The sequence below is a fragment of the Cydia strobilella genome, chromosome 20 (genome assembly GCF_947568885.1).
Source record: "Cydia strobilella chromosome 20, ilCydStro3.1, whole genome shotgun sequence".
Taxonomy (NCBI): Eukaryota; Metazoa; Arthropoda; class Insecta; order Lepidoptera; family Tortricidae; genus Cydia; species Cydia strobilella.
In genome coordinates, this window is record NC_086060.1 from 7950063 (window position 1) to 8094241 (window position 144179).

Genomic DNA, 144179 nt, shown 5'->3' on the forward strand with positions numbered 1-144179 from the left:
AACACTCATTACACGCTAACTATGACGTTTAGAAAGATAATAAAATTCAATTATATAGAGCATTTCATTATTATCAATTCTGTACTTAAATCATGTCCGTACCCTATCCAAAAGCTGAGAAAAGAAAAAAAACCAACATCATCTCAACCCACCTAAAATCGTCCGAAACTTAGCCGAACTCACCTTATAGCCTACAGTTTAATTTTTTGCTCCTATTACAGGCCACACATTGTATATAGGTACATATTTTTCGGGCATCTCGAAAACGGCTCTAACGATGTCGATGAAATTTGCTATATGCGGGTTTTCTGGCGGCAAATAATCGGTCTAACTAGGTCTTATCTCTGGGAGAACGTGCATTTTTGAGTTTTTGTCTCCCAGATATTTAATTATTAAGCATTACTACTTAATATAATAAAGCAATTAACAGTTACAGTTTAAATTCGATAAAGCAATTAGTTTAGCTCTTATAAGAGAAATGTAGGTAGGTACTTAGGTAGGTTCTTCGTAAAGGAGCGTAGAGGTACTAACCTACAAGTTGTCAAAACAACATGCATGTGACACCCCTGGGAACTCTAAAGGTAAGAAATTTAATATAATTTGACAATTCAATCTCCTACAACACGAAAACATCCTATTTTTAAATTTTCCTCTACAAATAAAGAACATAGCTGTGCCTGCTCTTACACGAAAATGTAATGTAACACTATTACAAAACTGCTAATTACAACTCTATACCAATAACATAAGACTAAAATTCAAAGGGCAGCGACAAGCCTTATAAGAGCTTGTCAAAGTTACTCGTCCCCTCACTCTCACCGTGTTCTATTTTTTCTTAAAGTGGATAATTATACAATCTGCATTGTGCTGTTAATAAAAGGGCCGACTGTGCAATGAAAAGTGTACCCAATTGTATAGGCTGTAGGTTTATTTTTGAGTACAGTTTTGTGGAAAAATAATTTTGTTTGCTAAGGGCGAAATTGATTTGCTAATTTTATGTTTTATTTTCGCTGTTAGTAGGTAAGTAAGAGGTTTTGATAAAAGAAAGGGATTTTGTAAAAAGTTTTTATAGGTACCTACTTATGAAAGCTCCTACAGACCAAATTTAATATGCAAGTGACATCTGGCATCTATCTTAGATATAAGTATATCCTTCCCTTGCAAACGCCACAAAATAAAAAATACTAATTAATGAATGTATCATTTCATTTCAAATTTAACGTCAACATCTTCTAGCTGCGCGAGTTTTTCGGCAATTAGTTTTTCGCACTCGGTCTTGTTATTCACTTAAACGTTATCAACATTGGGGATGACTCGGTGTTGTGTGTCGACCGTCGTCCCCTTTCCACTTAAGTTGAATTTTTTAAGGTCCAAATAGGCCTCCACCCTATTGGATTTTATGTTCAATCAGGCCGTACGAACCGAGTAGTTACCTTTTTTCACCGTCGTAAAATCGAATCGGATAAAGCGGATAATTTATATTATTGAGTACATGAAATTTATTTTACATGATGGAATTGACGTTTTTACACATCACAGGAAACCCGATGTGTTTTTCTTACGTTCTTAGCTTCATTAAAAATAATTGAAAATACAGTAAGTATACAGCGTTGTTTCGTGGTAAGTTTATAAGATTTTTACCATATTTAGGTAGTTATTCGAAAAATATTAAGTAAAACTATAACTATAACTTAACGGTGAAAACATGAATATATAAATAAAATAAATAATTCAGCATATATATATATATATATATATCTTTAAATGTATATATATATATATATAGTCCCACTGCTGGGCACAGGCCTCTTCTCATGTGCAAGAGGGATTGGGCTATAGTCCCCACGCTAGCCCAATGCGAATTGTGGACTTCACATACACTTTTGAATTTCTTCGCAGACGTACTAAGTTTCCATGCGAAACATTTTTAATTTCGTTTCATTTCGAACATCATTGAAGAAATGAAAGCCGCCAGACTCCGATGGCTCGGGCACGTAGTCCGGATGGGGGAAGATCGCGCAGTATGGAGGGCGTACTCTGGAGTACCAAGTGGCCGAACACCGTCTGGAGAGACGAAGTGCAGAAAGACTTTAGCGAACTCGGCGCCGTCGACTGGACAGAAACGGCTTTGGACAATAGCATGGCGGTCTTTGGTGTCGGAGGCCAAGATCCACTTCGGGTCGTTGCGCCACAGCAGTAGTAGTTAGGCAGTTGTCGATATACGAGTAGGTACTAAATAGTAACGTTGTCATCTTGTTATGGCAAAGAAAAAACCTACTGATTATAAGGGACAACCAATTTCATTTTTTACGATTTCCCATGGTAAGATTTGTTCCTTGTTCATATTCAGCTCGTAGGCTTGGCTAAACGTTGAAAACACCGTATGTGCGTGAACGAAAGCGATCAGTTTGCGAGGCACGTCACGGCAAAATGGACCTCGCGATTGAATCCTGGACCCCGCGGTTATCTTACGTTGATTGCTATACGGAGGCAAGCCAACGATACATAGTCGTAAGTGACATTGGATTCAGGTTGAATCTTATGGCCTCTACAAACTTCACCAATGATCGCATCCGATTTGTAATAGGGTCAAGAAGGTAACAGTGGCTCGGTAAAAAAATACCGGGTACAGTGGCTCACTCAACCTAATTTCAACACAAGAGGCGATATTTGGGCAACCGAGCCACTGTTTGAGCTGAGCCACTGTTTCCGCCTTGACCCTACATTAAGGCATTTAATCGATCAATTCAATTCGTTGCTTATTATACTTAGCTGGCAATTTACAATTTACAATTGACAATTTACCTAAAATCGCACGCCATTTGTTGCGTCGTCTGTAGACGCCTTTAAATTAATAAATGTAGTCGGCCACAGTAGCCGCGTAGCGAAGGCCGAAGTATTAGCACCGGGAACTCTTATAATATAATAATGTACTTATCTACTTATAATATTTAAACTATGTAGTATCGAATGATTTTGTATTGTACAGTGCAGCGGTTCCCAACCTTTCTTCGTGGAGCTCCTGTGTTATTCATTGTTGGGTCTCTTTTGAAGTGTTGTGTGGTCACATGTTGGCAAAAACCCAAGAAAATCTGTGGCGCCCTTTATTGCAAAAGCTTTTACTCTGTAGACTTGACTTTTTTACAAAATCCAAAATCAAAGCCTAACTTACAGATACATAGAGTATGTAACGTATGTAGAGATTTACAAAGTATTTAAAAAGCCCCAGGCACCCTTCATGCGCAGTGTAACATAACCTGACATATATAGAATCGAAGCCATATAGATTTTTAATATTCCTCAGGGACTCCCAAACGGACTGACCTAACAGAGCCAGTAAATCAGGCGCCGTGCCGCATTTAAACGACGGTTTAACTCGGCTGAGAAACAGTTTTAATGGTTTAAAACCCCTTAGGGAACTGTATGGTGCAATATCCAAGTTAGAAAACTGTCAAATGGCGAAGACATGATGTTTCGGGATTTTAGCGGCCACATTAATGTGGTACAACAATAAAATATCGGAAAATTGGATCTAACAATTTATTTCCAGGACTTCCGGTTCGAACGCCATCTTGATAGTAGCCTCGCGATTAATTCGTTTGTTTTTTGCTCATTAATATTGTTTAAAGTGTAATATCGATAGCTTTATTATACAATCAACGGCCGGTAGTCCACGTGCTTCTCGTAAAATCCAGCTATCGGTTTTACGAGACAACTACAACAACCACCGAACAGCGTCGTTCTCTAAGAGCATTTCTTTTCTTGATGGACTTGAGGGCGGTGTTGCCCGTAGCCAATGTCACGTAAAAGGGTAGGAACAAAATAAATGCTCTTAGAGCACGACGCTGTTCGGTGGTTGTTGTAGTTGTCTCGTAAAACCGATAGCTGGATTTTACGAGAAGCACGTGGACTACCGGCCGTTGACTCCAAAATGGTGGTTAAACACGCTTTGAGATTAATTCTCCATTCACTGCACACTACCACATTAGATTATTGTATAATAAAGCTATCGATATTACACTTTAAACAATATTAATGAGCAAAAAACAAAGGAATTAATCACGAGGCTACTATCAAGATGGCGTTCGAACCGGAAGTCCTAAGAGCATTTATTTTGTTCCTACCCTTTTTACGTGTCATTGGCTATGGGCAACACCGCCCTCAAGTCCATCAAGAAGAAAAAAAAAAATATTTCCAGTTTTAATAGTTATTTAATTTACCGACAACAACCTTTTTGTTTCCATTTCCACCTTTCGCACCCGTTTTACATCATTTCCATTTTCCCAAACTTTATTTTTAGAATTCCCTCGCAGCCGTTACAGGTGCCGCCATTGTTCTAAACTCGAAAGGGTCGGAAGCCGCGCCCCAATATCCGGTATTGGAAAAAGTTCGTTACGTTACGTGTTACATGACTTCCTTAAACGTGTGAATTGTGTCCCAATATGGCGGCTATAGTCTACAGACAATCGTGACAGTACGACTCACCTGCAATAATATGTTACTCTTCGAAGGCTTCGAAGGAAATAAGATCGTGCCAGATATTTTTGCGGCCTTCATTGTGTAACATATAATTGCAGGTGACTGTACGAGTAGAAAAGAAAGCTAGGGTTAGGATGTATATGCGTATGGTAAGGGAAAAAATTACTATGATCGAAACTAAGATCTTGGTTACGAATTCAATCATTACCAAAGATAGATATAACTCCGTAATAGATGGATACAGTCTAAGAAAAAAACGTGCCTCGAAAATCACGAAAATTTGATTTTCGATCAGAGGGCGCTACTAGCTTTGGCCTACTGTCGTATAGATGGCCTTGACGGTTTCGTTTGTTATTTAACAATTTAAACGCATATCAGTGAAAGAACATGGGTCAAAATCATAAAAATTATTAATGCAAATAAAAAAAATCATTTATCCATATTTAAATACATTTTATCGTATTTTTATAAATCTTCATTTTTAGTTTTAAGGCGTGTCGATAGATGGCAGTGAATTTACTGTGGTTACAAAATCTACTATGACAGTACCGCTCTATCTTATTATATCCTCTTTGATATGATTAAAACTTACGATATTTAGTCTCAATGATAATTTGAAATTATTCAAAAAGGTGGTTATAAATTTAAACAAAGGATTTAGTCGACTAAATAAAATTCGTTTTAGATTAAGTACTGTTACTACATACTTCACTTACTTTATAATAACGTTTTTAGTGGACGGATTACGACTAATAAAATAATTAATAAGGAATATCCCATCTTAGGATGCTGTTGGGGCTGCCGCGCTATTGCAGCTTGCAGCGCTATGTTCGCGGAGGCGCGCACCGACGGCTTCACGCCATCATGCGCAAGCGGGTGGCGTCGCTGGTGCGGCGCGTGCGCGGCAGCACTAACAGCATCCTAGCCACAGTCGCAGACAGGATAGATGGCGCTTTCTGGAAATACTGGAGTAGCCTACATGTTTATAATTAGTTAAAGTATACATAGATTACATACATAGATATTGTCACTAACATAGGTTAAGAGTTAATAGAATAAGTTACTAATATATTATGGAAATTGAATTTCTGAAATAAATAATTATGTAATTAATTTAATAATAAGTTTCTATCAAATAGGTAACTATTAAATAAAAAAATGTTAAAACCCCACACGCATTATGCCAAGAAATCCATTTTATGCCAAAAATGCCTTGTGTAGGTAGGTACATCATTTTGGAAGATTCCTATCAAACATAGCAAAGAACCACCCATCGCAAGGAAACTCTTCCCCTCTTTTCGCGTCGGGAGTTAATAAAATAATCATGAATGGATTTAGTTGATTTGCGATTTTTAACCTTTTGACGCCAATGACGGATATATCGGCACCGCAGGTCCAACGCCAGACGGATTAATCGGTCAAAGACCACAGAGCAACATAGACCTACGTGCATGTGCATAAAGTTCAATTTCAGTTTTGACATTTCGGTGACGTGGCGTCCGAGTGACGGCTTTTGTATTTGACACGGCGTCGAAAAGGTTAAGTTTCTTTCATTACCCGTCGTTGACGATTTATGTTACAAGAAATTAGTTTCATTTCGATTTATGACATAAATGTGAAATGAGATCCAAGTTCAATATTAAGAATATGTGTCGTTGTTGACTCACCGACAAAATGTATATGGGTGACAAGATCTGTGCTGTGTAGAAAATCCTAAAATTTTAAAGGATTTGCTTGGCTAGTTTTTAACAATAAACCAAATTTTAGAAAAGTCACATAGACAAATATATTATAATAGCTTATAGTTTTGTCTTGGCTAGTGTTTAATGGTAAATATCAAATGATATTTCGTATTCCGAAAAACTCATTGGTACGAGCCAGGACTTAAACCCGCGACCTCCGGATTGAAAGTCGAACAGCATATTCACTCGGCCACCACCTAAATATATGAGTATATGAGGTAAAGCTCAAAAACTCATAATAGGAACTTAATAATAAGGTACAAAATAAAAATACAATATAAATATCATTAGTATTTAATTACGGAAAATTATTACACAACAGTTAAGAAAAAAGTCCATAAAAAACTTATTCTAATGGCACAACTAATATAAATTATGACTAACATAATGCATGACAAATCTATGAAATTTAAACATTTGGGCGTTTTCTAAAATAAATATTGAAAACCTGATTCATTCAATCAAACCTGTACATTCTTGGGCTCATTGTACTCAGAATCGACAGCATTCTCCATCCTGCGATTAATAAAAGATGTCCCAAAATGTCCATTCCATTACTTCACGTTTTTGTGTAAATTTTGTGTAAATAGTGGAATGTACAAAGTTTTGGGACTTTTTTTATCATCAGAAATGAATATGCTAGTGATTCTGATTTGAAAGAACCCAAAAACACCAGGATCTGTGAGAATCAGGTTTTCAATATTTATTTTAGAAAACGGCCATTTATGTACATACATAATGTTTAAATAATGTTATGTTTTTGGACGTATTAAGAATTCAATTTACAACTTTAGTTAATCGATATGACTTTATCGACATGGCCACAGCCTCTGGTTCCTCATTGTAAATCGTACATAAAAATGTGTCTGTGTGTGTGAGGCTACGGTGACAGCTGGCTAAGACTTCATCTTTAGGAATATTATTATCTATGGTACAGCTTTGTCAATATCTGACAGTTATAACTTTGGACGGATAAAAGTACGTACATCGAGTTTAGATGACGTTAGTTATGTTTTATTTACATACCATTAAGTGTATAGGTACAGTCGCCATCAGATATATCGGAGCGGCCGAGGTGCTTAAAAATATCTGAACACGCACTCTAACGCCTTGACAATAGAGGCGTGTTCAGATATTTGTGAGCACCTCGGCCGCTCCGATATATCTGATGGCGAATGTAGAAAAACAAAAGCTGTCTCTGTTGGTCATAATCATAAACGTTAAAGACAAACTTAAGTTTGAGCCAAAATTCTGGATGACATATTTTTAATTAATCTGAAAAACACACTTATTGTCTTAAAATATTTGAGGTAATAAACAATGACATTATATAACTATAGATAGGTTTATAAGGAGCACAATAAATACTTCGATTTACATGTAGGGTCAAGGAGGGTACAGTAGCTCACTTATCCTAATTTCAGCACGAGAGAGGCGATACTTGGGCAACTGAGCCACTGTTTCCGCCTTGACCCTACCTATGAATGAACCTGTTTTTGTTAGTAATAATAATGTAAATTTTCGCATACCATTTCATCTTTGTTACACTCATTGTTGAACATAAGCTTGTCTCTCTCTCTCTCTCTCTCTCTGCGCGGGAGCTCGTGAGCACGTGCACAGTTATAGCTTGCCTTGATTTATAATATCATTGGTAATAAAATAACAGGGACTTCAAAACTTACAATCGACATAACAGGTATTTATTCTTCTGAAATCCAAGGAGATAAGTATTTTCCACCTTTTCATAAGTAATTTCTCTAAATGTGCCATTTTCAACCAAAAGGGTACTTATTGTCGCTTGTCAGTAAGGCGCTATTTCCATATAGCTTCAATTAGAAATCAACCTTATCGACAAGCGACAATGTGGTACCTTTTGGTTGAAAACGTCACAAATATCTAATTTATACAAGATAATATTTTAATGGACAGAATGTATATGAGATGAGTCTGTTATACACGTTTTCTACAAAAGCAAAATGCTCATTGAAAACTAATATCAGTAATATCCATAGAGATTCTTAGTAAATTTAAGTACAAAAAAAACTAAAAGTTTCTAAACATACTAAATTTTACTGTATTATAAATTACTACGCAAACTTATATCTAACGTTCAGCCTTCAAAACCTACAACTTACATTAACTCGACAAACAGCTTACATTCATGGAATTTGATGTTTTGAGCTAGTTTTAGTGATCATTTTAAAGCAAACGTTTTGTAAAGGGTCAAGGAGGGAACAGTGGCTCGGTAGAAAAAGACCTAGCTCACTCATCCTAATTTCAACACGAAAGAGGCGATATTTGGGCGACTGAGCCACTGTTTGAGCTGAGCCACTGTTTCCGCCTTGACCCTACCGACATTATTTGTGTGGTTTTATTGGACGGATTGGTTCCTGTTCAGTACTCTCAGCACTCGAGATCTGAAACAGAAAACAAATATAATTACAGGTATTTTTCCAGTCTCAAGGGGCCCACTGACTATCAGTCCGCCGGACGATATCGGCCTGTCAGTTAGAAAAAAAATTTGACAGTTCCGAACAACTGACAGGCCGATATAGTCCGGCGGACTAATTAGTCAGTGGGCCCCTTTATTAGACTTGACGGTTGAACTGACTCAACTATAATGACTTCATTACGAAACGCTTTAGTAAACTATAACGAATTTGACCAAACACGTATCGCCGCGGTCAAGAGGACAAAACCAAAGAATATAACAAAAGACATCGATGAGTACGACGTACCACGAGTTTGGGTTTGACATTTACGTTAGCGTCTGCGTGAACTCGATCGCATTCCCCTCTATCGATCAATACATCAGTGCGAGCAAGATGGCCTGCGATCGAGTTTACGCAGTCGCTAACGTAAACGCAAGTGTCAACTCGTGGTACCGCTATGTATATAATTGTAACCGCGAATGTAAAAAATGTATATAATTATATCAAAATAAATCAAATCGAAGCCGGACAGTTCGGTACCTTTCCTTGTGATAATAGGATCTTACCTGTAGGTTAATATAGCATGATAGCACCGTTGACCTTCTCCTCTAGAGCGGGAGCGATGGTATCTGCGTCTCGCTCGTCCGCCATGGCGACCATGATGCAAACGTTGTTAACAAACGCAGATATGGACGCGGCGACCACGAGCCTGCAATGTGATACATTTTTGGATTAGATGCTTGTATACCGACTGCTGGAAGGACTTTGCGCCACGAAGATCGGAATGACGTTCTAGTGTTCACAAGAAAATAGATCCTTTTGAGTGGTGCTGAGATTTGCTGAGCTACATATCCGCAAGACGCGACCTAAGCCCTCCTACACGTATATCCGCAACTCGACTGAACAACTCCACTGCGCATCGTGTGGCCGCATCTTGAAAACAAAGTTTCTACTTACGCGCTAACTACACGCTTCTATTATCAAGGCGCTAGTGTGTGTTCATATATTTTGAGCACGATGGCGACTGTACATATTAGGTACAGTCGCCATCAGATATATCGGAGCGGCCGAGGTGCTCACAAATATCTGAACACGCACCTAGCGCCTTGACAATACAGACGTGTTCAGATATTTGTGAGCACCTTGGCCGCTCCGATATATCTGATGGCGACTGTACTAGATGTAGTATCCTAACATAAGGCTCAAAGTCTTACAAAATCAGTAGCGTTTCGAGAGGAACTCCGAGCACGGCTCATTAGCAGTTTTCCTGCGAGATCGAATTAGAACTCACCAGAAGGATAACCCCAGGTCAGCAGTGCCGTCAGAGCTCCAGGTGTTAACCAGCTCCTCGACAGACATCACTTTGTGCTGCAACCGTAGGATACTTCCTACTCCATACTGCTACCTATATATAGCGAGACTCGCCAGAAGGATAACCCCAGGTCAGCAGTGCCGTCAGAGCTCCAAATGTTGACAGGTCCTCGACTGACAACACTTTGTGCTGCAACCGTAGGAAGTACTCCATACTGCTATAGCGAGACTCACCAGAAGGTTAACCCAAGGTTAGCAGTGCCGTCAGAGCTCCAGGTGTTGGTCAGGTCCTCGTCTGACAACACGTGCTGCAACCGTAGAAGTACTGTAGCATGGATGCTGCTATAGCGAGACTCACCAGAAGGATAACCCCAGGTCAGCTGTGCCGTCAGAGCTCCAGGTGTTGGCCAGGTCCTCGTCTGACATTACGTTGTGCTGCAACCGTAGATAGTACTCCGTCAGCCATACTGCAATAGCGCCGAGAGTGAAGAGTACTGGAATGACAAATAGTCTGGTAAGTTTTATGGCATCATCAATGGCCTTAAAGTCTATTGCAGACTATAGAACAAGTCATAGTGGCTAAATAAATGAGTTGAGATGTCAGTTTCGAGCTGTCATTTTAATGATCACATGGATTTCCGGTAAAACTTTAAAATGGTAAAGTCGTCTCGAGGATATATTTTTGTTGTTCGATCGATAGCTATTACCTTATGTAGTGAATTAACGTGGAAGTATGCAGCTAATGAAGAAGCTAGCTGGACTATATACTATTGCCTACTGACCTGCCAGCGAGTTGCTGATGATGACCGGCCGCGGCATAGCGCGCGTGCGGGCCGCAGAGCCTAAAGCAGCCATTACACTGGCTCCACCACATGATACTAGTTCTGCCTCTAGTTGAACTGCTGTGCCCATCCAAGCCCAGTGAGCTGGGTCAGTAGCTGGAGTATATACTGGTATGTACTGACCGGCCAGCGAGTTGCTGATAATGAGCGGGCGCGGCATAGCGCGCGTGCGGGCCGCAGACCCCAGAGCGGCCAGAACACAGGCACCGCCACATGATACTAGTGCTGCCGCTAGTTGAGCTGCTGTGCCCATCCAAGCCCAGCGCCGTGCCGGGTGAGTGCCCGCTTTTACTGAAAGCATAATATTCATTATTAAGGTACGTCGAGATCTGGTCATTACGTTGCTAGCGCGCCACTTTTCAAACAGCATTTTGCAAACAGGCGCATTCGCAGCGAGATCGCCGGATATGTGCGCACTTTTGAAAGCTTTAACTTATTTTGCGGTGTCTCTCGATTGAAATCAATCTTAAGTTTAATCTGAACTAATTCTAGGTGTCCGATTATTTAGATTGACATCAAAAGACTAAATTACTTATGTGGAGAGAAACAACACTCTTGTTGAAGATTACAAAATGCTAGAAGCTAATTTAACCAAGCTTAACTTCTGCAGAAGAACTACCTCATTCTATATGTGGAGTGCTGATGGAGTGGAGTGATCTGGCCATTCTGATACATATTTTGTGGCGCATAAAGCATACTTTGTATCAATCGCTCTTAATAACGATACACGGCGTGGGAAGAATGTGAATTTCGTGGATGCAAATATATTACACCATTTGACAAATATGTCGAAGACTTTTATGTCCAATATAGGCATATTGCAATCCGCGTATACATGCCCAGTGCTCATTGCAAATGTGCCAAAATGTCTTGCTATTTCCATGGATTCACAGTGAAAAGTGCAAACCCATTAGTGAGTATCATGAACCATAAGTCCTTAACCTGTTAAGTTAGTTGGTTTCATAAAATGGAGGGCAGCTTTACGCCACGGGCTGATAGGGAACATAGGCGTCTCGATGAGGATTATCCATAGGTCCTATCCAATTAATAATGGATTATTCGATGTTTATGCCATTATTTTTTCTTCCTATTCGCGATTCTGCACAAAATGAATTCCACGCAGCTGAATTTTATCACATGCGTTATTCTTCACACTCTCCGCCGTCTAGCACTTTTGTAGAATCACATTGATAAGAGTTGCGAAAATTGTATAAAAATAGAATTGTGTGAAGCATAACGCATGTGATAAAATTCAGCTGCGTGGAATTCATATTAAGTAGAATCGCGAATAGGGAGAATCAATATTGTGAAAAATGAATGAGTGTGAACAATAACGCATATGATAAAATTCAGCTGCGTGGAATTCATATTGTGTAGAATCGCGAATAGGAAGAAACAAGATTGTGAAAAATTAATGAGTGTGAAGAATAACGCATGTGATAAAATTCAGCTGTGTGGAATTCATATTGTGCAGAATCGCGAATAGGAAGAAAAAATAATGGCATAAACATCGAATAATCCTTAATAATTATATTAATAGGTGTAACATGAAATTGAAAAAACCTTCTTCCCAAAAAAATAAGGAACCATTTTTACTTTACATTAACTTTAGTCGGGGAATATAAGGGAACCTAAACATTCTATGACTCTTCTCTTTCCGCACAAACTCTATCAAAACTACGATAGTATTTCTTACGTTTAGGTACTAAATCGTAAACCTTATAGCAAAATCGACATGATAGGTAAGGTAAGTGTGGTAGTTGTTGTCGCCGTAAAAGCGTCATGGCCCAGTATATTTTCGTGCATAAAACATTTGTCCTTTTTCATCGAGTACCTAGTGCGTAAGAGAAGAACGATAAACACGGCTGGCCTAGGCTGTATGTAAAGATTAAGTTTCATCGCCAAATTCGGCAACCTATGTATGTCCCACTTCTGGGCACAGGCCTCCCCGAACACGGGATAGCCCGAAACCCCGTGTCCATATTAGTCACCACGCCAGCCTGTTACGAATTCGAGACTACACACCTTTGAATGCAAGTTCTATCACGAAGTTTCCTTTCCAAACAGCGACGGATAGTTGTCAAATGATGTTTCGTACCTACGCAACTTACAAGAATCTAATTAATATTTTTTTCAAGATGTCCGAAGGTTAAGAACAACTGTTAAGTGGCATTCGGAAACCTTAATAAAATCTAACTAGGTATAAGAACTGGGGGCTGCAAGCCGCACAATAGTGCTCGTTCATGCTTTGACAGGTCTGATCATGAGTAGATAATTTAAAGAATGGAAGTTCTCATCAGACCTCTTGCATCAACATTGTCCTTCATTCAAACCTAATTGGACCGAATGATTATTTCACGACATCTGTACTGGCATGCCACGTTAATCTCATTATGTATGTACGACTTTTTAGAACTACAGGCTGTTTTGAAACATGCGACATTAAAAAAGAATGGAACATTTGACCGGACGATTATCACGTGAGAGCATGTTGCATAAGCTTTACTAAATGGTTAATGTAGTCAATCATCCAATTATATGATAATGGTTTTGTTAAATAATACGTTATTTAATTTTGATTCAGAGTAATTGAACTGTAATGATTAAAAACGGTATGTGCTCTTGGTTTTTTTATACACCGAGTGTGACAGAGACTTGGTTAAAATTAAAAGCAGTAGGTATCATGTGGCTAATGAAAATTGATCTAAAACTATTAACGACGGTCAAAATATATGTGATTTTTGTAATCATATTTACAGTAATATCATATTGGTCAGATTAGCCTACATTTAAATCATTATTGAACTGAGTTATCGAATTATGTAAAAGAATAACTCCTGAATACGTATTTAGTTAAAACGACTAACAACTAATGCCTAGACTAGACAAATACCTCCAAAAAACTTACCACTAAAATTATGACTCCTCCATCCATATCCGAAGTTGAGCTCCTTATGCCCCTCAAACAAACCGAAGCTGATCCTGCCCTCAGAATCCAGAGGATTCGACGTCCTCCTCGCCCTCGCATCTATCCAATGTGTGGTCCCCAAAGATGCCACAATTAGCGCTATACACAAACACGACCCGAAAAAGGTCGCGAAAATCATCGACCGCTTGAACAAGTTCAACTTCATCTTGTCCACTTTCACTTAGTTCACCAATCCACCGCTAGATGCCGTTGCGTCACATTTTATTCCACAAAATGGCGGAGTTTTTGCGCGCCAATTGTTAAGCGATTTTCTAATTTGAGTTTACGCCATTGTACGGGTTTCTCGAACGGTCCCACGTTAGAAAAGCTGAAACAATAAAAAAGAAAATTGATTACGTAAAAGTCAAGTTCGTTAGTGTTAGCTAATTGTTAATTTGAGGCGTGTGTTTGAATTGCAAATGGCGATTCAATTTCGCACGGTGAGTGAACGAGTGAGGTTAATTTGAATCTTTAAGTATGCATAGACGCTAGATTACGTGATGTTATTTAAATTCGTATAAGTACAGGCATTGTTGACATGTTGACAATAAGAGGTATTGTATATTTATAATAAATATTTATTCAGCAGCGTTCAAGGAATTCTGATGAATCATATTTATTTGTAAAAGAAAGAATTAAATCAGAAAATTTTAACAGCAGTAAACACGATAAGTTCCCTAAAATCGATTGGAAACGCTTAGTGCATAAGATTCAATTATAACATTAGCAGCCGTATCGTCATTCAGATTCACGAGAAAAAATATCCGACCGAATAGTCCGACCGTTCCTATGGGATAGGTACCTATGTATTGCCAAGCTGGTGCAAACGTAGCGTGGTCGGCGGAGTCTGAATGAAATTCAATTCCGCATTGCATATATGTATTATATGTCTAAAACCTAATTTTATTACAGGATATGCATGTCTGGAAATGGGAGTAAGTAAAAAAGTAGGGTGTTCGGGATGAGGGAGTCGGTACACAGTAGGGCTACCTTGTGTTAACCATATTTTAGCCGACTACAAGATTTAAAAAGATCCCGATGCACTGAGAACAGCTTTTTCGAAATCTTTTTTAATTAGGTAATATTCCTCGATTTCTCGAAGACTGGGGCGATTTGGGTAGTTATTGTTTCTTTGTTTCAAAGGTTACAAATTTCAAAGCAGATGACAATGGGACCCTTGGCCATCTGGTCAGGATGTGATGATCAGATCCTGGAGAGATCAAGGGAACTCTTCAAATGTTATAGGCTTACCTATAGCGATTTGTGTATTTTTATTGTACTTATATTTAGTAGCAATAAGTAGCATCTGTCAACCCGTAACATTTTTACTTTTCTTTTGGCGTTTGTCGATGTACGATTGTTATCTTGGCTAGCCCCCTTGGACTCTAACACGTGTAACATCTCCGTCTGCATTGAACTAGCGGGCGGGTATCCCTCCCCTTTTATTCTATAACGTGTTTATTTAATTACACATTTCCTTCGACGCGCTAACACACAACGTTTAGCGCCTTACGCAATCATTCAAATCTCGACCTTAATACAAAATCGATAAGAACTAGTTTTTAATAATAACAATCACACGCGACGGTTAAGCCTGTATTATTAACCCAGTACCATACTGACTAGATTTTGAAATCGAAACGGGTTCTTTTGTCTCACTTTTTGTAGACAGATCCGTTGGCCGGTATTAGACAGGTCTGACAAGTATTTGTTATCGATGTGATATTTGAGAAATTGCAAAATTCGACAATGTCCACATACCTCCGATAAGACACGTAAAACTGAGATGAAGGTGTAGTCAGTTGCTGAAAGAAGAAGCCCCCTAGCTGGAACCAGGTTCCGTAGACAACATGCGAATCGCAAACGCTACGTAGCGAACGAAACGCAACTGTCACTGTCGCACTAATATAGAAGAGTGATAGAGACACAAAGCGATTCGACGGCGAAGCGCAAGCGATCGTCACCTTGGCTAGGCCGGCTGGAATCTTGAACTATTGCGGCTGACGCCATGGACCTGATGTAGGCCACCCCGTCACGGCGGAACCCGTCCCAATTTCTCGACTATATGCCGTCATAGAAAGACTAGGCGTCTGACCAACTCTAAAGGCGAGCAGTACGTGCTTGGTAGGACTCAAAATTTGGTGACAGGCGAAAAAAACAAATGATTAACGAATGAAACATACAGGTGGAAATAATATTATAGATAAGAATTCCAAATACGACTGACAGTTTCATATCTATACACGACACACGACTGTTGTTATGTATGCGGCCTCACACTGTGGAATACCTATATGAATTGATGGAGAAAGCAATAAAATACAAGCAATACAAAATAGGTGCCCGTCCCGATTCCTAGCGCACGAACGGATCATGTATAATTCATCGCTCGCTATGGGAAAGTCAGATCGGCGATAACATGCGTAATTGATCGACATTTTCTACTTGTGTACTATAGCTGTGGGGCATTTGAATTCGCAAAATAATATGAAATCAGAAATCATCGCATTTATTCGTGGTAAACTATAACATACAAAAAGTATAATAACAACAAAGAAATATAAATATAAAATAAATAGTTTACCACGAAATGGTCCCGCCTCAGCCGTGGTAAACTATAACATACAAAAAGTATATTAACAACAAAGAAATATAAATATAAAATAAATAGTTTACCACGAAATGGTCCCGCCTCAGCATAATGCTAACCCATAAGTCAGCGCTGATCTATGATGCTTGATGTTTTTTTGTTCTGAGAATTAATTCATATTACTTATTAGCAGCGTTGGGCGGGACTCTAGCTACATCAACATATATACAACTATTCAATATCAAGGGATATACCTACGTACAGATCTGTCCGTCAGATCGCGATCGGTTTGGCAGATGTGAAAGCACATGTGTGTGCTGGAGATCTATCCGTTGACATATCTGTGCCCAATTCCCGCCACAGATTTGTCCGTCAGACACATCAGACAGTACTATTATTTACACCCAAAAGCGTGGGAAGGCACCTACAAGATGAACGACGATCTGATCAAAATTGCAGGGACAGGTTGAATAAGGTCAGCACGTGACCGGCTGCTGTGGAGATCAGGGAGTCCTTTGTCCAGCAGTGAACGTCTTTCGGCTGATTTGTTGATGATGATTTACACCCAGTTATAAAATTGAATAGCCACTTTATAAATTAATTCATCCATAATAGGTGCATGCAATTTTGCAGTTCTACAAGTCTCGTAGATGAGCTTTATGAACGATTCCCAAAAAACACATTAAAACGATCATACTCGTATTCAAGCAAGCATAACTAATAAAACAACAGTACAGTAGGTTAATCACACTCATCGCAGTTTCGTCCATTTGCCCATCGACCCATGGTCAATTGATTATGCATTGCATAGTTGGAAGACCGTTAATCATGAGTTGTAGTCAGGTCATGAAACATGAAGCTAAGTTATGGAACCGTTTTACTAAATGCATTCAATCTAATGACTCCGATCTGAACTGTCTGGAGTGCGTCTGCTGACTTGGCAGCGACAGTGTGACAGTCAGTCGCCACGGTGGAACCCGTCCCAAAATCTCTGGTGGTTGATATCCTTGAAAGGCTATAAGCGCCTCTGACCAACTCTAAGGGCGGACAGTACGTGCTTGTACCTCTTAATTATTTAACAAAATAATTTGATATGTTCCCTAGTTGTATTTAAACTTGATATTTTCATAGGAACTTGACGTTAATGGTGGAACTTAAGTGTTAACAAATAGTTTTGAGCATCTCGTCCGCTTAGCTACTTCTGCTGCTGAGTGTACATGTGTTACGGTTACAGGTTATACACGAACGGAACTGTTAATTGCAGCAACTGTACCTCAATTGTTAATTATTGCCCATCGGCCACGGGCTGTTAACGGGATCGATCCGTTATGCATAACATTAAATTTTACCTCCATTTTTGGAAATGTAAGGTTATGACGCATATATTATGTACGAGTAATACTTTTGGTTATGAAATTGAATAGAGGTGTAAAATTTAATATCCGTTCAGGCGCTAAAGTAAACGCTGAATAGATAGACGGAATATCGTTGATTAGTTAATGGCGACAAAGGAAGTAAATAATATAGGTATTTCAACTCATCATAGTGACATAGGCCATATAAAGTGCCATAACTTGTCAGAAATCTTTAAAAGAGATCTCATGATCTCATACTCATTCTAAGTATTTTGTGTACAGTCAAGTGTAATAAAAATATGGGTGCATACAACTTACTCAAAAATATGTCCCATAGTTCTTAATTCGCTTACATAAGAGCTATGGGACATATTTTTGAGTATGATGAGTGCACCCATATTTTTACACTTGACTGTGCTAACAGCACCCTTTATCCAAACATTCAAAGAATTCTGAGCGCCTAACGCAAACCGGGATAATTTTTATTTCGTTATATGCCTCCAATTTCGATTTTCTATATGTTCGTATTAGGCGCTCTGAGGTGGACACGGCTCAAACGGCCCAGATGCCTTAGTCATCAGTTCAGCAGGTTGCAGAACTCACAAAACGTATCATGCTACCCTTGGCCAAATCCAGAACATGTCTACTTCAATGGTTGTCTGTCCTACGGTAGACATGACCACTATGACCAGCTCATTGACAAAGCATGCTCATGCATTGGGCTATGCCGGTAACTTTCATCTTCAGCTGAATACGATAAAGATAAAGATAGTTTATTATTCAAGTAGGCATATTACAATGCGCTTATGAACGTCAAATAAAGCTACGCCGGCTCTAACCCTACACCTTTGCCCCGAGAAGATTAGAATCTCCCCTCAATTGGAGGAGGGTACGACTGACTAAATTATAATAATTATCATATTTGGCACCTGACAAATCAATTACCTACCTGCATGTCGTGTCAAATCTATACGTGCGTAAACACCCGGTCCGTGACTTTGTCCACATAACGACACGAATAACAAATACTCATCTCAGCTCGACCTTCGTATGTTACGCATATGTATGTACTTTTACATACAGATGTGTACGCGTGCCTACATTGAAATGCACGTACGCCATTTTGAAAATGAGCGAGAGCGGTCAGCCATGCTTAACGCACCATGTCGATAGCCGTTACGTGTTAACATGTAAGATGAATATTAAAAATAGGACCCTTCTCTGATGGAAAGCCACATTTGTGTTGCACGTATTACAGCTAACAAACTCCTTATGGCACCGAGATAAAATCTACGAAAGATCAGTTAAATGTGTTAGGCCCACATGCACCATTCCACCATCCCGGGGTTAACCGGTTAAACCTGGAGTTACCATGGTTACTAGTACAATTTGACACTGGGTTAACGGTTTAACCGCTTAACCCCGGTTTAGTGGGATGGTGCAAGTGGGCCTTACTGTCAGTTGATGTCAAAGACATGTTGACATATTTGCACCTTATGCTTTTATAACAAAAGCGAGAATTGTATACATGTCTTTGATATGGATAGTATGTCTAAGGGGCATTTCCTGTCGGAAGGTGACAAATATTTTTAGTCGAATTCTGACCTTAGTTTAGGCTTGAAGGTAGGATTAAAGTGGGGGAGGTATGGAAGCGTGACTGAGGGGGAAAAGGATGTACGGTTGGAATAAATTATAGTGTGCATGTGGCATCAATAAATTCCACATCTGTTTAATACTTATACAAACTCAAAACAAGCTCTAATTAACCTTTATTGCACAAAAGAAAACCTTACAGTACGAAAGTTAGACTTAATGCCATAAAGCATACTCTACCAGTCAACCTTAAGTCAAAGCAGAGAGATTGTGGGCGGTAACAACAAAAAAAAATCGAAATTAAATAGTAAATCAATCATATGGGTTTATCTTACTTCGTCAAAATTGTAAAAATGGAACACTTATACATATTTTCGTAATTGCATGTAATCGTATCTAGTGACAGGAAAAGTATAATGGCAAAATATTGCCAAAGGCAGGTTTATTTATTCCACAACCCGACCCTCAGTTAATGAAATACTTAGGCAACATAACTGACAGAAGACACCTGCAAAAACTATAGTGTCAGGGTGGCTAGCCAAGGTCACAATAGCTTGCACTACGACAACGAAACGCTTTGGATCTATCACTCTTCAGTCTTCCATATTAATCGCGACAGTGACAGTTGTGTTTTATTCGCTACGGAGCGTAAACGATTCGCATCTTGGCAACGCACCCTAATTCGTCCGTGAACAAGCCACTAGCGCAAGCAACTAACTTAAGAAAATTGCAACTATCACTAGCAAATTACTTAGAAAACAAAGTTATCAATCTAAGAATGTTACGGCAATGTTTTAGAAATCCATCGCTCTCCAATAGAAGCGTAACGGCCATTAAGAGGCCGAACCAAAATTGCCCATTTCACTTACAATTTTCTTGCGTGTCTAGTTACATCTGAAGCGTGTAATGTGATTTAGACTTTGTGGCGATGGGGGAAAGTTGATAATTGAAAGTTGTGATAACTATGAGACAGCATCTTGGAAGGACAAATTACGAAGTAATTAGCGAGATGGACTGATAGGTTACTATCACTGGTTTTTTTTATGCGGGTAAAAGCATAATCTATGCATATCGTAACTGTTCGGATATTTCCATGTTCGCTGTTCTTGATACCAACTTTTAGTTTAAAATCTTACACAAAGATACACAGACAAATAAGACAAATAACATTTTACAGACCTTTTCTTAGTGACAAGTAAAAAACCGGACAAGTGCGAGTCGGACTCGCCCACCGAGGGTTCCGTACTTTTTAGTATTTGTTGTTATACCGGCAACAGAAATACATCATCTGTGAAAATTTCAACTGTCTAGCTATCACGGTTGATGAGATACAGCCTGGTGACAGACAGACCGACGAACAGACAGACAGACGGACAGAGGAGTCAGAATTGGGTCCCGTTTTTACCCTTTGGGTACGGAACCCTAAAAACTTCCAAAAGCCTTCGGTGGTTAAGGCTGGATTCTGCGTCTTTAACGTTCACAGCTGACGTCATAACCCCTAGATTAGATTTATCACAACATGAACGCCATGGTATAGTAAAATATTAGAATGAGGCGTTACTTTAATATTAAAACAAAAATATTACTTATGCTATTTTATCCGCAAAATAAGAACGTCCTAGTCAATCAGTGCTATTAACACGTTATAGTTACTTGCGTATTTTTGCATGCAATTAATGTTATCACCCTCCCACCGGAAGAATAAATACGCAAATAAAAATAAATATATCAAAACACCAAAAGTAGGTACAAAACTCGACACGTGTTTCGCTTCTTAACGAGGCATCCTCAGCAGATGCTGAAGATGTTGACGGCGTGTCGGTGTGGCTGGCGTCCAGCAACGGATTCCAGAGTTCCAGACCATAAGTACGTAATTAATATTTTTGTTTCGCCATGGTATAGTCATCTCCTACTTTTGAAAAGCATAAAAGTCATCCGTACGGGCATCAGCGCACATCCCTGACGCACTGCAGTGCCAGATTAGGTAGAGGACGTAAAAACGTAAACGTAAAGCTTGTTAAATACAAGTAGGTAACTCTATTGTCTCCTTTTATGTTTATTTCGAGGTGTTTGTCCAACAGTAGGTCTGTTTGTTGTTGTTACATAAGCTGAACAATGGTTTAGGTGCTCGACCAACCCGTCACGCGTTTACGAGGCAACGGAGACTAAACGAGGCAGCCGCATTCCTAATGCTTACTAAACTCAAATCGAAAGGCGTATTTCCGTTTGTCCCCGTCGCAATGTACAGCGGCGGTCACGCGCGTGGTAATGATTCTTATGAATGCATCTATTCCCATCCCATCTGTGCTCGGCGGGGCAAATGGGAAAAAGTACACTAAATTGAAGGCGTATCCGAACTATTGTGTCTAGATTGCGAACATTGAAATTCGAAATTTCGATATATGCCTCTCTATCGCTCTTGCACATAGAGCGATAGAGAAACGAATAATCGAGGCATGCCATTTTCGATACATTGTGGCATTTAATAGATCGATTTAATTTATCCTAATTTTGTTGTAAGGTTTGAGGAGCCCATAGGGCCTTCCTAAGTCAACGCAGTTTTATTTTATTTTAAGAGTCTAGTCACTGCCGCGTCGAGTTCTTTTGAATTTGAACTCGTTACTCGAATTTTCTGTAGAAACTCAAGCCTCCTAGAGAATGTTTAATTTATTGCAATAAATTACAAGACGCACTAACTTCTTTTATTTAATTAGTTATTAGCACATTCAAAATTGATATTTTTTAGTTACCTACCTTGTACCTACTCAAGTTACGGATCTAAAGGTCTGGCTACACTGGCCCACTTCACTTGCGCCCGCGCAATACTCATGACAATACTCAGGTTATGACATCGGAAGCGTAAAAGGCAATTGTCTCGGCGTAATCCGTTGACAAAATCACTGGGAAGCGGCTGTAACCATCTACTTTTTAAAATAGGGCTTATACGCCATTGAAAACTGTCTATTTTAGGCCATTTTGTATGAAGTGGTAAACAAAGGAACGAATGCTTACCAATCTCGATAATTGAGCGTTAAAATTTCCCTTTCCTATTGATATAATCGGGTGTAGACAATTAAAAAATGCTCTGATTTGGTCGGAGTTGATACCGCTTTTATTTTCTTTGTTTCGTGCAAAACTAAATCATAAGTTAAGTAGGTACTTTTCTTTGCAACCTTCCCACCAAAAACATTTACATGTGTAAAATGATGCCAAGAGAGACCATATGGTTCGCACTGTCAAAAAGTTATCAGATCTCATCTAGAGCAAGCTTCTAACTCTTCATTCCCTAAGTCTACAAGCCCTAACTTCACAAACACCTCTCGCAATTAATGCACGTCCCCTTATTAAAATGTAACTCTATCTGAACTCTTAGTTTGTAGCCTTTTGTTAATTTCTGAAAAGATTTTGAAATTGTTAACCGTCTTGAACAAAAGCAGATAATTTATCTCCGGTTTGCCTATTACCTAAGTTTGACGCCTAGTTTCAGTGTTAACTGTGAAGTTTCTATAACTTAGGACTCTTTTCGTTACTTTTCCCCTGCTGGCGTAGTTCAATAAGCAAATATGTGGTATTTTCTATAAAAAGGGACCTTATTGTCAATGGCGCTTACGCCATTATAAATAATGCTCCGATATAAATACAATGCCGCGCGACGCTGTGCGGCGTAAGCGCCATCGACAATAAGGTCCCTTTTCATAGAAAATGCCCCATATATGTGACGTTTTCAACTAAAAGGTACCACATTGTCGCTAGTCGATAAGGTTGATTCCAAATTGAAGCTTTATGGAAATAGCGTCTTATTGACAACCGACAATAAGTATTAAGTACCCTTTTGGTTGAAAATGGCACATATGTTTATCGGCATTGACATTCCACACACAGCTATTGCAATTCAATAATAATGAATAATGACAAGCACTTTCGCTACGAGGTACTAATAATGTGCCATTTTCAACCAAAAGGGTACTTATTGTCGCTTGTCAGTAAGGCGCTATTTCCATATAGCTTCAATTAGAAATCAACCTTATCAACAAGCGACAATGTGGTACCTTTTGGTTGAAAACGTCACAAATGCCCATCGTGTATGTCAAACAGCCCTTGCGATACGTGTAAACGCGTCGAATCTCAAGTTAGAAAGTAGAAAGTACTAAGTGGAGAACATTACAAATTACTTGTAATAATATCTTGTATAACGAAGCGGCTAAGAATATATCCGCCGGGCATATATATACTACATTAGCAAAGAGGATATAATATGATAGAGCGGTACTGTCATAGTAAATTTTGTAACCACAGTAACTTCACTGCCATCTATCGACACACTTTAAAACTAAAAATGAAGATTTATAAAATTACGATAAAATGTATTTAAATATGTTTTTTTTTTATTCGCATTCATTATTATGATTTTGATTTGACCCATGTTCTTTCACTGATAAGTATGCGTTAAAATTGTTAAATAACGAAACCGTCAACGCCCTCTATACGAGAGTAGGCCAAAGGTAGTGGCGCCATTTGATCGAGAATCAAATTTCCGTGATTTTCGAGGCACGTTTTTTTGCTTAGACTGTATCCATCTATTACGGAGTTACATCTATCATTGACATTAGGGAGCCGGGAGCATAGCGAACTTTTTTGTAGACCAATGAAAGAGAGTCAATCTGGAGTCAATCCCACCATACATCTCACACTCATATATGCATCTTACAAAATCAAGGCACCTAAATGCAAACCTGCTCTAATTCACATGCGTAGCTTCGCCAAGATTAATACTGAATCTCTTTTAAAAGACGCCGCTGCTATCGATTGGTCTCCTGTGCTCTCGACCTCGTCAACTGACACTAAGGTCTCTCTCTTTAATGATGCAATTTTAGGGCTTTTCAACAAACACGCGCCTGTTCATACAGTGAGAGTTAGGCGTCCGCCGGCTCCTTGGATCACTGAGGACGTCCGAATGGCAATGAGGAGGAGGAACAGAGCTTTCGGGCTCTTTAAACGTGACCGCGCGGATGACAACTGGAAACTCTTTAAGGCAGCACGTAATCGTTGCAACCAGGTGGTACGTACAGCGAAGCGGCGTTTTATTCACCGTAATGTTTCCTCTTCGTCTATGGCCGATGTTTGGAAATTTCTGCGATCTCTTGGCCTGGGAAAACCCCCCAACAGTTTTAATGGCAGTTCCTTTTCTCTCAACGACCTTAACAGGCATTTTTCCTCCGCTCCTTCAATTGACACCACTATTAAGGCCACTACTCTTTTGAACATATCTTCTTTGCGTTCTCCTGCCACAGATTCCTTTTCTTTCTGTCCTGTCTCTGAATTTGACATAAAGGTCATTATTAAAGCTATCCAGTCAAAAGCCGTAGGTTGTGATGATGTCAGTCGTTGCATGATTGTGTCAGTCCTCGACTGCGTACTTCCTGTGATAGCTGACATCATCAACTCTTCACTGGCCTCTGGTGAATTCCCTTCTCTTTGGCGTAAAGCTTTTGTGATTCCACTGCCTAAAATTAGTAATCCCACCACTCTCAGTAACTTTAGGCCCATTTCAATTCTTCCTTTCCTTTCGAAAATCGCTGAAGCGGTTGTTCATAAACAACTTTCGGTCTTCGTTTACTCGCATAACCTTTTAAGCCCTTTGCAGTCCGGTTTCCGACCAAGTCATAGCACCAGTACTGCGCTTGTTAAGGTAACAGAAGACATTAGGCGGGGCATGGAGAATCAAATGGTCACGGTCCTTATTCTTATTGACTTCTCTAACGCATTTAATACCGTTGACCATGACATTCTCCTTGCCTTGCTCAAACATATCAGTGTCTCTGAAACAGCCCTTAACTGGATTGCTGCCTACTTGCGGGGGCGCCAGCAGGCAGTTCGAGTCAACCGGACTTTGTCTGACTGGTGTGATCTGGCAACTGGCGTGCCTCAAGGAGGTATCTTATCTCCACTTCTTTTTTCCACTTTTATCAATTTTATTACACCTGACCTTCGCTCTTCCTACCATCTGTATGCTGACGACTTGCAACTCTACGATCAGTGCTCCGTGACTGACCTCCCAACTTGCATTGGTAAACTTAACCTGGACCTTTTGCATATCCAGCAGTGGTCTGAGAGGTTTGGCCTCTTTGTAAATCCGTCAAAGTGCCAGGCTATTGTTATAGGTAGTTCCAGACAGCTTGCAAAACTAGACTTGGACGCACTTGCACCTGTAAGCTTTAACGGCTCCCCAATAAGATTTAGTCAGAGCGTTAAAGACTTGGGTGTTCTTTTTGACAATACCCTGAGTTGGAGGGCACAGGTTACTGAAATCAGCCGTAAGGTCATGGGCTCACTTCATTCTCTCAACAAACTGAAACACTTTTTACCGATCAAAACTAAAGTTGCATTAATGAACACCCTTATACTGCCCATTATTGATTATGGTGATGTTTGTTATCCGGACTTAAACGAAGAGCTTCTCGACAAATTGGATCGCCTGATGAATAACTGCATTCGCTTCATTTTTTGCCTCCGCAAATATGATCACATTTCTTCCTTTCGCTCTCAGCTTGGCTGGCTTCCAATTCGACAACGTCGCAATATTCGCTTGCTTTCCACTCTCTTTTCTGTGCTTAACGATCCACACTCTCCTGAGTACCTCAAATCCTTATTTCAATACTACGGCATTTCTCGCGACCGCCAACTTCGCTCTTCTGGCAATATGTCTCTGTCCATCCCTTTTCACCGAACCGGGTTCATGTCGTATTCGTTCACTGTGCAGGTGGCGCGCCTTTGGAACGGACTTCCTTTTAACATAAAAAATGCGCCAAATAAGTTCGCGTTCAAAAAATCCTTACGTGCTTTCTATGCTAGCGGAAAGAAAGTTTCTTAGTGTATTTTTATTAGTTTCATAATGAGTCTCGTCGTTATTTATATATATATTATATATGTATATTATATTTGTATATATATGTGATTATATGTTATTTTTATTTTATTTTTGCTGTTGTATTTGTAGCACCGCCCACAATTTCTCTGCTTAGCCTTAAGGTTGACTGGTAGAGAATGCCTTATGGCATTAAGTCCGCCTTTTGTACTGTAAGGTTTTCTTTTGTGCAATAAAGATTAAATAAATAAATAAATAAATACATAAGGTTTATTTCTATTTTTTATTTTAAGGTTCACCAACACATCTATACAAACATTAATAACATGCTGAATGTATAATTACTGGTAAACACCACATGCGAGTAATTAAAAAAGCAAAGCAAAGGTTGTTCTATATCTCATAAACTGATTTAGCAGCGTTTTCGATTAAAGCTCCTAATAGCCAGCATGTTTTTTTCCGACATCATTAGCAAACATCGTCATATTAAAGTCTTAACAAATTATACACCTAAACCCTCCTTTAGAATCACTATAAGTATTGTTGAATGTAGTAATGTTTAGTTTCGCATATAGATGTCGCTGTTCTATCGGCTACTTCGCGCTGTTAAGATTTTTCCACAGCCCCGTATATAGTAAATTTGGTTTCGGAATAAATGAGTATTAAGTTGTCAAGTGAAGTGTTTCATTACAAAAGGTAGGAAGTGCAGTGCAGTATAGTGAGTGAACAAGTATTGATAGGTGAAAACAGCTTGAAGTTTTTGAGTTTATCGCGAACATACAGACAGACAGACGCGGCGGCGGACTTGATTAGTGATAGTTGATCAGTAAGTTTCAGTGTAAGTAAATACATAGTTATTTATTGATTTATAAATACTATGAAAACGGATTATATCGCGTATATTGAATTTATAATACATCCCGACGTTTCGAACCCTTTACATTGTTCGTGGTCAACGGGTGACCAGGAATTATAAATACTAGTAAGTATGTACCTGAAATTACTATAGTTGGTGATTTACTCTTTTCGACGACTACCTACAGTACCTTAACACCAAAGAGGATATAATAAGATAGAGCGGTACTGTCATAGTAAATTTTGTAACCACTGTAAATTCACTGCCATCTATCGACATACTTTAAAACTAAAAATAAAGATTTATAAAAATACGTTCAAATGTATTTAAATATGGATAAATGATTTTTTTATTTGCATTAATTATTTTTATATGATTTTGACCCATGTTCTTTCACTGATATGCGTTAAAATTATAAATAACAAACGAAACCGTCAACGCCCTCCATACGAGAGTAGGCCAAAACTAGTGGCGGCATCTGATCGAGAATCAAATTTTCTTGATTTTCGAGGCACGTTTTTTTCCTAAACAATGTGAGTGTTAGGCCCTAAGCTTCTATCTTGAGATCTATCGTACGTAGGGGTTGTGAACTATGGGTGTGGCATAGGCGGCAGAGGATGGAGTAAAACAACTGGAGCTCTTCTATATCAGATGCAGGAGGGTCGAGGTCGGAGAGGTTCTTCTTTTTCTTCTTGGAGAGGTGTTAAAGACTGTATCCATCTATTAGGGAGTTATATCTATCTTTGTTAACACCAAAGATAGATATAACTCCGTAATAGATGGATACAGTCTAAGGAAAAAACGTGCCTCGAAAATCAAGAAAATTTGATTCTCGTTCAGAGGGCGCTACTAGTTTTGGCCTGCAGTCGTATAGATGGCGTTGACGGTTTCGTTTGTTATTTAACAATTTTAACGCATATCAGTGAAAGAACATGGGTCAAAATCATAAAAATAATTAATGCAAATAAAAAAAATCATTTATCTATATTTAAATACATTCTATCGTATTTTTATAAATCTTCATTTTTAGTTTTAAAGTGTGTCGATAGATGGCAGTGAATTTACTGGGGTTACAAAATTTACTATGACAGTACCGCTCTAGTATAAGTTACTATGTTAACACTGAATTGGAAATGTGTTAAATTAAGAAGTATGGCAGGGAAACAATGCGTAACGCAAGGAAAGTGATAAGTGGTAAACAGATCCCATTTTCTAACTCGCCAGCTCTTAATTATCACTGCAAACAATTATAACAGAATTCCACACATACTAACATTCTTTCAGGCTATTTTAGACCTATTTCAGACGTAAGTCTGTACTAATATGATTCTGTTTTGTTTGATGTTGGTTTGAACCAGTTCAGTTTCTTGTGGGAAATGTGTGGTTAACTGGTTACACAGAAAATTGTCTTAATCAAAGATTTCAAAAGTAAAGATAGACTCCCGTGCCTGTAAGGCCCGTCTTTACGAAGTAATATACAAATTATAAATCTTATTGGTTGAAGAGTTGTTAATTATAAATGTGCATAGCATTTTTTTTTTACTGCAGGTGTTAGGACAAGCAAACAGCCACTTATTACAGTGAAAAGCATTGGGAAAACCATAGAGTAACTTATACTAGAGCGGTACTGTCATAGTAAATTTTGTAACCCCAGTAAATTTACTGCCATCTGTCGACACACTTTAAAACTAAAAATGAAGATTTAGAAAAATACGATAGAATGTATTTAAATATAGATAAATGATTCTTTTTATTTGCATTAATTATTTTTATGATTTTGACCCATGTTCTTTCACTGATATGCGTTAAAATTGTTAAATAACAAACAAAACCGTCAACGCCATCTATACGACTGTAGGCCAAAACTAGTAGCGCCCTCTGAACGAGAATCAAATTTTTTTGATTTTCGAGGCACGTTTTTTCCTTAGACTGTATCTATCTATTACGGAGTTATATCTATCTTTGGGAAAACTAACTTGCCTTGACATAATGTTAAATGTAAACAAGTTCGTGGAATTGGTTGTGTAATCTTTTACACATGCTGAATGTGTAAGGAACAAGTATTGCCTAAAGAGCCAAAACTATTCAAGATCTAATGTAGGTACATTTCTCATACAGTCAATACTGCCAAAGTGGCCAAATACATTGCCCCGAACCTTTGCTACTAGGCTACTACTATAGAAATACCTTTGCCCATCACTATCTATTTGTTGCTGACCATACATATCGACAAATACACTCAAAATTAAGCTTTGAAACGATAATTATCATGTTAGTTATAGTTTCATAGTAATTGATTTGATAACAACCTATTGCAGAAGTTTTTTTCAAAAAATACATTTCATATGCTTTCTTCTTTTAGGGAGATGGCTAACAAGTAAAAAGTCAAGTTTTCATATAGCCTCATAATTCTTTTTTGTTTGAAACATCTTATTTGGAAGTTGATAAAAATGTACATCTGTATCATCTATATACAGGCTGTCCCAGAAGTACTACGTCACACTGACACCGGAGGTAGGTCAACTCTAGAAGAACAAACCTAACCAGCCTAACATGACCCCAGTAAAAGTTGTACGGTTTTCGAGTTATTACCGAAATAAATAAATAAATGAGAATTTTCCCCTTCGTTACAACATTTTTAGTGTAGGTACTAAAATCGCATCGATAACTCTAAAACCATGCAACTTTTACTGGGGCATGTTCGGCTGGGCGGAATGCCTATCTGCATTACTCCACGTAAAAAAAATGGTTGTCTGTAAAGTCGGTTTACGGACGATAATTTTGCGTGATAACGTCATAAGAAAACATTGATGAAAAGGCCGTAATGTTACCATGGAGATCTGTCCACAACGTTACTATGGAGACCTGTCCACAACGTTACCATGGAGATCTGTCCACAACGTGACACTTTTTCATGCATGCTACGGGTTCATCGATTTATAAGACGTTGTCACGTCAAAAAAAAACGGTTCCTCTTCAGTTGATCTACCTCCGGTCAGGGACCGGACAACCCTTTCCGCGATAAAACCCTTTCAATGGGCGACACTTAAACACGGCTAACACATTGAAAGACTTTCCCTTTTGAACTGCAAGCCCATTCATACCCTTACCTTTGACTAACCCTTACCGAAAAGCTAACCAAAAATAAGGGTAGCTCTTAATAAGGGTTACCCTTATCTTTAAGCGCTTGTTATAAAGGTTTCCCTTTGCGTGAAAGAGACGGGATTAGTATATATCTACGGTAGTGTATGAAAAGGAAAGAAAATACGTGCCTAGTCAAATAACGCCGCCGTCGCCGCCGACGATCGCTCGTATTCGAAGTAATGTGTGCTTTATGAACAAGGTAGACGACTTAAATTAGCACGCTTATAGGAAAGCCTTTTATAAGGCTAACCCTTATAAGCAATATGCAAGGTGTTGGTGAGCGGATGATAAGGGTTTTGTAAGGGTATTTGGGCTACCGATTACTCAAATGTGGTAGCTTTATATAAGGGTTTTTAAAACCAAAACAAAGGGTTTCGTCTGGCAAAGGGTATGGTGAGTTAAGCCTTATGCAATACCCTTATAAAACCCTGATAAGGGATAGCGGGCCGGTCCCTGCCTCCGGTGTCACTGACGTGGTTGTTCTGGGACAATATCTAGTAAACGTGACATTTGGAGCTCATCTCTTTAATACCTCTTTAATAATGATTAATATCCATAAACAATAGAAGGAAACAAGTCATAGATTTGCATAACCAGACAGCATAATGGGAGGTCATTGATGAACCTCAGATTGTATGGGTCAATTATCTCTATGTGTACAAACAATGCTTTTGATGGTAGTGATTTGGGTAATAGTTTAATTGCGTTGATTGTTGGAGATCATCATGTTTGCGTGCATAAAGATATACAGGTAAATTACTTCTAGTTTGTGATTAAATCTAAGTTCAATTGTATTTGAAACAGTTTTGTAAAACTTCCTTTTTGTCTGACACATTCTATCTTACGTTACGGACTGGGGTGCGAAACTCCTAGCTTGCTCTGAGCAATTATTAGGGTTGACACAACTCGATGTCCCTTTGCGTGCACGACTTATAATTCGTCTAATATTATTAGTGTGTTGCCATGGTAACCCATACGAGTTGACAGTTCACGGAGCGTTAAGCGAGTGAGGTATGACTGTCGGACTTTGACTATCATTTCTGACTTTTCTATTGCTTTCATACAATGGGTCCCATATAGACATTAGATCCTAAAAACACACCGGATTGATTAGTACCATTAATGAAAATTTGTCATCTAGCCTATATTAATCTAATACTTTTTGAGAAATGGGCCCCAGTTTGTGGACTAATATTATTAGTATAATTCCATTCGAGAAATGGGTCCCTGCTACTCTTAGCAGGGACCCAGTTCACAAATGGTATTGGCACAGGATAAACCACTACTTGGTACCCAAGAAACATTACAAGTGGGCAGAAATGACCGAGGACACGTCGGCGAGACGATCTGGCTGACTTTGCGGGATTAACATGGAACAGACTTGCTACTGACAAACGAAATTGGAATATTTAAGATGGCCGTTGCCCAACAACGGGATTATTTGTAAATTTTGTAACACCTATGCATGTATTACTAGGCTAAATAAATAATGGCTATTGAAAATAATATAATTTTGAATGTATGTTGACATTGTATTAATTTATGCATGTTTGTAAAGTAAGGAAATTTTAGATTTATTAGACCTAGGCAATTAAATTAGTGGCCAAACTTTTAGCTGAGCAGTAAATAATAATCATAGAATAGTTTAAAAGTAATAAAACTCAAGATATGTCTACCCTAAAGAAAAGATTTAGTTAAATACTAGCTTCAGCCCGCTACTTTTCTACATAGGAAACCATATCTATGCCTACCAAATTTCATATAAATTAGTTTCAGTGGTTTAATTTAAGCATGAAGAGGTAACACACAGACTGACAGCGTTTAAAATAATGTATATACTTATAAATAATAGGGATTATAACTATTCCGGCAAAAATAAAGATAACCAAAACAAACTACAATAAAACAGATGCTCCTACTGACGTAATAAAAACGCAGGAAACACTACAAAACAAATAGAATAACTAATTAAAACCAAGGAATGTTGTAACGATGTGGCGAACCACGTAATTATTATAATTATTCGTAAATAGAAAGTGGCATGTAATTACGTTTAAACGCTTTTTTATCCTTAAATCCCACTTACCTGTATGAAACGGCCTTGTTGAGACTTTCCAACTTAGGATGGGATGTAACTTTCTGACCGAGATCGAATGATCTTAAAATGTTACAATATTAATGACACTTAATTGAAGCTTTGCTTTAAAATTAACTCTTTATGAATGAAGCAATAATGTTTTGATGACGATATCGTTTTGTAGTACACAATTTCGCTATTGGAATGGAAGTAAAAATGCAACAAAAACTTTCTTGTGTACGCGTACGTCGAATGATAACTTCGTTCGTTCGGAAACTGGATTGGATGGACGGTTTGTTACTTTGTTTCGATGACGACCACATGACGACAGTGGTGGGAGTGAAGTTTCGTTCAGAAACTTAAAAAAAACTTTATTGTCATAGATCTAATATATTTCTATACATGCGGCCTACCGCGTGCGCCCGTAAGGGATAGACATAGATGACGTCATAAACGTGGGGATACCATATTGGTAAAAATTACCCCAATATTTGATATCACGTTGGGGCGATTACCCCGGAGGCGAAGTTAGCTTGTTTGACGGTATTAAAAAAAAAATTCACCTCAGCAGCTCGAACAAGCCTACTTTCGTCAATCCCTGGAGTGAGGAAAGTGCGACTTTCCTCACTCCAGGGAGTGAAACAATGTAGCTTTTTAATTTAGTGAAGGCCATGAACTTCATACTACGGTACGGTGCGGTGCGGTACGGTGCGGTACGGTACGGTACGGTCCGGTCCGGTCCGGTCCGGTCTCGTATCGTATCGTATCTTATCGTATCGTACATGTATATTATAATACTTTTTTTTACTGTTTATTCTGTGTAATTCGAAATACATTTTAACCTTTAATATGTTCTCACTACTGAGGTGAAAAATTATGTGTGCAACACGAGAGCAAAGTAATTTTCCCCTCACTAGCTCGGAAAGCCGTCTTTTATCCTTTAAAACAAGCGGGGAAAAACGCATTTTATCCACTAGTGGGGAAAGTAATTTGACCTTGGATGGAGCGTGTATAAGTAGCTTGACAGATAACAAAACGTAAAACGCTCATAATAATGGTTCGTTCGATATTAATTATCATTAGATAAATGATTTGAAAATCTAACAAAAAATACCAGATTTAGCTTTATTTAATGATCTTAAGTCATAAACCTTAAAATTCCATAATAAACGTTTGTTTTTTAATAATTATGTTAAATATAATTCTGAACGCACAAGTTAAGTCGATGCAATTTCAAAACGCATCATTGACATTTCATACGTCAGAAATGTCAACATTGACAACAAAAATTTTGCTTTAAAACTTCTCAAGTATAAAATAAATTAATTAAAAAATTAAAAACACGACTGCGGAATTTTAAGCGAACTGAAAAGCTAAAAATAATTTTGATGTTACTTACATAACTTTATAAATTTAAATTGGAATATAAATGTACACTTACGGTCATTTATAGTTAATACAAAGGTTTATGCACATTTATGACGTGACTGTCCCTGTGTATTTTATTTCGATTGCACTCGGGGGACCTTTTGAATGGGAAAATGCACTACATCAAGGTCCCCCGACTGCAATCGAAATAAAATACACAGGGACAGTCACGTCATAAATGTGCATAAACCTTTGTATTAACTATAAATGACCGTAAGTGTACATTTATATTCCAATTTAAATTTATAAAGTTATGTAAGTAACATCAAAATTATTTTTAGCTTTTCAGTTCGCTTAAAATTCCGCAGTCGTGTTTTTAATTTTTTAATTAATTTATTTTATTTTATTCATTTTAGTGACAAAACGAACTAAAACTATGATTTATAAAAATTTCCAGGCAATTTTTAAATGTGGATATTAAATTTGACCTTTTAATTAGCTCAACGTTCCGGAATCGAAATATATACGGTCATCTTTTCTGTGGGCAATATGTTAACGGTTTGGGACATTTCACATCTTTATCTTTACATAAGTACAGCTTTTAAGAAGTAGTAGTAGTTTTGAATGTTAGAGGCTCAGGATCAGGAAAGACTCATAGTCTCATAAATTTAATTTTTACTAAAAAAGATTTTTATTAAATTATCTTTGACCGCTTTGACGCGACTTTGGTACGGCCCACGCATGGCCTTCGGCAAAATAGCAGGTTGATAGAGTTAGACAAAGATAAGTATGCAGCGATTTTGATTGTCCAGACTGTGCAAGTATTATTTTAAATGGGAAATTTCTATGAAATTATGACGTATAATTAACACTTGCATACTTGCACAAGTCAGAAGCTCCGCGTAGTGCCGAAGGCCCAAAACGTCCAAGAGAGACGCGCTTCTATGAAAAGCCTAAGGCCAAGCTGCAGGAGGTTAGTGCTGAAACACAAAACCATTGTACAAGTATCGAAATGCGTAAGACTTATAACTATGCAAAGGCCGAAGGCCGAGCTCCACGAGTCCCGCAGCTCGGTCTTTAAGCGCGCCTTCGTTATTAAGATACTAGGGGAAATTGCAGGAAGCGTGTACCTCTTGGACACTCCGGGCCTTCGGCCCTAGGTGGAGCGCGGCCTACGGGCCTCGCAGTTAGACACTTGTAACATTGTTCTGTGTTTGAATACTAAAAGTGCGCTACTCTCGAACACGAACGCTTCGGGCCTGCGGCCTTCGCATTTAGATACTTGTACTATAATAATGTTATATGTCTGAATACTAAATAAAAGAAAGGCGCGTCTTTCTCGGACTCTTCGGGCGTTCGGCTATGTGCGTAGGATAAATTACAGGAAGCTCGCATAGTCAAGTGGGTTAACTGGGGACAGGTGGGATAACATTACTAACTTACTTACTACTTGCTTGATTTGCGCAATTTTTGCCCTGTCCTGTGCGGATTCACTCCAGCTTTCACTGACGCCGAGCTATAACATTAGAGAAAGGAAATATGTCCCAATTATAGTTTACTTTTACATTCTTTGAGTCATTTTTTAACAGTCTCAGGGTAGATTTTTGTATCTAATTCAATTAGAACATATTAATATTGTTTTCGGTTACCGCGATGGTTACTCATGAAATAAAATTATGAAAACGGATTATATCATACATAAAAAAAAATCTACAATAGTTACCCCATCTGCCCTCAGTTACCCTACTTGACGGTACCTGTCGGACGCTCCAGGCTTTCGGCTCTACGTGGAGCTCGGCTTTCGCATTTAGACAATTTTACTATTGTTGTGTTTGAGCACTACACTTGGTCTTCGGCCTTTGCAATTCAGATACTAGGGGCAAGTTGCGGAAAACGCGCACTCCGGGCCTCCGGCCCTACGGGGAATTCAAGCTTCGGCCTTTGAATTTAAACATTTGTACTTAATATCGTTCTGTGTCTGAACATCAAATTATTAGAGGCGCACCTCTCTCGGACGCTTCGGGCCTTCTTTTATTAAGTCCTTAGATTAATACACAGTCGACTACATATCGCGAGCTTTCTACAATACATGTTAAATCAACATACACATAGTATAAACATTGTGACTTAAACACTTTTCACAATCATGAAAATTCGGTTAGTACTAAAGCTAATATGAAATGGAGTTAGTAGGTACCTATGCACGAGTTAAAAAAAAAAACGTTTTTTTTCCTTTACAACCGGGTTAAATCAGTAGACAAGTACAAATTTATAAGCAATACGAATATCATTGTTTAAATCGAAGTTCACACAAATTTTAGATTTCAAATATTTCAATAGCGCGATTTTAAAATCTTAGTGTTTAGTTTCAAAATTTACATTATACCATATTATCTTTTTATGTACGTATATTTTTATGATCAGCGGTAGAATTCTTTTAAATTTAAGACGTCACTAAATAAGATAGGATTTAATTTCTTAACATATTTTAAAAAACCTTATTGTACTAAAGTAAGAATCAAACGCATATGTTGCATATATATTTCGAATCGTCTCTCAAAGCTCTTCATTTTGATACCCCACTCGATAAGTTTGCAAGATTTTTTTTTCCAAATGTCGCGCGTTATTGTGTATTACGTCCGCCATGTTGTTTTTATAATGACGTCACATAGCCTATGTCACCCGGGATGACGTAAGGATTCTAATGATATATCATACATCTACATCGGTTAAGGCATTCAGAAGTTATTGTGGAATAAAGAAACTCACATACATATATATATACATATATACATACAAACATGAACGCTGAAAACATTACACTCTTTTTTTTGGGCAGTCGTGTAAAAAGTACAGAATTTCGAGTTTTTTGTTATAATATCGTAAAAAAATGAGTGATTCCAGTTGATGAAGATGATCTAACGCCTGTGGATGTTGCACTTTCCTCGCTATAGTGAGGGGAAAAGTTTTGTGTTACACACGGGTGCAAATGTATTTTACTTCTCGTGTGTTAAAATACAACTTTACACCCTTGTATAACAAATAACTATTTACATCTCGTGTTTTTGAGTTCCTCGCTACGCTCAAGATTCTACCTTAGAATCTTTCGCTTTCTCGGGACTCAAAATAAACACTCGCAAGAAAAACCAACTTTCCTCTCTTGTTGCACAAATAACTATTGAATAAATTGTCAATGGGCCGTTCTTTTTAGGCGTATGAACAATGAAATACCTCCTATAATTCGCGCAGGTGGTACAAAACTAAACATTTTTTTTATTTGTTTATTTACATACACACAACCATCAATTACAGGAAATCCTAATTCGACAGTATGGAAATTGACACAAAAATAGGTACAATACATTAACTTACAGATTACAGTAGCACAATACGTAAAGCGTAGCCCTTGTGAATTCGTTCAGAGAACAAGAGAACAAATCTAACTCGATCGCTAAACTAGGCTTGAACCATTCCAAAGCGCTTATCAAGGCCTTTAGCAAAAAGGCGTCTTCGAGCGCCTTGGCGCTGCCTAGGAGCCAACTGCGCAACTTGGTTAGGGTGCTTACCGGGCACTGCGGCCTAAATAAGCACATGCACACTATGGGGAAACGTGACATGGGGCGGTGCAGACTCTGTATGGAGGCAGAGGAGACGCCCCTACACATCCTCACAGAGTGCCCCTGCCTAATGCGCACTCGTGACTTGATCCTGGGTGGACATATATTGCGCCCGGAGGAGTTAAAGTCTCTCGAAACCAAAAAGATCCTGCAGCTGTTTGAAGTTGCAGGTTTGGATCGAGAGTTGTAGTAGGTGGCGATCACAATAGATCAGAGATGGTCGCAGTGATACATAGGCTCTGGAGCCTTACATAGCCCCTAGAAAAAGAAGAAGAACTCGATCGCTACTCGATTAAGGGTCCGAATTGCGCGCGCAAAGGGGGCCTGGCGAAGGAGTTGCGTTCGAGCGAGCGGCTCGGCCAGCAGGCTCGGCCGCCGCCGCCGCCACACATACCGATCTGGTACGTTCAAACGCACCTCTGCCAGGACTCCAGGGTTGCACAACTTGCCCTGCACCAACTTAAATACATATGAAGCTAGCCCCAACTCCCTTCTAACTTCTAGTTTATTGTAACCCTACCATACCTAACACGAACAACGTAGGATACTTTAACGGATAAAAAGAGTATACTCCGTATAATTTTAAATGTATAAATCTAATAAATTTATTTTGGATGCGTTCCAACATTAACCTATATTTTCAGTTAGGTTAGGTTCAGTTAGGTTAGGTTCAGAGTTAGGTGAACCTGACCTAGTCAAGTCATTATATCTATTAAAAAAATAAAGGTATCTAATAGTCTTACGGTTTTAACACCCCCTGGAACTGACTAAAATAACAGACTTGGTTTTACATTACATCTCAAAACTTTTTTGTAGTAGAAGAACTGCGTTGCGAAACTTGCATCTTTTTACATGTAATGTTTTTGATGGGATCTCATCTCTTTTTGTAGGCAATCCTTCTTTTCGTGTACTAATACCCATACCATACTCATACTATGTGATACACATATCTTAATTATACACATCTTCATTCATACTCACATCGTACAACGTAGTGGACCTATACTTAACCTACTAATTGTAGGAACTGCAAACGCGACTTTGTTATCGCATATATTTATATAGGATTACAAACTTACTTGTGCAGTTATTAAATCTTTAAAACGTGACTGATATTGCAGTATTTTGAAGATTTTATTGGCTTAATACGCTAAAAACTAATTACGTTTCAAATTTGGAGCTTGTGGGTCTGCCAGAAGTACCTTAGAATTATGATGATCGTGAGTGTGTCAGTGACAAAACTAAGGAACTTTGACATAATTCTTAAACTACATGTTATTAAGAATATATCTAAATCATGTTATAATCTATACATCACTGAAAATTCAGGGTTCTAGCTTTAGCTATCACAAAATTACAGTATGTTGAAAATGGCCTGAGTGGCTTCGAAAAAAGGATGGTACGGCCGTGCCCGTTTGTTTTGCTCGACTTGGCGGGGGCACTGCCGTGTCCCCAGATAAGCGCTTCATTCTCATTGCAAGTCAGTCTGGAAGGTATGCAGCGAAAAACAAAAACAAAAGAAAAAATCATTACTATAAATCACCGCTTTATTTTAAAAAAGCAGCTGAAACATGTTCTGTTTTCTTTTATTCATAAATTTTTTTTTAGTACTCTAATAGCATTTCTTCTTCTGTAAGAATCCCACTCACTCATAACAGTCATGACACTTATGGACCGCGAGCCAGGCGCAAATTTTGTCAGTCATTGCCTCCCGGGCGAAAACTCGTACAGCGGTTAACGGCCATGTACGATGAACCCTCGTGAACGTCAGCTGCCGCTCCGTTGAGGAATGGCAGCCGCCGAAACGCGTAACACGGTCTTACCACCGCGATACAACCGGCTGACGATTTGTTTTATTAACAATAGCATCTAAACTATCATCTGACAAAGTATCAAACGGTAGGCGATGAGGCCGATGACTGAAAATAATTTTCTTTTTTACATGTTCATTTGACCAGCTGACGGCCTTTTCACAGTGATACAATCGGCTGACGATTTTGTTTATTCACAATAGCATCTAAACTATCATCTGACAAAGTATCAAGCGGGAGGCGATGACAACATTTTTTTTTATAAACTTTATTTCCTGCCATTCCTCAACCCACCAACGGAGCGGCAGCTGACGTTCACGAGGGTTCATCATACATAGCCGTTAACCACTATACGAGTTTTCGCCCGGGAGGTGATTGGTCATGAAAATCTGTTCCTGGCCCGCGGTCTATTATTGGAAGCCCATACATATTTGTATAAATTAAGCAAAATTTACAGGCTACGCTAAAGTTCAACTACTATAATATATATAGATCTTTTCTGTGCTCTAGTTTGTTTTTGCTTGTTTTGGCGGCCTTGCACCAAAAATTGTTGATCCAACTCTGATTGTAGTCGCTCCTAGTTCAATCTGAAATAAAATATATTGATTATATTAAATAAATTTTAGTGAATTAAAATGTTATAACATACTGGCACCAGTGACCGAGAGAGAACTAGTAACCATTACTTCAACACAATACAAAAAGCGTTTGTTATTCTCATTCAATAGGTTATGTAGTTATGTAGGAAAAAAAATGATTTGTTAGATATCGGTACTTGTATTTTGTATGTTTATATATTTAATTTTTTTCTAAATTATCGCATTGGGTTCATCCTGTAATGATAATTGTATGTGTGGAAATAAAATATTTGCAACCAATCCATTCATTTAGGTAAAAGTGGGCAAATTAATTTATCTCTGGCTTATAACATAATATACCACTGTGGGTGCTGTGGTAAAAAATTAAAATTGACACATACCGCATGCTCAAAATCTGTGGACATCCCCATAGACAATTCAACATTATTAATGTCCATGTTCAAATTTTTGCACACCTCTTCCCTGCATTTTGCAAGTGTAATAAAATCTGGGTTAGGACCTTGAGAAACATCATAATCATACTGGCCTATAGTCATAAGTCCAACATATTCTAGGTTTGGGCAATTATTGATAACATGCTGGGACAGGTTTGTTGCTTCTGATGGTGGCACTCCATTTTTAGCTGAAATAAATAACATAGAAAATAAGTGACTTGTTCAAAAGAAAATTTCAACCATATTGATCTAGTTTTGACTGTAATTAATACAAGACACAAGTGAAATGAATGGTAAAAAGTTTAAAATAAAAAATTGCTTATAAATGTGTTGTGTTATTCATTTATTAAATTTATTTTACAATCATCTTAAGAATGCCTATAAGGATAGCAATTAATTGCCTTACCCCTCATTTTAATAAACATTGTGCAATGAATTATTAACATAATGCATTATATTCTGCCTATTTATTATTGTTGCATTTAAAACCTTTGAATATATACTTACCTAAGTCAGGAACAACATATACCTATTTTGACTTTCATTATTAAATTTATTCCTAACAATAATTATCAGGACAATTATATATCATGGAGGCTTGAACTCACTACTTTAGCTATTTCGTTTGTGTTAAATGAAAAACCTTACCTTCTTCTCCGCTTGTATTAATTTGCACCATAACTTTTAACTTTTCATCCCCTTTCCTGAACTTAAGCCACTGTTTGTTTAAATTATCAGCCAGTTTCTCAGAGTGCATTGTTTGTACCATAAACAATCCTGGTGAGCCAAGGAGTTTGTTGATTTTGTTGGTTTGCAAATGGCCTATGAAATGCCATTTAATATCCTTGCATGATTCTACAATTAGAGGATCAATAGCCTTATCTGCTAACTCGTTTACATAGTTCTCGCCAAAATGACGCTGACCAGCCTCGTAAGCTTGGACTATTAGCGCCGCTGGTTTTATTTTTGATACAGCCACCAGCCTTGGTGTTATTTGAGGTAAATCCTGAAAAAGTTTTGGAAATAATTTATGACTTCAAAAGTTTGGTTAGGTTAGATTTCGTTTTAATGACAAATAGAATATTTCATAAAGTTTGAGACAGATTAGTAACAAATAAACAAACTTACTTTGGCCCTTCTGGCAACTGCTGCCTGAATTTTAGTCAAAACATTTTGCAATCCGTACATTACGTCTACTTCTTGATCTTCCGACGCAGACGCAGACATTCTTGTCTTGCTTCTGTCACTTATTAATTAACTTTATTTATTTTTAGGGACGACGTACTTTCTTGTTATCAACTTAATCAACTGCTTATCACATCGATCCGCAAGCTTTCAGTGTCACAACATACATATATTATTATACTCTTTGGTCACAACTATCGGTTAATGACAAACAACTCGTCCTCCTAATTTAACCAGGATTTTGATTGCATTCATATGTATATACATTCATATTATTTTTATTATAAGTATATTCTTGACTTTATTTCATGCTTTTAAACTTTGAGTACTTTTTTTAATGTCTTTTTTTTTTTCAACTTCATAACGCAATTTCTGAACGAATGAGTAATTCAGTCAGAAAGACAGAAACGTCATTTCAACGATTGATTTTCTGAAGTTTGTTTGCGTTTTTCCGCGAAGATATACACAGTTTTTCCACTAACCACATTGCTAAATATGTACAAATTATCTTTGGCAGATATTGAATAATGTAAAATAGCCATGAACGTGCTTGAAAGGGCCGAAAAGGCCTTAGAATACTTGAAATCCGTCGAAGGCTCTACGAAGTGAGTTATAGACTATTTTATTGCGCTACGCATTCCCTGTATGGAAATTAACCGGTATTTGTATTATTTTAAGGACTCATGAGCTCCAGGCGGCAGCTGGAACGCTGGGGCGGTGTCTAGGCGCGTTAGGAAGTCGACAAAACTGTGCTAGACATTATGGAAATCTTCTGCAATCTGCCATACCGACATTATTGTCCCTAGCAAGCAACGATAGTGTGAGTAACGGTATTTTATGCAGGAAATTCAAATTATGTTTCTCATTACCATAATTACTTGGGTAATTGTTAGTTACTTCAAAATTTGCTTAAGGTGCTGATCTGTTAAGAAGTTGTGGTTTCTAAAGTACCTATAGACTATTATATGGCCGTGGTTTCTTATATATAATATATTTACAGGCGGAAATTCGTCTAGTGGGTGATGAAGCCTTGAACAGAGCAGTGGTGGGGGGATTTGCGTTCCACTCCCACAAAACTAATATTATCCTACAGAATCAAATTGATCACACCAAAAACGCCAGGTAAAATAAATAGATTGGAACATAAGCTCTGTATTAATAATTAAAAATATTTTCTTACGATATTTTTTGGATCACTAACTACAATAAAATCTGTTCAACAATTTGTTAAAAAATTCTTAAAATTGATCAGATGGATCCGAGCAGCTCTCACAAGAATCCTGCTTGGAGAAAGCTGGCTGCGTCCGGGTGTAGGCAAGATCAGGATGCAGGCCCAGCTCCTGTTCCCAAAACTCAGCCAGATTGTACGGACTACAAGCGAAATACAGCTTACTCTGGAGGCTTTAGAGAGCAATTTGGATCGAATATTGTCTGCGCTGGTTGTTTATACTACAGATGAGGAAATTGCTGGTAGGAATTCTTTTTTTCGTATTAATCTAAGGAATAAATAAAATAAAACCCTATCAACATTCATCATCTCTTGCTCCTGTTTGATATAAATTATTGTATCAAACTTGATAATATTTCGCTTATAGTATTTTTCATACAGCTTAGGTGTGGTGTCATCTTTATACAATTAATAACATTAAAACGCAAAATCTTACAAAATTGTATTGAGATGAAATCTGTCACCGTACCCAAACTGTTTGAAAAATACTATAAAATATATTCCTAAACTAAGTAGTACAAAATTATTTTAAACTGGGTCACTCATGTAATATTAAGTTGAATAGCTTGACATGTTTCGGTCCAATTGACGAGGACCGTCTTCAAAGAGCAACGACACGTCACTGGTCGAGGGCGCGCCGTGTACTGCGGGCCAAAGCCCGACTCGCACGACCGCTCACGACAGGCGGCGTCGGCGGTGCCGGCAACGTCACCGTTGCGAGGATGGCTCTACCCTCTGTATTGCGTTTGTCAAATGTTGGATCGCTCACTGAGTCACTTGCTAAAGACCGGTCCACGCTGACCATCGACGCAGTACCCAAAACCGTTTTCCAACTAGGCCGCACCGATCAACCACTGTCACGATTGAAATTCGGATATTGACTGATTTCAATAGCTTCCCGTATTTTTCGTTGAATGAAGAACTTTTCTCGCGCCAGAATGGTTACCCTATCAAACCTAATATAGTACGTCGCGTCCGAACCGAATCCAGCATGTTGCACTTAATAATACGTGAGTGAACCAGTTTAAAATAATTTAATATGTTAAAACAAAACTATAACTAGATACATAAATTAAAATTAACGCATTTCGATTAAGGCATAAGATTAAAAGCTAAGTAGCTAAGTAGTACTGTTTATAAGTATATTCGTTTGCTTTTCTTTTAATTCATGGTTTTTTTTTTCTTTCTGTACCAATTGTAAGTGTCTCTGTTTGGCCCTATGGTTGACTGGTAGAGAACGCCATTTGGCATTAAGTCCGCCATTTCAATCTTTAGCTAAAACTTGCAGTTTTGCAACACTACGCGTAATATGAACCTTTTCTTTATCATGCACATTTATCTATGGCTAGCATGACTAGCAGTCAGTATTGACAAGTCTACCGGTATATCATCTCCCGTCGCTTTTCCACAGCACAAGTTAAAAGAGAAGGGTGATCCGACTAATCGGTCTTTCACCCAAATTTGTTTCGCACTGTGAGATGGATATAATGAGGCTAAAGCACCATCCATTGTAAACATTTCCATTATGTTAGTTCGTGCTTTCCTTTTATGTTCTGTAGTTAGTTCTTACATCTTATGACTCCCACCACCTATGCAATAGACTTGACAGTCTCCATAAAACAGTCTAATTTAATACATACTGTTTTTGATCAGAACTATGCTCTGCCCTGCTGACTCACGCGGAGAGCACGGAAGCAGGCGTGCGACGGCCAGCAGCCGCGTGTGTCGCACTGTTGTGCTCGCACAAGGACTCGGTGTTGGCTGAGGTGTGCTCTGCTGTGTTCAGTAAGTACTAATAGATAAAGATAATTATGACAAGAGAGATTTATCTGCCATCATTCCGATTGAAGGAGGATAACAATTATTGTGGAAAGCACATAAGTACATCGTTTCCAGCTCTTATGTAGGTGTACTTTGCTCACTTTTACTCTATTATGTCATATAGCACACTCATCTGGGGTAACTTTTATTATTGTATTTACCAGTAGAGGCCCTTTTCTCAGTTTAATGAGATGTAAGGGGTGTACCCCTATATATATCCCTAAAATGTACCATACAGCAATAACATTAAGGTGTATTTTCCAACAGAGAAGCTGTGGCCGTCTACGACCGATAACACGGTGATTTTGGCGTGGTTCTGTGTGATCAAGGCACTGTTTCAGACTAACGATGTGTCGAAATTCGCGGACAATGACGTGTTTACGGTACAAGATTATTTGCAGGTACTTGTTCTTTTTCTCGTATTGAGGTTCCTTTTTTAGGGTTTCGTAGTCAACTCGAAACCCTTATAGTTTCGCCATGTCTTTTGTCTGTCCGTCCGCGGCTTTGCTCCGTGATCGTTAGTGCTAGAAACCTGCAATTTGGCACGAATACATGAATCATGCATGGCGACAGAACGGTAAAAATAACTACAAAAAATTTGTTTATACCTGCCATACAAAATGTTTTTTTTTTTATAATTATTTTTTGCTTTAACCCAATGGTATGGGGTATCAATTGAGGTCTTTCAAAACTACTAAGGTTCTCTAGAAGCCGAAAAATTTGCGTCCAAACCATTTTTTTTTTCAGCTTTACTACCTATGTATCCACTACATAGAGCGAACCACAACCGAGCATAACATCCAAAACGCAGTACTCGAATGCCTCAGCACTCTTCTGTCTCAAGCCAGAGGGGAATACAGGAAAGCCTTGTTGGAAAAACATCCGAAAAAAGTGTCCTTGGACCACAGGGAGGAGAAACGACATAGGAGGAATATTAGTGAGTTTTTAAAAATACATAAATACATATTATAGGACATTATCTTATACCTTTAAACGAGCAATTCTTGTATATAAATTGCTCATTTTCTATCTATTTAACAAGATTTAATTATAAAATTCAGCATGTGTCAACAACCCTATTGCATAAAAGGTTCAAATTCCTTTAACTCTAGTACCTAATATGGGTTCATCCATTAATTACGTCACACGTTTCCACACTCGGTCACATTTGGCAAATCCCACCCCCTTTGGTGTGACGTCACATTTTTTCAATGAAATCGGCAAATCGAATTAAGTATTATGAATATTTTATCAAAAGAAATATTAGTAGTTTTATAACCCAAAACAGATCAGGAAAGAAAATTAAACGATTAAAAACGATTATTGTTCCAAAAACTTGTTATTTAACTGTATAGCGAATAAAATAATTTAAATAAGTTAATGTGGCGTCACAAAGTTTATGACTCCCCCCTCCCCCTTGTCACAACGTCACATTTTCTTGACCCCCCTCCCCCCCTAAACGTGTGATGTAATTAATGGATGACCCCTTTACTCTCGGACTATCAGTTTGACAGTAGTAGTACAGTATCGCTATTCTTTGTTTCATACAGGTAATGCAAGTCTATCGTCTCGAGCGACTATGGGTCCACTATCAGAACGTGATTCAGATCTACTGTTCTACGGAGCCCTACATTTGACTACACCCAGCCTTAGTGTTGAGGACCTTACCATTCAGGTATACTACTAGTACTCATCATCTTCCTCGCGCTGTCCCGCCGATTTTGCCACGGCTCATAGGAGCATGGGGTCCGCTTGGCAACTAATCCCAAGAATTGGCGTAGGCACTAGTTTTTACGAAAGCTACTGCCATCTAACCTTCCAACCCAGAGGGAAAACTAGGCCTTGTTGGGATTAGTCCGGTTTCCTCACGATGTTTTCCTTCACCGAAAAGCGTCTGGTAAAAATTAAATAATATTTCGTACATAAGTTCCGAAAAACTCATTGGTACGAGCCGGGATTTGAACCCGCGACCTCCGGATTGCAAGTCGCACGCTCTTACCGCTAGGCCACCAGCGCTCTTACTACTAGTACTATCCTAGTCTAATTCGATTAATACACGGACATCGTGATTTACCACGGAGAGAACAGCGATATATTAATCGTCCTACGCGCCGATGTATCTTCACTCTTCAGTGTGTTGGCGTGTTTTTTTTTTTCAACAAACTGATCCATATTTTAACGCTCGCCGAGGCGCATTGTGATGTTAGTGTGTAAATCACTCAAAATACTCAATCACTATAAATACGGTTGAAGGGTAATTCCTGAAAAATCTCATTCCCCTGGCCATACCTACTCGAAAATTCCCAGGAGATTCCACTTTATTAGCAGTCCATTTTTTGTAACCCGTGCCAAGTTCCATCTACAACCAAAACTGCTTTGCGGAATTTGCGAATAGGTATAGCCAGGGGAATGATATTGTTGAGGAATGGAATGACCCTGAAACGAAGTTAAGAAAAAGCTGGTGACGTGTTCGTGTTCATGGTTATGCTCATCTTTGTTTTGTTTTGTTCTGTTCTCATTAGTCTCGTTACATATTTCGCAGTAGTATGGCTTGTGACGGCAAAATTTGACACTTACATATATCGCACTAGTATGGCTTGTGACGGCAAAATTTGACACTTACATATATCGCACTAGTATGGCTTGTGACGGCAAATTTGACACTTACATATATCGCACTAGTATGGTTTGTGACGGCAAAATTTGACACTTACATATATCGCACTAGTATGGCTTGTGATGGCAAATTTGACACTTACATATATCGCACTAGTATGGCTTGTGACGGCAAAATTTGACACTTACATATATCGCTCTAGTATGGCTTGAGACAGCAAATTTGACACTTACATTATCACACTAGTATGGCTTGTGACGGCAAAATTTGACACTTACATATATCGCACTAGTATGGCTTGTGACGGCAAATTTGACACTTACATATAAATAAATAAATAATAAATAAATGTTATAGGACATTCTTACACAGATTGACTAAGTCCCACGGTAAGCCCGAGGAGGCTTGTATTATGGGTACTCAGACAACGATATATATAATATATAAATACTTAAATACATAGAAAACACCCATGACTCAGGAACAAATATCTGTGCTCATCACACAAATAAATGCCCTTACCGGGATTCGAACCCAGGACCATCGGCTTCACAGGGCAGGCCAGACTGGTCGTCTTGACATATATCGCACTAGTATGGCTTGTGACGGCAAAATTTTACACTTACATATATCGCACTGGTATGGCTTGTGACGGCAAAATCGTACTTTTTTTCGCCGCAAACCGTCCGATAAAAAACTTCGTTCCAATAAGCACAGGTGCTGCAGTGCTGCATGTTAGCTCCGATTTCTGAAAAGAGAGAATATTGATGCCTAGACTAAGCATATTTAGGCCCACTTGCACCATTCACTAACCCGGGGTTAACCGGTTAAATGTTGAGTTACCATAGTTACCAGTACAATTTGGGATGGTGCAAGTGGCCCTAAACATACTTTTAAAGTTCACGGAGATATATTTAATGGCGTTATTCATAAACGCGTTACTTGCCTGACTTAGCTATGAATCGTTTGTCTTTATCTGTCATTTTGACTTATGTATTTGTAAGAAAGTGATAAAACATAATTTAACTAAACCAGGCTTGTAAGGTTTTATGAATAAGGGGGTAACTTTTAATGTTTCTTTTTATCAGTTTTGCTTATGTGCCAGCTGTTAACTTTTATTTTAATATCCTTAGACACCGGACTCTCCGGCGAGTGAAATGGACTTGGATGAGAACACGGAACACTTGTCTAAAGAGCTGCTGAGTTACCACAAGAACCTGACTGAGAAGCTTCAGGAAATCGAAGAGTCGGAGACCCGAGACGAGGACCACGTGGACCACGGAGGTTTTGAGAGTGGAGTTAAGGTATGCCGACAGAACGATGAACAAGGTACAGGTCGGTTCACGAAAGCTGGCACGAAACTTTCATTGTATGAGTGACACATGTATCGGTATACAGTCAGAGCCGCCATTTTGTTCGTTAATGTCATGCACACATAGATATTTTCATTTACTCATTCGTTCCATTCGTGCAGGCTCTTGTGAATTGACCTGCCGGCCTAGCCAAAGTGACAATCGCTATTGCTTCGACAACGAAACGCTTTGTGTCTCTCTATCACTCTTTCAAATTAGTGTGACAGTGACAGTTGCGTTTCGATCGCTACGGAGCGTAAGCGATTGGCATGTTGGCTACGCGGCCTGTATCTTCGTCAGCTTTACATTCAACACTTTCAACAGTCCTTAGGCTATTTAGAGTATTCAGGCATTACGTTACAGTTAATATTTTGATTTTTTTTGCTGCGTGTAAGTTTCAGCACTATGGTTTTCTTCACCGAAAAGGTGAAAAAAAGGGTCACAAAAAGTTTTAAGGCCGTTCCCTGAGCCAGAAGGCGAATAATCTCTTTATATGATCATATTTTTCTGAGAGACGTTGATATTAGTAGACGTGAAAAAAAAATGTAGTTCTTGATTATATTATCTTTATTAACACAGCTTCCGATACACGAATTATGACACTTCGCTCGATACAATTAATTCCCAAAGTAACCTCTAACTCAGACTTTTAATTAAACTTTACTCGGATATTTATTATGTGACACTATAAAGTAAAAACAGAAGAAAAAACAATCTTAACTTAAATAGTAATTTGACAGCTTTCGAATTTCGATATTGTAAGGCAACGTTTTTAAAATAAATAAAAATCGACAAAATTCGATTGTCTTTCCAGTTATTTCTTGCGAAATGTGACAGTGATACCGGCAAACCGATGGAACGGCCTTAAAGAGAAAAAAATACGGTTTTTGAAAAGCCTAATTCATACCATAAATGTACATACTTACTTTTTGAAAAAAAAAATACAGACTAATGAAGTTTCAGTACACAATTCATTGGAGAAAAATATTTCTGAACGTCTAGGTTACCCAACAAAGTATACTGCCAATATTTCTAATTTGAAATCAGTGATTTCACATACATTTAAGTGTAAATTTTTCAGGTAAATATAGGATCGTCAACGGACGATGACATTCCACTGAAGTATCTAGCGAGGTTGCTAGCTTCAAAGTTTCTTCTCACTGCCAACAAGGGAGGTGTAATTCCTGACAGGTAACAACCACTTTTAACATTTGTCTTTTATTTATCGTATGGTGGTTACACATTGATTAAAAATAGGTATCACATTGACAGTTTGTTTATGTAAATATACTAACTTCGCCGGAAAATACACTGTTTTCCACACAAAAATGTGGATAAATTCATTAATGTCTGTTTAAGTTAAGTTAAAGAATGACTGTTTGTTCCTAATAAAATAAAATAAAATAAAAATATCTCTCTAGCGTCCAGACGCCAGAACGGCCATCCCTCCGGCTCACTAGCCTGGGATCCGCTCGGCAACCTTATCTCAAGAAGCAACATCTTCAATCCCGGAGGGAAAACTTGTAGACATTGTGGTTGTTTTTGGTTTCCTCACGATCTTTTCTTTCGTCGAAAAGCTACTGATAAATATCAATTGATATTTTTTACATTTAAAATAATAAAGTTCCGAGTAACTCATTTGTATGCGTACGTATTACATACGAGCCGGGGTACAACACCACGGCCTCTGATATGGAAGCACAGAGTAAATAATAGTACTACCGTACAGAAAGGACACTTCCTACAAAACCGAAGTGTGACAGAATCATGCTGTCCCTTTCTGTTGTATGGCACTATCCCTTTCGGCTATTTAGGGTTGTCAAAATTCAATCTTATCTGTGGTCGTGCACGCGAAGGGACGTCCCTTGTTGTGTCAACCCTAATAATTGCTCGGAGCAATAGAAAAAGCCCGAAAGGAGGAGTGTTGCCCCACTGATAGAAACTTTAACCATAGTTTGCCAGCGCTTAGAGAATTACTACTGGTTTCAAAATAAATATTTTGTTCATCAGTTTCAAAATATTCGAGTCCATTTTATTCCAGGGTTATTCGAGTATCAGTGAAGTCATCGGCACTAAACTGCATGTCGGAGATCCTGCACTTGTATCCGCAAGCCATCACCATCTACTTGGACAAAGAGGCGGATGCCAAGTCACACAATATCTCCGGTACGTACTATTTACACGGGATCTATATCTGCACGAATTCCTGCAAATAAACATCGCTACATGCTTTGTTGTCGCTGATTACCAGAGACCGGAATTTTCACGGCAAAACTAGACTGTCGCAATCTTGCTAGAATTAGTAACATTTTTTTCTGACCTTACAATAATAGAAATATGATGACCAAATGTAATCATTACATTAAAAATCTGTAAATTATACATTAAAACTTTAATAATAAACATCACTTTAGTATTCGTACCCCGAGTTAGCATGCACACGTATGCTAATAATACCAGGAAAGTGACCGGATAGGAATTACGTCAAGACAGCGGTTTGGTTGAGAATCACTTTTTTTTTTAAGTTAATGTTTAGAATAACTTTACAATAAAGCAGTCAGGTATAAGTATAGTTTATAAAATTACAGGTTCATCGGAAGGAACAGATTACAACCAAGACCACATAAACGATTTCATCTTAGAACGAAACGTGTGCTACCAAGACTCACTAACAGACTCCCTAACCCAGGACCTCCTGAACAGAAGCATGGACAGCCACACACCATCGCAACAACTATCCAAAAAAGACAGCAAATCACTAGAAAAATCTATGGACAGCGTCGAACAAAAAAGCTCCTCCAAAGACATCCAAAGCAATATCTTAGACAGCAAAGTTTTTACCAAAGAATTAATTGCTAGCGCAATGACGGATAGCACCAACCCTAATATGACCAATAGTAATTTCACTACAAACTCGAATATGTCTTGCAGTAACGACCCTACAACTGGCTATCCAATGTCAAGCAGCGGTGACATATTATCTTCAAGCATAGATTTAGACATGAAATTCGATCATTTCGGTGAATCTACTACCAATTTGGACCACCTAGATGCTTTTAAAAGGGAAGAAAAGAAACGGGCTTTGAAAAGGACCGATGAAGTCCATAGCAAGGATGCTCCTATTATAGAAATAAGTGAAGATGGAAATTTCGAGTTTCAGCACATGTCTGATGTTTTTATTCTTTTTGAAGAACATTCGGACCCTCAGATTAGGGGGTTAGTGAGAGTGTGTATAGGGAATTATTTGAGTGCAGCGTTAGAACTTTCACATGGGGATTATAATAGGTGGAGGAATGTCAGTGCTTTGACGAAGGAAGTTAGTGATAATATCAGCGCTGAGAAGCTGGTGAAGATCATTTTAAAGGTACAGTACTGCAACTCATTCTTCTTCTTTTTCTAGGGGCTATGTAAGGCTCCAGAGCCTATGTATCACTGCGACCATCTCTGATCTATTGTGATCGCCACCTACTACAACTCTCGATCCAAACCTGCAACTTCAAACAGCTGCAGGATCTTTTTGGTTTCGAGAGACTTTAACTCCTCCGGGCGCAATATATGTCCACCCAGGATCAAGTCACGAGTGCGCATTAGGCAGGGGCACTCTGAGGATGTGTAGGGGCGTCTCCTCTGCCTCCATACAGAGTCTGCACCGCCCCATGTCACGTTTCCCCATAGTGTGCATGTGCTTATTTAGGCCGCAGTGCCCGGTAAGCACCCTGACCAAGTTGCGCAGTTGGTTCCTAGGAGCGCCAAGGCGCTCGAAGACGCCTTTTTGCTGAAGGCCTTGATAAGCGCTTTGGAATGGTTCAACCCTGGTTTCTCCCTCCAGAGTTGAATGGTTTTGTAGTGACAGTAGGTCTTTAGGGTGAGCCGCGTTAGGCTTCTGGGAATCCCACAAAACGGCTCAGGACTGTAGTTCTTCCCCTTAGCCCCTGCTCGCGCGAGTTCGTCGGCCTTTTCGTTTCCAACGATACCCGCATGCCCCGGGACCCAACGTAGAACAACCTTGTTCCTGGCTCCAAGGTTGTTCAATAATTGCCTGCAGTTCTCAACCAGCCTCGATGTGGTGACATCAGAGGTTAGGGCTAAGAGTGCCGCCTGGCTATCCGAATGGATATAGATAGTATGGTTGCCGTAGTTGCTTTGCAGATTCATTGACGCACATTCAATAATGGCGTATACCTCTGCCTGGAATATAGAGCAAAAACACCCTAGGTTTAAGCTGATGCTTTTCCTGGGCGCTTCACCATATACTCCGCAGCCTACTTCAGATCCGGATTTGGAGCCATCAGTGTACCACCTCAGGCTTCCTTCTTTCCACTTAATTTGACTGTTTGACCAGTCCTCCCTTTTGGGGAGTTCCACTGAGTAGAGTTTGAGTGGACAAAATTTGGGTGCCATAGTGTCGGACGGCATCCCAAGAACAGGAATATCGTACACTGATTCCTTAAACAGTCTCAGAGTTTGCGATAACCAATTACCTCTCCTCGCGCCCGCTATTCTAAGCATACTAGATCTCGCCTCCAATTCCAGATGCAGGTGAAGGGGCGGTAGATTTAGTATGGCCTCTAGGGCTGCCGTCGGGGAGGATGACATGGCTCCAGTGACGATGACACAGGCAGTTCTTTGCAGGCTGCCAAGCCTCGTCACTGTTGCCTTCTGCGTCGTTTTCCTGTACCATGCTACGGAGGCGTAAGACACTATCGGCCTCACTATAGCCGTGTACAGCCACAAGGCAATCTTGGGTTTTAGACCCCATCGGTTGCCTGCTAAACGACAGCATATTGCCAAGGCTGATCTAGCCTTTTGTATAGTTCCGTCCACATGCTTGTTCCAGGTCAGTTTCTGGTCCAGTGTTACCCCCAGATATTTGACCTCTGTTGAGAACGGAATAGTTTTACCATTCATGACAAGCGGCTTAAGTTTGTCTAGTTTCCGCTTGTTCGTGAATGGAACTATAATTGTCTTGTCCGCATTGATAGACAATTCATTATCTCTGCACCATGTATTTATGGTGTTGAGAGCCCTCTGCATAAGGTCTGATAAAGTACTTTGACAGTTGCCCCTCACCGTCACAACAAGGTCGTCTGCGTACCCCTGAGTGTCGATTCGGAGCTCCGCCATCTTATGCAGAAGTCCATCCACCGCGAGAGTCCAGAGCAAGGGAGATAGGACACCCCCCTGCGGGCAGCCTCTCACAGTGGCCACTTCCAGTGTAGTGTTAAGCAAGTCTAGCCTAACCATTCTGCTTGAGAGCATGCTTTGCACCCAGCGGATAGTGGTGGCGTCCACCTCCTTGGCCCTGAGCCCTTCCACCAGTGTCCGAGTGGGTGTATTATCAAAAGCGCCCTCAATATCTAGGAAGGCCGACAGGGCTATGTCTTTGTCTTCCAAAGCCCTTTCCACTCTGTCAACCAGCTCCAGCAGGGCAGTCTCTGTAGATCTGCCCCTACGGTAAGCGTGTTGGGTGTCGTGTATGGGTTTGTTTAGAAGACAGCTCTCCCTGATATACTTATCAATTACCTTTTCCAAGGTTTTAAGGAGGAACGAGGAGAGGCTGATGGGTCTGAAGGACTTGGCTAAAGCGTAATCCTTCCTCCCAGCCTTCGGTATAAATAATACCTTAACCATGTTCCACTGCTCCGGTAGGTGTCCCCAGGCATAACTAGCTCTGAAGATCCTGACCAAATGCGGGATTAGGACTTCAGCTCCTCGCTGCATTAGCACAGGGCTTACTCCGTCCAGGCCGCACGTCTTGTAAGGTTTAAAGGAGTTTATAGCCCACCTCACTATCCCAGGTCTTATGACGAGGGCAGCCTGCCTCCAGTCCTCTGGGCGAGGCCTATGCAGGCCTCTGACCAGCTGGGGCTCGTGTGACTGTCCTGCCCCCGGAAAGTGAGTTTCAGCCAAGAGCTCCAAAGTCTCCATCTCACTAGCAGTGAAGGAGCCATCATGCCTCCTGAGAAGGCCCACTTGATTACTTCTAGCTTTGGAGAGTATCCTGTGAAGTCTCGCTCCTTGAGGCGTATTTTCAATTTCCTCGCAGAACCTCCTCCATGACGCTCTCTTAGCTTTCCTAATCTCTTTACTGTATTCATTTAGGGCTTTCCGATAGACCTCCCACTCCTGTGTCCTCTTAGCCCTATTGAATAACTTGCGTGTTTTGTCCCTGAGCCTCCTGAGGTTGGAGTTCCACCATGGGACCACACGTTTGGTTGATTTGAACTTGGGAGCACAGTTTTCTTCAAAGGCACTTACAATGCCATTTGAGACCACCTCCACCGCAAGTTCTAAACTCTCCCGCGTTTTGATTACCTTCGCTGCGGATTCCAGATTACTTTCTAGGCTGCTCCTGTAGCCTTCCCAGTCCGTCCTCCGGGGATCCCTGAAGGTGACCGTTTGAACGCTGAGAGAAAAAGCTATATTAAAACAGATGTGCTTATGATCTGACAACGATTCCGCATCACTTACCCTCCAGTTCTGAATGTGCCTGGCTAGATTTGAAGATGCAAAAGTCAAGTCTAAAACCTCCTTCCTGACCCTAGTGACAAAGGTGGGTGTACATCCCATGTTTAGAATTTGGAAGTTATTGCATAGAAGAAAGTCATGTAGTAACTCACCCCTATCATTGATGTCGGTGCTTCCCCAGTTGGTGTGATGGGCGTTAGCGTCACATCCCACCAGCATTTCTGCGTTGTGTCTGCGGGCGTACTCGGCCACGGCTGTGAGATCCGCAGAGGGGTCGTTCCTGTCTCCAGGGAGGTATGCCGAGCAGAGTATAATTCTCTGCCCGCTCCATCCCTTGAGATTTACATACGCTGCTACCAGGTCGTCTGTGCATAACTCTGGAACAGGTAGAAAGTCAATGTTCTTGCCAAAAACAATGCAGGCCCTAGGCTTAATTCCATTAGTATTGCATAAAACTTTACCAACCGAATTCAGTCCTAGTATGGTTGAGTTTCGCACCCAAGGTTCTTGAAGTAGTGCGAGGTCGACGTGTCCTGCAAGCCGGCTTTCAACAATGGCCGTGGCGGCTGCCGCATGATGGATGTTCGCTTGCAGGACCCTCGCGGGTGCCGTAGGTCCAAGGCCTTTTATTTGGCCCTTTTGGTGACCCGTTGACTGCAACTCATACTCTTTTGCCTTAAGGTGTTATCAGTTCGATCGGGATACTTCGGGCAGTGTCGGGTAGTTCTCAAATCAATCATAATGCCATTACAGTAGAGTCCATTTTCGGAATTACTCGACGTTCGTTTATACTTAACGACACTTAATTTAGTTGATTCTTAACGAAATTTTGAAACTACTTATATAGTAGATTTTTTTGAGATGGTAGCACCGGTTAGATATTAGTAGTGTTAATCCATTTGATGATTAGTCAGGTCATGACGATCCATATAAATAGGATGGTAAAATTGATTTTTAACGGGTTTGTTCCCGTTCACTTATGACGGGGTTATTATCATTGGCAGAGGTAACCACTAGCAAAAGGAAACGATACCTTTCGTTTAACAGATTAGGGGTTTGAGCTCAAGGACATAATGTCTTTAATAATAATCGAATTTAAACTATCGTGAGACATATTAACTTAACTAACTTAGCGGTTACACTCACGTGTTTTTAGTCACTCGCGCGACATGTTTCGGAGAGCCTAGGTCTCCATTTTCAAGCACTAACAGTGCCTGAGTGAGTAGCGGTCACGACGGATGGGCGTCACGTACTGCGGGTGCGGCGCGTGATGATATAACCGGTTGAGGGAGGTGTTGCCCTGTTGTTGTAGGCGGGCGCGATGGCGGGTTTAGTTCACCCAACACTTGTAGTGATACACGAACTCACTATGTCCACTGCACTGTCACAACACGCACCGTTTTGTCCCTGGATTACAGGATTCCTTTCACAGCTTCGTGTCCAAACTCGCCTATCCACAGTCTGTCAGCAGCGCATATTGTCCTACTTCGGCCACATAATGAGGAGGGGAGATGAAAGCCTTGAAAAGCTGATCATCGTTGGAAACACGGAGGGCAAACGAGGCCGGGGACGGTCTCCAACTAGATGGAGCGATCAAGTAAAAGGGGCCCCATCCTCAACCAGCTTTTGCTCGGTCGTCAGAGACGCGATGGACAGGCACCGATGGAGGCAGATTAACCCTTAAATGCATGATTTTTTGTATAACTTTTTAATAAATTGAAATAGATGTGTCATGCTGTATAAAAGTAATAAATGTGATTTTGGATAGCTGCATATTGAGCCACGGACCATCAAATATATGATGCATATATACATCATTATGCATTTAAGGGTTAAAAGAACCAGGTGTGGAGCATCCACATCCACTGATGACCACGATCCTCAGTCATGAGGGAGCGATCACAGAGAGAGACAGGATTCCATGCTGGCGCCACAGCCCAGCCGCTGTCTCGGTTGAAATTAGGGCGCCGCCCAATCTCGATCGCTTCACGTATTTTACGCGGTACGTAACATTTTTCCCGTAACCTCGCCTTGTCGAATCGGAGATAGTGCGACGTGCCTGTCTCGAGAGCGTGCTGTTAGTGGTTAAAAATGGAGACCTAGGCTCTTCGAAACATGTCGCGCGAGTGACTAAAAACACGTGAGTGTAACCGCTAAGTTAGTTATGTCTTTAATAATATTAAATCTTACAGGGTCTAACCGACGAAATACATTCAGCAGTGAACCACACGCTTTCATCTCTAACCAAGACCGCTATCGCATTGGGCGATGCGTCATCCTGGCCTCTACTGTGGGATTGTATCAATTCTCTTATATTTGTGGAGAGTAACAAGTATTGGCTTTGCAAAGTTAATTTGTGTAAGCTGTATGAGAAATTACCCTATCAGAAGTAAGTACTAAATGTAATGATAATTTGTTTGACTTTATACCTAACCTCCATAAGGTAAGGTTGAAAATAGCTTGACAGCTTTCGGTTTATACGATGCGTCATCCTGTCAAAAATTGCGCCTGTTAAGTCAACGCCTCATTAAATAAAATAAAAATTATTTTGTTATAAAACAGACCTTTTTATTTTTTTTGCAGGTTATTTTTATTGTACCCTGGTTTCCACGCAAAAAGTAAAATAATTGTAGATACACTGTTTCGCCTTTTGGCCGATGAAGACCAAAGAGTGAGACAGGCAGCTGCCCAAACTATAACTAAGTAAGTAGATATTTAATATAAAATTGGAATGCCCCAAAATTGTCTGGGCCTCCTTTTGTAAATAGACTAACAACAATTTAATTTTTACTTAGTAAACATAATACAAACCATTCCACCCCAATAACTTCTCACCAATCATCTGAGTTAAGCAATAAATTTATTTACGAAAAACCAATTTATTAAAAACAAAACTCCTTTGCAGCATAATACCTAAAATATTCATCTCAAAACGGCACACCCCTACCACAATGCTCGCGCATCTGACCAAAGAGCAGAGCCAACTGTTCACTTTCAGCCGTCCAGGGTTGTCCCTCGACCTGGTCAAAGATATGTATTTCTACTTCGATCTGCCTGAGGAACTAAGAACCGGAGATACATTGAAGGGTGGAAGTTTGAGGGTCGTTGTGGGCGACGTTATGTGGCGGCTGATCTCGTGCAATTGTAAATTCTATTCGGTAAGTAATAGTCCTTTTTTTCTATAAAACACTGTCTTTTGTGACTGTTTTCTTAAACGAACTGGCATTTAACTGACTTAAAGACCAGAGCCGACTATAGTCTTCAACCGCCCAGGGTTGTCACTAGACCAGGTCATGGATATGTACTCGTACTTCTACTTTTATCTGCCTGAGGCTCAGAAGTGAAGTTATGCTGGAGGGGGGAAGTTTGAGGGTCGTTGTGGGCGATGTTATGTGGCGGCTTGTTGCGTGCAATTGTAAATTCTATTCGGTGAGTAATAGAGTCGAAATTATTTTCTATAAAAGACTGTCTTTTGTGACTGTTTTCTTAAACGAACTGGCATTAAACTGACTTAAAGACCAGAGCCGACTATAGTCTTCAACCGCCCAGGGTTCGTATGTTTCTATAATAGATTTTTTATTTGAAACTGTTTTGTATAATTTTTTGACGATGACGACCAGATTTAAAATAATCCACATTCAAGTTTCATTGCGAGTTCATAGTACTAATAATTCTGCATAAGAAAAAATACAATGGTAAGGGTTAAAGAAAGTACAGTTTGTTACTGCAAGATAATAAATACAATAAATCTGTGAAAGTAATTTTAAGCTCACTCGAGCTTAAATATAAACTAAATTGAACTCTAAGTTTAAATTATAAGGTTTATTTTACAGCAAGGGCTACTAGAATGCTTACAAGCCATATGTAAGAAGTGGTTGCCATGGAAACACAAGGAGGCTTATTCGGACCAAGGCATCTTGAGCTACTGCCTCGATAATCTGGACTACTGCAATGGAAGTGTGGCCAGGAGGACATTGTTTCTTGATATTTGCAGGCTGGTATATCCTGGTAAGTTTAAGACCTACTAGCGTAAATATTCTAAATATAAAATTATAATCCATACTATATAATATTATAAATGCGAACGTGTCTGGCTGTTCGTCTGTCTGTTACCTCTTTACGCTGAAACCGCTGAACTGATTTAGTTTAAATTTGGTATAGAGATATTGGGAGTCCTGGGGCCTTCCCCAAGATTCCAACTTCCTTCTTCTATGTCCTTACATAGGATAGTTTTTATCCCGGAAATCATTCGTTAAGAGGGAGAAATTATAAATGAATTCCATTCATAATTTCTCCATGCAATTTCGAACCTCACTGTACCTATTACCATAGAGTAACTTATACTAGAGCGGTACTGTCATAGTAAATTTTGTTACCCCAGTAAATTCACTGCCATCTGTCGACACACTTTAAAACTAAAAATAAATATTTATAAAAATACGATAAAATGTATTTAAATATGGATAAATGATTTTTTTATTTGCATTAATTATTTTTATATGATTTTGACCCATGTTCTTTCACTGGTATGCGTTAAAATTATAAATAAAAAACGAAACAGTCAACGCCCTTTATACGAGTGTAGGCCAAAACTAGTGGCGCCATCTGATCGAGAATCAAATTTTCGTGATTTTTCGAGGCACGTTTTTTCCTTAGACTGTATCCATCTATTACGGAGTTATATCTATCTTTGCTATTACCTACCTGGCCTGGGTTTTAGTTGAAATCCACAACATAATGTACAAGAAAACAACCACGGACATATTCGAACGCGACTCCCAAACTAAAGACAAATGGCAACACCTAGACGACGAACGAGTATCGAGCTCAGCGGAGAAGTTTCTGCAAGTGACGTTGAAGATGCTGAACGTGCTGGTGCATTTGATTGAGGATATTAACCCTAATGTGCATTTGAATAAGAGTGGTATTGCGCTGCCCGGGAGCCCAGTTAGGAGGAAAAGTACTGGTAATATTTTTGTTAAAGCTTCTTTATATTATTTTCTTACTCATACATATTCGTAGAAAAGTGAACCTAAATGTGGTCAACATATTTCAGTAGTTACGTTTTATCTACTTGATATGTCATTTTAGTATTACAGTTTGCTAATTTTACTGAACTTTATTTACAAAACTAACCTGTTTGGCTCACAAAACAAGTTACATGAAATAACAAGAAATATTGCTGATGTTTTCTGTTCTTATGATGCCTGTAACAGCTGTTCATTACAATTTTATGTTCTGATACAACCTAAACAGTATTAAAATCCTTGTTTTTACACGATCAGAACCTCAACCCCGTCGCGGCAGTGTCCCAGACGGCGCAGACGAGAGAAACATGCGCAAGCGTCTCCCCACACCCGCCGCGAGCATGCGTCCGACTTTCGCGGGACACTTCTTTACCGAACCCTTCTATATGAAGCTGTATGACAATCTGAGGGCTACATACTCTAACCATAAGGTATGGTACCATTTTATTTATATTTTGTACTCTAATATAATCATATCCAGATGACAGGAACCAGCACAAGCGTTAACCAAGCTTTATAAGTCCAATAAAATGTGTCCTCACCCTCTGACTTGTGAACCGTTTAATAATATGAATAAAAATTATAAATAACATCAAAAGTAAGTAAAGATTTTCAGTGCGAACTATTTTAAACATGATTGGTTAGGTTGGAGTCTTTGCTAAAACTTACACCTGCTCAGTAAATAAGAGATAACTGGGAAAAGGACCAAATTGCGACGAAAATACATCCTTTTGCTTATTTTGTCCATAATATCCGACAAAGACTAGAGATTATCGGTCAGACAACTACGAAACCCTACACTGAGCATGGCTCGTCATGTTTAACTATTGTTTCTTATTGCTCCATTTGGTGTCCTGATATCTTTTTATCATTTCAGATAAACCTCGACCCAAAAAACAGTATGTTCTACGAATTCCTAACAACAGTGCTCGATTGCCTGGCTATACAACTAGAACTTTCAACTGAACGCGAATTTGGTTCCGTCACAGAGGAGTTACTCTACTACCTCAAAGTTATTATGCCACTTCGTTCCGACACTACTGTGTATTGCATAACACAGTTATTAAAATGCTTATTTGGTACTAACATGATAACGGAATATAATGACTTCATGAGTATAGTAGCTTTACCAAAGACTGAAGGCAAAGTTACATTTTACGATGACGTTATGTTAATTAATTCTTTAAGTCCTATTGAAAGTGAATCTAGAAGGAACAGTATATGTTCGAATTCTAGTCAAAAGTTGGCGTTAGATAGTAAAAATCCGGTAATGATGGAAGAGCGAAAAATGTTGATAGCTATGGAGAATTTCTCTAAGAATAAGATGGATAGGAAGTGGAGTACTAATAAAAAGGAGTTGGAGAGATATATTAGGTTGTTTGAACCGGTTGTGATACAAGCTTTAAAGGTGAGTTTGCTTAGTTTCTATACAGAGTATTTTATACTAGAGCTCCTAATCAAAGATAAATATGTGTCTTGTAGTTTTGTTGGATACGATACCAAAGATCCTTATAGAGAGCGTGCGTGTTAAAGAGTCTGCCATCTCGTGACTTGAATCGAAAGCGAAAACAATTCACTTTTCTAAGCAGGTGCTACCCTCTACACTTCACGCTAGCTCTATTTCGCATAGTAGGGTCTGCCATCTAGTGGATTAAATCTAAAAATAGAAACTTCACATAATGCTTCGCGTCAATGAATAGGTGGCTTCTGTGCTGCCGTCAGTTCATGCATGTCGGAATATAGACTAAGATAACCGCTCTTTTTCTGGAATGTAAATAATGTAAACGTTTCAAGGACAGGACAGGACACAATCTTATGTCTTAACAGATTTTCCATCAATATCAATACTATTTTCTCATAGAATGATCACACTTCTCTTTTCGTTAATATTTTATATCGTTCGCAGAGCTATACGATGCAAAACGATATACCACTCCAATGTCGCGTGTTAAGCCTTCTAAGCCAGTTGCTAACTCTGAGGGTCAACTACTGCATGCTTGACAGTGAGCAGATCTTCATCGCGTTCCTTATCAAGCAACTTGAGTATGTGGAACAACATGAGATACCGTGAGTATGCTATCGAATAATTATTTTATTAGGAGAATTCACAATACTATCTTAAAACGAACTTACATAACAGGCATGATTTTGCCTTCTCAACGTAATTCTATAAGATAAATAAAAAATTATATCAAAAATACAATTCAAAAACTTTAATTTATCTATGAACTAACTAAATATTTCAAAACATCCCACTAAGTTAAGAGCTATTCTTGGGCTTATTTTAGTAATTAGAATTATAATCGCGCGTCAAATAGGATTTTTTTAGTGGGAGCGTTACATTTTGGTGCCGTGACCAGGATATCTAAATTTAGAAAAAACTATTTTTTGTTTTTTATTTTGTGTTTTTATTAAGCTTGCTCGACAATGTCCGCTCCATGACGAGGAGCTTTATCGAGAACCATTCACGATGGCAATCTTAGTCGGTTAGTCAATATCAATGTGTCAGTCTTACGGAAACTTTGTAATTAAAAGTTGTGTTACTTAATTCTTCGAATTAAAACACGTTTGATGCGTATTTTAGTTATCTGTTTCATTGTTTCAGTAATTGCTGTGATCTAGTCCATAGTATACTGATGTTCTTAGTTCAACTATCTTCCTCGAAACACCATACAAAGCAAATCATAGAAATTCCTAAGGTACGTCATTTTCGGGTTCGAAACCTCGGCATGTATTATAAATTCGCTATATAATCCGTTTTTATAGTTTTATTTCATGAGTAACTATCGCGTTAACCAAAGACAATATTATTTACTTATTATTCATATACTTTTTTAGCTAATACAATTATGCGACGGTCTGATGGCATCTGGTAATCACTTGGAGTGTATAGCGGGTTTGGAGCCAGTCATCGTCAAAATTTTCAGCAATATGGGTGGTAAGACACGTTTCGGATATTATAAGTGGATTCTAGTAATATTATAAGTGAAAGTTTAAATGGATGTTCCTCCATCACGCAAAAACTTCTGAACGGATACACATAAATAGGTAGTTTAATAACCTGGAAAATTACACAAGAAACTTTTATCCAGAATTCATACTATTACATAGCCTAAGGGTAAATCTTCTTCTTTCTTCTTTTTACAAGCTTTTTATCAACTTGCAATGTACCTCTGTATGTATGAATGTACGGGTCAAATCTTGCAAGTTAAATTTGACCCACTTCCCGACTTCCATTTGCATACAAATGTAGGTCGGGTGACAATGCAATATTATGATACCATCGATCTGATCTGATGATGGAGACAGGAGGTGGCCATAGGAACTCTGTGATAAACAACTAAACCTAAAACAAACCAACACACAAAACAACTAAACCTAATTGTGTTTGGGGTTTTTAGAATTGTCTCGATGAATACTTGCCTGTGGAAAAAAAGTATAGGCAGCGATAAAAGCTTGTACCAAAAATGAAATATTTGCCAAAAACTTATTATCCTGTTACCCTTTGTTGGGTCTCGAACCATATTCTTCCAGACTCCGATCCTGGGCAGTTTGGGTAACCTCCTCATGCAGTTGTAATATAGTATTAGAGTAGTATGGGGAATTTATCGAAATCTACATGGACGCAGTCGCGGGTAGAGGCCAGTATTATTATTATTGTTTTTAACTGTAATTTATTGTAATTTCTAATTGCACTGATTAATAATTCCTGACTTGATAATTGTAAGTTTATATACCTATTGACTTTATTGTAATTCATTTAGATCAAATGTTGACAAATGATGATCAATACCAATAAATAAATCTATCTATCTATCTATCTATGATATATTATCGTCAAAACTGTTTTATTCTTGCAGGTGGTAGTGTATTGGGAAGGCAACAGCAACAAGAAGCGCAGGCTACAAGAGAAGTCCTGTTTTCAATGTTGCAAAAGACTATGGACCGACAAAAGGTATGCATCCTTACCATAGTTATTTTATTCGCCAGCAGTACCACAATGTGAACTCTAAACTTCATTGCTTAGTAAATAAAAAAAAAACAAGGGTGCCAAAGCGCTAATGTGCTAATATCCTCTTCTCTACATGGTAATTTTCTTTATATCTTATGAACAATTTCAGAGCTTTTTGGAAATTTTCTGCAACTGGCACTGCTGTGTCCTGTGTCATTCTTACTTGATCATTAACCAGATGAATTATTTATGAGCGTAGTAAGCGTGTGTTGATAGGGTGACCTAATATACTGAGTGAATTATTATCTTTTCCAGGTTCTGGAACTAGTATCCTGCGTCCTCTGTCTCTCCCAAGATCACCCAGAAAGCTACTACCTCTGGTCCGAGCTGGCCTGCAACACCCTACTGAACCTACTGGCGAGCGCGTCCATAGAGCTGGACAGCCGGCATGCCATCGCGTCGCTGGAGAGGCTCGTGGAGTCCGTGTATAAAGACGTGCTGCTGGAGCAGAGCAGGGTGGAGATGCTGCTCAAGATATTGTTCAAGGCGCCTGAACAGGTATTTACAAATTCGTTTTTAGCCTTAACATGATATAAGACGATTTAAGTTCAAGGTTGATTTTTATGCAATTAGTGAGTTTTAGTGACAATAAGCCTCTATAGCTACTCAATTCTCTTTGATTTAATTTAATAGGTATTTTCTTATCTGTGTAGATTTGTATAAAATTACTAAATAGAGTATTGAAAACACGTAACACTTATAAGACTAAGGTAAGGTGGGATAAGATTATCACCGGGGTAAGTTTGGAATACTCATACTGTTTGTCTTGCCCCGAGCAAAATAAGCTACTTATGTTAGTCTTACCCCATCTTATCTTATACTATAATAAACAAATATTTTTTTCTATTTCAGACAGCGACTCCCCGCAAACTGAAAGTCCGCTACCTCGCCATAACAATGGTCATCCTACGAAAAATACTCGTTCTCATACCAGAGAGTGAAATACTACTATCAATAAACTACCTCAAATCATCCCACATTTCCCCACAATCTATATTTTTCAACGTCAAACCTGACGTGGACCCGCTAAACGTCCAAAATGTCAACGAGAACTGCGCGAACTTATCGCCAGATGTCATTCTAGTCAGGTTTTTGTTCAAAACTTTGACGTTTGCGATAACTGAAGTGGATAATTGCCATGATGCGATTGAGCTTGGCGATGAAGATGATAGCCATAATGGCTTGCTGTATGCGGTGTGCGTAAATATCATTGTGCAAGTGAAGCATATGCTGCATTTAACAAGTAGGTATTTTGTACGTAATTATGTTATAATCACTCATTCTTAAATCCAAATTTATCGTAAACATCGGGATGCATTATAAATTCAATAGGTATACGCGATATCATCCGTTTTCATAGTTTTATTTCATGAGTAACAATCGCGGTAACCGAAGATAATATTGTCGTAATAGTTTGTTTCGCTTATTATTGGAACATTTAACACTCCATTATGTCACATTCGTATTTACAAAATGTTTTCTTGGTAGCTTTTCTTTAAGACATCTGTATGTATATATGTCAAGGGCATAAATATATATACATTCCCAAAGTTTCAAAAATATGATTACGCTCTTACACCTTAAGACAATAAAGTCGTGTTCACATATTTTTGAGCCATTTGTCTGGATTGATATTTTTGCCTTCGACTGTACATCAGTTAGTTGCTATGCTTTACATTAGGTACATTTTTTTAGTGCAATACTTGTGAGACCAATTCTAGTTTACTTTTAGACTTATTTGCAAATTTATTTTTAAAATGTATCAGCATTTCTATTTACCCAAAATTCGGCTTAGCTCATTTTGAATACCTAGCCCGCTTAGGTAAGTTTGTTGCCTATACGTCAAATTTATGTTCCTATTATTTTTTTAGGTGGATGCCTCTTCCCCTTAACAGCCAAAACCGCGCAAAGCATTCTGCACAACGAACAGAGCGGCCTCAACACCGGCCTGTACAGTCCGGACGAGAACATCCCGCTGGACCTGCTTAATTTGATATGCCTGCGCGCCGCGCACAGGACGCCGCTGCTGACTGTACATTGGTCGCATTTGTTGATAAGGTAACGCGGGTTTTTTCTTTGGATTATTGGATTTTGTTGGTAACATTTTTCCAAGAAACATTAGGTCATTTAGGTCTTACACTCGTCTGTCGTACGAAATATCAATAAAATCGAATATTTAGTACCCAAGAATATTTTTAGATAAGCGAAATTGAAAAAAAAATGAAAAATCTTTGAATGCAGTTTCGTTTCTTTTTAAAAACCGGACCGGTTTCGTACTTTAGTATTTGTTGTTGTAGCGGCAACAGAAATACATCATCTGTGAAAATTTCAACTGTCTAGCTATCACGGTTGATGAGATACAGCCTGGTGACAGACAGACGGACAGAGGATTCTTAGTAATAGGGTCCTGTTTTTACCATTTGGGTACGGAACCCTAAAAACAGAAGAATATTTCCTTTAAGTAAAATGAGCTAACTTAAGGTTTTAAGGCACTTTCCTTCCAGGGCCCATTAATTTTTTCCAGCCTGTATAATTAATAATTATCATTCGTTTGTTGCAGGCTAAACTTCCTATCCCACAAATATTGGCAGAAATTGATCGGTTTCGCCCGCGACCTTCCATTGGGAGGTGGCGATACTCGGCCATCGCCAGCGAACGCCTTACAAACTGCCTGCGTTCTGGCGTACTGCGAATATTTTGTAAGTTACCAACTTAAGTTACCAGTAACGGTGTCTGCCCACTACACCGTATCATATCATGATCATGACCGTAGTATAAGAACGTGTCAGGCAAAAAAATATTATTTTTATTGAAAAGTATGAAACTATGCCCACTAGCCCGTTCCGTCACCGACCAACAGAGTCTGCCTCTCGCGAATAAAACGCGGGTACTAAGGGGATGGAACGCGGATGATACGCGGTTACTAAGGGCCCGAAACTCGTTATGCATGGATATAAAACAATGTGGACACGGTGTAGTGGGCATAGTAGTCCGTATCGCAAAATATCCCTAAGTATAGTAGGTATTTTGTGCATTAGGTACATAATAAGGGTTCTTAAAATTCAAGTGCCGAAGTTACTAAACGAGACGAAGTCGTGTTTTGTAAGTACAGGCCCGAGAATTTTAAGACCTAACTATGTACCGTTGCACACAATATTTGATTAGCACGCAAATACCCTATTGTTATTTTATTTTCAGGTAGAGAACGGTCTCTCGGAAGCGGTTCACCTAACATGGCTACTTGTGAACCGAGTGCAGATCCTAGCCACACAGTACGCTGAACGCGTAGTGCAAAGTTTAGTGTTGAAAGTGCAGGTGAGAACGGCGTTGAGATTACTTATCTTAAAACCTCAAATAACCTGCTAAGACCTTATAATATATAAGAAAAAAACCGGCCAAGTGCGAGTCGGACTCGCGCACGAACGGGTTCCGTACCATTACGCAAAAAACGGAAAAAAAATCACGTATGGGAGCCCCACTTAAATATTTATTTTATTCTGTTTTTAGTATTTGTTGTTATAGCGGCAACAGGAATATGTACATCTGTGAAAATTTCAACTGTCTAGCTATCACGGTTCATGAGATACAGCCTGGTGACAGACGGACGGACGGTGAAGTCTTAGTAATAGGGTCCCGTTCTTACCCTCTGGGTACGGAACCCTACAAATTGGCAGTTGAATTGAGAATAATAGTATTAGAAATTGGGTAGGCATTGAATAGTCGGGAAGCGCAACTAGGTTCTAAAAGTTTGTAAAAAATCTTGCAGGAGAACGCAGGGGCCTCTAGCTTGCTCTTGCAATGTGTTGCTGCGCGCTGCCAGGGGTGTCTCAAGGTAAATTGGCAGTTTTTTTATTATTATATCTTTATTTATTAACATTATAATGAGGTTAAAATATACTAAATTGTAGTTAGTTATACAGCACTCAGGTTTCTTATCTTCAAGTACCATTAACTAAAATTGACATTATTTAATACAGCGACGCAGTGCCCTAAACGTTACGTTATATTAACTTATTATAAAATTAAAAGGTTTCCTAGGGAAATTTATACCTCTCGTGTCGAATAACGAATCCAATGACAGATCATTTTTAAATACCTAGTCTTGTCAGGCTGTCACGTAAAATATTTCTAGACATTTTTAGGAATATTTAGGAATATATATTCATTCATTTGGAAAAATTACATTTAAGTAAAAAAATATTTTTAACCTCCTAAGGCCCAGCCATACAAATGAAAAATCAAGAATTTGCCACTGCTATTTGAACCTATAGCGGAGGAAATAGAGGTAATTTTGCGTTGTTGGAAAATTGAACAAAACACAGCAAAAGCGACTGTTCCAATTGTATAGGCTTTAAATTTCATCGAACTGAAGAGGTACTATAGGTAGGACCTTGGGCCTTAGGAGGATATAAAGAAGCAAAAAGCAAATACTCAGGATTATTAAATAATTTATGTTGAGACACTTTTTGACAGGATTAATTACATAATATTAAAAGTTGTGACTAAAATCAGTCTCAGCTAGAGCTCTGGAATGACACTCTTAAAGACAACTGAAGTGTGGAAAAGAGAAGCTATCGCCACCCAAAAGAAACTCGAAAATTCAAAAATTCAAATTCAAAAAAGCCATCATTCGACGCGGGACGTTACTATCTTACCATATCTTGCCGTAAATTTTGTTTATAGGAGGAATTCGCTCTAAACATTTACAAAATGCTGTCGTTGTGTCACGAAACTCAGTCCGGGGCTCTTGTGTTTCTCATCTGTCGTATTATCGGCAAGCTGGAACCTGCTGTTGCTATTCGGTGAGTATCCTTATGTTGTTATCTACTGTAGGTACAGTCGCCATCAGATATATCGGAGCGCCCGAGGTGTTCACAATATCTGAACACGCACTCTAACGCCTTGACAATAGAGGCGTGTTCAGATATTTGTGAGCGCCTTGACCGCTCAGATATATCTGATGGCGACTGTACAGTACCGGTCAAAAGTTTAAGTTCACCACTTGTTTTCGGTACAAATGAGTACTTTTGTACGATATTTTTTGTAGTTTGGATGTCGAAATTTGTTTCCAACTGATCCGTTATTGTTTCCAGAGATGTTTTTGGTTAGATACAATTTACGTAAATTTCTAAACAGCTCATTCCCTAAAATCTTATAGGCACTTTATAGAATATTCAAATTATTTTATAAAATCGTGAAAGTTTGTCAAGTGTTTTGCAAATATTTTTAGTTTGTTTAAAGTATAGTCAGTTAAAAAGTTGATCAAAGACGCCTATTCTTTCTAAAATGGCATATACTCGAGAAATTGGGACGGGTTCGGCCGTGACGGGGTTCATTTCGTTAGCCGCGATAGCTAAGGACGCCGGTTCGAATCCGGCCTCCGCCGCTGGAAGACTTCGTCACTTTGTAGTATATGACATCTATATGTGACGTTTTCAAGCAAAAGGTACCGCATTGTTGCTTACAATAAGGACGAAATTTGCTTGCATCTTTATACGAATAACCTGTTAGAGCATTCTTATTGGCAAGCGACAATGTGGTACCTTTTACTTGAAAACGACACATATCAGTTTACAATATAATTTAGGTACGCAAACCTGGCAATAGAGAGATGCAGACTCCTGAAAGACATGTCCGTCGAAGACATAAACGTGCAGCTTACTAAAGAGGACGTTCAAGTGGCTTTAGAGATGCTACAGAGGGAGAAGGTCCATGTTCGGTAAGTTTACATTTTAGTTGTCATATACAAATGAAAAATCTAAAATTTGCCACTGAAATTTGAACCTATAGTGTAGGAAATAGAGTTGATTTTGCGTTGTTGGAAAATTGAACGAAACAGAGCAAAAGTGACTTCCAATTGAATAGGATTTCAATTTCACCGAACTGAAGAGGTACTATAGGTAGGACCTTGGGCCTTAGGAGGATATAAAGAAGCAAAAAGCAAATACTCAGGATTATTAAATAATTTATGTTGAGACACTTTTGACAGGATTAATTACATAATATTAAAAGTTGTGACAAAAATCAGTCTCAGCTAGAGCTCTGGAATGACACACTTAAAGACAACTGAAGTGTGGAAAAGAGAAGCTATCGCGTATTTGATCTTTTCATGAGTACGAAAGAGGCAGACCACTTTTGAGCTATATTACGGCGGCCGCTTCAATGTCCCAAAATGTAAGATTAGCGGACGGGAAAATACGAATAGCTGCATTTAGTAGATGGCTCAAAATTCTTTTCGTTGTCTTGTTTTTTTGTCCCCAAAAAATGTGACGGAGTGGAGCTTTTTGTATAGGGTGAAATTTAGTTTTTAATTTTTCTCAAGAGAATTATAATCTACAGCTAGAACGGCCAATTTTTTTTATTTATTTGATAAAAGACAAAAATATAAGCGTGACAGAGTCGTCAGAAACAAGACAACGAAAATAATTTTAACCCACATGCGGCGGATGGTTACATCTGGGAATATTTAAATTTGAATTAAAGTAAATATCATTTATTTAAGACCAACTCAGGGTCAATATTTGGTCGCGCTTTTGATTTTTGACAGACAATTTTTAGGGTTCCGTACCCAAAAGGTAAAAACGGGACCCTATTACTAAGACTCCGCTGTCCGTCGGTCTGTCTGTCACCAGGCTGTATCTCATGAACCGTGATAGCTAGTCAGTTGAAATTTTCAAAGATGATGTATTTCTGTTGCCGCTATAACAACAAATACTAAAAAGTACGGAACCTTCGGTGCGCGAGTCCTACTCGCACTTGGCCAGTTTTTTACATTGACCTGTGGTCGCAGAGCTAGTTTTCAGCCTGCCTAAACTATGGCGGTGACGTCAATGCGACTACTAGTTTGGCTTTTTTATTGATTTTATTTTACTATGACCTAAATATTCACCCCGTAAAAATTAGCAGGTGACTAAATTAACACCCTTTATACTCGTCTTTTACAGATACTCTTCGCTAGTAATGGAACTTAATTCTCTGGCGTCAACGGTGTTCGATCTGTCTCCGTTGGACCTGTCCCAAGACCGAGCCATCAACCCACAGTACATCGTCACGACCAACGTGGACGACCACTGGCTCGCTAACCAGGTTAAAGCCAGGTCAGTTCCCACCAGATCTGTTTATGTTTCCACTGTCACGCCTCTATTTTTGTCTTTTATCAAATAAAAGACTAAACTTTTTTAAGTGCTACACGTCTTTCTAGCTGTTGATTATAATTCTCTTGAGAAAGATTAAAAACTAAATTTCACCCCATACACAAGCCCCACTCCGTCACATTTTCTTGGGACAAAAACAAGACAACGGAAAGTATTTTGACCCAGTTGTTGCGAAAGTTTCCGTCCGCTCGGCAAGCAATTGGACCCCTGGAAAAAAGGTGCGCTGGTTAAGTACTCAGTAGCTGTTACTTTTGTCTGCGCCTCGGACATTCACCACCCATTTCCTTCTGTGAAAGATGATAATTAAAGATAAAGTGTAAATAAAATAATGGCCCTACACTATTTGGGTTAGTAGGGTCATTATTTTATTTATATTTTATCTTGCACAGGTCTTGATTCTTGTGGTATTATTTAAATAGCGACCAGCCCTGGCTTCGCACGGGTTACACAAAACCTTAACAAATTATACACCTAAATCTTCCTCAAAAACCACTATTGATAGGTGAAAACCGCATAAAAATTCGTTCAGTGATTTTTGAGTTTATCGCGAACATACAGACATACAGACCCGCCCGGGGACTTTGTTTTATAATACGTAGTGATATGTATAAGTACTTAAATAACTACATTTGATCCGCTTTCGTCGTGAGACCGTCTTTACGTTCAAATCAAAACTGTCAGTTTTTTCTTGCAATTCAAATTTTCTTCTCTATTTTTTTCCTCTTGCGTGTTTGCGCATGCCCCAAAAGTTTTCCCCGAACGAGATAAATATATGGCGTGAATGAAGGTGATGACAAATGTGTCAAACGAAAGAATTGGGTATTTAACGATAATGGTTAGTTCATTGTATACTTACGTTTATTTTGTATTACAGATGCTGTCAAACCAACTGCGCTTTACCGAAGATATCCAAGCAAAAGGAGCTCGCTTCGCTATTACTAAATTTGTCAAAAGACGAGCTGTCAACTGTCATCGCTTGCCCAGAATTTGACAGGAAACTACTTAGCAACTTCTTCAAACTAATATGTGATAATTATCTAAAAGAGTTTTTGGACGTGGCGTCCGCTTGCGAAAGCAAAGAGTTAGAGCGAGACAATATAAGAGAACAGAGAGAGATGATAAAACTACACGAAGAAATGATATCATCAATGGATAGTAATAAATTGAATGTAGTCAACAGCTTGCAAGTTTTTAAAAAGAGTGACAAAGAATCAAAATCGCAATTCTTTATACCGGTCAATGAAAAAGAGAAATTCGGAAATTTAGAGTTAACAGATGAAGACACAGAATTGATTCCTCCACAGATGTCTCAATTATACGTAGTCGCTATAACCTCCTTGGACAAAAGTCTATCTGAAATAATAAGGCTGTTTCCTAAGCAAAACCGACCTTTAAGTCAATCTGAAAATTTCAACTTAACTGTCGAGCAAACTATAGATAAATATACAAGGAGATGCCATCAAGTGTTTCAAGATAAATTATTCTATCAAGAATTCATTACAATCCAAACGATTTTAAAAGGATTCTTAGAATCCCTGCAAAGGACTTTGACTCTTATAGACGATACTGATTGCGACTTGTTAGAGAAATGCATAGAGAACATACTACCAGGATCATTAGCGAAGAATATAGCCATTTTTTCTGTGATATCTTTACAGTATTTGACATTTTTGATAAAGAATAAAAAACTTGTAGAGAGTCCGGTGCACACTGATGTTTCATTCAGAGCTAATGTCACTGTGACAGATGACGTAGTAGTTGACAATGTCATAGTTTTGACAGTTGACAATGTGGCAGAGGCGTTGGGCTGTAAGGAGATATGGAGCGGGTTAAATTTTGACAGTAATGTCAATCGGACGCAGTCTGCGATCAGCTGTTTGTACGCGATTGTGAAGTATCTAGTCAAGGTATGTTTACATGCATTTATTTGTAACCCATTTTCAAAAGAGCGCTAATGTATAGTTCGTTTTTTTAGCATTAGAAAAAAGGTACGTGTCTATTGAAAAACGCTTTTTAAAAATCAGTAACTATAGGTACAACCTATGAAAGTAAAATAATGTGAATGATTATATATGATTTATACTTGTTGCACATTTGCTGTGCCTCTCAAAAGTGTTTATCAATAAAGAGATAAACTGAAATAAATGTCATATACGAAGGAAAAAGTGACCAAAGCCTCCAGTGTCCAGAGCTGGAATCGAACTAGCGTACCCCGTTTACCGGACAGGTGCCTGAACCGCTCGGCTATCCGGCCACGGTGGCATGGGTCGAAATTTCCAAGTATATGACACAATTCCCGAAGGCTTGTGGCGCCCCCACTGGTATGAACTAGAGCTATATAAATATTTTCATAGAAAATAATTTAATTTATTATTAGAGTATAATAAAGAGATACGTCAACATCGTGTAGCCTTCTTCTAATGCTAAAAAAACGTGGTATAGATGGCGCTGTACGGCTCTGTACATTATGTGATACTCGAATCTGGATGAAATGAAATAAAATGAAATATATTTATTGCTAGATGTCTAAAGATGATGTCTAACAATTCATTCGGTAATCACAAACAGCGCCATCTATTTTAGCTGTCAACTACTGGGACATGAGTTTTTCGACTTTACATCTCTACAAAAAATAATTTTCGTTATAGTATGAATCTTTTCAAATGATTTTTACGCCTAAGTCCCTAATCTGTTAAAAAAAGCCATTGTTTCTTTTGGTCGTGCCACGCGCTCAGACAAAATAGCACGCGCTCAGACACAATGACCGACCGCTATCACAAAGGAAATAATGGCTTTTGTTTAACAGATTAGGGTCTTAGACGTAAAAATCATTTGAGAAAATTTATACTATACTGGGCAATGTAATACAAAAAAGACAGACAGGTACACGCAAAATTTCTACACGATCTATTCTCTTTTTATTAACAATTGTTAGCAACAAAATCTAATACCAAACATAGATATAATGTTACTTAAGGGGCCCCGGCAAGCTCGGTTCTCCATACAAACGTAGTTGCGCTCTCATTTTAAAACGAGTAGCTAGATTGCTCTGAAACGTACTTACAATAGGATAAGGTATATCTAGGTCTGTAATTAGTTTATGTAGGTTCAGATACAATAGTAAAAAAATACAGCGAATTTAAGTTTTTCATACAAAACTTGTTTTTGCTCTATTTCGTTTGTTTTATGAACTGGAGCTATATAAAGTAATTACAGACCTAGATATACCTCATGTCATTGTATGTGCAAAGTTTCATTACAATCCAACACGTAGTTTTAACCTTTTGGACGCCAATGACGGATATATCGGCTGATTGATTGATCTGTCACAGACCACAGAGCAACATAGACCTACGTGCATGCGCATAAAGATCAATTTCAGTTTTGACACTTCGGTGACGTGGCGTCCGAGGGACTCTTAAAATGAGAGCGTAACTTCGATTGTATGGAAGCGTCTTTTTGGCGGCAATTTCGTGGGACTTAAGTGTAATAAATAAAACAAGAACTAAGTACAACCATATTTTACAGGACACCAAACCCATAACACTAAATAAATACATAACGTCCGACGAAGACCCTAAACCTGACATAATCATCATAGGAGACAAACTGGTCACCCTCATAGACTACTGGGAGTCGAACTTATGTACCGACGGTGCGAGTGAAGTGCTCGGAAAATGCTATAGGAAACCAATTGAGAAGTTACTTGTCAGCCTGGCGAGGTAAGTTTATTCATTATCATACTTGTATTTAATGATTCATCATAGGAGACAAACTGATTACCCTCATCGAGGACTGGGAATCGAACCTCTGTACCGATGGTGCGAGTGAAGTGCTCGGAAAATGCTATAGGAAACCAATTGAGAAGTTACTTGTCAGCCTGGCGAGGTAAGTTTATTCATTATCATACTTTTATTTAATGATTCATCATAGGAGACAAACTGATTACCCTCATCGAGGACTGGGAATCGAACCTCTGTACCGACGGTGCGAGTGAAGTGCTCGGAAAATGCTATAGGAAACCAATTGAGAAGTTACTTGTCAGCCTGGCGAGGTAAGTTTATTCATTATCATACTTGTATTTAATGATTCATCATAGGAGACAAACTGATTACCCTCATCGAGGACTGGGAATCGAACCTCTGTACCGACGGTGCGAGTGAAGTGCTCGGAAAATGCTATAGGAGACCTATTGAGAAGTTACTTGTCAGCCTGGCGAGGTAAGTTTATTCATTATCATACTTGTATTTAATGATTCATCATAGGAGACAAACTGGCCACCCTCATAGAGTACTGGGAATCGAACTTATGTACCGACGGTGCGAGTGAAGTGCTCGGAAAATGCTATAGGAAACCAATTGAGAAGTTACTTGTCAGCCTGGCGAGGTAAGTTTATTCATTATCATACTTGTATTTAATGATTCATCATAGGAGACAAACTGGCCACCCACATAGAGTACTGGGAATCGAACTTATGTACCGACGGTGCGAGTGAAGTGCTCGGAAAATGCTATAGGAAACCAATTGAGAAACTGCTTGTCAGTTTGGCGAGGTAAGTTTATTCATTATAATTTCTGGGGATGGGTAGTTATAAAATAGTTTAACTGTATATCTGTTCTACAGATACAAAGTAATAAATCTTGGAAGTGAAACTTATATATTCTTTTGTATAACGAAACAAACCAAGCATATTCCCAAATCCTCATCTTTTCAGACTGGACATAGTAAGCAACATGGCGCTCATACCGCCCATAGCCTGGTCTTCCGTAGAAGTGGTCTCCAAGAAGGACCAGCTACAGAATATCGACCTGCCACTCCAGGCCTTCCAGGATATGGACGTTTTGGAAGCCTTCTTATTCAGGTCAGTATTTAGACCCATTATAATCAGCCAATTCGCTCCGTGCATGACTGTGGCGCCGCCCTAGTGGGGGTAGGACGTATTGCTTATTTGACACGATGTTTTCTTCAGCTAAAATTTCTTTAAAAATAGCTGTTACTCCCCGATTGTACTTTTGTCCCGAGAAATTTATTAGAATCCGAACCCAAGACCTCCGGTTTGGGAGAGCTCAGCGACCAGCGCTTTCACACCAACGACGACGTTATTATCTGTAACGTTACAAATATGTGCCATTTTCAACCAAAAGGGTACTTATTGTCGCTTGTCAGTAAGGCGCTATTTCCATATAGCTTCAATTAGAAATCAACCTTATCAACAAGCGACAATGTGGTACCTTTTGGTTGAAAACGTCACATATGTGGGAAAAAATCGTTGACGAAATAATCATCTGAACGTCGATATTTGATAAGTGAACACGCGATAATTTCGGTCGGTTATTCCAGAAATGTTTTCTCGAAAGTTTATCAAACCAATATATTATAAATATTCTGTCGTTGACACTGAGTGAATGAACTTCGGGAACCTTATTGTAACGCCATATGATCTGTTTACGGCCAAATAACTGAGTACAGTCTGGCAAAAAAGAGTAGAAATTAAATAGTGGCAATACTGTAGTGTCGTCCCGTTTTTTTAGATTGATTTGAAAGGTACGACACTACAGTGTTGCCACTTTTTAATTTCTACTCTTTTGCCAGACTGTAGGTACCTGTTTAAAGGGACCGCGCGTGAACTGTAGGGGGCACAGCAGCCCCCTTTTTATTAGCGCGACATTAAATAGTATTCTTATTTTTATAACAACTGTGGGGGGCAGCACCTTCAAAAAAAGTTCCTAAGTCAGGTTTAAGTTTCCATTTACTTAGCAAAATAGCAGACTCTCCAATGCGCATAGTCCCTTTATTAACCTTTTCGACGCCGTGTCAAACATAAAAGTTGTCATCCAGACGCCACGTCACCGAAGTGTCAAAACTGAAATTGAACTTTATGCATATGCACGTAGGTCTATGTTGCTATGTGGTCTATGACTGATTAATCGGTCTTTGGCGTTGAACCTACAGTCCAAAAGGTTAAACTCGTTTTTATTTCAGAGTGAACCTAATCGGTTGGTCATCGAAGAAGCAGTTCGAAGAAATTTGGGTGGTTCTCCTCGGCGCGTTGCAGGGTAACGGCGGGCATTGGGCCGTGCGGGGAATAACGCAGTTGCTGACAGGCGCTAGGTGCGCTAGACACGTGCCTAGAGACCTGGGCAGGACTAGCCGGGGGTGAGTGCAGTTTGACAAAACTAGCAAAACGTTTGAATAACTGACTGTAACAGATATTTTCCTTAACCCTTTTCCTGGCAATGTTTCTTTATACATAATGTAATACCCTCTTTTTTTAGAGCATTTTTTCCTCTATCAGGCGAGGCTTGAACTCACGATTTTATTTTTATTTACCAAGAAAAGGGTTAAAACAACTGTGTATAGGACGTGACAATAGCATTCATCCAGCTTGGACTAACTATTTTTTTTACATCATTTTAAGATCCGACTATAACATCTGCTGTACCGATTTTTTTTCATAAGATGCAATTATAGTTTGGCAAGCTATTTCCATCGGTAAAAAAGGTGGCATTTGAAAAATGTAGGCGCGGAGGGTCGGTCTATACAAAATTTGAATTTTGCGTTTTTTTTCTACCGACAAAGTTGGTTTGCCACATGATAAGTAATATAAATAAATAAATATTAGGGGACATCTTACAGAAATCAACCTAGCTTGTATTATGGCTGCTAGGCGACGATATACACGCTTATATAGATAAATATGTACATACTTATATACATAGAAATCACCCATGACTTCATCACACAAATAAATGCCCTTACCGGGATTCGAACCCAGGACCATCGGCTTCACAGGCAGGGCCACTACCCACTAGGCTAGGGTCTTCAAACATGTAAACATTGTTTTTATTAACAGAATCCAGCGACTGCGCAACATTCTAGTCGGCACTTCCTTCTTCTCTCAACTGGACACCATTAACTTGGAGCGGATCCCACTTCTGAACGATGACGCGCCGAGCTACCATTGTGCAGAATACAACGCCGATTACCTCAAACTGTCTGCAGGTAAAATAAACTTTATGTTGTAATTGTTAAGGCATTAAATAGCTTGTCACCTTATTTTGAAAGAGAAACCACTGAACGATGAAGCGCCGAACTACCATTTTGCAGAATACAACGCCGATTACCTCAAACTATCTGCAGGTAATTGTATTACATTGTGCAACGTGGGAGGTAAGTGAAATCCGCAGGCTGGAGTGAATTAAAGACTCGAGTAACAATATTCTTAATCCCGGAGTTACACAATGTTTCTGATTTTTGATCACATTTGCGATGAAAGAAACTAAATTTTAAGCGAATTCATTCTTTAATACGGTGACATTTCAAACATTACGGAAACCTAAAAAAGCGCTACGATTTTTCAAAAACTGGCTGGCTGAACCTACGACACTTTAGGTTGAAGTAAATGTGTATTTTTTTGCAGACATTACAGACTACGCGCCATACTTCGTAAGAAAAGAAGTGAAGCGAGCGAGAAAGAACCGAGACGTCGACGTGAACAGCTGTTTACAGCTTCTAATGGATGTTACTTCTCAGATGCTAGATCCTAAGGTAAACATTACGTGTCAATCTTAGACAAATCGAGTATTATGGTAAACTTAGGCAAAATTGTGGTATTTTTTTTTTAAATAATATATATATAAATATACTACGTCAATGGCAAACAAGCATACGCCTGATGGTAAGCGATCACCTTAGCCTATGGCCGCCTGCAACTCCAGAGGTGTTACATGCGCGTTGCCGACCCTAACACCCCGCACCCTCAAAATGAAATAAATTTTACGACGATGTATACAAAAGATCCATGACATAATGCTCATTTTGGTTCTGTATGTGCTACTAACATGTTGCCTAATTTCAGTCGTGTTGTAAACATAGAGCAAAAAATAAAAAATACTCTCTCAAAAAAAAAAAGACGACTGAAAAATGTGCCCAACACAAAGAGACGAAAGTAAGTAGACAGGTTCACCACCTAGGCTCAACATCTTCAACGATTTTTAGGGTTCCGTACCCAAAGGGTAAAAACGGGACCCTATTACTAGGACTCCGCTGTCCGTCTGTCTGTCACCAGCCTGTATCTCATAAACCGTGATAGCTAGACCGTTGAAATTTTCACAGATGATGTATTTATGTAGCCGCTATAACAACAAATACTAAAAAGTACGGAACCGTCGGTGCGCGAGTCCGACTCGCACTTGGCTGGTTTTTTTCCTTATCTTATCTTTTCCAGGCACCAACAGGCCTAGCGACCCGCCTGGCCCTGCTGACCAGCCTGGTATACTGCAGCGACGTGTACAGCGCCGCGGCTCAGTGGCGGTGCGGCGCCGCGCAGCTCATAGCGCTCAGCCCCGCCCAAGGAGATATCACTCAGTACAGGTACTACTAATAATATCATAGAAAATAGTTATTTGTGCAACAAGAGAGGAAAGTTGGTTTTTCTTGCGAGTGTTTATTTTGAGTCCCGAGAAAGCGAAAGATTCCATAATTGAATCACGAGCGAAGCGAGTGATTCTAAGGTAGAATCTTGAGCGTAGCGAGGGACTCAAAAACACGAGATGTAAAATAACTTTGCTCTCGTGTTGCACACATAATTTTTCACCTCAGTAGTGAGAACATATTAAAGGTTAAAATGTATTTCAAATTACACAGAATAAACAAAAAAAAAAGTATTATAATATGTACGATACGATACGGGACCGGACCGGATCGGATCGGACCGGACCGTACCGTACCGGACCGTAGCGTACCGTACCGTACCATACCATACCATACCATTAAAAAAAATGTAAAAAAGTACAAGGCCTTCACTAAATTAAAAAGCTACATTGTTTCACTCAGTGTTTTACCCTGGAGTAAGGAAAGTGCGACTTTCCTCACTCCAGGGAGTGACGAAAGTAGGCTTGTTCGAGCTACTGAGGTGAAAACGTTTTATGTGAATCTACAATGACATCTACAATAATGATGGTAAAATAGGACAGTACTTCAACACGCCAACGGAGTGACAGCTGATGTTTACGAGGCTTCATGATACACTTCACCCACTACAGGTACTACTAATAATAGAATTGTATAACATTTTATGTACATCAGCTGCAGAGATAACTGACCCCCTGCATAGAAATTAGTTTGCACAAACCATCTACAATAAGACGATATTTTAACACGCCAACGGAATGACAGCTGATGTTTACGAGGCTTCATGATACACTTCACTCAGTACAGGTACTACTAATATAATATAATAGAAAAACATCTTATGTGAAAACCATCTACAATTGGTGAAATAAGACTAACTTCAACACGCCAGCGGAGCGACAGCTGACGTTTAAGAAACTTCATGATACACCACTTAGTACAGGTACTACTACGGTTACGGGTTTAACGGCGATAAAAGTCACCAACTGTTGTATTTCTGTTGTCGCTATAACAACAAATACTAAAAACAGAATAAAATAAATAGCAAACGTGTTTTTTTTACCGTTTTTAGCGTAATGGTACGGAACCCTTCGGTGCGCGAGTCCGACTCGCACTTGGCCGGTTTTATAGTTCATCATGTGCCATCAATTACAAATGTGTAATTAATTTGCAGTGCGGCCGGGAGGGCTCTACTCGCTGCCATGCAACGGGCGTTGTGTGTGGAAAGGCATGATACGCAGGTATGCTATACATTTATTTTTACAACCATGTACAAATAGAATCCCGGTGGATACAAACTGTAATGAAAGCGGCTTGTTAGAATCGTCTCAATAAGAAGTTACCGTCTAAAGAAACTAGTCTTCTAAATTGTCCTACATATCGAAATTGAAAATTTTAACGAAGTTTGTAAGTGGGCATTTTCACTCAAAAGTGTACCATTTACATTTTTTCGAAAAAAAAGGGTTATTTCTACTCAGAACAGAATCACGAGGACTATCGATTTTAAAAGAAAAAAGATATATCCCCAATAAAATGTCAGTTTTGTAACGCATTTTCACATACATTTTGTATGATCCGTTACAAAACGGACACCCAAAATTTGTATGAAAACCTGAGGACACTTTTTTTCTTTGTCTCAATCCATAGTACTCGTGATTCTGTCTAAATAACCCAAAAGTTGATGGTTTTTTGAAAAAAAGTAAATTTTACATTTTTTTTTTAAACTTCCTTGTACTTATTTTTCAACAGGAACTCCAAACAGTCCACCAGAAGCTCCTGAAGTCCCTGGCCTCCCCCTACGCCCCGCTGCGTCAGGCGGCGCTGCAGGGCTGCCTGCTGCAGCTCGGAGACTCGCGGCGTGTCGCGCCCCAGCCCTCGCCCTCGCCCTCGCCCTACCAGGACCTGGTGACGCAGCTGGCGCACCACGTGCGGGCACATCTACCACATGATACTAGGTTAGTAGTACATAATGACCCCCTACGCACCGCTGCGTCAGGCGGCGCTGCAGGGCTGCCTGCTGCAGCTCGGAGACTCGCGGCGTGTCGCGCCCCAGCCCTCGCCCTCGCCCTCGCCCTACCAGGACCTGGTGACGCAGCTGGCGCACCACGTGCGGGCACATCTACCACATGATACTAGGTTAGTAGTACATAATGACCCCCTACGCACCGCTGCGTCAGGCGGCGCTGCAGGGCTGCCTGCTGCAGCTCGGAGACTCGCGGCGTGTCGCGCCCCAGCCCTCGCCCTCGCCCTCGCCCTACCAGGACCTGGTGACGCAGCTGGCGCACCACGTGCGGGCACATCTACCACATGATACTAGGTTAGTAGTACATAATGACCCCCTACGCACCGCTGCGTCAGGCGGCGCTGCAGGGCTGCCTGCTGCAGCTCGGAGACTCGCGGCGTGTCGCGCCCCAGCCCTCGCCCTCGCCCTCGCCCTACCAGGACCTGGTGACGCAGCTGGCGCACCACGTGCGGGCACATCTACCACATGATACTAGGTTAGTAGTACATAATGACCCCCTACGCACCGCTGCGTCAGGCGGCGCTGCAGGGCTGCCTGCTGCAGCTCGGAGACTCGCGGCGTGTCGCGCCCCAGCCCTCGCCCTCGCCCTCGCCCTACCAGGACCTGGTGACGCAGCTGGCGCACCACGTGCGGGCACATCTACCACATGATACTAGGTTAGTAGTACATAATGACCCCCTACGCACCGCTGCGTCAGGCGGCGCTGCAGGGCTGCCTGCTGCAGCTCGGAGACTCGCGGCGTGTCGCGCCCCAGCCTCGCCCTCGCCCTCGCCCTACCAGGACCTGGTGACGCAGCTGGCGCACCACGTGCGGGCACATCTACCACATGATACTAGGTTAGTAGTACATAATGACCCCCTACGCACCGCTGCGTCAGGCGGCGCTGCAGGGCTGCCTGCTGCAGCTCGGAGACTCGCGGCGTGTCGCGCCCCAGCCCTCGCCCTCGCCCTCGCCCTACCAGGACCTGGTGACGCAGCTGGCGCACCACGTGCGGGCACATCTACCACATGATACTAGGTTAGTAGTACATAATGACCCCCTACGCACCGCTGCGTCAGGCGGCGCTGCAGGGCTGCCTGCTGCAGCTCGGAGACTCGCGGCGTGTCGCGCCCCAGCCCTCGCCCTCGCCCTCGCCCTACCAGGACCTGGTGACGCAGCTGGCGCACCACGTGCGGGCACATCTACCACATGATACTAGGTTAGTAGTACATAATGACCCCCTACGCACCGCTGCGTCAGGCGGCGCTGCAGGGCTGCCTGCTGCAGCTCGGAGACTCGCGGCGTGTCGCGCCCCAGCCCTCGCCCTCGCCCTCGCCCTACCAGGACCTGGTGACGCAGCTGGCGCACCACGTGCGGGCACATCTACCACATGATACTAGGTTAGTAGTACATAATGACCCCCTACGCACCGCTGCGTCAGGCGGCGCTGCAGGGCTGCCTGCTGCAGCTCGGAGACTCGCGGCGTGTCGCGCCCCAGCCCTCGCCCTCGCCCTCGCCCTACCAGGACCTGGTGACGCAGCTGGCGCACCACGTGCGGGCACATCTACCACATGATACTAGGTTAGTAGTACATAATGACCCCCTACGCACCGCTGCGTCAGGCGGCGCTGCAGGGCTGCCTGCTGCAGCTCGGAGACTCGCGGCGTGTCGCGCCCCAGCCCTCGCCCTCGCCCTCGCCCTACCAGGACCTGGTGACGCAGCTGGCGCACCACGTGCGGGCACATCTACCACATGATACTAGGTTAGTAGTACATAATGACCCCCTACGCACCGCTGCGTCAGGCGGCGCTGCAGGGCTGCCTGCTGCAGCTCGGAGACTCGCGGCGTGTCGCGCCCCAGCCCTCGCCCTCGCCCTCGCCCTACCAGGACCTGGTGACGCAGCTGGCGCACCACGTGCGGGCACATCTACCACATGATACTAGGTTAGTAGTACATAATGACCCCCTACGCACCGCTGCGTCAGGCGGCGCTGCAGGGCTGCCTGCTGCAGCTCGGAGACTCGCGGCGTGTCGCGCCCCAGCCCTCGCCCTCGCCCTCGCCCTACCAGGACCTGGTGACGCAGCTGGCGCACCACGTGCGGGCACATCTACCACATGATACTAGGTTAGTAGTACATAATGACCCCCTACGCACCGCTGCGTCAGGCGGCGCTGCAGGGCTGCCTGCTGCAGCTCGGAGACTCGCGGCGTGTCGCGCCCCAGCCCTCGCCCTCGCCCTCGCCCTACCAGGACCTGGTGACGCAGCTGGCGCACCACGTGCGGGCACATCTACCACATGATACTAGGTTAGTAGTACATAATGACCCCCTACGCACCGCTGCGTCAGGCGGCGCTGCAGGGCTGCCTGCTGCAGCTCGGAGACTCGCGGCGTGTCGCGCCCCAGCCCTCGCCCTCGCCCTCGCCCTACCAGGACCTGGTGACGCAGCTGGCGCACCACGTGCGGGCACATCTACCACATGATACTAGGTTAGTAGTACATAATGACCCCCTACGCACCGCTGCGTCAGGCGGCGCTGCAGGGCTGCCTGCTGCAGCTCGGAGACTCGCGGCGTGTCGCGCCCCAGCCCTCGCCCTCGCCCTCGCCCTACCAGGACCTGGTGACGCAGCTGGCGCACCACGTGCGGGCACATCTACCACATGATACTAGGTTAGTAGTACATAATGACCCCCTACGCACCGCTGCGTCAGGCGGCGCTGCAGGGCTGCCTGCTGCAGCTCGGAGACTCGCGGCGTGTCGCGCCCCAGCCCTCGCCCTCGCCCTCGCCCTACCAGGACCTGGTGACGCAGCTGGCGCACCACGTGCGGGCACATCTACCACATGATACTAGGTTAGTAGTACATAATGACCCCCTACGCACCGCTGCGTCAGGCGGCGCTGCAGGGCTGCCTGCTGCAGCTCGGAGACTCGCGGCGTGTCGCGCCCCAGCCCTCGCCCTCGCCCTCGCCCTACCAGGACCTGGTGACGCAGCTGGCGCACCACGTGCGGGCACATCTACCACATGATACTAGGTTAGTAGTACATAATGACCCCCTACGCACCGCTGCGTCAGGCGGCGCTGCAGGGCTGCCTGCTGCAGCTCGGAGACTCGCGGCGTGTCGCGCCCCAGCCCTCGCCCTCGCCCTCGCCCTACCAGGACCTGGTGACGCAGCTGGCGCACCACGTGCGGGCACATCTACCACATGATACTAGGTTAGTAGTACATAATGACCCCCTACGCACCGCTGCGTCAGGCGGCGCTGCAGGGCTGCCTGCTGCAGCTCGGAGACTCGCGGCGTGTCGCGCCCCAGCCCTCGCCCTCGCCCTCGCCCTACCAGGACCTGGTGACGCAGCTGGCGCACCACGTGCGGGCACATCTACCACATGATACTAGGTTAGTAGTACATAATGACCCCCTACGCACCGCTGCGTCAGGCGGCGCTGCAGGGCTGCCTGCTGCAGCTCGGAGACTCGCGGCGTGTCGCGCCCCAGCCCTCGCCCTCGCCCTCGCCCTACCAGGACCTGGTGACGCAGCTGGCGCACCACGTGCGGGCACATCTACCACATGATACTAGGTTAGTAGTACATAATGACCCCCTACGCACCGCTGCGTCAGGCGGCGCTGCAGGGCTGCCTGCTGCAGCTCGGAGACTCGCGGCGTGTCGCGCCCCAGCCCTCGCCCTCGCCCTCGCCCTACCAGGACCTGGTGACGCAGCTGGCGCACCACGTGCGGGCACATCTACCACATGATACTAGGTTAGTAGTACATAATGACCCCCTACGCACCGCTGCGTCAGGCGGCGCTGCAGGGCTGCCTGCTGCAGCTCGGAGACTCGCGGCGTGTCGCGCCCCAGCCCTCGCCCTCGCCCTCGCCCTACCAGGACCTGGTGACGCAGCTGGCGCACCACGTGCGGGCACATCTACCACATGATACTAGGTTAGTAGTACATAATGACCCCCTACGCACCGCTGCGTCAGGCGGCGCTGCAGGGCTGCCTGCTGCAGCTCGGAGACTCGCGGCGTGTCGCGCCCCAGCCCTCGCCCTCGCCCTCGCCCTACCAGGACCTGGTGACGCAGCTGGCGCACCACGTGCGGGCACATCTACCACATGATACTAGGTTAGTAGTACATAATGACCCCCTACGCACCGCTGCGTCAGGCGGCGCTACAGGGCTGCCTGCTGCAGCTCGGAGACTCGCGGCGTGTCGCGCCCCAGCCCTCGCCCTCGCCCTACCAGGACCTGGTGACGCAGCTGGCGCACCACGTGCGGGCACATCTACCACATGATACTAGGTTAGTAGTACATAATGACCCCCTACGCACCGCTGCGTCAGGCGGCGCTGCAGGGCTGCCTGCTGCAGCTCGGAGACTCGCGGCGTGTCGCGCCCCAGCCCTCGCCCTCGCCCTCGCCCTACCAGGACCTGGTGACGCAGCTGGCGCACCACGTGCGGGCACATCTACCACATGATACTAGGTTAGTAGTACATAATGACCCCCTACGCACCGCTGCGTCAGGCGGCGCTGCAGGGCTGCCTGCTGCAGCTCGGAGACTCGCGGCGTGTCGCGCCCCAGCCCTCGCCCTCGCCCTCGCCCTACCAGGACCTGGTGACGCAGCTGGCGCACCACGTGCGGGCACATCTACCACATGATACTAGGTTAGTAGTACATAATGACCCCCTACGCACCGCTGCGTCAGGCGGCGCTACAGGGCTGCCTGCTGCAGCTCGGAGACTCGCGGCGTGTCGCGCCCCAGCCCTCGCCCTCGCCCTCGCCCTACCAGGACCTGGTGACGCAGCTGGCGCACCACGTGCGGGCACATCTACCACATGATACTAGGTTAGTAGTACATAATGACCCCCTACGCACCGCTGCGTCAGGCGGCGCTGCAGGGCTGCCTGCTGCAGCTCGGAGACTCGCGGCGTGTCGCGCCCCAGCCCTCGCCCTCGCCCTCGCCCTACCAGGACCTGGTGACGCAGCTGGCGCACCACGTGCGGGCACATCTACCACATGATACTAGGTTAGTAGTACATAATGACCCCCTACGCACCGCTGCGTCAGGCGGCGCTGCAGGGCTGCCTGCTGCAGCTCGGAGACTCGCGGCGTGTCGCGCCCCAGCCCTCGCCCTCGCCCTCGCCCTACCAGGACCTGGTGACGCAGCTGGCGCACCACGTGCGGGCACATCTACCACATGATACTAGGTTAGTAGTACATAATGACCCCCTACGCACCGCTGCGTCAGGCGGCGCTGCAGGGCTGCCTGCTGCAGCTCGGAGACTCGCGGCGTGTCGCGCCCCAGCCCTCGCCCTCGCCCTCGCCCTACCAGGACCTGGTGACGCAGCTGGCGCACCACGTGCGGGCACATCTACCACATGATACTAGGTTAGTAGTACATAATGACCCCCTACGCACCGCTGCGTCAGGCGGCGCTGCAGGGCTGCCTGCTGCAGCTCGGAGACTCGCGGCGTGTCGCGCCCCAGCCTCGCCCTCGCCCTCGCCCTACCAGGACCTGGTGACGCAGCTGGCGCACCACGTGCGGGCACATCTACCACATGATACTAGGTTAGTAGTACATAATGACCCCCTACGCACCGCTGCGTCAGGCGGCGCTGCAGGGCTGCCTGCTGCAGCTCGGAGACTCGCGGCGTGTCGCGCCCCAGCCCTCGCCCTCGCCCTCGCCCTACCAGGACCTGGTGACGCAGCTGGCGCACCACGTGCGGGCACATCTACCACATGATACTAGGTTAGTAGTACATAATGACCCCCTACGCACCGCTGCGTCAGGCGGCGCTGCAGGGCTGCCTGCTGCAGCTCGGAGACTCGCGGCGTGTCGCGCCCCAGCCCTCGCCCTCGCCCTCGCCCTACCAGGACCTGGTGACGCAGCTGGCGCACCACGTGCGGGCACATCTACCACATGATACTAGGTTAGTAGTACATAATGACCCCCTACGCACCGCTGCGTCAGGCGGCGCTGCAGGGCTGCCTGCTGCAGCTCGGAGACTCGCGGCGTGTCGCGCCCCAGCCCTCGCCCTCGCCCTCGCCCTACCAGGACCTGGTGACGCAGCTGGCGCACCACGTGCGGGCACATCTACCACATGATACTAGGTTAGTAGTACATAATGACCCCCTACGCACCGCTGCGTCAGGCGGCGCTGCAGGGCTGCCTGCTGCAGCTCGGAGACTCGCGGCGTGTCGCGCCCCAGCCCTCGCCCTCGCCCTCGCCCTACCAGGACCTGGTGACGCAGCTGGCGCACCACGTGCGGGCACATCTACCACATGACACCAGGTCAGATCAAGAGGTTAAAATCAAAAGGCAGTCACATGGTCAAATGACCATGAAGTGTCTGTCAAAAATAATCCGTTAAATTTTAATTTTTTGTGACAATTTCGGCCTTGACAATCACAGTGTTGCGATTTGCACAAGTAAATAAAAATATTTGACAATTACGCCCATTTATTCCTTATTTTGAAAAGTATCACTTCAAAGTAGGCATTCATACTCTCTCGTGGTGGTATAGAAATGGAATTATGGCCAAAGTAAAAGATTTAAAATGTAAAAAAATAACACTGAATTTGGTGTTTAAACATCTGCAATAATTATTCCGTTTTTTATTCTTCATTTAAAATAAAAGTCACATGATTTAGTCCCTTTTATTTTATTCTGGAATAACGAGTGCAAGAATTATTCTTATTCAAATCGATTGGAATAAGAATAACATTTCTGTTTTAATTCTTATTCTTATTTAAGTTAATTTTTGCCCAACTCTGAAAGTAGGCATTCATACTCTCTCGTGGTGGTATAGAAACGGACTTATGGCCAAAGTCAAAGATTTAAAATGTAAAAAAATAACACTGAATTTGGTGTTAAAACATCTGGAATAATGATTCCGATTTTTATTCTTCATTTAAAATAAAAGTCACATGATTTAGTCCCTTTTATTTTATTCTGGAATAACGAGTGCAAGAATTATTCTTATTCAAATCGATTGGAATAAGAATAACATTTCTGTTTTAATTCTTATTCTTATTTAAGTTAATTTTTGCCCAACTCTGAAAGTAGGCATTCATACTCTCTCGTGGTGGTATAGAAACGGAATTATGGCCAAAGTCAAAGATTTAAAATGTTTAAAAAAACACTGAATTTGGTGTTTAAAAGTATGAATAATGTTTAAAACATGCTTATTCCATGCGTTTCCCCTTTTTTGCCATTTGCCCCCCATTTCACCACTTAAGTTGATTTTCTAAAATTTTATTTTATAAAATTAAACCTATTTTATTTAATCAGTGTTAACAATTTCCATTCCGGTTCCATTTAAGCTAGATGCCTAGATGGGCATTTTTTCCGTAAATTTATATAAAATCATGTAAATTTAATGTTATTTGTGCCCAGAATCATGAGCTAATTTGTTTATTTATTTAAGCTTTATTGCACAATACATGAAGGTACAAAAGGCGGACTTAATGCCTTAAGGCATTCTCTACCAGTCAACCAATGGGTTAAACCAGAAAGATTAAGTGGGTGCATTGACTTTTAAAGTAAATGAATTTGTAACCAAGACTAAATGAATATAAACTATATTGATAAACTTACACATATACTTAATACATAGATAGATACTATACATATTTATATACCTAGTGTGAATCACTAAGTTGACGAAGAAGAAAGTTTGTCAAAGAAATACTTGCGCAACATGCGCTTGAATGTGAATTTGGTTTGCGCTTGTCTGATAGAGAGTGGGAGATCGTTCCAAAGTCTGATAGCCTGGACAGTGAAAGAATTGGACATGAAACCCGTGATTTCATGCTCATAGGAAAGAAACAACGTCCCAAAATTTTCATACATTTTACGTACTTTCCATTTCGTTACCGCCGTACTCGGCCGTGCAAAATGTTTGAAAAACGGTAACGGAATGGAAAAATAAAACTTGGGACGCTTTTTTCCTCCTAGTAGGAACGAATGAGCTCGTGATTCTGAGTAGAAAAAACATTAACCTATTTTGGAAAAAAAGTCCAGTGCATCACTACAGAAAAAATGGCCAGAAGCGGCTACATCGGATACTTTGGTTACGGAGTTTTAAATTATCATATATTTTGTTTCAGGTTGTCGCTATACGAGCAGAGCCTCTACTGGGCCGTTCTGTTCACTCTGATAGAGCTCGGCCATCCGGATCTCATAAATATCGCTGTGGACTTCGTCCTAGCCAAGCCTAGGCATTACTGCATAGATCTAGTTGTCAAGGTAATTCAATTCCACACCAGCTGAGCCACCTTCCCTTTCAATTAGTTTGTAAGCATTATCGTGTACTTTTATTATGTACCTATGTTACAACTTCTTGAATAAACGTCTTTTATTATTATTATTTGTATCTCCTTCGATATCACGGGTCTATAAATCCCGGTCTTTTGATAGGCTTGCGTGGGGATATAGATCCAACACGTAGAGGCCCCTTGGAGAGCTTTAATGTCATGTAGAACGCCTGCTGGAACCCGTTCACAGGCGCAACAATAGACACCCATTATTATTATTATTATTAATTGAAAAAAAATGAAAAATGAAAAATATATTTATTTTGCACACACAAAAATGGGAATTTACAGATGGAGTATACATGAGGTTGCGCGCATACGGCGGTACTTATATTTATATCAGTATGAACAGGGGTCCCCAAACTAGGCATAGCCTGTATCTTAGGCGACCAGTTAGTGAATTAAAAACTAGATTGAAAAAAAGTATGTTTAAAGGTAAAGATAGGTGTTAATGCTAATAACCTTACCTACTAGGGATTTACGTTGGTCAGTCTGTTAGTCAAGTCTCTTAAGGCTAAGTGTCTATACCTATAGGGTAAATGTGTAATTATAACTGCAATATTATAATACAGTCACATCAAGAAAATATTGCTACATATGTTGGATTAATTTATTTCTTCTTATTTCAGGGCATCTCAAACACAATCCGACAACAGGTGCTGCCAAAAGAACTGAAAAACAATGTGATAGAGAAACTGACGGAAAATACCAAGAAATATTCGGAGAGGCACGCCCTGATGATTCTTATGGTGCATCTGTTCTCAGGTATGTCACCATTACTTATATTATGCCTCGGTAATACTGGTTTTTAACAACTCTGAAGTTGTAAGCGTCCATTGGCTACGGTGACTGCTTACCATCAGGCGGGCCGTATGCTTGTTTGGAATTTATATGAAAACTGCACAAGTGACGTAACTGTCAAGTCATCTACCTTTTTTTGTTCTATCCGATTTATTAAATAGAAATTGTGTCAAAAAATAACTGCTATCTATGTTTTTCTAATAATTATCCGGTGCTTTATTTCGTGCACGTGCACTAGCTCAGTAAATGTGGAATTGCACGCAGGCTTAGCGGGAACTATAGAAAAAGCGTTTTCCCTAGGGAGTTATGAAGTTTTTAGTATTATAATTAGCACTTTTTTGTCTTTATAATTCGTTTTTGTATCGCAAGTGTGATGAAAAACATTGTGTGTAACTCGGGGCGTAATAATATTGCAAACTCGAGTCTATAAATCGCTCCGGCAAGCCGTCGCTATTCAACTATACTCTCGTTTGCAATTTAAATTCATAATATTGTGATGGGATCACGTTCGCCGGGGCGGGCGCGACCTCATACACCTCCCTTGTTCCAGACGGGAGCAAGGGTTTCCTAGTTAGCTCAGAGGAGAGAGAGGGTGCAGAGTGAGACAAGGAAACACAGGTTTAATGCTGTAGTATAAATCGGCGGGCTTTTATGCCGGTTTATTATAAATCAAGATTACTTAGGTCTAGGTATCCTAAGCTAGGTACGACGCGGGGTGGCTTCTAATTATCGCAACGGTACGGCGCGGACCCTAAGCTACTCGCGGATTCGGGAACGGTATCCCCTAAGGGTGAAGGGGATGGCGAGACGGGAAGGATATGCGAATCGGGGGGGAGCGCCTAGGGTGCCTACGCGTCTAAAACACGCCGGCTCTGACCAGGGCGATAGGGAGTATCAAGGGTGCCTACGCGTCTAAAACACGCCGGCTCGGACCAAGATACAGGGTAGGACGGGTTACGTAATCCAGGTGCCTACGCGTCTGAAAACACGCCGGCTCTGACTGGGCTACGGGAAGCAGGAAGGGTCGGAGGGGAACCGGGTGCCTACGCGTCTGAAAACACGCCGGCTCGACCGGGAGATCAGCTGTCCTCACTGCGGAAGGCCGTGAGCCCAACTGACGCTGTTGTATGGGCGCGCGCCGCTTTTATACGCTCGGCCCGGCGCGCGACGGGTGGGGCGAGTGGGCTGGCACTCGATCGGTGGCCGCGGCTCGATAGGTAGCTCCGCTGTCTGTCACGTGGCCGTTGCATGATGTTGTAATGCGCGGCTAGGCGCGCCATTACAGTCCCGTCACCCGTCTGGAGATTTTTACCTATGGGGAAAAATCACCGTTAGAATATGCTGGCTGAAAGACGATACCATTTCTTTTTTTTTTAATTCTTATTATTATTATTTTTTATTTACTGGATGCTATTATGTTTATCTCTCATTTTTGTATTTATTCTAAGTATTCGTCTTCCTATTTGCTACACGTTTATTTATTTTGAGCCTACGTTCTCTGTTTGACCCGCGTCTTGTTTTTTTAAAATTATTTATTGTAAGTATCTCCCCACAATATTGTTGTTCACTTGACTTAATGTTACCAATTCACGTTCACTGTTATGTACTTACTTGGTCTGTAACCTATTCTTTCTATGTGCTTGTATTATTCTATTCTATTTATTCACCATGTCGCGGGTTTATTTATGTTTATATTAAGTATCTATTGCGGTTTACTGGTCACACTTTTGATTGCACGGTAATTATTCTTCATTTTATTACTTTACTTTATTTAAACAATAGGTTTTTTTTATACACATTTTTTTTTATGCTTCTGCGGTACTTAAATCTGCTGACGTTTTTTTTTTTTTACTACACTTTATTACGGTTTTTTTTTACTACACTATTTGTTTTTCTTATTACGGTACTTTAATATAATCACGGTTATATTTTTATATTATTTCACTTCACATTTTTTTTTTTTTTAGTCTTCTTTTCCCCCCTTTTTTCTTTTGCTGTGACGTTCGTAGGGCGGGTGCGCCTGCCGCGTTCGCGGCCTTCTCGTATGGCCGTGTTGTTGGCCGCCGTTCCTCTTTCTGCCCGCCCTGCGCGTCCTTTTCTTGTTTCCGCCCTCCGTGTCTGGTGTCGAGGACGGTGCCGGTGCCAGGGAGCTGGCGATCTGTAACTTACTTTTTGGTATCCATCCTATATCTATTTTTCTTCTATTAAATTGACGTTTAAGGGTCCCATGTTCCATTTCTGAAGTCGGTTCGTGTCCGCGCTGCGTGGTTTCTGTTTTTCTAATTTTCTTCTTCCGGTTGTATTTTATCGCTGGACTCTGTGTGTGTTGTGTAAGGTTCGCTTTTGCTTGTCGGCGCGTGACTCGGTTTTCGGTGTATTTACCTTTTTCTGATATCTGGTCAATCTTACCGAAATCTACCTGTGGTAGCGGGTACGCATCTTCTTCGGTTATATGGATAACCTCACGGCAATATGCACGGAATCGGTACTGACCTGACGGTTTTTCTACTGGTACCACGGGGAAACTATGTGGGCTGTGTGACCTCTCGATCACGCCCTGTTGAAGCATGTCGCTCACATGCTTGTCGGTTATTTTTTGCTGTTTCGGATTTCGTGGATTACTTTGTTTTATAGGTTCTGTGTGCTTTAATTTTATTCTATGTTGTACCTTTGTGAGCGGTGTGGTTGGCTGCTGTTGACTGGATTCGGCGGTTGTGCTATCCTGGTTTTCTTCTGGAGTGTCTACTTTTTCCTTGTCTTCTCCGTTTTCCTTATTTTTTCTCTGGATATTCTTTTCATCGGGGTCTTCTTCGTCTTGGCTCTCTCCTGGCCATTTTATTGACATTCCAAGTCGTTTCAGGACGTCCATTCCTATTATAATGTCCGTCGCTGACGGCAGCACCCTCAGCCAGTGTCTGATTTTTACCTCTTTGACTTCTATGTCGACCAACAAGTTGTTGTGGGTTTGTGTCCTGGTCCCATTCGCTAGTATTACTTCTCTTGTTTTTACCTTATTCTGGTACGCGATGTTCTTACATTCATTATATACTTGCTGGTTGATGTACGAGTTGGTGGATCCTGTGTCTATTACGCCTCGGTATCTTCTTCCCATTATGTGCAAATCGGTGTATATGCGGTTGTCGCTCGCCTGTGGGCTATCGGCTGCTCCTAGCTTTTCCTGCCCTATCCAGGTTGCTTTCCTGCAGCAGGCCTTACTCAGCACTCCCAGTTTTCCACACTGGCTGCAAAACACTTGGCGTCTGCCCCTGCAGGCGTCCGCGTTATGTCCCGGTTTCCCACAGGACCAGCAGCTGGTCTTGGGGTCGTACTTCGGATGCACTGTGTGGCTCGTACTCTCTCTCGGTTCGGGTTTCGGTTTCTGGTTGTCGCTGCATCGGTCGTCCCTACCTTGGGTCGTTTGTTCGCTACTTGCTTGTTTGTCCTCCCTCCATTTGTTATTGTCGCTGGCGTCTCGCCACGCTCCTGACGACGTCGTTGCACCGTACGTGGGTGTTCTTATATTTTCATACTCGGTTCCTAACTTTAACAGTTCTGGTAAGGTCTTATAGTCTTGCCTTTTGATGTATAGCTTGTAGCTATGTAACATATTCTCGTGGATGCGGTGTAACTTCGCTGCTTCGTCGAGACTTCCGTACCTGCGCATCAGCGTCAGAATGTCTGTGACGTAGTCGGTAAACCTCTCCTGGTCTCCTTGTTTTCTAGTGACAAATTTTGGCTATGAGATCCTCTTCATAATTGGCCGGGTAGTAGTACAGCTTAAATGTTTGCAGGAATTGATTCCAATCGGTCCATGAGTCTACGTAATTTCTGTACCACAGGAGCGCTCTGCCCTGCAGGATGCGTGGTAGTGCGGGCAGTATGTCCTCTTTTCCGACCTTGCTGGCGTCGATGAGCTCTTCCAATCTTTCGATGAACTCGACGGCGTTGTCTGTAGTTTTAAACGAGAGGTTCCATTCTTTTATTAATTTTGTGATCACCTTTGCATTGTTTTCCGCCATTTTATCGGCTTCTTCCTCTTTCAGGATCTCCACCAAGCCCTTGCGTATCTCCTCTACGGTTAAGTCTTCAGTCGGTACGCCACGTGCCGTGGCTTCTTGTATTAATTCGGGTTTTTTGAGTCGGTATATCCAACTTGTAGGCATTTCTAATACCTACCGGTAAGCAGCGGTATACGGTGTTTTTTTTTTTTTTTTTTTAACCTTATTACTTGGATGGAGCGTGTCGGGGGTCCTGGTGTACCTCTGTGCGGGCTAGGTGTACTCTACGGGTGGGCGGGATGCGACAGTCCCAGTTGTCTCGGTGCGGTGATGCTGCGTGTAGCGGCTGTACGGAATATATAAGTACACGGTGCGGTATATGTAAAATATTTATTTATTTATTTATTCTGTCCTCTCTCGAGCAATGGTTCCTTCCAGGATACCGTATGGACTCCTACGTGAGTTTTTTCGTTGGGCGCCAGATGTGATGGGATCACGTTCGCCGGGGCGGGCGCGACCTCATACACCTCCCTTGTTCCAGACGGGAGCAAGGGTTTCCTAGTTAGCTCAGAGGAGAGAGAGGGTGCAGAGTGAGACAAGGAAACACAGGTTTAATGCTGTAGTATAAATCGGCGGGCTTTTATGCCGGTTTATTATAAATCAAGATTACTTAGGTCTAGGTATCCTAAGCTAGGTACGACGCGGGGTGGCTTCTAATTATCGCAACGGTACGGCGCGGACCCTAAGCTACTCGCGGATTCGGGAACGGTATCCCCTAAGGGTGAAGGGGATGGCGAGACGGGAAGGATATGCGAATCGGGGGGGAGCGCCTAGGGTGCCTACGCGTCTAAAACACGCCGGCTCTGACCAGGGCGATAGGGAGTATCAAGGGTGCCTACGCGTCTAAAACACGCCGGCTCGGACCAAGATACAGGGTAGGACGGGTTACGTAATCCAGGTGCCTACGCGTCTGAAAACACGCCGGCTCTGACTGGGCTACGGGAAGCAGGAAGGGTCGGAGGGGAACCGGGTGCCTACGCGTCTGAAAACACGCCGGCTCGACCGGGAGATCAGCTGTCCTCACTGCGGAAGGCCGTGAGCCCAACTGACGCTGTTGTATGGGCGCGCGCCGCTTTTATACGCTCGGCCCGGCGCGCGACGGGTGGGGCGAGTGGGCTGGCACTCGATCGGTGGCCGCGGCTCGATAGGTAGCTCCGCTGTCTGTCACGTGGCCGTTGCATGATGTTGTAATGCGCGGCTAGGCGCGCCATTACAATATCATTGAATTAATTACTATTTCCTCCACCATTTTTATTTATTTATTTAAGCTTTATTGCACAAAACATAAATATAATGTACAAATGGATGCCATTGCATTCTCTACCAGTCAACCATCGGGCCAAACAGAGACATGTAAAAATGGTGCAAGGAGAACAATAGTTATTTGTTATGCAAGGCTGCAAAGTGGTTATTTTGCGTGAGTGTTGAAAGTGAAAGCTGAGCGAGCGAAGGAATATAAGATTGAAGATAGATTCCTGAGCGTAACGAGGCTTTCAAGACTCGAGACGTCAAATTATTTTGCAGCCGTGCGGAACACACAACTTTTCACCTCACTACAGCGAGGAAGATGCGAGATGCAAGAAAAAAAAGAAAAAAACAATAAAAATATAAAAATAATCATATTTAATTTTGCCCTCTATTTAACACATCAAATATAAGACATAACACACTCAAATCCAAACAGAATAAACAAGAGAAAAGCACACATATTCATCGTATTCGAAATTCAAATGACTTTTGCACGCCAGCGGATAAAATAGATTTTTGCACGCAGATTTCGCGCTATAAACTGAGGTTTTCCGAGCGAGTGAGGTGAAAAGGAATTAATTAGAATTAGAGGAATTAAAACAACTGAACAACTAATAATTAATATTTAATTTTTAGCTGACAACAAACTCCTAAGCCCAAAACTGACCTCGGACGTGTCCAACATGGACCCAGACATTCTCATGAACTCAATGGAACGCATAACCCTCCTCTACAAACTCTTACGCAAATCCGAAACGTCAGAGACCAAGCAAATAATAACGAACGCAATGAAATACTTCTTGAGAGAGACGCTGCCGCCCGCGGCGACTTTGAGTCGAGTTGTGATCGAGTTTCTGGAGACTTGTAAGGAGAGCGAGAGGGAGAAGATGGCGGTGCTTAGTGAGAGGGAGAGGGGGATAGAGAGTGCGGTGTTGAATGCTGAAGTTGTTTTTGAGGTAAGAACTTATTGGATATATGTAACGTTTTCAACCAAAAGGTACCACATTGTCGCTTGTCAATAAGGTTGATTTCAAATTGAAGCTATATGCAAATAGCGCCTTATTGACAACCGACAATAAGTACCCTTTTAGATGAAAATGGCACATATTATTATCAATATCATTCATAATTAATGTTTAACAAGCAGAAACGTCTGCGATCGATGCTATTAAGCTTAGAATAAATTTAAAAGTGGAAAAATTACTGCCTTGGGTGAGACTTGAACTCCAGAGGCCGTGAGTTCAAGTCTCACCCAAGGCAGTAATTTTTCCACTTAAATTTAATATCATTCATGTTTGCGACCTGCTAGCCTAGTGGATGTGACCCTGCCTGCGAATCCGGAGGTCCCGGGTTCAAATCCTGGTAAGGGCATTTATTTGTGTTCATCACAAATATTTTTTACTGAGCTACGGATGTTTTTTAGTAATTATCTATAATATACAGGTATTGTCTTCTACTACCCACAACACAAGCCTTATTAAGCTTACTGCGGTAATGGGTCGATTTGTATAAAATTGTTCAATATACATGGTGGAAAAAAATAATGGGCCCTAAAGGGAAAGTGCCTTAAAACCTTAAGTTAGCACATTTTACTTAAAGGAAACATTCTTTTATTTTTTTAAACAAACAAAACTGCAATCAAAGTTTTTTTTATTTCGCTTGTCTAAAAATATTCTTGAGTACTAAATATTCGATTTTATGGATATTTTGTACCAGAGACGAGTGTAAGTCCTAATGTTTCTTGGAGAAATGTTATCATTATTATTAACTCTATCGACTAGTAGAATAAAATAGCTAGTGTTTATTTTTTGAAATTTTTAGTCGGTTTGATTCCCGGGCGAGACAAGCGAATTTAAAAAAATCTTTAAATGCAGTTTTGTTCCATTTTAAAAATAAAAGAATGTTTCCTTTAAGTAAAATGACCTAACTTAAGGTTTCAAGACACTTTACCTCCAGGGCCCATAAAAAAAATTCACACTGTATTTTTTTTTTTCAGGTATTCGAGACATCAGTAACCCAAGACCAGCTCCCAGTCCTCAGCGGCTGGATCTTCGAGGCTCTCTGCCATCTGCTCCACGGCAAAATATCCCCAAACCTCCTCCCCTACACCCTACTAACACTCCTCGTCTCCGCTTCGTCCACCAAACACATACGAAAGATCATTCCTCTATGTTACTACATATTAAGGCTAGGTTTCCATAAATGTGCTGATGTAGATTTTGGGTATTTCACTGATTTTGTAAAGTGTAAGGAAGGGATGAGTTTTAGTGATAGGAGGTTGTTGTGTGTGGTTGCTAAGCATTCGGGTTTTAGTGACGGGCAGTTGGAGAGGTTGAAAGAGCTTTGCAGTAGTAATGATTGTTTGAGTGATGTTATGATGTGTTTGGATGCTTAAGACCTAATTTGCAGTGACGTGTTTTACTGTTTACAAGTAATGTGGAGTTCAGTAGAAAAGACAATGTTAACAAATATGACAGATGTTGTTAGTATTCGACGTTATGACCTTGAAATTTTTATGTATGGTTGTTTTTATTGAAATATTAATAACTAGCTTTTGCCCTCGACTTCGTCTGCGTGGAATCAGTAACAGCAGCTAGAGTAAGTTTAGCGCCTGGAGAAAGTCTTATAGCAATCATTCAATTCGAGCATAATATGCACACAAATTATCAGGCAACTCATTATCTCAATTCAACCATGATTCCACCCACGATTTTCGGGATAAAAACTGTCCTGTGTCCTTCCCCGGAACTCAAACTATCTCTATGCTAAATTTCAACTAAATCGGTTCAGCGGTTTAAGCGTAAAGAGGTAACAGACAGACAGACAGACTTTCGCATTTATAATATTAGTATGGATTAACATATATTTTAACTGTTGATTAAATCATGGTTGTCAACAAATAGTTCGAGATTACGAAGAAATAAAGGTAAATTGATTTGTTTATATTATTTGTCTTTTCTACTGAACTCCGCTTTAGTAGTTACCGCAGCTAGCATTGTAACAAAATTAAACTTAATGTCGATATGGTTCTCAAATTTCGATCAACAGTGTATAAAATACATACTTTATTCGCTTTATTTTACTTTGAAATGAATGAAATCGTGAAGGTTCTGGACTTATTTTTGGGATGATACACTTAATTATGTACCACATGTAATTGTTTATTAATTTTGATTATTTTAACCTATTTTTAGCTTATGCGTTCTTAATTATTGTTAAAACTATATAACAAGGTGCCGAAACGTTGGGGTAAAATTAAATTATAAATATTTAAAAACTGAATGTGAGAAATACATTTTATTTTGTAAATATGCCAATTTCTACTGTTCATGGTGATAGTACAAAATGCAATGAATAGGGGTACTGCAATGTTCTGCCACCAGAGTGCAGCACTAGCCCCTTTAATAAACCATAGAGTAATTTATACATACTGTGCCTTTAACAGTTTTTCTGACAAGTTTTCGCAGATAATTAAATATGACATTGATGCATCAAGGCGGTTTGTTTTGAGAGCCTACCGGAAAACGCGAATATCATAATTTCGTGATCTGCCTCTTTTTTTTGTTTTTATTATAAACTGATCGGCGATTGGCCCTAGTCACACCTGATGGAAAGTGAAGACAGGGCCTAAGATGGCTCTTTATCGCTCAAATGTGTAAAAGTGATAGAGAGATAGATAACGAAATTTCAATTTCTTGTTTCGCGGTAGGCCCTCAGATTGTGCTTGTGGCGCTCCCTACGCAGAGTTTTGCGTAATATTCCCTATTAAGTAAATGGAGTGAGGTTATTTAAATAGGCGTAAGTAACTAAAAAATATAATAGAAAAAACACGTTACTCAATGTGAATATTTGTCTTAACGTAGAACAAGCTAAACGTCGTTTTAGTGAAATATATTTTTAGGAATATAATATTTACATAATTTTAACGTGATTTTAACTATAGCACAGATTATATAATACTATATAGTAACGGCTTCCAAAGCGATACAGATATAGTTAATACATTTTTAAACAACTCTTTTTTTCTGCCTTCTCGCTAAATATTCTAGAATTCGTAAAAAAGTGACATTTCTTCAACCAATAACGTCACTTGGCACTGACAGGTCAGTATAATATTGGAAACAAATCGAATTAATAAAACTCGAATTCGCCTCAAGCAGGGCACACCTCGACTTAACAGATTTTTTTTAATCATATAAGACTTTCATAAATTAATGAGGGCTATCGTTTTTTGCTCACCAGTTGGCGCCTCTGTTGATGGTGGTTCAAAAGATTACAGAACAGCTGTCAGTCATTGAAGTGACAAGTGACATTTGACATTTCGAACTATGGAAAAGACCACCATCTACACTAGCGCCCCTAGCAGCGAATTCATACGCGTTAGCGCTCATTAACGCTGTAGCGCCAAGTTGAACTAAGTACCTACCTAACATTTAAAAATAATAGCGTTTTCATAAAGTCACAAACACAAATTGATCCAAGTTGATTAGATGGCGCTAGTTTATTTTAGTGTAACCGATAAGGAGGAATAACAACTAACTCCGATCTCACCAGCTATGCTTATATGTAAAATAGACTTTCGTATAATGGTAATAAGTTGCAAACTCGAACGAAGAGACGTGTGAGATGGGAGCTTTTTAAAATTATCTTTGACTAGTCCTTTTTAGAGACGAGCACTGTAGTGTTAGTAGCCTTAACGTTGTATAATTTGTATATTTTATAGGAAATTATTAAGTATGAAATTATGTTATTTATCACCGCTTCAGCGAGAAGTAAAATATAATGAGATTTACATTAAACTTTTTTTTTTCATACCTGAACCAATTTAGTCCAGTCTACAAGTTCATATAGGCTCCCTATAGGGACTGTGCGCGTGAGAGGGTCCCCAAATCAGTGCTGGGGCGACACTCCTCCTTTCGGGCATTCTCGGCTCCGTTTGGCTCAGCATTACTCCGAGCAATTATTAGGGTTTGACAAAACTTGACGTCCCATTGCATGCACGAGCACAGATAAGATAATGACGAATTTTGACAACCCTAAATAGCCAAATGGCATAGTGCCATACATTAGAAAGGGATAGCATGATTCGACCCTGAATCGCTGTCAAACTACGGGTTTGTAGGATACGGGCCTAAATCAAAAATTTTAAGTTAGCAGTAAGTACACGCAAATAAGCAGGCGCCGCTACTTACAGTTCACAGCCGTCTGACCGAAACAGGATTTTTTATCGAAGCCTATGGTTCGGTTTTGCTCTAGTTTCGGTCGAAACATCACTTTTATGCCGATAAACCGCAACTTCGGTTGGACACTATAGAGGACCTACCAGGTTGTGGTAAATTGAACACTGACTTGATATTCACACTGCGTACTTATCAATAAACAGGGGATTTTATTCTTTCCTCTCACGTTTTAATACAGACCTTATGTCAATGCAACAAGGTTTACTAATTTTATCGTCAATTGATAGTGGATGCAGCAGATAACATTTCCTGCTTACGGATACTACTGCTTGTTTCGTGTAGTGACGTATGTTTTATGATTCTACATATGTGCCATTTTCAACCAAAAAGGTACTTATTGTCGCTTGTCAGTAAGGCGCTATCTCCATATATGTAGCTTCAATTGTGACGTTCTCAATCAAAAGGTCACATTGTCGCTTACCATAAGGACGAAAATTACTTGTATCTTTATACAAAAAAACCTGTCGGAGCGTCCTTATGGCAAGCGACAGCCTTGCGACCTTTTGCTTGAAAACGACACAATTAGAAATAAACCTTATTAACAAGCGACAATGTGGTACCTTTTGATTGAAAACGTCACATATGTTCCTTAATCACAACTACTCAAATAAAAAGCCTAAGAACCGATATATCAGTATCTATGAAGATTAATGCAAGAGTAGATACGCTGTTTAGGCAGACTAACGCTACGGAACAAATGGATGATACCAGCTTTGAGCTTACATTTACCTAGCAGTTAGTTCTATTTGGAGGTGCGCAGCAGTAGGGCTTCTTTTTATTAACCCCCGACGCAAAAAGAGGGGTGTTATATAATTGTCGCCAATGTCTGTCTGTCTGTCTGTCTGTGGCGTCGTAGCTCTCCAACGGATAGACCGATTTCGATTCGATTTTTTACATGAAATCGAGTTTCCTTGCGGTTTAGCTATGTTTTATATAAATCAATCAAGCAGTTTGAAGAGTATCAGCTCTTTTCCAAAATGATATAGGGCATTTTTGGCATGTCTTTCCAGTCGTAGCATTCATCTTGTATCGCATCTATAATAACATACATCTATCGAATTATCGATAGATATAATTCCCATTATTAGTCATTATCTTGAGATAAGTGTCAGTTGGCAATATGGCGGTGACACGACGCGGGTACATTTTCGGAGCGTTTCTGTCCGGCGTGTTGAGTGTGCTGTTGATTATTGTAGCCGTGTCCAGTGACAGTTGGGTAAGTCTATTTATTTAATCGTATGGCGTATATACATAAACATTCTTTATAAAATTGGATAATAGTCTGAATAAGATATTTATAAGTCCACATTCAGGGTCCCAAGCCACGAGATTACGTCAGGTGCTAATTTAAACAGATCTTCCGGGGGGCCTGCAAATGAGTGCAGAGGGCAGCGCTGTATAATGTGCTCAACGGTTTGAACCTCTTCACCACAGTCGCAGAGAGCAGAGTCCCGCCAACCCCATTTATGACGAAAGTAGTTACAGCGTCCGTGACCTGTCCTCAGTCTTTATAATAACTTATTACATGCAATTATCATTCGACCAACTATTGGCACCTTAAACTTTTTTTTTATGGACAAAAGGGATGGCTTTTTGGACAGATAGATGTCAATGTTAGGGTTGCACTAAAAAGTTATGATATTGAATGGTGCCTTTTATTGAATTGTTAAGTGTGATGCGACTTAGGTGTACTAAATAATCGTTAAATTCAATTTTTATTATGGTAACATTAACGGAGGCTGTTGCCTCTGTGTGCATCCTATGACACTGGCAAGGACAGCATTTCCTCGGAGTATCTCTTATATTTGTAGAAAAAGACTACGTGTTGGCATTGGCTTCATGTTCATCTCCGAAATATCCAAAAACACTATTGTTTCGTTAACGGGAAACACATTAATAACGTGTTACTTTTATTTTCACCAAATTTTCTTCATTCACTGTACAACTAACTGTTTCAGATAGTCTCAACCGCATTAGCAGAGTTAGATGTGGCCGAAAGCGATATCCAATATGGGTTGTTTAGAGGAGAGCTGGTGCTCCGAAGTCTGGGGACACCCACTTTCAGTACGCTGTTTAGTAAGTTAATTCTGACATTTTAGTAATTTCGCGGTTCCGTGGGCATCTGCCGAATCCTTTTTACACCAGAACAGGTGACGCAGCGAAAACTCATGTTATGATTTTAGTTTCTTTCCCAGGTAGCATTTATACGTCATTATGACGTCATCGACGTCATTATAACGTCGCTGACGTCACTGCTACCTGGGTTTTATTTTTATTTTACCTAGTCTATTCTAAATAAATGCCTACAAGAAAGATAAAGTTACCAATAGGTAATGAGGTAGGTTAGGTTGGTAATTAGAACTTTAATAGAATAGAATAGAAAAGAATAAAATTTCATTCGTAAGCACAAACAAACATTACATAATATAAAAGGCACAAACACATCTAAATTCAGCCCTAAACATTAGTATTTAGTATTCATTTATTTCTTACTTCCATGGTACATTTTTGGGTAGTATTTACATATTTCTTATGGCATCACATGGGCCCTGAATAGGGTGTAGCAAATACAGATAATTAAATTACAGTTACTTAACTATATCTAGTGGCTTTTTCAAACTTATAACTACGTATATAAACTTTCAGTGACATGTCTGCCTGAGGAGAATGCGTGTGCTGTCAGCTGCAAGACTGAGAGGACAGCCAGGGTTGAAGATGTGAGTTCAAATTGGAAATTAAAGGGTGTATTCCTATTTGTCCCCGCCGGGCACAGATGGGAATAGGCGTTTCATATAAATAATTCCCATTTGTTCCCGCCTCATGTATGGCGGCGGACCGGCGGTCACGTGGGGCGGGGACAAATAGGAATACACCAATTAAAGATACCCACTACTACCCAGCTAAGCCAAATAGAGGTATCTCAAAAATAAGTTAAATGCAAACCCACACGAATACAAGATATACTTACCTAGATGCTTGTTATTTTCAGATATATTTCTTAGGGTTCCGTACCCAAAGGGTAAAAAAACGGGACCCTACTACTAAGACTCCACTGTCCGTCGGTCTATCTGTCACCAGGCTGTATCTCATAAACCGTGATAGCTAGACAGTTGAATTGAAATTCTCACAGATGATGTACCTATTTCGGTTGCCGCTATAACAATCAATACTAAAAATTACATTTGTACGGAACCCTCGGTGGGCGAGTCCGACTCGCACCGGTTTTTTATTTTTTACTTATTACGCCAATTGGCCTTTGAGGGCAGAATAGCCCATAAAATGCAATTATTGTATATATGTATTTGTAATTTACGTGAGTGATAAGGTATTTAAAGTAAATGGACGGTCGCGCTCTCATTTCTCATATTCAAATATTTATAGGTAAGGAGAGTCATCATACTTTTTAGGGTTCCGTACCCAAAGGGTAAAAACGGGACCCTATTACTAAGACTCCGCTGTCTGTCTGTCTGTCTATCCGTCTGTCACCAGGCTGTATCTCATGAACCGTGATAGCTCTGCTAGACAACTGAAATTTTCACAGATGATGTATTTCTCTTGCCGTTATAACAACAAATACGAACCAGAATAATATTTATATTTAAGTGGGGCTCCCCTACAACTAACGTGATTTTATTTGCCGTTTTTTGCATAATGGTACGGAACCCTTCGTGCGCGAGTCCGACTCGCACTTGGCCGGTTTTCTACAATAAAGTGATAGGTATGTAGTTGGCGTTAGAAACTCGTCATTATATTTCCAGTATACCAAAGAGGATATAATAAGATAGAGCGGTACTGTCATAGTAAATTTTGTAACCACTGTCAAAGAGGATATAATAAGATAGAGCGGTACTGTCATAGTAAATTTTGTAACCACTGTAAATTCACTGCCATCTATCGACATACTTTAAAACTAAAAATGAAGATTTATAAAAATACGTTAAAATGTATTTAAATATAGATAAATGATTTTTTTATTTGCATTTATTATTTTTATATGATTTTGACCCATGTTCTTTCAATCATATGCGTTAAAATTATAAATAACAAACGAAGCCGTCAACGCCCTCTATACGAGAGTAGGCCAAAACTAGTGGCGCCATCTGTTCGAGAATCAAATTTTCGTGATTTTCGAGGCACGTTTTTTCTTTGGGTATACTTAAGGAGAATTATCATTTGTTTTTCAGGTTCGTGCCTTGGCCCAAGGAAATGCCCCTAGCCTCGCGTGTGGGTCCATTACTACTGTGCAAGTACTCGACCCACGTAAGTTTCTATTGTTCTGAAATCTTTGCGGAAGGGCAAAACCCACAGGTCTAGTGCCCACAACACAAGCCGTTGAGCTTACTTTGGGACCAGTACCCTTACCACGAGCCGTGCCACGAGTTTGACACCGACATTGGTACAAGCCAGATGCACTGCGTTTAGAATAGGGTAGTTGACATTTTTTTATGGTATCAGTCGATCAGGTTTGTTTTGAGGATCAAATGTCTGTATGGGACCCATTGTCCACAAGCAATACAAAAGTCACAAATGATGGTCAAAGTCTGGCATCGCCACATTACTGAGCAAACGCTCTAACACAAATAGCAACACATCGTGACGTCACTGTGTCATTTTGCATAGAAGCCGCTTTTCTTAGAAGCCGTTCCGATGTATGGAAAACAAGGAAATTGCGATTTTGTCGGTGAAATGTTGCGTTTATGTATATTGTTGCCATACAATTTTTTTTATGTAAGGAATCGAATGGTATCGTTATTTTTTTTTCTATTTGAAAGTTAAAAAAAAAAGTTTTTTTTTCGAAACTGCGCTCTTGTATTTTTTTTTTAATTCCCATATATTTTTTTAGTTTCCAATTTATTGTGATAAATTGCTCATTTTCTATCTATTTACCTAGATTTAGTTATAAAATTCAACATACGTCAACTACATTATTGATGCAATAGCTAGCGTTTAAGGCCGCGTAAAACTCATGGTGAGGGTATAGGTTGATTTGTGTAACCTGTTCCCATAATATTTATTTATTTACAGCCAACAAGCCAGCAGTGATTTCCTTCGGGTTCTACATCAGCCTCCTGGTGGTCCTGTTCCTTCAGCTCCTGTTTGCGATAATAGCAGCCGGCCTGGCCATCATCAACTCGACTAAGAACCCAACGGAACCCATGTTCGGGTTGCCCGGTAAGTTTACAACACAGACCACTTATTCTAAAGACATAGCATAGTCCCGCTACCCCCTCTGTCACGCATACGGTAGCTTTACTCGATAAATTTTCGAATTTCGAATCACGCCACCAATCCTACTTCAGTCGGCGGACCACATGTTTTTGAACGGACCAATCACGGCACCTCATTCATTCATATTTTATTCATTACCTCGCCCCTGTATTTTTGGCAGCATCGGTTTCATGAAATAATTGCTCTATACGAGTTCTTTAGAAATAGGTGTTCTGTGGTTTACAAGTATTTTGTTTGTATATTTTTGACTTTAGCCTTTAGTAGGAACTCTAAAATAAAAACGCTAAGTACCTACGAAGAATTTCGTATATTGACCTGCCTGTTCCTATTATCTCTATCCCACGTGCATAATTATATTGCTGTACCGCGTACCGCTCGCACAGTGTCATTGACCACCGGCATCATTAGCGAGACAGCAATATAATAATATTATTATGCGCGTGCGATATAGTACATTATTGTCTAGGCTCGGAAGTAGCTACTTGCTGGCTGAGGATTCGTTTTAAACGGACGACCTTGGGAGTCCGTTTAATTGAATCCGAAGCCAGCAAGTAGCCTTCCTGCCGAGTCATATATAGTACTTTTCTCAAAAATGGCGCAATAAATACAAATATAATAGAGATATTTTACAGAAGCAACGTTCTTACGTATATATTTTCACAGAAAAAAGTAAAAACAATTGATAAGATTTGCTTTGCCGCCTTTTTATTTTTTTTAATTGAAAAACTAAGTGTATTTTTTTGCCTAAAATACGCCAACCTATTTGAGACAGCTAAATAGTCGCAGTACCAACATTATAATAATAAGTACTGATCATCTGTTTGGCTGTTTAATGGACCTATGCCTTCATTTGATATGACCACTTCAACTTTTAAAAAGTTTGGAACTCGACAAATAATGGAATTTGTATGCAACATTGCAGTCCCGAAATCGAGACTGCAATGTTTTTAACTTTTTAATTTTTTGACTGACCACAAACTACGCACTTCGCGACCTAATTTTTAACCGGCAACGTCGACTTTGCCGTCCATTTTTGAGAAAAATAATCTATCTATCGTTATAATTTCTTTCCAGGCTGTCTTTGGAGCAACGCAGTGGCATCAGTGCTTGGTTTCACATCATTACTCATGTTCGGAATCTACTGGGCCGCTTCGGGCCTCAAGAGCCATCTGGCCCTTTCGTACATAGCGGGAGGCGACTACGCGTTCACAGCGGGCCTGGGATATTCTTTCTGGTAATTATTTATTATTATTGGAGTTATATTTGGGACATTTTCTATGAAAAGCTATTGTCGATGGCGCTTACGCTGCACAGCGTCGCGCGGCATTGTACTCGTATTTATATCGGAGCATCGTTAAAAATGGCGTAAGCGCCATCAACATTAAGGTCCCTTTTTATAGAAAATACCACATTTTATTTTGTAAGGGCCACTTGCACCATTCACATACCCGGGGTTAACCGGTTAAACCTGGAGTTACCATGGTTACCCGTACAATTTTTCAATGGGTTAACAGTTTAACGGCTACCCGTTAAACCCCTACCCCTTAGGCCCACCTGCACCATCCCACTAACCCGGGGTTAAACGGTTAAACCGTTAACCAAGTGTCAAATTTTACAGGTAACCATGGTATCTCCAAGTTTAACCGTTTAACCCCGGGTTAGTGGAATGGTGCAAGTGGGCCTTAGTGGCTTAAGCCAGGAAAAACTACACAAGTCACTATAGGGTTTTTTTTATATTTAATTAAATATTTATTTCAAGCTTTTTAAATAAATATAAATTTAGTTAAAAAACATTACAATTATTATCCCTTCTCCAATTTGTGATTAATTTATCTATTTTCAATGATGTTTGTAATTAAGTTATGTATATAATATGGACTACTTGTCTGAAATAAATGATACAATACAATACAATAAATACAATTTAATGCCAAAAATGCTTTAGGTACATCATTTTGGAAAAGAGCTGATACTCTTCAAACTGCTGGATCGATTTTTATCAAACATAGCTAAGAACCACAGCCGAGAAACTCGCATTCACGTTAAAAAAATGCATCGAAATCGGTCCATCCGTTTGAGAGCTATGATGCCAGAGACGGAGACATTGGCCTCAAACTTGTAACACCCCTCTTTATGCGTCAGGAGGTTAAAAATACCCAATAACTTCTATGGCTAAAAACTACTAAATTCAAAAATCAATTAAAACATTACAATTTCATGTTCTGCAGGCTTCTTCTAGTAGCACTGCTGTGTTCCATGGCCAACGTAGGCCTCATCGAGCTCCGCAGGTACCTGCTCGAACGGGACCCGCCGCCGCCCGTCATCAAAGTTGAGAACCATTCCGATGGGACCATATTTTTGTATTAATAACAGCGCCGGAATATATGACGAAGCTTTGGTGTACTCCCATTTGTCCCTGCCCCACGTGACGCCGCCATACATGGGGCGAGGACAAACGGGAATGATTTATATGCAGCGCCTATTCCCATCTGTGCCCAGCGGGGACAGATGGACATACACCTAAGCTCTTAGTACATTTTTGACTTCAAAAAGCGGTCCACATGACGGACACGTATCACTGACAATTATTATCCCTTCTCCATACTCCATAATTACCGCCGCGCCCGCAGCTTTGAGTATTACCCGATAGGTACTGACACAATTTTCGCTATTAAAGGTCCCCGGCAAGCTCGGTTCTCCATACAAACGTAGTTAACGACTAGCTTAATTGCTCTGAAACTTTGTACTTACAATAAGATAAGGTATATCTAGGTCTGTTAATAATTAGTTTATATAATTTCAGATACAATAGTAAAAAAAATACGATTTTGTTTTTTTATACAAAACTTGTTTTTGCTCTATTTCGTTTGTTTTATATACTAGAGCTATATAAGAGAATTACAGACCTAGATATACCTCATGTCATTGTATAGGTATATGCAAAGTTTCAGAGAAGTTTCTGTTTGTATGGGAAGGTGAAATTCGGCCGAGCTTGCCGGGGACTCTTAAAAAATGTTGTGATTGATAGCCTCTAAAAGTTTTGATTGACTAAAATAAAATTATATTTATGTCAGAAAACATTATTGCACGGCATAACAATATATTTGACGTCCAGTTGAGTCGCACGCGGCACAATGCACGTTGGGTCATTTTTGAGTTCCAGTCAGATTTCTATACTTATTCTAATAGTTTGTTTACTAAAACATATTATTAAGAACCGTCCAGTACCTAATTACTATTAGGTACGCTTTCGTTCCTTCACAGTTGTCACAAAAATAAAGCGTTCAAACTACGACAGATAGTGCACCTACCCAAAGCGTAAAAGTCTATGTAAAATATGTTATTAATAAGTTATTTAAGATAAAATATTTATTTTGATATAAAATAAAATCATTTCAATAAATAAAAACTTCATTTCATCACACTACCTGTCTAAACCTGTAATTGTTAACGACTTATGTAACCGAAAAAAATACTTTAAATTACATCATAACAAAGGTATCGGCTGCTGTATTTATAAATATAAATTATGTTTTAACCCTTTGTATGTCTAAGCACTGATCAGTGCGATCGAATTTAAACCTATTGGATGGAAAACAATGGATTTAAATTCGTCCGTACTGACCAGTGCTTAGACATACGAAGGGTTAATGACGTAAAAAACGTGAACGTATGAATTCTTAAAAGCTACCCCTAAAAATCAACACGAGTAAGACAGAAACGATAGTGATATCCCTTTCTTACTGTCTTAATTCCAAAGATATCTCGTGCCCCGCCGCGTATTCGAGTAGCAAGGCGAACTTGAGCTTCACTTTGCTGTAGTCAGCCGTGACCCGATACTTTCGTATCAGGTGCGCCAATGCGGTTTTCACTGACATCAGTGCGTAGGTCTTTCCTGAAAACAATACCAATTCAGCCTATATACGTCCCAGCTGACCTTACGCGGCTCGGCCAAGACTTCGCGCGGCGGCGGCAGCGGCAAGCGACGGCTATAGGTGGGTGCGAGAAACAGCGATCCGACCTTTCGTTTTCACCTATGCATGGCCGCTGCTTGTCGCTGCCGCCGCCGCTTTTATCGTCTGTCATCGTGCTTTTCATTTTTAAGGTTAGGTTACCAAAGGGTAAAAACGGGACCCTATTACTAAGACTCCGCTGTCCGTCTGTCCGTCTGTCACCAGGCTGTATCTCATGAACCGTGATAGCTAGACAGTTGAAATTTTCACAGATGATGTATTTCTGTTGCCGCTATAACAACAAATACTAAAAACAGAATAATATAAATATTTAAATGGGGCTCCCATACAACAAACGTGATTTTTTTGCTGTTTTTTTCCGTAATGGTACGGAACCCTTCGTGAGCGAGTCCGACTCGCACTTGGCCAGTTTTTTTTAGTGTTTAAGGTAGGGACCCGCCCGGTATCCCCTTCGAGGGATTTGGAAGGGGTATTTCGTAAGGAATTACTTACCAAATCAGTTGCTAACTTAAACCCTTTCATTTGGCTTTTTAAGCGCTTCATAATAAGCGGGTAAGCTAATACCCGTTCATTAAGCGCTAACCTCTTGAAGGGGTACTATCGATTATAAATTATAAAGCTTATTCCATTTTCAACTTTCTCTCCGTAAAAATAGAATCAAATAAATATTGCTTATTTATGTTTAAAGTGAAGGACTGGGTGTCTAACGGGTTGACAGCACAGATGTCATAATTTTTTGAATTAGGAAGGGGATACCCTTTTATTTTAGCGGTATCTCTGAAAGGGAAACCTCTTCCTAGAGCTAAGTCAAATGAACGGGTAAGCAATTCAAAGGGAAAGCCAATCGTTGAGACTATTCGATAAACGACTAAGCCATTTTAAGGGTTTTTTCTGGGAAGGGGTTGACGGGTCCCTAGTTTAAGGTGTGAGAGTGATGAACAATTCGATAGAAGATGACAGTAATCCTAAGCGAGGAGTGCAACATGATGACAGGAATCCTGAGCTCATATCTCTCTCATCATCTCCTCCAAAAGGGTGAAGCCACGGTGAAGCCGTAGTAGGCCCCAGGGCTCTGAGGCAGCGATGCAGGTTCTATTTACTGCTTTGGTCTGAAAATCAGGTGGTTCGCGTTCCAGAAAGGGAACTTCAACCTGCTTTTCTATCAACTGAGATGCAGTTCTTTAAATCTCCTTATCATCAGCATAATTTCACTGACCTATGCAGTTCCTCCTGCCAAGGCTAAATCCGCAGAAGGCGCCAGGACTCTGCGGCACGGTGGAGGGGTCCAACCACCGCTCCGGCCTGAATTCGAGGCGATCTGGACCCCAGATCGGCAGCCGATGGATACCCCAGAACGTCACGCCGCACTGGCTGCCAGCTGGGATGGTATAATTTTCTGAAATCATTATTATTTTTTACTAAACACGTACAAGCCGCACGTACATGAATTTCAAAGTCAGGGTTAGTTATTCGTATTTTTAAAATCACGTGTAGGCTACACGTGATTTTAAAGGTCGCCAGCTTAGTATTTAAAATTCGTTTACCTATTACTTCAGAAGAAAGACTTTACACTACTAACAACCTATGACAAAGATTTCCACCAATGATTTAGGGTGGTTTCAGACTAGTGTTTTTTACGAGCGGACGCGTACGCGCGTGTATGTTCGTATATACCAAATATGGGGAAAATTAACGCGCATGCAAGCGCATAAAAACCAAATCTAGGGAAATGTAACGCGCGTGTAAGCTCGTAACGTATGGGTGCTAGCTGCTGCTGTCTGAGCGTAAGGGTGCTAATGCTAATACAAATGTAGCTTTACTTGATGGTAAGATGGATGTTATAATGGGCTAAATAAACTTCTTACTTAGTTTTACTTCCTTGTCGACCTCCCGACCGATAAATGGAACGACCGGGCTAAGCCGGAGCACCTCCTTGATGACCGCCTCCGTGTACACCAGTCTCGGCATGTCTTCTTTGCCCAAATCTACGCTGGAGCCAAAGACTGAAATTATCCTAAAAAAGAAAAGACTGCTGTAGTTACTGGCCCCTCCATAGTAATTGGCCACTCTTAAATAAACAGAAAGAAACAAGGCAATAAGGCTTCTAGAAGTCTTATTGTTCTGATGTGGGTTCAGATTCTGGCCGGTACCAATATCTCGAAATATCATTGGATATTACCTATTTGCTTATTGCCTATTTGGATATTTTTACTACTTGATTTTTGCTGAAGGAAACCATCAAGGAGTAACCAGATTAATCTGAATAAGTATATGATCTGAATAGTCTTCCTCCTGGATTCAAAAGGACAGTATATATGGCTGACGCTTTTACTACAATTAGCTGTACCATGAGGTCCGTGAGTGGACACTTGACGTTTACGTTACCGACTGGGTAAACTTGATTGCAGTTTATCTCGCTCGCACTGATGTAATGGAGTTCACGCAGTCGCTAACGTAAATGTTAAACGCGAACTCGTGGTAGCTGTGAATGTCTGTGGTCCCCGTTCTTCATTAAGATTTAACCTGTAAGATAGAAGGACTTACTCCTGGTACATTTTCTCTTGCACCTCCTGATATGTGCCGACGAGCACCAGAGTGGACAGCAGCGCTCGTGACGAGGTGTCGTATCCTGCTGCGATGAGCGTGTCCAGCTGCTCCTGAATCTGATCGTCGGTGAACGACCCGTCTTCTGTCAGGTCTAGCAGAAGATCCAGGAACGCGATGAAACGGCTTGCTGCCAAAAACACATTATGGCAGTGGAGGGGACACTCCTCCTTTCGGTCAAACTCGGCTCAGCATTGCTCCGAGCAATTATTGAGGTCCCTTTGCGTGCACGACCACAGATAAGACAATGACTTGAATTTTGACAACCCTAAATAGCCGAAAGGAATAGTGCCATACAAAGCACCAAGGGAAAGGGACAGCATGATTCGACCCTGAATCGCTGTCAAACTTTAAAAATGCTATTGTAGAGGCAGGCATAGCAAATAAATAAGTAGGTATTATTAGCTTGTGAACCTTAGCAAAGCCTTAGTAATCCATAGGTACTTACTATGTAACTCATTAGTTAATTGGTGAAAGGTTTTTACTTACATGATGTATTGGCATGCCTAGCCTGCAGTCTTTCAGATCTTCGCTTGTTTAGCATCTAAAACAAGTGAACTTAGATTGAACAAAATTCATTTCAATAATTTAGTTATGTCGCAGCTATTTGGTTAAATTAGCCAGCTAATTGGCGCCTTAGGTCGTTCGTTTTAGGTTTAGGTTTCCAATTTGATGCGTAGGGCGATAGTTAATTGAACTAGAATCACTCAACGTTTAACATATTGAAAGTTAGCCCTTTGAAAATGACTAATCAGCGCAGCCAAGTGATTCAAATTACACCTAACCTAAGCTACTAAACTTAGGTACCAAACATTATAAATTCATGAATTCCCAATTTAACTAAACGACTACACGACGTTCTGCCATCTGGTTAAACGTTGCGATCAACGACTTGACTTCTGTGGTTGTTCTGCAGCCATTTCATTGGATGCCGGCGTTTAATAAACGGCATAGGCGTCCAATTAGATAGCTAATTTAACCATATGGCTGCCACAGTTATATGAAGGAGTTATTCGTACTTTTCCAGTTGCTGGCAGTAGTCATAAACCCATATCCAATTTGCTACCACCGTAGAACCGATAATTCTTAGACATTTTTGACACAATATTTCTTACTTGCATGTCTTGATAATATCACAGGAATTTTAACCCTTTCCATCCGGTCTGATACGATCGTGCGGGTTGATTACAGTTGAGTAAATGTGAATTTTAATACATGCTACTAGAATTCGTTTATAAGTTAGGAAATCTCAATTTTCCGGTTGGAAGGGGTTAAGCCACTTACCGTTCTGGACATGTTATGGACGCGAACCATAGCTTTGTCCATGATTTTTCGAAGTCCAGAGAACCGGTAGCAGATTTCGGGGTGGAGCCAAAAGCTGGCCAGCCGCTCAGCGATAACGTATTGGCCGTCTTCAGTCGCTCTCTTGTACTCTTTGTTGATAACTGACCGGTCGTCCAAGGATATGCCGATAACGGTTTCTGTAATTAATAAAAATATTTAAAACAATCATTAACCGAAAACATGCACAAATCTTAGTAACAATTATATCATTGGGTTTCTGAAAGTTGAAGCAGACTAACGACGGACTGAATTCAAATTCTTGACTGTTTGCCATGATCAAGACCGCAGGAATCGGGAAAAAATGGGTCACGTAGTATGGGTACCTAGTATGGGCTTACCGGTATCGTAGGCAGGCCAGGCAGGGTCTCTACCGACTAGGAGGGCGAAACTTAACATTAAAGCTGCCGAAGCGATTCATTGCTGTCGATAACCGGAGATGGTGGAACGTAGTACGGAAGAAACTGATGCCCTAATAGGTCATGACCCCCTGTAGTACCTGTCAACGCAAGGAGGATAAACACTTACGACAAACAGCCTCTAGGGTCCTCTCTGTAATATACTCCATAGGAATGAATTCTCCTTTCCCGGCCTTCGGCTCCATGTCCTGCGCTAGAAGCGCCGCCTGTCGGTTGAAGACGTCCAGGAAACCATCCAGCACATGCTGGCTGAAGGTCGGGTTCATCAGCTTTCGGTGACGTTTCCATGTCGGCACTTGGGAATAAAAAAAAATCTCATTCAATTCCGCTGGTTAAGATTAAATTTGCTCGTACTTGTCCGAACATGTATTGGCGCGAGCGAGACACATCGCATAGGCGAATGAGAACAAAGTGTACGTAAAATCAGTCTGATCTCCGAGCACACTGTTGGTAATAATTAATTTAGAATAGAATAGAATAGAATAATTTTTATTCGTAAACACACAGGCAATAGACATACATTAAAAGAACATAGTGAAAATAAAGTGTCACGAAATGGCCCCATCTCAGCATGCTGCTGGCGACTTCCAGCGCTGATCTTCCGATGAGACCATCAGGTGAGAATCATTTAGGTATATACGTGTGATATTGTTCTGCATGTTAGATTGTATAATTCTTAGATTTACGGAATTTTGCGTGTAATTATATTCAAATACAATAGTCATATTGTTCATAAATAAATACAATACAATACACTCTTCAGAATTACCATTAGAAGTAAGCAATCCGTTGCCAAGCCAGCTGGAACCCAACCTATAGTAGTAACTTTTCTCCAAACACGAATTCAGCACGGTGAATGCGTCGTCTGGGTCGTTGATAGCTGAAATAAAAGTGTATTGAAATAGTTATTTGTGCAACAAGAGAGGAAAGTTGGTTTTTCTTGCGAGTGTTTATTTTGAGTCCCGAGAAAGCGAATGATTCTATAATTGAATCACGAGCGAAGCGAGTGATTCTAAGGTAGAATCTTGAGCGTAGCGAGGGACTCAAAAACACGAGATGTAAAATAACTTTGCTCTCGTGTTGCACACATAATTTTTTACCTCAGTAGTGAGAACATATTAAAGGTTAAAATGTATTGTATTTCGAATTACACAGAATAAACAGAAAAAATAAGTATTATAATATGTACCATACGATACGATACGATACGATACGATACGATACACGACAAGACACGACACGACACACGACACGACATTGGTTCACAAGAGTGGACAAGAGTTCTTGCCCTATGACGGTCTTCCTAGGAATAAATTGTATATCTCTACCTTCACATTGATTGACCTTAGGTTTGCCTTAGGTAAGTAAGTAATTACCGAATACGACCCTGGGGCCAGCCCACAGAGTTATGACGCCTCCGGCCTTTTCAGCGGCCTCGCTGACTTCCTTGCTAGTCTCCCAGAACCCTGAAATTTAATGTCGTAGTTTGTATGTATAAATTCATTAATTATCATGTTATGTTGACCAAACTTTATTTCTTAATGCAGCTGGAAATGTTAAATCTGTGTCTTAGTGATTTCATTGGCATTCTGTATTGTTGTCACGTTTTACCACCCTTATTAACACTTTTATAAAAGCCTGACCAGTGATATATGATCATTGTCAAGAGGGCGCTGTTATTCTCAAGTATAGGGTGACAGTTCAGTATAGTGAAAAAATTAGTTCCAGTGAAATTCCGCAACATGGCGCGTGATCATATATTACTGGTCAGGCTTTACTATTATACTTAATCTATTTTTTGTTTATTTATTTAATCTTTATTGCACAAAAGAAAATACAATCGTACAAAAGGCAGACTTAATGCTATGAGGCATTCTATACCAGTCAACCTTCGGGCAAAGCAGAGAATTTGTAGGCGGTGCAACATAGTGATTACATATATACTTAAATAATGCATAGGCATAGACATACATAAAAATATCGGTATATATAATATTCATGTAAATACATACAATATACATACATACAAATACATAAGATATCAGATGAAACTTGCAAAACAGAAACACTAATAATACATACGTCAACAAAGATTTCAAAACTAAAGATAGTCCAACCACGAAATGTGCACAAATGACATTTTAGCACCAATAACTATGGAGTCTAACGTCAATAACGTCACACTTGCACTTAGGTTAAGGTATGGACGGTATAGAAGGTTTAGCTTTAGTTTTTCGATGATACTTCTCGAAAAAAGTAGAATGTTAGTTTTTTTTTTGCAATGTCAAAGGATGGTTTAGTTTGTCAAAGGACTGTCTTATTTCAAACATAGACAGAGAGAATCATACTATCTTTATCTTACACTAGTACTAGCACCCGAAAGAAAAGGATGAGTATAGTTTTTTTGTTCTTATTTACTGCCAATTTGATTTGACCAACTATAATAAGAAAAAAAATTTTTTCTACTCGTTGAGTATCTGTCAAAGAGTAGTATAATATATAGGAGAAAGAGAGCCCTCTCGTGGAACTTTTTTGTATCCATTTTGAAGCGCCATCTGTAAATCTGAACAACAAGCATTAACGTCAATATTCATACCTACAGGGCCTGTTTACATATTGATTAATGTTTAGTACGACTTCATACATTTGTTACAAATGTATAAACTCACACTAAACACTAATCAATATGTAAACAGGGTCATATATCTATAATTTGTTATATCGAGTTTGCTTTTCTAGTACCCATTAATCAACAACTTTATTATAATATTTGCTTGATGTAAGATATATTGGCAAGCACATATTGTAAAGACATACAGGAAAAGTAAGTACAATACAATGTTATACAAAGCATGATTTTAACAAGAAAATTATAATAAAGTAGCTCGTTAAATACTGGATAAAATAAAATAATAAGGTGAGTATAAATTGGAAAGAAAAGATAGTTGATATTTCATAATTTAAAATTCAAAAGTTTATTACACAAGTCGATATAACATTTACATGAAGAAAACATCGTCACATTTACAAATACAGGAGCCAAAAGTTTACTACACATGTCGATATAACATTTACATGAGGAAAACATCGCAACATATACAAATACAGGAGGCAATATCTACCTCATGCATGGGTAAACATAACTTTACTTAACCTGCCTAGTTTCACTGCCTTGTTACTCAAAGGTTATTTGGAAGAGATCCCTTATAGGGATAAATTCGCCTTTGTACTTCCATTACTATATGTTTATGTTTATCAAAAAATGTTCCTAGTTAAACTTCTTATACCTACACAGTTTACACAATAAATATTTCTGATTTCTGATAAAGTATTTTTGTAAACCTGTGTTGTGTACAATAAATTGATTGCTACTGTGTGTGTGGTGGACTTGGTCACTTTTTCTTCAGTGTATGATATCTATTTCAGTTTATAAAAAACATATACTTTATACCACAATAAACGTATCACACGATAGCAATTGGAAGAGACCGGGGAATTAGCGTCATGGCTCTTAGAGGGAAAGATATTATGTAATAAGAAAAAACCGATTAAATAAAGACTTTTTTATATGTACATACACAACAATCCATGGAGCCTAGGCTTTCGTTAAAATTTACAATATAAAGCTAATAAGAACAGGTGAAGGCCTACCAATTAGCGTTGGGAGCTTACTATCACACCATGGCAATTAGAAGAGAATTGGCAATTAGCGTCGTGGCTCTTAGAGATAATGATATTATTTAATAAATAAATAAAAACGATTAAATAAAGATATTTTTATGTACATTTTCAAGCTTAGTAAATAATTTATTACAAGTACACCATTTGTCTATAACAGATTTTCTCTTTTTTGCTGAAAGTCCATGCATTTTAGTATGAAACAATTTATAAGAAAATCAAATAACCTAAGCCAAAGCAGACATTAAAAATGTACAGATGGACATAAATTTATATTAAACATATTAGTTTTTTTTTATCAAAATAAATATCTGCCAACTTGTATTTATACTAAACGTTACAATACAGTCTGTACAATATAAAAATGAAGCAAGGAAATTAAATTCTATTCGTCAATAATACATTCAATTTGGAGATATTAAAGGTCCCTAATGTCAAAAAACACAATATTTATTTTGATGAAAATAAAAGACACGAATTCCATATAACTTTGGATATGAACATCCGACCAAAATGACATTTTAACATAACGGTAATAAATAGTGAATTATCTATCTAACAAAATGTAAACACATTGTGAGGTGTATGAGGAATGTTATGAAGTTGAAGGAAGCGAAAGAGGTATGTCAGAATCGTAGCAAGTGGAAATCCGTGGTCTCTGCCTACCCCTCCGGGAAATAGGCGTGATTATATGTATGTATGTATGTATGTATATCAGTAGATACAACTTTTTGCCTATAATTTTAGTAACAATACGTTTTGGTTCTGATATGTTAAGTGTGCATCACGAAATGGACCCAACTCAGCGTAATGCTAGATATAAAGCCAGCGCTGGTCTTCCGTGCGGTCCTTGAAGTGAGAAAGGCTTAGGCACATGTTAAAATGAAATTATTAGCAAAGTGCAGTCGGTGGAGGGAGAACACACATAATATTATGGAATGTCCCACATGAATTCTAGCAGCATCAGTTTGATAATTTCACTCCCGTAGAGAAGCCCACAAAATAAGGACAGCAGCACCCGTCGTGCACCTAGCCTAGCGAATATGAAATATGTAAGTAATTGTTTTGCGTCAGGAGACTAAGCTAACAGTCTTATAAACGAATGCTACGGAATACACAACTAATACGTGTCCAATAAGTCAAAATTGTACCATATTACAGAGACGCATAGTCTTTACGGTTAATGCATGAAGTTTGGAGATGTGAAAGGTCCTTCCTCATCATCTTCCGTGCGTTATCCCGGCATTTTGCCACGACTCATGGGAGCCTGGGATCCGCTTGACAAGTAATCCTAAGAATCGGCGTAGGCACTAGTTTTTACGAAAGCGACTGCCATCTGATTGGTTATTTTGTGTTTAATTCCTTCGAATATAATTGTGTTTATGCCACTGTGGTAAGTTTAATTTCGCCTAATAATCTTTTCATCGCTTTGCCAGGTGGAAGTGAAAAATATTCACACAACAGCCTGTATTAGCACTTCGGACTCTATTTGTAAAGCGAGAATGCCATATTTTTTTTCTTTTAGTAAATAGCGTCGTCCTTTAGGGTGCTTCGTTGATTGTTATTGCATTTTCACTAAAAGCTGAGCTGGTTTCGTCATGTGCTGCACAATGTCATACTGTCTGGAACGCGGCAGTGCTTGTATGAAAGTCCCCTTTTGGGCAAACGGTTATCTTCCATTTGAAGTTGTTTTACCTTAAGCTGCACCTCACGTTTGTTCGAACCTGAAAGAAAACAAAATTATAATATTATACGTATAATTTTTAATAAATTTTGGTTTTAGTCTGTCACTATAAATTTAAGTTTTTTATGTCACCAAATTTATTGTGGATACAACTTTTTATCATCAACTGTATTTTTATTTCTACAATAGGCTAAGATGTCAAATTTTTATTTATGGTATCAATCGATCAGGTTTGTTTTTAGGATGGGATGAGATCCATTGCAAAAGACAAAAGTCAGAAATGATAGTCAAAGTCCGACGTCAACTACTGATGTGGAACACATACGGGCAGAAACAATGCCACTAACGGGAGCACACGCTCACACGCAACTAGCATACAGGGTTAAGCATTCCCTAAGTAAGGCTACAGACGAAAATCGCTAGTAGGCTATATAAACGCCCCATTGTAAAACTGTATCCTCGTCTATCATTCCAAAACTTAATCTTCTTGAGCGGTTGTTCAATATTCTTGCGGTATGCGGCCGGAGCGATAATATAAGTATATCAACTTTAGCGGGCTACAATTGCTATTCAATATTGTCCTGTCTCGTTGGCCAGTAGTCCTAGTAGTAGTACCTTCGAGTTTTTATGTAAAAGAGGTTATGCCGAAAAGGAATTTGGCGCAGCAGCGCATAATGCAGAGGTGGTGGCATTATAATCACACACCAGGAATACTAATCCACACCTTTTTGTAAAACAAAATATAACTAAATGTCAAAACTAAATGTAACTAAATATAATTAAATGTTATTATATATCTTGTTATAATAATTGGTGACGTTATAAATATTTACCTTCATCTAATGTCTTTCTTTTCGAACGACTCATCACACTATAATTATGTTCTGCAAATACAGAAGAATCTGCAGTACATATGTTGTTGATGATGGTAGGCACCTCAGACTGTTGTATAGCGGGCGTAACTAGAAGAAAACAATACAAATAAATCTACATAATCATTGTTTAGGTACGTACTTCCGAAAATAGGAGACCTAACAATTTCACCACTATTTCATAATTATCGAGACCTTAGAAAAATATTTAGTATTCATGTTTCTCACATGTATTTTAATAAAAAAATAAATTAATGGTAATTGATTCCCTTTTTGATCCAGAATCAAAATACAGAAAAGAAAATACAGCTTTTTATCGCTAAGAGCCCTATATCACACTGGCGATTTACGAAACTCACCGAGACTCAATTAGGTTGTGTTGTTTTATCGCAGAGTTCTTATGGCCACTTCCTATGTCCATCATCAGATAAGCTCGATGGAACCATAATATGTACTGTATTGTCACCCGACTTACATAATAAGTAAGTGAACTTTTAGCTCAACCTAATAATGAGAAGTTGGTCTAGGCTTGTAAGATTTGACCCAAACATGCGCACAATATATACGTGCATACAAATATTGCTAGAAAAATAAAAGCTTGTAATAAAAACCGGTCAAGAGCAGGTTGAGCCATGCTCAGTGTAGGGCTCCGTAGTTACCATTCTGTCCAAGAGAAGACCTATCCAATAAGTCCAATAACACGTTGGATGTTGTACAGGTTAACATAGGGTTGAAGCGAAAAAAATACGTGTGGGGGAGGTACGCTAAAATAGTTATTTACGATACAAGTGCGGAAAAGAGAAAATTTGAAACGAGTGGCGATAAATTAAAACACGACCGCAGGGAGTGTTTTAAATCGACACGAGTTGCGAATTACCTTTTCGCACGTGTATCGTACAACGTTTTACAGTACATATGGCCCTTTAAACTTTCGACATATGGACGAAAAGTGCTCAGTGCGAGAAAGTAGCACCATATGTACTGTAAAATTAAACAAAATTGCTCACAAAATTTCGCGAAAATAAGTTGAGTAATACGTACGACTTATACAGAAGAACAGCCGGAGAGCCGGAACGGCGCGCACTTCGCACTCGCTAAATTCAAATTATAATTTAAAAAATACATGTCAAACTAATCGTCGCACTACAAAGCCGCGGTTTTCCAACTGCACCACGATAGCACGTAAGTATGTAATGTACCTACACACCAAAGTTTCTAGATCCCTAGGTGAAATTTGGCTACTTATTCTCCATTAAGAATTAAATATGTTTGCATGTAGATAGAACACATGTCTCAAAAAGAAAAAAATGCCTAATGATATCGAAACCGCTACTTCTTTAGGCGCTGATCTACAAATGACTCCGTGATTTTGTATATTTTCCAAAAATGAAATATGTACTTAGTAGTAAACATGAACACAAAATTCACAAAAATCGATTGAGTGAGCTGAATCGGAGACCTTCACTAACGCTTACTTCATTAAAAACAATTCCGATGATGGTAAAAATGCTTTAAAATTTCTAGAAACTTACAATTTATAATACATAAAATTCCTGACTTTATATAGGCCCTACATAGATTGCGCTAGCAATACGTAAGTTTTATAAAAATCTAATGTTAAAATTTTTATATTATCGTAGATTCTATAAACGAATAATTGTCATTTCTAGCTGGTATATCAACTCTTACAAAAATGAATGAAATCCCACCAAAAACATTTCATGTAAAGTGTTGCCAAGACTAGGTGCATAAAGCTTTTACACTAAAAAGCTATCAGATCCCGTAGTAGGTACCAAGACTTACTCTGTAAGTCCTAACTTTATAAGCTCTAACTGTATAAAGCCAACATCTTGGTCAAACGTACAGTACGGCTTGGCCGTTTCGTTGCAGTCACATAAACACTCCCTCGGTGGACTTGTAGTATAAAGTAGTAACACAAGTCTTTCAAATTCTGAGTGTCAAGCGTCATGAATCGTCAAGCCCCAACCTCAAAACACCACCCTCTACCGTCTTCAGTCTTCACTTCTCACACCTACCCCTCACCTCTTAGTCTCTTTAGTAATTTCCAGTACTACCTACATTGTAAATCATAATACACTCAATCATAATATACCCAATAATAGAAAAGTTCCACTATACTATAGTCCGTGGTCTACATCACCAGGTCCACCCCCTAACATTAGTAGTTTTCCGGATTAAATGCTTGAGTTACTTTATAAGACACCGAAATCACCATATACGTGCCTTAAAAAAACTGGACAAGTGCAAGTCGGACTCGCCCACCGAGGGTTCCGTACTTTTTAGTATTGGTTGTTATAGCGAACATCATCTATCATCTGTGAAAATTTCAACTGTCTAGCTATCACGGTTGATGAGATACAGCCTGGTGACAGACAGACGGACAGCGGAGTCTTAGTAATAGGGTCCCGTTTTTACCCTTTTGGTACGGAACCCTAAAAATCAAGGAGTTCCCTCAATTCCTCATGGATAACATATATGTATTCCAACATTACTATCATCAGATCCAAAATAGTTATTTGTTATACAAGGGTGCAAAGTTGTATTTTACCCGCGAGTGTTTCAACACGAGAAGTAAAATAAATTTGCACCCGTGTGTAACACAAAACTTTTCCCCTCACTATAGCGAGGAAAGTGCAACATCCACAGGCGTTAGATCATCTTCCTCACTCGAATCACTCATTTTTTTACGATAATACGATATTATAACAGAAAACTGGAAGTTATGTAATTTTACGTGTCGGAGTCGGTGAGAAAAATTTTGTTGACAATGTTGACATTTCTGACGATGCGTTTTGAAATTGCATCGACTCAACTTGTGCGTTCAGAATTACATAAAAAAATGTTATTTATTTAGGTATCAACCCATTACATTAAGAATAATTATTATATTAATCTAATTTATACATTCTAATCTATATTAAATTTTACTATTCTAAACTAAACTAAAGTAAACATCACAACATTTAACATCATTTAAAAAAAAACAAATGTTTCTTATGGAATTTAAGGTTTATGACTTAAAATCATGAAATAAAGCAAAATTTGGTATTGTATATTAAATTCTCAAACCATTTATTTAATGATAATTAATATCGAACGAACCATTATTATGAGCGTTTTACGTTTTGTTATCTGTCAAAAGCTACTTAAACACGCTCCATCCAAGGTCAAATTACTTTCCCCACTAGTGGATAAAATGCGTTTTTCCCCGCTTGTTTTAAAGGATAAAAGGCGGCTTTCCGAGCTAGTGAGGGGAAAAATATATTATGCGACCACTATGGAGGTAACGTCTTTCAAATTAAAAAAAATAATTGTTCAAATCGAACCACAGTGCACAGGAAGGTGTCGGAGTAATCGCTGAACATACTGCATATTATAAAATAACATTATTATCAAAAAATCATCATCATCAGACTCACTTCATCAAATTGATGGTTTTCGAGAGAAAATGTTCGAGTTGCTTAAGAAAACACCCAACTCACTATACATGTAATGTAACCTTTAAAAATCGGCCAAGTGCGAGTCGGGCTCGCGCACGAAGAGTTCCGTACCATTACGCAAAAAAATCACGTTTGTTTTATGGGAGCCCCACTTAAATACTTATTTTAATCTGTTTCGAGTGGGCCCTCCACACTCATGCGCGAATCACGGCGGAGTATTTGTTATTATAGCGGCAACAGAAATACATCATCTGTGAAAATTTCAACTGTCTAGCTATCACGGTTCGTGAGATACAGCCTGGTGACAGACGGACAGACAGACAGACAGATAGACAGACAGACAGACAGATAGACAGCAGACAGTCTTAGTAATAGGGTCCCGTTTTTACCCTTTGGGTACGTAATCCTAAAAATTGAGGACCTCCTTTCAAACTAAAAAATAATTACTCAAATCAGTCAAATCGGATCACGGGTGTCGGAGTTATCGGCGAACATACATAAAAAAACTGGCCAAGTGCAAGTCGGGCTCGCGCACGAAGGGTTCCGTACCATTACGCAAAAAAACGGCAAAAAAATCGCGTTTGTTGAATAGGAGCCCCACTTAAATATTTATTTTATTCTGTTTTTAGTATTTGATGATAAAGCGGCAACAGAAATATATCATTTGTGAAAATTTCTAATGTCTAAGCACTCACGGTTCATGAGATATACACCTGGTGACAGACAGACGAACAGAAGGACAGAGGAATCTTAGTAAAGTCCTAAAAATAAGTTGGGCCAAGCCATGCTTTACCTATTTGTATCATTTCGTATTAATACATTATGTATTATTATATCAAATTTGAGCGTATAGCGCGAGCTAGGTAGTGCTAGGTGTTGGACATCTGTCGATTAAATAAATAAAAAAAACACACACACACACATGTACGTAATTACGTGACGCACAGTTAGTATGTGAGTGCAAGGATTGTTATTTACCTGGGGCCACCCTGCGGCAGAAGTAGCGAAATGAAAGGTAGGTTGATTGTGAATCCCAAGAGAAGTACTTATGTTGGGCGCATGATGTGCCTGAAAAAGCGTATTAAACATATGTTTACATACAAAATTTATGTTAAATATATTTATATTATTTATTTAGAGTTCAAGGAGGGTGCGTAGTTTTAGGGTCGGCAACGTGCACGTATAACTATAACAGTAACACCTCTAGAGTTGCAGGCATCCATAGGCTATGGTGACTGCTTACAATCAGGCGGGCCGCATGCTTGTTTGCCACCGACGTATTAAAAAAAATTAAAAATATATTTATCGGGTGGAAAAATAGGTACGTAGGTAGGTTTGGGACGCAGGTACCAAATCCCGAGCTAACCGAAATTACGATTCGAAAGTACCGTTAACAGTATACCTATATTGCTATAATTAATAATTATAATAATAAGCCCAGACACTGGTGAAGTGATGACTGAGTGAGCGAAAACAAGCGAAACATCTCCTTTTCAGCTTAGGTAGGTAAATATGCTTTCGTATGTACGCCGTTTGTCATTTCTCAATCGATTCTCATGACATTTTTGAGCAGCTTTGATAATTAGATACATTCGTTTTGCACTTTTTACAAGCTTTTATTTAACTTGACTGTTAGGAGGTAGGTATGAACTGAATGTTAGTTAGCGTGGGTCAAATCTTGGATGTTAAAGCAAATTTGACCCACTACTATTACATAAAAACACTACTACCAAACACTACTACTATTAAATAAAAACACTTTGAACTTTACTCGACTTCCGATTGAGCTGAAATTTTGCATACACATGTAAATCGGATGACAATCCAATATTATGATGACGTGGAGCTGATCTGATGACGGAGACAGGACTTGGTCTTGAGAACTCTGTGATAAACCAACGCAAACTAATTGTGTTTCGGATTGTTAGCATTGTCTCGAAGAGTATATTTGCACGGCACGTGGAAAGAAAAGTACCTACCTACAGTCAGCAATAAAAAGTTGTACATACCAAACTATTTTTTCGCAAAAACTTATTTATATAGATAATCGCAATGACATAAACAGTCACTACCCACATATTTGGGGGCTAATTTGATAAATATTGTGCCTTTTAGGGTGCGACTCTGTACGTCCGCTGTCACGTCGCTAAAGATCCTTTATCTCGAGAAGACGTGGAGGTATAGAGTAGAAATCAAAACTATATACCTAAGTATAACTCAGGTCTACAGTCCCTTGAAGCTGGGACAAAATCAAACTTCTAAGTTGACTTAAATAAAACCGGCCAAGTGCGAGTCGGACTCGCGCACGAAGGGTTCCATACCATTACGGAAAAAAACAGCAAAAAAATCACGTTTGTTGTATGGGAGCCCCATTTAAATATTTATATTATTCTGTTTTTAGTATTTGTTGTTATAGCGGCAACAGAAATACATCATCTGTGAAAATTTCAACTGTCTAGCTATCACGGTTCATGAGATACAGCCTGGTGACAGACAGACAGACGGACAGACGGACGGACAGACGGACAGCAGAGTCTTAGTAATACCCTTTGGGTACGGAACCCTAAAAAAAGGATACCTATGGCGGAAGGATCGTGAATTACCTGGCGCAGAAGCAGCAGAATGAAAGGTGGGCTGAATGTCAGTTACAGGAGCAACATCTTGAAAGGTGAATGTTGTGGTGGATTCTCATGTTGTTGGCTATGCTCGTAGCGCGTAGCTCACGCTGGTAGAGTCATCTGCAGAAAAAGTGACCCCCCCCCCCCCTGCAATGGCATTGCTGACTTTACACAAGGCATATAATATGCAAAATTGTTGCATAAGTTCAGTTCCAAATTTTAATGTCATTCGCATTCACTTTTGACGACCTGTCTGGCCTAGTAGGTAGTGACCCTGCCTATGAAGCCGATGGTCCCGTCCCGGGTTCTAAACCGGTAGGTAACGGCATTCTTTCGTGTGATGAGCTCGGACATTTGTTGCTGAGTCATGGGTGTTTTATATGTATTTAAGTATTTATATAAAAGTTTATATGTTATATATATCGTCGTCTAGTGCCCACAACGCAAGCCTTATAGAGCTTACTGCGGGACTTGGATTATTTGTGTAAAGTGAGGTTTAGACTAGCAAGAACTTGCATGCAATTTTCAATACATTGCGGTATCTGATAAACATTTTGAATGAAGTTTACCTTAGTAGGCAGCAATGTAACGTAAATTGCATGCAAGTTCTTGCTAGTCTAAACCTCGCTTAATAATGTCCTATATTATTTATTTATTATTATTAGATTTATTAAATTTAACTGCTATTTTTTGGTACAACTTTAGCACAATCAGTATAGTGATTTAGGCTTGAAAACAGTCAGTCAGGCATACTGTGGCGGTTATAAAATGTTATTATTGTGTTTTTACGTTATACATAATAGAAACTTACCAAGTAGACATAGGGTCGGTACTGCTATAGCATTTAATCGCTTAAAGCGATTCCTATGTTCTTCGGTAAAATGAAGATCGCAAATCCTCTTTTTTTTATAAAATTCATAATCTGATGGGGTGCCCAACTTGCCCCCAATAAGCTGAGCTCAAACTTTAAATCGATCAGGGTGTTTGTTTGGATTTGGAAAAACGTGCAGCACCGCACCTGAAATAAGTTATTTATTTAAATAAATTCAAATGGTGTAACATCTGCGTGACCATTTTAACATCTCGAATCGCAGTATGTATATCAACATTTCAACAACAGAAAATGTCTAGTAGTAGTAATTCTAGACAAAATAATTTACCTTTCTTCGAACATCCAAATGCACAACAATGCGGCATTGTAAACTTAGTCAAGCATAAGGACGCTGATAAGCAATTGTGTTATCCCACATTCAATTTGCAAAAAATGCCCACTCAAAAATTGACCCAAATGTAATAGAAATAAAATATTTTAAATGGCTGAAATATAAAAAGAGGAGCACGAAACAAAATTGTTTTACTTTTAAGTCAATAACAGATACAGTGTTGCCAACATGGGTGCGGGGATGCCACATAAAAAAACCAGTTCCGAGTTAAGTAATAAAGATGACGCTATTTTTTCGAATAAATGGCTCTCTAAGGGACTGTCCCCCCCCTGGTATCTGTGTATTACAACTTCACATGCAACACTACAACCTTACTCTTTTCAACGTTGGATAGTCTATGGCACTTCCGACTCAAGCATAAGAATTTTATCGATACGGTTTAGTCAATTATAAAAATTTTGAAAATAGAACTTCATACATTTCGATAAAATATTTCTTGTTTAAGGAGACTCGATTCAATGCAAATTAGCCTACTTAAACACGCTGCTGCGTCGCATCTGCTTTGTGATTGGTTGGCCATGGCCAACAAAAACATTTTATTTTATGTTGTAGTAGAAACAATTGCTTCATAAGTCAGAAACGCGCATGTGACACCCTTCATATAGCAACATCCATACCCTACGAAAACCGCTTAGCGTTAGTCTCTGTTGGAAATCGTGTAGTATACCCTTTACATGTATTGTCTATTGATATATATATACAGGCAACACCTACTTGTCTCTCTATGCTACCGCTCTACGACCGTATCCGTTTTGTCTTTTCGTTGCCCTTCTTTCGATATGTAGCTCTGCATAAGTCTTTCCCAATTTTAAAAGTACTTATTATAATATGTGACAATTTCTAATCTATTTTAATCAATCGTTGACAAGAACGAAATGTAGTGTGATTTATAGCAAATTAAAACTACATATTTGTTAAGCACAAATACGATTTTATTTCCGTCGACAATCTCCACAATCCTTCGCTGCACTTCAACGCAGAGCCCTGCGCCTCCATCCTGCACATCAGATTATGCGCCCAGATGTAAGTGCCGCGAGGAAACTAGAAGTGGAAACTGAAAACCTAAGAAAGGTATGTCGGAAACATTAACACTTTGAGGTTATTTATTCACTGCCCTCGTGATTATAACCTAGTATTCGTTTGCTTAACTAACATCACAATAACGTCGTCAAGAATGTCGTCACATAATGAACACAACGGGCACATTCCCGTCGAGAAACTGGATGGTTTGGGAAACTATTCAAATTGGAAATTTGCTATGAAAATGCTACTTACGCTGGATGGTCTATGGGGCTGTGTGGAAGGTACGGATACCGATGCGACCCACGAAAGCCGCGCCTTAGCAAAGATATGCTTAACGATTAAGCCCGCGTTGTACCAGTACGTGCGAAATGCCACGTCGGCAAAAGATGCCTGGATGAAGCTTGCCGATGCCTTCGAGTCCAAAGGGCTATACAGGAAAGTGCTCTTGTTACGTCAACTGCATAAAATTGAATACAGCCAGTACAGCAGCATGTCGGAGTATGTCGAGGCGGTTATGCGGCTCGTTCAACAGCTCGCCGATATAGGCAAGAAGATAGACGATGATGTGGTAGCGGAAATCCTGTTGAGTGGTCTACCACAGGAATTTGACAACCTGGTGTCGGGCCTGGAAACTGCCTGTCTTGCAAGCACACTAACGGTGGAGCTCGTGCGTACCAGATTGCTTCAAGAAGAACACCGGAGAAATGCGAGTGATCAGGAAGGAGTGAAGGCCTACCTAGGAAACAAAAAGAAGAAGTCATCGCCTATGTTTTGCCAGTTCTGCAAAAGGAGCGGACACACTATCAAGCGTTGCTTTAAACGCAAGAAGGAGCTGAAGAACAATGAAGAGAACCACACTATGTTTGCATCAGCCATGGTATGCAGCGGCAGCAGCAGCCATGACTTTGTGGTAGACTCGGGTGCGTCTCAGCATATGATTGCTGATAAGGAGTTACTGGAAGAACCTAGAGGTAAAAATTCTACTATTTATATAGCTAATGGTAATAAGTTACATAGCAATTGTACTGGTAGGGTCTCTTTGTGCTCCAATATTAGCCTATCAAACGTTCTCCATGTGCCTGACCTCTCCAGCAATTTACTGTCCGTTAGTCAAATTACTGACAAGGGTTATACTGTCATTTTTAATAGGGATCATTGTAAAGTCTTTGATGATGTTAAAGTCACTGGCAATCAAGTCTTAGTTGCCTTTAAGGAAAATGGTCTGTATAAATATAAGGCTCAAATGCGACACATCCTTGAGGAGGAGTCTTCCAAGCTCTTGCAGACCAGGCAAGAGACAGCGAATGCTCATGCTGTTTCGACTGTGCTAATGGACCTAATCCATAGACGTCTAGCTCATCTGTCTGAACCAGGTATGAGGATTCTAGGTGATGGGAAGAAATGCATGAACTTACTCTTTCAGAAAGAAGACACCATCAATGGTAGTTGCGAGCCGTGCTTGACAGGCAAGATGGTGCGAGCACCGTATCCTGCTGTCAGCACAAAGCGCACTACCCAACCTCTTGAACTCATCCATTCAGATGTGGCTGGACCTATGCAAGTCAAAACTTGGGGTGGAGCTCGTTACCTTTTGACCTTCACAGACGACCATACCCGCAAGACGTGGGGCTACCTTATGAAGCACAAATCAGAGGTGAGTTCACATTTTATAAATTTTAAGACTATGATAGAGAAACAATCTGGTTTATCAATAAAGATTTTGCGCAGTGACAATGGCCTTGAGTTTACAAATAATAAACTGGCCAATTATCTTAAAGACCATGGTATTATACACCAAACCACTGTCCCTTACAATGCTGCTCAAAATGGAACAGCGGAACGGGCTTTTAAAACTATTTTTGATAAAACTAGGGCTATGCTGCAGGAATCCGGCCTGTGTAACCGTTACTGGGGAGAGGCAGTTATGACAGCCATTTACCTGAAAAATAGGTCTCCTACCAGAGCGCTTTCAGGCGGAATTCCCGAGAGCTTATGGACTGGGTCTCCTATAGACATCAGTCATTTACGTGTCTTCGGGTGTACTGCTTATGCACATGTTCCTAGTCAAAAGCGTCAAAAACTTGATGCAAGAGCAAAAGCTTTAATTTTCGTTGGTTATGGTGAAACCTTTAAAGGATACCGTTTAGTTGATCCCACTAAGCCTCACAGAGTCATACAGTCCAGATCGGTTATTTTTAATGAGGATAAATTTTTTGCAAAAAATGACAGTTGTAAAAAGACTTGTGGAGCCAATTTTTATAATTATTATATCGAGAAAGACAATGTTATTATTCCAATGCCCACTAATGAAAATAATGCATTGAATAATTTTAATAATGACTCTAATTTTAACAAAGATTTTAATGTTAATGATGTCATTCAAAATAATGAAAAAGATAAATCAGCTGAGTGCTCAACCTCTTTACATCAATTTTCAGATGCAGAGACGCCAACGTCACCGGCGTGGTCGCCACTCTCTGAACACTACTGTACGGGCGATGAAGGTGCAAGTGACAGTCCCGGTGATGAAGATTGCTCCCCAAAGGGTGCCAGGTCTTCTCTGCCGGAGTCATCATTTGATAATAATGACGACGGTGATGAGGTTGGTACTCCAAGGGGTGCCATGACTTCTCTGCCGGAGTCAGCACCAAGTGAGCCGACGCTGCCGGCTGTTTCCGACACGTCTCGTTCACGTCCCATACGTAAAACACGAGGTAATGTGCCACAGCATCTTACAGACTATGATTTATCCATGATGGCAGAAGGCTATTCGCCAGATGAGCCTATATCATACCGCGAAGCCATGAAATCTTCCGAAAAAGATGAATGGCAGAGGGCAATGCAGAGTGAGTATGATTCTTTAATTAAAAACAAGGTATGGATCTTGGTAGACAGACCTGCGGATGAAAACATCGTTAAGTGTAAATGGGTTTACAAGAAGAAACTCGACACGTCAGGTAAGCCTGCCAAATTTAAAGCTAGGCTGGTTGCCCGTGGGTTTAGTCAAGTTGAGGGCATTGACTATACGGACACCTTTGCACCTGTAGTGAGGCATAGCACACTGAGAATTTTGTTTTCCATTGCTACTGAACTAAATTTAGAAATAGACCATATCGATGTAACAACTGCATTTTTAAATGGCGAATTAAATGAAAAGATTTACATGGAGCAGCCTTCAGGCTTTAAAAACTGTGATAAGGTTTGTTTGCTTAAAAAGAGCTTATACGGCCTTAAGCAAGCAAGCCGAATGTGGAATATAAAAATACATGATTTCTTAGCACAAAATAATTTTACTCAGAGCAAATGTGAGCCATGTATTTATACAAAGAAGACAAAGACTGAATATATTATTATTGCATTGTATGTTGATGATTTTTATATATTTCACAATAATTGTATTAATAATATTTTACAACTTTTACAAAATAATTTTGAAGTCCGACATTTGGGCAAATTAAATAATTGTCTTGGAATGAATGTATGTAGAGAAAAAGGCATCACAACTTTAGATCAAACTGAGTACATAAAGCGTTTATTATTCAAATATAATATGTCAGATTGTAAATCTGTTTCAACACCTTTACCAGTTAATTGTAAATTACAGAAATCAAATAAGACATGTCTAGATGATGAAGTCTATCAGTACAGACAGCTATTAGGAAGTTTAATGTACTTATCAGTCTGTACTAGACCGGACATATCTTTTGCATGTAGCCAACTTAGTATGTTTAACACATGTTTTGATGAAAATCATTGGCGCATGGCGAAGCGTGTGCTCCGTTACCTAAAAGGTACTATAAATTATGGCCTTTGCTTCACAAAGAGCAATACTTTTAATCTTACTGCATACGCTGACGCAGATTGGGCCAATGACCTTTCAGACCGCAAGTCCTATACTGGCTTTGTGATTAAGTTAGGATCTAATGTAATTAACTGGGAGGCAAGAAAGCAACAATGTACTTCTCTTTCAAGTTGCGAATCGGAATACGTAGCTCTTGGAGATTGTTGTAAAGACATATGTTTTGTACGAAATTTCTTGTCAGAAATTATCGATAAAACTTTTGACACTGTCATTTATAATGATAGCCAAAGTGCTCAAAAATTACTGTTAGTTAAAGAGCACTCCCACAAAAGAACCAAGCATATAGACCTAAGGTATCACTTTATTAAAGATCTGATTCAAAAAGGACACTTAAATGTAAAGTACTTGCAGACTGACAAAATGGTAGCAGATGTATTAACAAAACCCTTATGTGCTGAAAAACATTGTAAATTTATTCAGGGACTTAATGTTAAGCCTTTGAAATGTTAATAGCTTTACTTCTCTACTTGTGATATTTTTTAAATGTGATATTCATTCCTGTCTTACATAATTATAGCTGCATGCCTTATCACTATATTTATGTCTATGTGTTTTCTTTACTAGACTAAGCTTGCAGCATGTAATTAATTATAAGAATGCCTTATGTAGAGCCATACTTATAGAGCTTTTATTTGGCATGTAAAGTGTAAGGAGGAGTGTTGGAAATCGTGTAGTATACCCTTTACATGTATTGTCTATTGATATATATATACAGGCAACACCTACTTGTCTCTCTATGCTACCGCTCTACGACCGTATCCGTTTTGTCTTTTCGTTGCCCTTCTTTCGATATGTAGCTCTGCATAAGTCTTTCCCAATTTTAAAAGTACTTATTATAATATGTGACAATTTCTAATCTATTTTAATCAATCGTTGACAAGAACGAAATGTAGTGTGATTTATAGCAAATTAAAACTACATATTTGTTAAGCACAAATACGATTTTATTTCCGTCGACAATCTCCACAATCCTTCGCTGCACTTCAACGCAGAGCCCTGCGCCTCCATCCTGCACATCAGTCTCCATAGGCTACGGTGGCCAAAATCGAGAAAAAAACTATCTTAAAATTGAATTTAGTGCGGAGCAGGTACCAGGGCCTCATGAGTTACAAGGAGGTGTCGTTGACCAACCCGCCGCCGCCGGGGGCGCCGGGCCCGGCGGCGGCCGGGGCGCGTACGAGTATGAAGGTATCGCGGGCTGCGGCAGCTCGCGTATCTTAGCTGTATATACTTTTGGTTTGTTTACCTATATGATTCTATTAGTTGAAAGTATTGTGATGTGAAAGTATAGTGATATAATCAAGCTTTTCAATCTCGTACCTTAACTTAAGCAACTCAGCAAGCTTCGTTGCTTAAACACGGTACTCGACTGAAAAGCTCTCTATTATTTCACGATTGTATAAAATACTATTTTTGTGACACACACTTTTATTGCTGACTGTACTTCTTCTCGTTTGCATGTCTATCGAGTACTTCTTGAGACCTTTCTAATGAGCCTAAACTTGATGTGTTTGTGTTTTTCCATCGAGGAGTTCCTTTGGCTAGCTACCGGCTGCATCATCAGAACACCTCCATGTTAGCATATTATTGCATTGTCACCGGAATTACGACAGTACTCCAAATTTCAACTGAATCAGATACCGGGAAGTGGTTCAAATTTTAGTCACAAAATTTGAAGCACTATATACAAAAGTATATATACTTGAAGCAGCAGCGAAGCAATGAAGCTAAATAAAAGCTAAAATAGTTATTTGTGCAACAAGAGAGGAAAGTTGGTTTTTCTTGCGAGTGTTTATTTTGAGTCCCGAGAAAGCGAAAGATTCTATAATTGAATCGCGAGCGAAGCGAGTGATTCTAAGGTAGAATCTTGAGCGTAGCGAGGGACTTAAAAACACGAGATGTAAAATAACTGCTCTCGTGTTGCACACATAATTTTTCACCTCAGTAGTGAGAACATATTAAAGGTATGTATTTCGAATTACACAGAATAAACAGAAAAAAAAGTATTATAATATGTACGATACGATAAGATACGATACGATACGAGACGAGACCGGACCGGACCGTACCGTACCGTACCGTACCATACCATAATTTTTTTTAATAAAAGTATGAAGTTCATGGCCTTTACTAAATTAAAAAGCTACATTGTTTCACTCCCTGGAGTGAGGAAAGTCGCACTTTCCTCACTCCAGGGAGTGACAAAAGTAGGCTTGTTCGAGCTGCTGAGGTGAAAAATAAATTGCTGTGCCCTTACAAGGTCTGTATTCTTGTAACTTTTAATACTATGAGCAATAAATATGTTTGAGTTTGAGTTAGGTACTTGTTAGGTTAGTGACGGTGGACTCCTGTCGCCATCTTATTGAGAGACATCGTGTTTTCTTGTTTAGATTGTATAATAAATTTTTCGTTTCTCATGCTCTTAAAGAGGGTCATTGTTGTTCTAAAAGGTGTGCAGAAAATTATACGTTTCTGCACTACGGCATTTTATGTTCCAAGTACGATTTTTTTTTAAATTTTGACAATAAGCAATTAAAATTTGGTTTTTAATGGATTTGTTATACAATTTCCATTCTGATATTTAACTCCCCATTCCATAAATAACGATAATTTTGCCTAAATTGTTAACTGAAAGTACCTTCAAAAAATATTATAAAAATTCATACTTAGGTAGTCATGTTTTTAAAAAACACATGCATTTTACTTTTCTCGTATTCGAAATGAAAAGTAGTGTTTAACTCGGGTGAAGGGCATCATTTCTGCCTCTATTAGCGCTATTAGCGCTCTCACTGCGTTCGTGCCAAATTACTTACGTCGGCAAAAATCGGTACCTTTCATCCCTTGGATAACAATCTACTATATTCTCTACCTCTTAACTGACTTTGGTAAAGGCTCAAGTAGCTGCCATTTCTCTAGTGACGGCCATGATGACAAATAGGGAATATTACGCGAAACTCTGCGTAGGGGGCGCCAGGGCGCCACTACCACAATCTGAGGGTCTATCTTGAAACAAGTAAATTTCTTTATCTAACATCTCTGTCACTCTTGCATATTCGAGCGATAAAGAGGCAGATAGCGAATTTTCGGATCTCTGATGTAAGCAAACCGCCTTGATGTACCAATCATGAAACAATGTCATGTTTTATTATCTCTGAAAACTTGTCAAAAACGTATGTATAAGTTACTCTATGGTTTACTAAAAAGGCTAGTGCTGCACTTTGATGGCAGAACATTGCAGTAACATCCCCTATAATAAAAGCGCGACCATCATGCACAGAAATTAACCCAACTATGATTATTACGTATATTAGATTTAAATAAGTAACTTACGATTTCTTCCTCCTATAAGCTCAAAAAAATGCCCGACGACCGGCAGGTAGCCTTTAAATTTTGGCGGTGCGTTGGCTAACTCCAAATATCTTCGCCTTTTTTTCTGCAAAACCTATTATTTATACGGTTAAATATATACATATCGAATAACAAACTATACATACTTTTTTGCAGAAATCGCGAAGCGTCTCGTTGACGTAACTGGTGACCGAAGAGCTGGCGGCTTCCTCGCACAGCGTATCAGCATTGCGATACAGCGAGGAAATGCCGCCAGCATCCTTGGTACAATGCCTCAAGGGCCAATTTTAGATTTAAGTTAGTTATTAATTTCGTTTACGTAGTACCACTGTATATATCTTGTATGTAAATAAAGAGTTTAAATTATAAATACATTATATATTTTTACATACTTACGTGTGTCGCTTAACTTCAAACTCGGATAAATCTATTCGACCGTCTCAGCAAATACCTACCCTATATCTTTTCTTAATACCAAAATCGCGTAATCTGACAGATGGATTTACCCGAGTTTGAAGTTAAGCGACTCATGTAATCTTTAACAAAAAACCGGTCAAGTGCGAGTTCATTTAACTCGCGCACCGAGCGTTCCGACAAACTTTTAATTATTTCATGCAACTATAAACACGTTATTTTGTTTACATTTTCCTTCATAACTCATGTTTTCTTCACTGTAAAAAAATAAAATAAGCGCAGCTCCAGCTCTTGACCTAGTAACCACACTTTGAAATTTTAAAAGCACCAACTTCACAGTACAGTCAGCAGCGCCATCTACATTAGCTGTCAAATTCGACCACAAATTTGTCTTAAGGCCGTTCCTTGAGCCAGATATGCAGAAATACTCCAAGAATTATCCTATTTTTCTAAGAAACGTTGATATTTACTATAGTTAGACGTGGGAAAAATATATATAATTCTTGATTCGTGATATTATCTTTAATAACACAGCTTTTATTTATTTAAACTTTATCGCACAAAACATACAAATAATCTACAAATGGTTTACCATTATTTGACGCGAAAGGATGAACGAATATGAACATATTGAACTTACATAGAACAAAGCTAACAGACAGCACGTACAGAGAATCACAAGTACCGCTACGGACTGCATTATTATAACTGAGCTTGGCCTGGACACAGTTTACTGAGATCATTTTTTATAAGCACCGAAATATAAATATAGGTACCTACACATATTGGAATGAATGAAGGGTTCCGTAGATAATAAATAATAAACCAAGAACTGAATCAACTTTTGTATGAATATCTCGGTATAATTAACTTAAACTCAATTCAATCGTGGCGTATCAGTACAATTAAATCTGCAGAATGAACGCTTACAAAAATCTACAAAAGTTGTATTTAGGTACTCGAAAAATGTATACCTAGATACAAATCTATGACATTCAGGCCAACTCGAATTCGAAGCCTAGCCAAGACGACGATCGTTCGCAGAAAAACAAAACGAAACGCTGTCTGTCTCTATCGCACTAATGTGTTAGGTAGTGATAGATAGACAATAGCGTTTCGTTTTCTGCAAACGATGGTCACCTGGGCTAGCTCCCAAGTGTACGTTCGAATTGGCCTGATTGTTGACGCTCCCTTTATTAGAGGACGATTCTGCTTTATAATGTTATGGTTTTGATGCTGTTTTAATACGACCTTGACGATCATACGCTGCTGATCGGAGCACAGAAAATGCAGTGAAAGTCGTGGCATTAGGTATCCCAATCGCCTGAGCGATTTATTGATGCCTGTGATTGATGCGCATGAGATGCCTAACAACTATCGTCAACGTCGTATCATAACAATATCTAAACCATATCAAATTGCTAAATCGGAATCGGCGTTACTTAATCTTGTTCTTAATATCACGACGCTAAAACATTTTGGTTTTGTATTAGGAAACAAATTCTGATAAAATAAACCTAATTTTGCCACTCGGCTAAAACTCGACTGTATTAGTTGTCACCCAGTACTAAGTTTAGATACGGAACCCTAAAATTGGACAAAATGAAGGTAAACAAACCAATTACTTTTGTAAACTTGACTTTTCGTTGTTTTGCATGGATTTACTGGTTCTAAATGTAAAGGATGTCCCAAAAAGGACGCAAGATTTGAAATTGATGAAAAACACTTTTTTTTCGTTATAATATATTTGTATATAAAATTTTGAAATACATAAAATAGGGTTATTTGTGGAATAATACGTCAGGCAAATGTCCTCCTAGGCTTTGCTGGCACATACGCACTCTTTTGTCAAAATTTTCTATGACCATTTTGCATAGATGCGGCTGAATTTCTCCGATGCAGCGTCGAATTTCCTCTTTTAAAGCATGACTGGTTGTGGGCTTATTGGTATAGACTTTAGACTTTAAATAGCCCCATAAAAAGAAGTCTAAAGTCTATGCCAATAAGCCCACAACCACTCATGCTTTAAAAGAGGAAATTTGACTTATTTGACGCTGCATCGGAGAAATTCAGCCGCATCTATGCAAAATGGTCATATAATTTTTTTACAAAAGAGTGCGTATGTGCCAGCAAATTCCACAAATAACCCTATTTTATGTATTACAAGATTTTATATACAAATATATTATAACGAAAAAAAAAATGTGTTTTTCATCAATTTCAAATCTTGCGTCCTTTTTGGGACATCCTTTATATTTCGCAAACTACTATACTCGTAAAAGTGAAAGTGACTGCGTCGCCAAGTCGTCAAAGGATTAAGCAGTGAACCAAGGTATTTAAAAGTATGCCAATTACTTGATACTTTCAAGGAGGAATACGATATCGAGTGTAAAAGATTTTAGGAATAAAAAAATTAAAATAATATAGGTATTACGTATTAGGAAGTTATATTTAGTTCGAACGCGACGCACTGATGTAGATGGCCAAAAAATACAAGTACGAAAAGTATTCCTAAAAAGTTTTAGCGCAATGCACTGTTAATGCTTAAAATGATATGTATTTTACGTTTCCGAATAGGTAAATTGTTGACGTGATCTGGTCCTGGCAGAAAATCAGTGCTTTTCCTAATGGGTGAAGCGTAATACTGAGCCAGAACCTTTTTGTTTTGCTGCGACGCACACAGGATTTTTATTTGTATAAAATAGTATTTATATGTATTTTTTCCTTTTTCTCTATTATGTAAAAATCTGTGTGACTCTTATTTGTTGTTGTAATTTATATATCTTTTCTGGATTGTTCTGTGTACCTATATCATTATTGTATTTGAATATTTTGTGTGTATTGTGGCAAACAAACAAACAGTTTATCTATCTATCTAAATAGGTACTTATTCCTCTTATGTGTGCAGTTGGAGCCAAATATTGATGTCAGTACCTATTTAGATAATTATCTAGTAAATTGTTGACCAAGGGTTAAAAGTGACGAACTGTTTCACTATTTTGGCGCTAAAACATTCGCTAATAATTCGAGGGTACATTGGTACCCATTGGTGGTATTGGTATTGGTTGGAGGGTATTTGGGGTGTTGTACATTGTGCAACATGGGGCGTTAGTTAAATATTGCAAACGAGAGTATAGTTAAATCTCGACGGCTTGCCGGAGCATTTATAGACTCGAGTTTGCAATATTATTACGCCCCGAGTTACACACAATGTTTTTCATCACACTTGCGATACAAAAATGAAGTATAAAGGCAAAAAACTGTTAATTACAACACTAGAAACTTCATAACTCCCTAGGGAAATCGCTTTTTCTATAGTTCCCGCTAAGCTTGCGTGCAATTACTGCAATTCCACATTTACTGAGCGAGTGTGATGAAAATGAAATAAAATGGTAGTCAACAATTACTTTTCTTATCAGCAAGGCTCGGAAAAACGCCCATTTTGAAAACATAACATTTTAAAAACTGGCTATTGTTTTAAGGCCCCGTAGTATATTATCTAGTATATTTTCCATAGGAGCTATACGCGTGCGCCCGTGAAGGATAGAACATACGCAATGCACCAAATTAAAAACACGTTTTATCATTCCTTAATACTACATACCAAGAACAACCTACGTAATTTGGTCAAGTTATTTGTTACCCACAATTTAATTAAACCATACTATAATTTATGGTGGAAAAAAAAAGTGAGACTGTGACAAACAATAATAACGCGTTCTCTGCTACTCCTACTGAAAGATACATAAGACTATCCCGTTCGGTTATTTCCCCCCACCGCTCATGACAGATCCAGTTATACCTACTTGATTCATGCGTAGGTTCGTGTTCTTCTCTCACTCTCACTGAGCGTAAGCGAGATGGTTGTGTGTGCTCGGGACCGCGAATAACAATGTTATTAAATTTTAATTTGTTGTAAGTTTTCACAAAAAAAGTAATGGATGAGTTCCCTCATAAATAACATTGCATTCATATTTTTAGCTTTTGTCATACATTTTTAAAGTGTGTTTTAGACCTAGGTATGTTCTCGAGAAAATTCCCGAAAATGTTCTCTATTATTAAAATTTAAACTATAATGTAATATTGTAATTCTTGTCCAAGAAAACGTTCTCGATAAAGTGCGGAATTCTCGCCGGCACAACACTAAGTCTGACTGCATAATTCAATTCAATTTATTTATAATGTACGGAGCCGCATAGTATGAATCTTCTCATGAAATGATTTTTACGCCTAAGACCGTAATGCGAGCGGTGGGCCATTGTGCCTGAGCGTGTGGCACGCGCTTGAGAAGATTCATACTTATACTGCGCCATGTACATTTTCTGTCAAATACGAAGCACGATTACGATTTACTCGTAGATTTTATACATCTCATTTATAATGTACAATTAACCCTTTACCTACGGGGACTTTGAACACCCAGTCACCGCTCAATACTGGCATGTGTTGGCGAGAGTCAGCGCGGTTTGACATAATTTCACTTACTTGTAACTTTTGAAGTACTACAGCTACGTGCTTGAAATTTCACACACACATTAAGTATAATATGTTTAGTTAATAACTAATCACTTGGTGTATTTATATTCACTAATATTCCTTATTTCACGCTTAATATTAATCACTAAGAAATTGAAGAATTTTAAGTTTCTATTAGCGAATTGTCAAGATTAAGTTTTAAAGTATTAGTTAATATAACACAACTAAATACTTAAATGATGATAATTATTGAAATATTCCAAAAAATCAATTACTTAAAATGTTGCATAGAAATAAATCACTGCTACTGACGAAAAATTGTGATGTGCACATATCGATACAACTGAGGATATTTCTGTAAGTACGGGATAGGAGCTCAGCAAGTTATGTTTTTAGTAAAAAAATTATTATACTCCAATTTTGTAACTATTTGGACAAAGAAAAGTAAAAAAAAACTAAAAATAACATTCAAAACACCCACACGTCTCACTCCTACAACAAGTCGATGAAATATAAAACAACACTAGGACCGCCATATTGAGTTCAATTATTTGCGCTTCTGCAGTACGGGTGTCAACTCCAGTTGACAGCAAAAAAGCGGTAATTTTATAAATATGTTTATATGTCAGAGCCATCTACCGAATCATTATGATATTTTTTTTCTTTGCACCAATATTGACCTATATTAATCCCAATGCATAATGTGACTGCTATTACCAAGACACAAGGTCTCGTTTTGATTTAAAAAAATATTGAACATGAACATATCTACGATCAACTATAGTTGACACCCGTACTGCAGCGGTGTTGCCTTACTGGCAACTCTGGTTGACACCCGTAGGTAAAGGGTTAATAAATCTCTCGTTAAAAGTATGGGTCATAGTGAGTAATTACGTATTAGGTACGAAAAAAGAAATAATTTTCTGTACTTTTTATTGTTTTAGCTTTAACATCTTATAATTATAAATATATGAAAGTAACAATCATCTTATAAGATAGGTACCTTGTACAAAAATACTTAAATCAAAATCTGTATTCAATAAAAGGAAAGTTGAAACCTATGAATTACGCCTAACGTATAATTACAATAAATCCTTTAAAATCAACTTAAAACGAAAAAATACGAACGAACGAATAAATCGAAATTTTCAGTCTGGCAACATTAAGTTTCTTGAAGCCTAGGAACACCACTACAAAGTGCGACAGAGAGGCAACACGTCCAACGTGGTTAAGTCAAGCGACGGTCTAATAACTAAACATAACACAGTTCTAGAGATCCTGGTCTAATATCCAATGGGGTTGGCAACTGTCAAAGGTTTGCATAGATGGCGCCATCATAGCTTACCCCCTTCTCTAGTTGAGTTCTATGAGATTTGTCTTAAAGGGCTGGCATCCAGGGGATAAAATTCTATTTAAAAAAAAAAAAGAATTTGACACAATGAGGGCTAACGCGTATGAATTCGCCGCTAGGGGCGCTAGTGTAGATGGTGGTCTTTTCCATAGTTCGAAATGTCAAATGTCACTTGTCACTTCTATGATTGACAGCTGTTCTTTAGTCTTTTGGACCACCATCAACAGAGGCGCCTATTGAGTTGTGCGCTATCCAATATGTTTAATACATGGCAGAAGCAATGGGATACCTCTAGAATACAGACAGGTAAACATTATGGCTGTGTACAACCTCGAATTACTCGAAAACCGTGGTTCTATCGTTTTCGTACTTCTCCGAAATGGGTAATATCGACCATTTGTCGTTTACGCTTAGGTAAAGTATGTACTCCGTTATTTCTGGCTATGATTGGTGTCCGTGCGAACTCATTGTGTGAATGCGGGTTGGATGAGGGTAACTTGGACCACATCTTCTTTGCTTGTTCAGGGTTTAGCTATTCACTGTACGATGTATTACCCGAAAATGTTCCACGACCTATATGCTTTAGCTCACTGCTTTGTCACATGGATGGGTTTGGCTTACTTCTATACTCATTAAATATTTACAAACGAACAACATTAAACTCTAAATAGCGTCTTATCTTTTATAATCTAATGCGTCTAATTATTTATGTTTTATTCTATACTTCATATTTATTTTATATATCGTTTTCTTATCTTCCACTTCCTTCATGTTGGCTCTATTAACGTTCTGTCACCCACTTCCCGCATTTCTACTAATTTTTGTATTCGTCATGTGTTTGTCTGTGATGTTCATAACAATTATTCGTTTTTAGGTTTTCCCAACCACACCTCCCAGACTACCGAACATTCTCCTCACGTGTGAAAGTCAAAAACCGACATTGGCAAATTCACCCCGTGCAAAATTGCGGGGAGTAAAAGCCAGATAGGATAAAAAAAAAACAGAGGCGCCAACTGGTGAGCAAAAAAACGATAGCCCTCATTCTAGGGATTGACAGGCAAGCTATGCTGGCGCCATCTGCTAAACACTTCGATCGGCCAACCCCATTGAACAGGGCGTACAAGCAGCAATAGTGGCAGATGAAGCAACGCACCAAAAGCATCTGCCTCCCTCGAATACTTTTACCACAGAATAAGTAATAGTATTATCATACAGAACGGCCACGCACCGCCCCGCCCCGACTCGAATTACCTCGCAGATTGACGGCCGTTTGCCGACCGCTCAGTACTATTTTTAAGTTTTTAAGCAACTCACACGTCATAACGCATGCCGCGTGTACAGACGTGCCGTTCACACATAGAAACGCAAGTGATTCTATTTTATGGATATTTTTTACGACAGATGAGTGTAAGACCTAATGTTTCTTGGAGAAATGTTATCATTAACATTAACTGTACCGACTAGTAGAATAAAATAGTGTTTATTTTTTTGGAATTTTTAGTCGGTTCGATTCCCGGGCGAGACCAGCTAATCTTAAAAATTATTTGAATGCAATTTTTGTTTCTTTTAAAAAATAAAATAATGTTTCCT

At 40.0% G+C, this 144179-nt stretch overlaps 5 protein-coding genes across 5 annotated transcripts; 2 read left to right on the top strand and 3 right to left on the bottom strand.

Annotated features, from left to right (window-relative positions):
• Window positions 1-6499: 6499 nt before the first annotated feature.
• LOC134750550 (uncharacterized) lies at window positions 6500-32516 on the bottom strand. Its single transcript, XM_063685753.1, has 6 exons — window positions 32264-32516; window positions 13715-14102; window positions 10930-11097; window positions 10323-10458; window positions 9220-9362; window positions 6500-8638 (listed from the first exon to the last, which is right to left on the bottom strand). Exons 2-5 carry the CDS (start codon window positions 13938-13940, stop codon window positions 9227-9229), a joined length of 666 nt encoding a protein of 221 aa, XP_063541823.1. The 5' UTR covers window positions 13941-14102; window positions 32264-32516; the 3' UTR covers window positions 6500-8638; window positions 9220-9226.
• Window positions 32517-38835: 6319 nt separating this feature from the next.
• Window positions 38836-41400, bottom strand: LOC134750626 (pyridoxal phosphate homeostasis protein). Its single transcript, XM_063685845.1, has 4 exons — window positions 41212-41400; window positions 40732-41089; window positions 40030-40271; window positions 38836-39637 (listed from the first exon to the last, which is right to left on the bottom strand). The coding sequence occupies exons 1-4, from the start codon at window positions 41308-41310 to the stop codon at window positions 39557-39559; spliced, it is 780 nt and encodes a 259-aa protein (XP_063541915.1). The 5' UTR covers window positions 41311-41400; the 3' UTR covers window positions 38836-39556.
• Window positions 41401-41631: 231 nt separating this feature from the next.
• On the top strand, window positions 41632-100565 carry LOC134750562 (huntingtin). Its single transcript, XM_063685769.1, has 45 exons — window positions 41632-41873; window positions 41947-42088; window positions 42269-42390; window positions 42521-42738; window positions 44150-44281; window positions 44585-44718; window positions 45065-45254; window positions 45868-45992; window positions 48068-48238; window positions 49368-49477; window positions 50328-50452; window positions 50875-51650; window positions 56947-57143; window positions 57338-57457; window positions 57660-57912; window positions 58588-58762; window positions 59475-59720; window positions 60040-60212; window positions 60659-61189; window positions 61688-61848; window positions 62387-62480; window positions 62620-62719; window positions 63642-63736; window positions 64049-64291; window positions 64646-65036; window positions 65665-65851; window positions 66354-66492; window positions 66992-67108; window positions 67560-67625; window positions 68477-68595; window positions 69381-69512; window positions 70738-70890; window positions 71822-72854; window positions 74476-74669; window positions 75662-75808; window positions 76930-77103; window positions 77801-77949; window positions 78368-78495; window positions 79175-79320; window positions 80534-80600; window positions 81109-81314; window positions 89459-89597; window positions 90295-90430; window positions 96409-96728; window positions 97769-100565. The coding sequence occupies exons 1-45, from the start codon at window positions 41809-41811 to the stop codon at window positions 98165-98167; spliced, it is 9240 nt and encodes a 3079-aa protein (XP_063541839.1). The 5' UTR covers window positions 41632-41808; the 3' UTR covers window positions 98168-100565.
• A 1469-nt stretch (window positions 100566-102034) lies between these two features.
• On the top strand, window positions 102035-109555 carry LOC134750609 (uncharacterized). The gene is made up of 7 exons (XM_063685815.1): window positions 102035-102228; window positions 102971-103088; window positions 103659-103729; window positions 105197-105272; window positions 106038-106184; window positions 107316-107475; window positions 108470-109555. The coding sequence occupies exons 1-7, from the start codon at window positions 102133-102135 to the stop codon at window positions 108606-108608; spliced, it is 807 nt and encodes a 268-aa protein (XP_063541885.1). The 5' UTR covers window positions 102035-102132; the 3' UTR covers window positions 108609-109555.
• A 426-nt stretch (window positions 109556-109981) lies between these two features.
• LOC134750785 (cytochrome P450 4C1-like) lies at window positions 109982-115466 on the bottom strand (the record flags this gene model as incomplete). Its single annotated transcript, XM_063686028.1, has 8 exons — window positions 109982-110136; window positions 111432-111611; window positions 112081-112229; window positions 112760-112949; window positions 113309-113363; window positions 114104-114300; window positions 114689-114874; window positions 115349-115466. Coding segments are annotated over 8 exons (1230 nt in total), but the record flags the coding sequence as incomplete, so codon positions are not given.
• Window positions 115467-144179: the final 28713 nt, after the last annotated feature.

Excerpts from the sequence above, each read along its gene's own strand:
- LOC134750550 (XM_063685753.1), bottom strand. The coding sequence starts at position 13,940 with ATGAAGTTGAACTTGTTCAAGCGGTCGATGATTTTCGCGACCTTTTTC. Across the intron at positions 10,459-10,929 it reads TATCAGCAACTCGCTGGCCG|TACTCTTCACTCTCGGCGCT; the intron begins GTCAGTACATAC and ends TTGTCATTCCAG. Across the intron at positions 9,363-10,322 it reads GACCTGGGGTTATCCTTCTG|GCTCGTGGTCGCCGCGTCCA; the intron begins GTGAGTCTCGCT and ends ATCACATTGCAG.
- LOC134750626 (XM_063685845.1), bottom strand. The coding sequence starts at position 41,310 with ATGTCTGCGTCTGCGTCGGAAGATCAAGAAGTAGACGTAATGTACGGA. Across the intron at positions 40,272-40,731 it reads TAATACAAGCGGAGAAGAAG|CTAAAAATGGAGTGCCACCA; the intron begins GTAAGGTTTTTC and ends TATTTATTTCAG. Across the intron at positions 39,638-40,029 it reads CCACAGATTTTGAGCATGCG|ATTGAACTAGGAGCGACTAC; the intron begins GTATGTGTCAAT and ends ATTTTATTTCAG.
- LOC134750562 (XM_063685769.1), top strand. The coding sequence starts at position 41,809 with ATGAACGTGCTTGAAAGGGCCGAAAAGGCCTTAGAATACTTGAAATCC. Across the intron at positions 61,190-61,687 it reads TTGTGATACAAGCTTTAAAG|AGCTATACGATGCAAAACGA; the intron begins GTGAGTTTGCTT and ends TATCGTTCGCAG. Across the intron at positions 62,720-63,641 it reads AATTTTCAGCAATATGGGTG|GTGGTAGTGTATTGGGAAGG; the intron begins GTAAGACACGTT and ends TTATTCTTGCAG.
- LOC134750609 (XM_063685815.1), top strand. The coding sequence starts at position 102,133 with ATGGCGGTGACACGACGCGGGTACATTTTCGGAGCGTTTCTGTCCGGC. Across the intron at positions 103,730-105,196 it reads GGACAGCCAGGGTTGAAGAT|GTTCGTGCCTTGGCCCAAGG; the intron begins GTGAGTTCAAAT and ends TTTGTTTTTCAG. Across the intron at positions 106,185-107,315 it reads ACCCATGTTCGGGTTGCCCG|GCTGTCTTTGGAGCAACGCA; the intron begins GTAAGTTTACAA and ends ATTTCTTTCCAG.